This window comes from Rana temporaria, chromosome 3 (assembly GCF_905171775.1).
Source record: "Rana temporaria chromosome 3, aRanTem1.1, whole genome shotgun sequence".
In the NCBI taxonomy this organism is placed as follows: domain Eukaryota; kingdom Metazoa; phylum Chordata; class Amphibia; order Anura; family Ranidae; genus Rana; species Rana temporaria.
The window spans coordinates 81239069-81370158 of record NC_053491.1 but is presented as its reverse complement, the minus strand read 5'-3'; the positions used below and the strand labels follow the sequence as shown (position 1 = coordinate 81370158).

General features: G+C 42.7%; 3 protein-coding genes across 4 annotated transcripts; 1 reads left to right on the top strand and 2 right to left on the bottom strand.

The window, feature by feature from the left end:
* Nucleotides 1-19492: 19492 nt before the first annotated feature.
* On the bottom strand, nucleotides 19493-66154 carry FAN1 (FANCD2 and FANCI associated nuclease 1). Of its 2 annotated transcripts, none has more exons than XM_040342816.1 (14): nucleotides 66045-66151; nucleotides 60679-61913; nucleotides 57060-57200; nucleotides 54985-55186; nucleotides 46451-46684; nucleotides 44106-44237; nucleotides 41666-41774; nucleotides 41151-41270; nucleotides 37829-37993; nucleotides 32419-32584; nucleotides 30230-30333; nucleotides 29716-29910; nucleotides 27606-27734; nucleotides 19493-19681 (listed from the first exon to the last, which is right to left on the bottom strand). In XM_040342816.1, the coding sequence occupies exons 2-14, from the start codon at nucleotides 61859-61861 to the stop codon at nucleotides 19544-19546; spliced, it is 3018 nt and encodes a 1005-aa protein (XP_040198750.1). In that variant the 5' UTR covers nucleotides 61862-61913; nucleotides 66045-66151; the 3' UTR covers nucleotides 19493-19543. The 2 variants fall into 2 exon arrangements, with proteins under 2 accessions (XP_040198750.1, XP_040198749.1); XM_040342815.1 differs by lacking the exon at nucleotides 19493-19681 and adding an exon at nucleotides 20309-20561 and having other exon boundaries at nucleotides 66045-66154.
* A 194-nt stretch (nucleotides 66155-66348) lies between these two features.
* On the top strand, nucleotides 66349-95677 carry MPHOSPH10 (M-phase phosphoprotein 10). Its single transcript, XM_040342817.1, has 11 exons — nucleotides 66349-66494; nucleotides 70179-70872; nucleotides 77270-77433; nucleotides 78534-78738; nucleotides 82969-83110; nucleotides 86189-86256; nucleotides 89329-89466; nucleotides 90939-91049; nucleotides 93524-93631; nucleotides 93814-94044; nucleotides 95289-95677. The coding sequence occupies exons 1-11, from the start codon at nucleotides 66412-66414 to the stop codon at nucleotides 95436-95438; spliced, it is 2094 nt and encodes a 697-aa protein (XP_040198751.1). The 5' UTR covers nucleotides 66349-66411; the 3' UTR covers nucleotides 95439-95677.
* Nucleotides 95678-103457: 7780 nt separating this feature from the next.
* MCEE (methylmalonyl-CoA epimerase) lies at nucleotides 103458-115903 on the bottom strand. The gene is made up of 3 exons (XM_040342813.1): nucleotides 115829-115903; nucleotides 112609-112949; nucleotides 103458-103806 (listed from the first exon to the last, which is right to left on the bottom strand). Exons 1-3 carry the CDS (start codon nucleotides 115854-115856, stop codon nucleotides 103654-103656), a joined length of 522 nt encoding a protein of 173 aa, XP_040198747.1. The 5' UTR covers nucleotides 115857-115903; the 3' UTR covers nucleotides 103458-103653.
* Nucleotides 115904-131090: the final 15187 nt, after the last annotated feature.

Below are 131090 nucleotides of genomic sequence, written 5' to 3'. Positions count from 1 at the left end.
TATGATTAGTCCACAATGCCATCAGACAGTCATTGTTGCTGATTTAGCCATATGGAATCTAATTTATCTTTAAAGCGGAGTTCCGGTCACAATTTCACTTTTTATATATAAATACCCCTGTAATACACAAGCTTAATGTATTCTAGTAAAGTTAGTCTGTAAACTAAGGTCCGTTTTGTTAGGTTGTTACAGCATTTAGACACTTTATAAAATAGAAATTGACTGGGGCCATCTTAAGTGTGGGCATCATGAAGCCAGACTGTATGACTTCCTGGATTTCAGCCTTGCAGATCAGGTTTCAGCACCTGTGCTGTCCAAGTCACATGATTCTTTGAGACTGGGGAGTGCACAGACTCCTGGAAAGTTACACCCACTACATTCCCAGGAGTCTGTGCGGTGTAGGTTAGGAAGCTTAAGCACCTAGGTGCAGGAAGAGGGAAGATTAACTATTCTGCCTAGCAACAACACTTTGAAGGCATCTAAAAAAAAAATATTTTTTTTCTTAAAGGACTAATGACATTTTTTTAAAACTACTGATGTAATGTTATATTTATGGGTGGAACTCCACTTTAAATCCTAATGTGTTGAATACCTGCTCCTCTTGCTACATTCGGGCATACCCCACTTTTAAGTACACAATTGGGTTTATTTACTATCGCTTGAGCGTGCAAAATCAGGCTCACTCCTGCATAGAAACCAATGAGCTTCTAACCCCAAGCTTGTTCAGTTAAGCCTGGTAATAAAACCTTGAAGCTCATTGTTTTTTATGCAGAAGTGAGCCTGATTTTGCACTTTCCAGCGATGGTAAATAAACCCCATTGTGTACTTAAGGGGTATGCCTGGGTAATGTAGTTACTCTCACTAGTGTGTACATAACTACAGGACATACAAGCCAATGGGATGAACCAGTGCATGCAGCAGGGAAAGCTTGTTTTCAACACGCCTAGAAGTGTTGGATTTGTTCAATGACCAGGGATTGGCAAAGTGGCTTACCTTTCTGGGCTGCTGGAAAGGTACCGTAAATATAAAGCGTCTTTTGACAGCACGGGCCAAGTTTAATTAGGAGTCTGTAGTGACTGGATCACTTTAATGGTATAAATCATGTTGAAAGTTGTGGCAGGTAAGGTGGTTGTAAACCCATACATGTATACCCAGTAAAGTGACTGGCCTTAGGCGATACAGAGATTAAAGAAATCATTCTACATAAGTTGTATCTGTTTATCTACAGCCATCTCTTCTCTACAGCCTTCTAAAATGCACAGTTTACACAATGTCTCTGAGCCCTAGCAGGCATGGGGTTGGGATTGGACATCACACACTACAGAGCACATAGCAGGGAGTGGACTGTAACATGAGATCTGAGTGGAGGGAATGGACACACCCCTTTGACACAAACTCATAGGGAAACATGCACAGCTGAAGCTCTAAATCGCAGCTCCCCTCTATCCCTCAGAGTCCACATTAGCTGTCATAACTGACACCAAGTGTTTCGGCTTGAGGCAAGTACACACTATAAAATGATATGCTTTGTTAATGTTACATGTCGGGTTTACAACCACTTTGTCTGATAAATGGGAGAGGTGCCTGCAATTCTCACCTAAGAAGAACCTCTTTTTATATCCTAGCCTTGTACATACAGGTGCCAGCTTGTAAGAGCAGTGTATACGGCAGCTTTGTTGAAAAGCTATTTCGCTTTCATCCCCAATTTGGTATTCAGCATTGTAAGTGGCTATAACTGTAGACAAGCTGCTAGAAGGTTTTAACAAACCTTGGCACTATTTGACACTTGTTAAAAGCTTGTTGGCTTATGAGAAGTGGCAGCCATCACTCCTATTTCATTTATAAAAACGAAAGCTTAAAGTGACGGTAATGTCAATACTTTTTTTAAAGGCTTGTACTTCTCAATGGTATTGCACAGAGCAGCCCCTATCCTTCTCTTCTTGGGCCCCCCCACCAGTGCTCTCTGCTCCATCTCTTCTGCGTGTGCCATCATAGCAAGCCCCACCCTCACCTGGCAGGCTGTGTGCATCTATAGACACACAGTGCGGCTCAGCCGCGCCCCTTGCTCCTTCACTGGATTTGATTGACAGCAGCAGGAACCAATGAATGAATGAATGAATGAATGAATGAAAAAATTTATATAGCGCGGCACATGCGAACTGAATCGCCTCTGGGCGCTTGTTGTTTGTGTCTCATGCCTATCAGAAAAGCAGGGTTTTGATCTGCCTTCTGAAGGACAGGTGGTTTTGCTCCAACCGAATGCTGGTTGGTAAAGCATTCCAAAGCCTGGGGCCCTGGAAAGCAAACCTTCTTTCTCCTTTGGACTTGTATTTGGTTTTAGGAACCTTGACCAGATTTTGGTCGGTGGATCGCAGAATGCGGTTGCAATTGTGCGGTTTGATCTTGTCGCATAGATATCTAGGAGCCTTCCCATGGATGCACTTATGTGTCAGGCAGAGTGCTTTAAATGCAATTCTGTCTTTCACTGGCAACCAGTGAAGGGATCTCAATGAAGGTGAGATTGATTCCCAAGATTTTTTCCCAGTCACCAGTCTAGCGGCCGTATTCTGTACGACTTGAAGACGAGCGATTTGGTACTTGGGTAGCCCGAGATAAAGGGCATTTGCATAGTCCAGTCTGGAATTCACGATTGTTCCCACCACGACTGCTACGTCTTCTTTGGGGATAAATGGAATCAGTCTGCGTAGTAGGCGCATCAAATGGTGCGCCCCGCTGACTACTGACCCTATTTGTGCGTCCATTGTCATGAAGGTGTCAAACGTGACTCCCAGACTTTTGACTTTGGAGCTAGGGGAGATGATTTGTCCCAGGATGGGAGATGGTGTCCAGTTTGTTGTCGGTTGTTTCTTCCAACTGGCATCGAAGATAAAGAGTTCAGTTTTAGCGCTATTGAGTTTGAGATAACTCTTAGTCATCCAGTTTTCTATTGAAGAGAGACATTTCTCTAATCTGAGATGATGATCCTTTTTATGGCAGATGCGAAAATACAACTGCGTGTCGTCTGCATAAGAGTGATAGAGTAGTTCTTGGCTACCGATAATATCAAAGAGAGGACGAAGATAGATATTAAACAGCACCGGTGATAGGGGGGATCCTTGGGGGACCCCACATGGCACCGTGCGTTTTTCTGAGGTGAAGGATCCCAGTTTCACTGTTTGTGATCGGTTTCCGAGAAAAGAGGAGAACCATGGTAAGGCATCTTCTGAGACTCCGGCGACTTCTGTTAGTCGTCTCAGTAGCAATTTATGGTCTACTGTGTCAAAAGCTGCGCTTAGGTCCAGCAGAACCAGGAGACACGATTCTCCTTCGTCTGCGGCCTCGAGCGCATCGTCCCATATTTTCAGTAAGGCCGTTTCTGTACCGTGTCCGGGACGGAACCCGGATTGAAATGGATCGAGTAGGTTGTGGGTGTCCAGATGCTGTTGCAGCTGATTTACCACCACTTTCTCCATTATCTTGGACAGAGCATTTAGACCTGTTATGGGACGGCGGTGAGTTGGGTCCATAGGATCCAAATTAGGTTTTTTCAAGATCGGCAGGATTGTGCCCTCTTTCAGCAGGGAAGGCACTATGCCTTCCTTAAATGACTGATTTATAAGCTGCGTGATCGGAGGCGCCAGGATGTCGGCACATTCCTTCAGTAGCTTGGTGGGAATGATGTCATTGGGTGCTGTGCTGTTGCGCAGTGCACCAATGAATTTTTTTGTGGTATCGATGGAGATGGGTTCCAAAGTGAACTTAGTTGATTGTAGAGGCGTTCCGTCGGTGTATTGATTGAAGAGGGGGCTGAGTGGAGTATTGTTTTGCCGAATACTTACCCGAATTTTTTCAATTTTGTTGATGAAGAAATCCGATAGTTCATTGCAGAACTCTTGGGTGTCTGAAGTGGGAACTTCAAGACATCCCGGATTCATGGTCTGGGTGACCATCCTGAAGAGTTTGCGTGGGCGATTCCTTGCGCTGTTAATTACCATAGAAAAGTGCAGTTTTTTGGCTTTGAAAATTTCCTTGTGATATCGTGTTGTTACTGCTTTGTAGAAGTTGAGGCGGTCTTCTGAAGGACTTCTTTTCCAGGCGGCTTCCGCCCTTCTGCGCTCTTGCTTCAATAGCGACAGCTGGTTATTGAACCAGCTGGACTTTTTTGCCCGGCTGCGGAGTTTGCGCTTTGGTGCTGCTAAGTCGGCTGACTGTAGCAGAGCTGCATTTATGGCATCCAAAGTATCTGAGGCTGCTAGCTGAGGAGGAATAGCCCCAATTCGGTTTCCCAGGGTAGATCTGAAGAGTTCCGAGTGGAGCTTCTTCTGAGATCTAGCCCAGTGTGTTGTCACCGGCTTGGGTACTTTCATGACTAGTGAAGTTCTGGGAATTATGAAGCTAATTGCATGGTGGTCTGTCCATGGCAAAGGTTCATTTCCCAAAATGTTTATTTTCAGATTTTGTCTGAAAATTAGGTCGAGTGTGTGACCTGAGGCATGCGTGGGACCGCATACAAGTTGCTGAAGTCCTAATCCTTCCAGGTGGTCGATGCAGGCCTCCGCGATGGGATCCTGTGAGGAGTTGGCCCACAAATTGAAATCCCCGAGCAGCAAAAGATGATTGCTGTTAAGGGAGTAAGTGGAAATGAACTCCGTTAATGCTGGAATCAACTGCGATTTGGGCCCAGGGGGCCTGTAGCAGAGGAGAATGTGAACGGTCTCCTGAGAGTGAGCTTGAAGTTGAAGCGTAAGGGTTTCCAATGGCTCCCAGTGCTCTTGGCAAAGCCTGTAAAACCAGGAAGAGGGAAGAGAAGACCTGAAGCCAGGCACAGCTATGGATAGATTAGAGATACGTGCTTGGGGGGTACCGGGCAGTGGAAGGTTTTTTTTTTTTTTTTACCTTAATGCAGAAAATGCAAAAAGGTTAAAAAACAAATTGTGTTTAGGTAAATTTTAAGGGTGCATTAGGTTGTGCACGTGCGTTACTAATATTTATTTTGTGTGCCACTCCCGCACACCTCCTCCACGACTGTTGGCTTAGGGCACTGCAGTGTAACCACAACCATGATGGCACTGCAGTGTAACCACAACCATGGCACTGCAGTGGGAACAGGCCCTTAAAGACTTTAACAATGCTGCGTAAAGTTTGTTGAAAGCTATTCAAATATTTAGTAAAAGCGGACTTTACTTACATCTCTTATACAAGCAGAAGCCTTGTGTGTACAAGGAATTCCATAATGGCTTTCTATATCTTTCATGTATGTACAGTAATAGCCGTACAAGGCAGAGCCCAATGCTTTCTGTAAATCAGGGGTCGACAAATCCCGGGCGCCAGGTCGCCATGGCGACTAGAAATAGTGTCCTGGCGACTTGGCTTGGAAGGTGGGCAAAAAAAATATATATATATTTTTTTTGTGAGCTTGCGCCATCTGGTGGTGGCCGTTGGTATTACAAGTTAAGCATTACAAGTTAAACAGCAATTCTAATGTCATTTTTCACTATTTTCACTGCCATCTTCTTCCCTCTAATTAGAACCCCCAAACATTATATATATTTTTTATCCTAACACCCTAGAGAATAAAATGGCGATCGTTGCAATACTTTCTGTCACGCCGTATTTGCGCAGCGGTCTTACAAGCGCACTTTTTTGGGAAAAATTACACTTTTTTTAATTAAAAAATAAGACAACAGTAAAGTTATCCCCATTTTTTTTAATATTATGAAAGATAATGTTACGTCGAGTAAATTCATACCCAACATGTCATGCTTCAAAATTGCGTCGTGGAATGCCGACAAACTTTTACCGTTTAAAATCTCCATAGGCGACGTTTAAAAAAATCTACAGGTTGCATGTTTTGAGTTACAGAGGAGGTCTAGGGCTAGAATTATTGCTCTCGCTCTACCAATCGCGGCGATACCTCACATGTCTGGTTTGAACACCGTTTACATATGCGGGCGCTTCTCACGTATGTGTTCGCTTCTGCGCGCAAGCTCGTCGGGACGGGGCGCGTTTTCTGGCTCCTAACTTTTTTAGCTGGCTCTTAGATTCCAAGCAAATTTGTCAACCCCTGCTGTAAATGATTGCTGTTCTGGTTGAGTGGAAGACATTTCTTCATAGAAATTACTATACTGCAAAGATGCATATACATTTATCAGAAAAGTGTTTTAAAAATTGTTGTAATTTACCACATGCTAATAAATGAGAACGCTGGCAGATTACACGCTAAAAAGAAAACCCCGATGTTGGACTGCACCTCGCTATACGCAACATCCTCATTCTTAGTTCCAGATCTGAATGAACTTGTAAAATATTAAATTAGCCGCTTGTGTGTCAAATCTTTAAATGGTTTATAGTTTCTCCTGTGGATTAATCTGTAGCACCTTTCAGAGTTCTATTGTTACATTTTTCTTTTTTTTTTTTACCTTAAAAAATTTACTAATATGGTTTTTCTTTTGGAGACTGAAATCTGAAGCAACCGAACACTTCTTTAGATATATATTTTTTTATGGATTATGATGAAATTCTGTAGTGGGAAAAGCTAGCATTGCTTTTGTGCCTGTTTGCAGTAAACCTGTATGATTCTTATGTAATGAGCACAGCACCATACCAGCACTTTGACAGCTGGCTGTGTCACAAAACCTCCCATGACCGGTGCCTCTGTGTCTGAGCAATCTATCACTACACAGGGGGAGCGTGTCTATTCCTACACGCTTAAGACCTTTGGGGACTGCGGAGCCAATTTACTAAAACTAGAGAGTGCAAAATCTGGTGCAGCTGTTCATGGTAGCCAATCTACTTCTATTTTTGTATTTTATTTTTTCTCAAAGCTTAAAGCGGGGGTTCACCCTATGAACGCAAAAAAAAAATTTTTTTTTTCTTCTACCATAAAATCAGGCATTGTAGCGCGAGCTACAGTATGCCTGTCCCGATTTTTTTTACCCCCGTACTCACCTTGTACTCGTACATCGAAGATACCGGGGAATGGGCGTGCCTATGGAGACGGGGGATGATTGACGGCCGGCTCTGGCGCGTCATGCTTCTCCGGAAATAGCCGAAATAGGCTTGGCTCTTCACGGCGCCTGCGCATAGCCTGTGCGCAGGCGCCGTGAAGAGCCGAGGCCTACTCCGGCTGTCTTCGGGGAGAGTGACGTGCCAGGGCCGGCCGTCAATCATCCTCCCTCTCCATAGGCATGCCCATTCCCCGCGGGAGCCGAAATCTACAATGTACGATTACAAGGTGAGTCCGGGGTTAAAAAAATCGGGACAGGCATAGTGTAGCTCGCGCTACAATGCCTGTCTCGATGGTAAAATCATGTGAGTGAGGGTGAACTACCGCTTTAACCACTTCCCGACCGCCGCATGTACATGTACGTCCCTGCCTTTCCGCGGGTCGGGGGTCCGATCGGGACCCCCCCCCCCCCCCGCTACATGCGGCGGTCAGATACCCGCGGGGAGCGATCCGGGACGACGGCGCGGCTATTCGTTTATAGCCGCTCCGTCGCGATCGCTCCCCGGAGCTGAAGAACGGGGAGAGCCGTGTGTAAACACGGCTTCCCCGTGCTTCACTGTGGCCGCTGCATCGATCGAGTGATCCCTTTTATAGGGAGACTCGATCGATGACGTCAGTCCTACAGCCACACCCCCCTACAGTTGTAAACACACACTAGGTGAACCCTAACTCCTACAGCGCCCCCCTGTGGTTAACTCCCAAACTGCAACTGTCATTTTCACAATAAACAATGCAATTTAAATGCATTTTTTATGGTCCCACAAAATGTGTCAAAATTGTCCGAAGGGCCCGCCATAATGTCGCAGTCACGAAAAAAATCGCTGATTGCCGCCATTAGTAGTAAAAAAAAAAAAATTATAAAAATGCAATAAAACTATCCCCTATTTTGTAAACGCTATAAATTTTGCGCAAACCAATCGATAAACGCTTATTGCGATTTTTTTTTTTTTAACCAAAAATAGGTAGAAGAATACGTATCGGCCTAAACTGAGGGAAAACATTTTTTTATGTTTTTTGGGGGATATTTATTATAGCAAAAAGTAAAAAATATTGTATTTTTTTTCAAAATTGTCGCTCTATTTTTGTTTATAGCGCAAAAAATAAAAAACAGCAGAGGTGATCAAATACCACCAAAAGAAAGCTCTATTTGTGGGGAAAAAAGGATGCCAATTTTGTTTGGGAGCCACGTTGCACGACCGCGCAATTGTCTGTTAAAGCGACGCAGTGCCGAATCGCAAAACCTGGCCAGGGCATTTAGCAACAAAATGGTCCGGGGCTTAAGTGGTTAATTGGACAAGCTAAAGTTAGACGCTGATTGGTTTATATGCAGAGCTGCACCAGATTTTTTCTACTCCAGTTTTAGTAAATAAATCCCTGTGTTAGACTGCTGAAGAGGAGCTGTACAGTAATGACGGCCTTACACTGATCACATTTAGGCCAGTTCTGCTTAAACTGGAGTTGAAGATGGCCCTGCTAGCACTACCTGTGTCTACAACCTTCCCCTTGCTGCCGGCGCCTCCTGGCCCTTTCAAGAGTTTAAGATGCTGGTGATCGGGGTTCATGATCATGTGACCGCCATGATAGACTGTGACCTGATCAGAAAGCTTGCGTTGGGGAACATTTCCGTTGGCCGCCAGTAACCGTGCTGGGAGCGTGCACTCTCGGCACCGCTGTTTTTGCAATAGAGACGGCATATTTGTGTGCTGACGGCACCAACGGGTTAAATCTGAGAATCAAAGACTGAAAAAAAATTCTTTGCTGTAGTAACTGAAGCCAATCAAAAGTCGAGCAGCGGCTGTCAGAATACAAAAACCACGAGGGGGAGATCCACTGACTTCTGTTCAGCCCCAAGGGGGAACGGGAGAAATCTTAATGAGTATGACTAGGCTTAAGGGCTGGCTTCACACCACAAAAGTGCACTTCAGATCCGTTGCGGATGTGTTTCTGCATGCGTGTTTTTGATGCAGATCCGGATGCATTCCAGGGGCTTTTTTTCCTGTCTTTTCATTATACCGGGGTCCAGTGCGTTTTTGATGCATTCCAGTGTGTTTTACAGCATTCCAGTGCAGGAAAAATGCAGCCTGTTCTACTTTTTTTCTTTTTCCTGGAACGGACTGCACTGTTGTGAACTATGCCATTGGAAACCATATCACCTACTTTTGATGCAGAAAAACGCACTGGACTGCATGTGGTGTGAACTCACCCTAAAGGTACGTGTTGTCACTTTATGATGCTGCACAACTATAGTCTTAATTTATGACTTGAGGGAAGTGCAGGTTTACTGTATAGTTGAAGCACTCAACCCCCAATCAGGAAAGGTTCAGCACAAAGTGGGGTTGATTTACTAAAGGCAAATAGGCTGTTCACTTTGCAAGGAAATTCTTCCCAGAGCTTTGTGAATGCGGCAGGGTGGATTTGATTTACATCACTAGTAAAAATGCATGATTTAAATCAACTTTATTTAAATCATAATTTTTAAAGAGCCTGCTGTTGACTCACTGACTGTCCCATTCACATTAATGGGAAGGCTGGTGATGTGGCAGTGACACAACAATGTGAGGGACGTGGAGGCAGCAGGAGAATGGATGCCCGCTAACAGGCACTGCCATGATGGATCTAAAATGACAGGTGCTCTTTAAGTGTAAGGACTCATTCTTGCTGGTAATTAGAATTTTTTATATTTTGCAAACAAAATTAAGGTTTCCTATTTTGAATAATAAGCAGTCAGGTTAGTAAAACGGCAATTTCAGAACCGATTTTAGGTTAATCACACACAGTTGGGTGACTACTCAAATTATTTTATTTAATCAACATATACAGCCTCATACAACATAACTAAGCTCCATTTCATGCTGAATAATCTCAATTATTGATGTATCTTAAATAGAAAACTGACTTTTAGATTTTACACCAAAAGCATTTTATTAAAATTTGATGATCTCTTTTTTTTTTTTTATTATTGATTTTTATCCACCCTGGAACGTGGGTGCAAAAGTTCCCATTCACATGCAAGAAGAATGGAAAAGAAAAGATGAAGAGCTATACTTTAATCACTAAACTCTGGGGAAATTTCCCTTACAAAGTGAACAGCCTATATCTGCCTTTAGTAAATCAAACCCATTGTGTTGCAAAGGAGAGGTCCCCAGGTACAGGAAACATTTGTGGATCTAGTGAAGATTACAAGTCTGTACTGAGAACCTGCAGGGACTGAAGACTCCCAAAGCAACATTCACCTAGCCTATAAGAGCCGGTTCACACAAGGGCAACACAACTCTGGCCGCAACTTTGCGAGGCGACCTGGACACGACCTGCGCGTGCACCACAGTGCGACTTCGAGTCGCCTCCAGGACAGGCAACTTTCTAGTTGCCAATCGGCTCTGTGGGAAGGAGGGGTTTGCCTAAGAAAATAATATTTTCTTCCTGTAAAGTTGCTTCAGTTAAGACAAGATCCGACTTTGGAGGCAACTTCCATTGAAATCAATGGGTACAAGTCGCCTAGAAGTCTGATTGAAGTAGTACGGGAACCTTTTCTGAAGTCGGAGCGACTTCAGTAGTGTACATTAAGACGGCTCCCATTCACTTCCATTGATTTTCTCAACAGAGCGACTTGAGGCAATCCCAAGTCACCCCTGTGTAAACCGGCTCTAAAGATCATTATTTGGAATAGCAACTTGTTTTCAGAAATGACAACCGGGGAATAAAAGAACAGTCACATGGCAGATGACTGTTACGGCAAATGTTTTTAAAGATTAGTGAATCCAAACTTTGGTATTTTTCTAAGTCATGAACATGGAAATGATGTGCACTGTTAACCTCTGCTGTAGATAAGTCTTAAATGTATAATATAGTAGAAGTGCCTTTTTTAAAACATTAAATTAAAACCTGTATATAGTGCAGATGATTAGTGAACAGGAGTTATAACCTTGGTACTCTTTGCAATGAATGCTTACTGAACTGTGGATGTGACTTATTTAAAATGGAATTAGAAAACCCGTATTTTGTTTAATTAATTTTTATTAAACACGAATGTTGCAGCTATTTGGACTGAGGTGTTGTGTTTTTTCAGATTAGTCTTGTTTTGAAATGCTGATATTAAGGGTTCAGTCGAATCAGGAAAAAAAAATACATTACTAAGATCTGTTACAGCTGAATGCCAAAAAAACTGAAAATTCTCCCTTGCAGGCAGGGCTCAAGCCCATGGGCCCCACCCAATAGGGGGCTCCTTACGTTTAATTTTTTTCAATAATATGCCATTTAAAGTGGTTGTACTATAAACATTCGGACACAACATTGTCTTTAAAAAATAGCCCATAACACAGGCAGCTGATCATTTGCATGACGTCACCGCGCTTCCACACATTAGCCCCTCTAAAGCGGCATTTAAAGCTTGCCGGAATGCAGTCTGAGAGAACTTTCCCTCTGTCCGCCACAGAGGAGAAGTCTTGCGGTGTTTAGCTCCTTCCACTCTTCCTGATACTCCTCTGTGTGACTAAAGACGACGTCGCAAAAGGGGAGTAAAAGAAAATGGCAGCCGCAGACACAGCAACGAATGGTAACGGCGCATGCGCAAGATTACCGACAGGGACACAGGGCGTAAGCGATGTCAAAATTTGAATCGCATAACAGCAGTACGAATGTCTCTTGAGATACCTGAAAATACAGAGAACGAAACCATCCTAAAAAAGGTATTTGCAGGCCTCGTTATTTGGGGATATATATATATAGATATATAGATATATATATATATATAGATATATATATATATATAGATATATATATATATATATATATATATATATTGCATTGTGATGAGCTGTTATAACTTAATAATTGAAAGACTGCAAAAATCGGCCTGGGGTTTACTTCAGAATCGTGATCTCAATTTTTATTCTCAGTTTATCCAGAATTGTGTAGCTCTAATACATAGCTTGTGTATGTATCATTTTGTTCCATTTAAAGTAATGTATATAAGGTATGGGCTCGAAATTGACTCAAGCCCAGGGGCCCCCACCACCCCAAGTCCTACCCTGCTTGCAGAGCTTGTTTAGGTCTAGGAGACACTGAAAAGTAAATTTACTGGCCCAATCCTCCACTCCTGCAGGCCCTTCTATGCTGCTAGACCAGTTCTTGCAGCCTTTTTTGGCCCATGCTCCAGTGGTTTAGCTTGGGTTCACACTGAAGCATGGAGCTGCTCACAGCAGGGGTCCGGCATGTCCCAGGTTCACCGTATTCAGGTCCGAATATTTAGATGAATTCTGACCTAGAACAGAAGACCTACAGGACTCCTGTGCAATTTGCACCAGAGCTGCTCCAGAGATATGAGAACTGGCTCCATAGAATAGTCACAGTGCATAGTAGAGCTCCACTATTCTGTCCAAAAATGAGAATCACAATTTTTTTGCTTTAGAATAAAGATTGCGATTCTCGTGGCATAAAATCTTTCACATTATACAAAAAAAAATTGGGCTAACTTTTTTACTGTGCTTGTTTTTTTTTTTTTTTTTTTTATTCATTAATGTCATTTTTTTCCCCCAAAAAAAATTTATTTAAAAGACTGCTGCGCAAATACAATGTGACATAAAATATTGCAACAACCACAATTTTATTCTCTAAGGTCTCTCCTAAAAATTATATATAATGTTTGGGGGTTCCAAGTAATTTTTTTGCAAAAAAAGAAAAAAAAAGATTAACTTGAAAACCAATGTCAGAAAAAGGTTTAGTGTTTAAGTGGTTAAACTTTCCTGATTTACAGAGAGAAGTGTATTCCTTTTGATGTAAAGAACAAATTGTTACAATGTTTAGACTTGGTTCCACTGCTAAAGAATGTTATGATACTTGGCAGACTGCCCAGATTTTTTTTTCTTCCTTTCTTTTGATGGCCGTGGCTTCAGCAGAGCAGAGATAATTCTCTGCATAGAAAAATCGGGAAATACTTTAAGATCGCAACTGGAAAAATGCGATAATGATTGAGGATTAATCGTGCAGCTCTAGTGCATAGTCGCAATCTCTTGACATGCGTATTGGATGCAGAGAAACCTGCATCCAACTCGCAATAGTGTGAACCCAGCCTTGAGGTCCTCTGACATCATCAAGACTGAGTGCAGAACCCTGCATTAGACATGAGGACGCTGAGGAACAGACCACTGCTGGATCAAGTATGTAAAATTGCTATTACTATCCCCTAGACCAGTGATGGCAAACCTTGGCACCCAGATGTTTTGGAACTACATTTCCCATGATGATCATGCACTCTGCAGTGTAGTGGAGCTTAATGGGAAATGTAGTTTTAAAACCTCTGGGGTGCCAAAGTTCGCCATCACTGCCCTAGACTAAATAAGAAGTTAACCCTTGTAGTGCAGGCAAATGATTCCAGATTTAACCACTTAAGGACCACCTAACGCTGATATACGTCGGCAGAATGGCACGGCTGGGCACAGGCACGTACCTGCACGTCGCCTTTATGAGCCCAGCCGTGGGTGGTGTGCGCGACCCGATCCGAAGCTCCGTGACCCGATCGCCGCCGGTGTCCCGCGATCGGGTCACAGGAGAGTAAGGATGCCCACTAACGCACAGCTCATTTATCTGCAACGTAGAGAGCATCCTGACTCTCCTGTAGTTCAAGGGAGGGGGCGAGCACGACACTCCACACCAGGGAGAAAGCCTTGCATTACTGTGTGGAGTTACAGACAGAAGAACAGGAAGTGAGGATTTCTCAGAAGAAATAAGGACATTTAAAAGCAAAATGGAAGGATAAGGTAAGTGAAGGAGGACTGCACTAAGGTAAAGGAAGCTATTTAGGGAAAAAAATGCACCTTTACAACCCCTTTAAAGTGGTCCTAAAGGCAAAATTAAAATGGACAGTCTATCATTAGCAGCTCAGCTTACGGCGTTGGGCTGGTCTCTGTATGCCAGAATGATTGACGTCATCCCACCTTGGCCAATGAAGACGACCACACAGGAGCAGATTCAGGTGAGACTATTGGAAAAAGTATAAACCCCCTTAGGTGTTTTAACAATACAGTTTTTTTTTTGTTTTTCTGAGTCCACCCTGTAAGTTATGTCATATGTGGGGTGGGGGTACACATGAGATAATTATTACTCCATGGAGGCACCGCCTCTGCAACGTATAAATGTAAAGAGTAGGATATGGCGTGGGGGCTTTGAGTGTGCCAAGATGGAGTCAAACAGAATGAATACATTTCACAAAAATATGTTTAAAAAAAAGTTTAATTCGCCATCCTTAGATGGAGCTATTTAAAGCGGGGGTTCACCCTTAGAGGGCACTTTCCCCCTTAGATTCCTGCTCGTTATTACTAGGGGAATCGGCTATTTATTTTAAAATATGTGCAGTACTTACCCGTTTACGAGACGCATTCCTCTCCGTCGCTTCCGGGTATGGGCTTCGGGAATGGGCGTTCCTTCTTGATTGACAGGTTTCCGAGAGGCTTCCGACGGTCGCATCCATCGCGTCACGATTTTCCGAAAGAAGCCGAACGTCGGTGCGCAGGCGCAGTATAGAGCCGCACCGACGTTCGGCTTCTTTCGGCTACGAGTGACGCGATGGATGCGACCGTCGGAAGCCTCTCGGAAGAATGTCAATCAAGAAGGAACGCCCGCTCCCGAAGACCCATACCCGGAAGCGACGGAAGAAGATGCAGCTCGAAAACGGGTAAGTACTGCACATATTTTAATATAAATAGCCGATTCCCCTAGACCAAACGAGCAGGAATCTAAGGGGAGATTTTTTTTTTTTTTTTTAAATGGGTGAATTCCCGCTTTAAAACAATGAATTGATTACAATTAATTGCAAGTTACAGTTTGTTACTATTTCTTTGGTCCAGGGTGTGTGGATCCTGGCGATATATCGTAGAAGAGGCCTACACGTTTCGTGGGTAACCCCACTTCATCAGGGCCTATGAATAGATAAATGGGTAAAACAATATTCAGAAAAATCAGTTTACCAAACATACAGTAATAGTTTTGTTTCTACAATGATCATGCATCAACGATGGAAATAACACCAATGAAAACTGCATCCTGTGCGATGCACAGAATGCATAAAAATGGCATAAACCATTCACAATATTTCAAGCAGAATAAATCATTTATTAAAGTCAAACATGTACAGCTACACAAAGTTTTGCATGATGCCCAGCTGTGTTTCATATTTTCAAAGGTTCATTTAGAAAAAATATAAAATAAATGAAATGGATGGGGTAGTTGTGTAGATAGATTATATATCAGTTTTACCTTATAGAGTATGCAATTGGTATAACAGTCCAGGGGAAAACAATAGAGCTTGTGGGGATGGCCTCACCAGTCCGAACCGGAGAGCAGAGGGAAACTGAAATTCCTATAATATATCATGACAATTGGGTAATGATTACTAAAAAAAAATTGTGCTAATTCGGGCTGCAACTAACAATTATTTTTATAATCGATTACTAAAAATTGGCACTAGTGCCGAAACAAGTAATCATTACCCAATTATTATATATAGGAACTTCAGTTTCCCTCTGCTCTCCGGTTAGGACTGGTGAGGCCATCCCCACAGGCTCCCCAGGCTCTATTGTTTTCCCCTGGACTGTTATACCAATTGCATACTCTATAAGGTAAAACTGATATATAATCTATCTACGCAACTACCCCATCCATTTCATTTATTTTATATTTTTTCTAAATGAACCTTTGAAAATATGAAACACAGCTGGGCATCATGCAAAACTTTGTGTAGCTGTACATGTTTGACTTTATTTATTCCGCTTGAAATATTGTGAATGGTTTATGCCATTTTTATGCATTCTGTGCATCACACAGGATGCAGTTTTCATTGCTGTTATTTCTATCGTTGATGCATGATCATTGTAGAAACAAAACTATTACTGTATGTTTGTAAACTGATTTTTCTGAATATTGTTTTACCCATTTATCTATTCATTACCATCTATTCATTATGCTTTCTCTGTGCGACAGCTCAATAGGCCCTGATGAAGCGGGGTTACCCGTGAAACGCGTAGGCCTCTTCTACGATATATCGCCGGGATCCACACACCCCGGACCAAAGAAATAGTAACAAACTGTAACTTGCAATTAATTGTGATCAATTCATTGTTTTAAACGGCTCCATCTAAGGATGGCAAATTAAACTTTTTCAATATATTTTTTAAACAAATTTTTGTGAAATGTATTCATTCTGTTTGACTCCATCTTGGCACACTCAAAGCCCCACTCCTTATCCTACCCTTTACGTTTTCACCCTGTAAGTTTCACCTGTTGATCCTGATGTTTTTCACCTTCCTTTACCAGACCAAGCTGTGCAGCAAAGGTGGAGGAGATGAGACAAACCATTTAACCCTGACCATCTTTAATTTATATATAAACGTGTTTTTTCTTTTTGGGATAAATGCTTTAACTATTTTTTTTTTTGTAACCGATTAAGAACTGTTGGCTCCAATTTGTCACTTATGTAAAGTCCATCTAACACTGCCCTCTCCAGACAGTGCTGCTGTCCAATGGTGACTGTGTTGCTCCTTCATAATAGAGGAGACACCCAAAGCCTGGGTTCACACTTGTGCGGGTCAGGATTGCTTGCAAAATCATGTTCCCAATCTGCAGGCAAATCGCAATATAAAAACCCTAATACCGCTGATGTATTTTGTCTCACCCTTGCTGTAATTAAATCAATAAAAACAATCACTCTTAAATACAGTTTTTCTTGGGTACAGCAGCCCATTTCAAATAAATGGATAAGATAGAACTGTCCACGCACACACTGGTATTACTGAACACTTAAAAACTGGCAGTGCATATATCTAAAAAAAAACAGTCACCGTTCATCAGTCCATATGGTGGTACAAATGACCAGTCCTAAAAAGAAAGGAGGTTGAAATGGGGGGCGACGGCTGTCCTCAGAGTAAAGTCAACTCTGTTTAAAGAAAGATAAGGGGACAAAGAAGGGAAGCGCCACCCAAGTGCAATATGTCAGATAACATTTTTAATCTTCTGAGGCCTGTAGAGGGAGCTTGTCTCCGAGCACGTAGCCTGTTGTTTCTAGTCTCATCTTCCTTCCGGTGCTCTCCTTGGTTCTCCTTTCCGGTGATGTCCTGGTGGCCACAGGATGCACTATTCTCTCTGCCTGCAGATTCGTGGATTTAGATGGACCTGAGACTGGACTGCGCATTATAAGCCCTTTCTGCATCTGTGTTTTGTAATTGCATTTCCTTTGAGATTAAACATTTTATGTGACATATTGCACTTAGGTGGTGCTTGCCTTAATTTCAAATAAATGGACTGCTATACCCATAATGTGCATGCAATAGTGTGAGCCTAGACAAGAAGTGTGTTAATGGCGGAAAATAAAAGGGCCATGTGGGATTTGGGTGCAGAACAGATCCTTTCCAAGAACCCAAAAAGGATCTGGACAGGAGCCCTGCAAGAGAGGAGCCAGAGGACAGCAGGAGCTTGTACAGCATGGCAAGCCTTCAGGAGGGAACCGCCAGTGTTTGATCAGCCAAGGTGTGCTGGTGAGTGACATGGGCAGGTGGGAGGATTGGTGAGGCATGCTTGAGAGGAAACGGAGCTAGGTGTGGAGCCAGTGAGGATTGCAATGCACGGGCAGCTGCAGCCAGATGAGGTGACAGGGCCTGAAGAGAGATTGCTGGGAGCAATCGTCCACCATAGGTCAGCTAGCACTAAAAGACTTTTTATTCTATATTTTTTGCTACAGTAAAAGAGACCTGCGGTCCTTGCCTACAAATTAGGACTGTTACTGATTAAAATTTTCGTGTTCGATTAATCTATATATTTTTTTTTAATTGTCTAATTTCGATTTATTATAATGCACATACAGATCCAACTACTTTTAGCTGATCTCCTTGCATTGCAACTCTGCATTAGTCAGTGGTAAATGTGGTATACACTATATACAATCACCCGACACTAGTTAGTTTCCACAATCCATGACCTAACTTTGCAGTTTACACAAATTTGTTTTAAATTCAAATTGTAGAACTGACGCAAATAATTTTTTCTTATAAAACTTTAAGAAAAACTTAGAAAGTTAGTTTAACTTTAATTATAAAACTTATCTAGTATATTGACTGTCAGTCACTTTATAGTAGGCATCACTTTAGCCAGTCACGCAGACATACCAGAGTGTTCACATTTTCTGGAAGCAGACATGATCGCATTTTATTGAGAATATTCTGAAGAACTGAACAGTCTTTCGCACGGAACAGATGTTGCCGATACACAAAGAATTGTCTGCACAAAACTGCGTAGGACAGGAAAAATATGGTTATTTTTGCCCCCTTCCCCTGATGCATCCTCCTGCTCCACAAATGCAAAGGTACCTCAATCCAATGGGTGCAGTTTGCTCGCATCCAGCAGGGTAAGTCTCACTGTCCAGTGATGTCAAGAATTTTGATCGATCAAAAAAAATTCAAGATTAATCGAGGAATTAATCTTTAATTTCCCCAGCCCTACTACAAATGTCACTTTTTAGGGCCTGACTGAGTCAGTTTTTGGGCCTAAACATGTGCTAGTTGTACCTGGGAGTGAGGTGTTGTGCAGGAGAAAGTGAGAGAAACAATCTGCAAGCAAGTGTTGTCCTGGAGGAGACTGGAGCTGTGAAGTGTATATAATCGTCCCAACTGATTGAAATACAATCAGCCAATCGTTCATTCAACTAGGCATCCCATATACTACTTTTCCTATCCAAGTTCAAATCCCTCAATAAAATAACAACACAAACAAACATCTGGACTGTTTATTGTCTCCAAGGTGATTGGGAAATGAATGCCGGCCTGGGCAGCTGAAGTCCCGTAGTAACTTTATGGGTGATGTCACTGCCCAGGCATTTCCCTGCCGTTGTTGGCTTTCTGGTCACTGGAAGTTCAACATGGCACCTTGTGGCAAAGAACTGAGGATCTGAAAAAAAAAAAAAAAAATTCTTGCTCTACATAAAGGTGACCTAGGCTATAAGAAGATTGCCAAGACTCTGAAACTGAGCTGCAGCACAGTGGCCAAGACCATACAGCGGTTTAACAGGACAGGTTCAACTTAGAACAGGCCTCGCCATGGTTGAGTGCACGTACTTGGCATCATATCCAGAGGTTGGCTTTGGCAAATAGACGTATGAGTGCTGCCAGCATTGCTGCAAAAGTTGAAGGGGGGGGGTCAGTCTGTCAGTGCTCAGATCATACGCCACACACCGCATCCAATTGGTCTGCATAGCTGTCGTCCCAGAATGAAGCCTCTTCTAAAGATGATGCACAAGAAAGCCCGCAAACAGTTTGCTGAAGACAAGCAGACTAATGACATGGATTACTGGAGACCAAGTAAAACGTATTTGGTTCAGATGGTGTCAAACGTGTGGCAGCAACCAGGTGAGGACTACAAATACAGTCAAAATATTTCCAAAAATGTGAGGGGTGTACTCACTTTTGTGAGATACTGTACATAAACCTTAAGAAGACAGGAGCCAAATGAGAAAGAACATTTTTATTAGGAAATGAAATACTTAATTTTTGTGACATTTTAATTAAATCTGTTACTCTTCGATCCAATTGCAACAACATGACACACTTCTGTATCTGCCCCCATTTTCTTCAGTTCATGCAACCAAACCATCTGCTTGTGTGACAGACGATCAGTTGGCCCCTTCACCTCTACTATCTGTAATAAAAAAAAATCAATAAGTGCATAAAAGAGTAGCTGGAACAATGAAAAATAGTTACCGTATTTTCCGGCGTATAAGACAACTTTTTAACCCCTGAAATTCTTCTTAAAAGTCGGGGGTCGTCTTATACCTAACATGCAGACCGCAGCCGTCCATTTTTCAAAAGCCGCACCTCCTTCTGCTGTTCTGTGATAGGCGGAACACTCAGCTTCCCAGCAGAGCCTCTGTTCAGTGTTTCTCCCATCACAGATGCCCTCTCATCCTCGGACGAGAGGGCATCCGTGATAGGCGGAACACTGAACAGTGTCTCCTGTCCTATCACGGAACAGCACGAGGAGGCGCAGCTTTTGAAAAATGGACGGCCGAAGTCTGACATGTCAGGGATAAGGTAAGGGATCGTCAAGACATGCAGTGACACAGTGAGGCGTGTAATGGTGGCACAGTGAGGCGTGTAATGGTGGCACAGTGAGGCGTGTAATGGTGGCACAGTGAGGCGTGTAATGGTGGCACAGTGAGGCGTGTAATGGTGGCACAGTGAGGCGTGTAATGACTAGTAGGAATGAAGTCGTCTTATACGGTGAGTATATCCCAAAACCAACATTTTAGCTGGAAAATTAGGGGGTCGCCTTATATGCCGGCAAATATGGTACTGTATATTTCCTTAGAAATATATATATAAAAATGTATATTTTTAGGAATGTTTAAAATGTCTGACAGTGTATTTCCTTCCATCCCTCAATGTGGGGAATTTCTGTTCACTTTCAGTCTTGTAGGCGAAGTAAGAAGAAGAGCAGTTGACACCTGAAAATGCATCCCTTTTAAAGACTTTTCTTTTTTTACTCTATTCCTGTTCTGACAACGACTCAAAATGTTGGGCTTTCATTCCAACAAACACAGGCCATGAAGTCCCCTGACTGGAAAACAGACGACAAAAAAATAAAAAACCTAACTGAGGTTTTCACCTTTTATTACCTAAAACTAAATAAAATGAGAAATCTGCTGATGGGAAATTAATAATTAAACTAAAAGCTGCTGACACAATATTGTTGGGTACAATAGACAAAATATGGGGTAAAGGTGTAGCGCTAAAACAAATGGTAGTGAAAAAAGTTAATAAATTAAATTTAATGGTTTGAAGATGCCAAAACAAAATCCACATTGTGAAATCGGTGCGATGAAGAAGGTATGAAGCCGTCACCAACACCCGTTAAAACTGACCCTTACCAGAAAAACATAGGGTATCAGCATAGAGTAAACCAAGGCAATATCCATGACTTCTCCTATCCAACGACCAACCGATAAGAAAACTTGTTTATAATGCCCCTGAAGATGCACGCTGGTGACAAAGCGTTGGGTGGATTGAGGGTTGTGTGACGCACTGGAGCAGACGGAGTTTACAGCCACCATCTTGTTGGTAGGAAGCACTGGACGCTCTCCTTTTTGCTTATTACCATTTCACATAATGTGAGGTTTTTTGTCTAGCATACACTTAATAAATGTTCTAGTTTTTGGATGTCTGCGCAATGAGCGTTTTTCTTTCTAGACTATATATGTGACTACTGAGCTTCATCTTGGAGTATATGTGTAGCCAAGTATATTTTGTGTGCCATTATAAACAAGTTTCCTTATCGCTGTATCGGTTGGGCATTGGATAGGAGGAGCCGTGGATATTGCCTTGGTTTACTCAATAATACCCTATGCATTTCTGGTAAGGGTCAGTTTTAACGGGTGTTGATGACGGCTTCAAACCTTCTTCATCTCACTGATTTCACAATGTGGATTTTGTTATGAACTTTTTGGCATCTTCAAACCATTGAATTTCATTTATGAACTTTTTTCACCACCATTTGTTTTAGCGCTACACCTCTACCCCATATTACGTAAAACTTGAATAAAAAGCTTACCTCTAGGTTTTATTTAATTCTAACGGGTTTGTTTGGAGCAAGCTGGTCCAAATGAACTGTTTACTTCACTAACAGTTGCAGAAGTGCTGTATAAACAGTTTGTATTCAGTATACAGCGCTGTGTTCCGCCAGCGGGACAAGAACAAATGAGTTGGGCTGAGCACTGTTCAAACTATTCAGAGGATGCTTTGTATACTATGAATAAAGACAATGCATCGGCAGAGTTTGTGATGTCATCCACCAACCTCAGCAAAATAGAGGAAGTCTTGTATGAAACCTGGAGATCAGCTGTAATGAAAACTAAATGCTGCCATTGATTACCTCTTGGGGAAAAAAAAAAATCAAAAATCTGTGTTTTCTGACTGTCATACTGATCGAGTGGCTTCAACACCAAGTCACTTATCTGGAAGAACTATACAGAGCAGATTGATTTGAGTCACACTTCACTTGTCCCAAGACACTGCCTTAGAGTACTGAAGAGGTACTTTCACTGCCAGGCAATGAGCATGTTGTTAAAAGTAAGTCGGCAATGACAGCCTACATAAACATCTTTCTGATGGTCTGCAAGGATGCCAAAGCTTGCTTTATTGAATTTCCCCATACCTGACTTTTTTGCCCACCAACCAAAATTGGCTGCTCAGGCCCGGAGGACCCAAACGCTTGCTTTTCAGGTTGTGAAAATCCGTAGGATCTCTCTGATGCTTAAAGCGGGGTTCCAACCACAATTAGCATTTTTTAAATGTATGTCCTTTCATCCTGCGTTTTTATAATATAAATCTGGTCACTTACTATTTTACAATCCGCCGCCGATCCGCATAGTTATTCAAGAAAGATAGTTTATAAAACTATGTCCACACCGTTGTCATTTTGCACTTACTTACTGGAAGTCTTGGATGGAGAGTGATAATTGGGCAGTGCACTGCATCCTGGGAAATGATGACACACATTTCCCAGGAGCATTAAAAGGGAGATGTCAGGATCCTAGGTGATTCCAAAGGCAGATTTCGTGGGACTGCATAGGCATTTCTAGACGAGTACTAATTTTTTTTTTAGTCTAATGAGCACAATAATGAAAAAAAAAATTGGGATGGAAACTCTACTTTAACATGCAAATGTCAAGAATTCACACTCCAAATTGCTCAAAGTTTAGAAACCTTGGATTTTTTTTTTTATTTCTTCTCACTTTATTCGGCCTGTTCTGGCCACTTGTAAATCGCAGCCTGCAGTTTCCATGTTTACAGAGTACCACCCCCTCCCCATACCTTCTCCTCTCTCTACCTCTTTCCTTTGAAAAAAATGCTCACTTGACGGTGTTTCCGTCCGTGGGGGGGGGGGGGGGGGGGTAATGGATGGACGGATGGACATCCTGGCCTTGGAGGCTTACTACATCTTGTTCTTTGTTTTAGCACTCCAGTGGTCTTGGTTATGGCTCTGAAATGATGATCACCTTGTTTAAAGGAGTCGTAAAAGAAAAAACAAAAAATGTACCTTAATGCAATCTAGGCATTAAGGTGAAAAAACATCTGATGATGCCAGCCCCCCCGTTTTACTTACCTGACCCGTCGAAAGTCCCGCGCTCGGTCCCGACATCCTCTTCACCGCTCAGCCTGACTGCTGATTGGCTAGAGTGGATGGATTGAGAGCAGCGCAGCCATTGGCTGGCGCTGCTGTCAATCACATCCAGTGACGCGCCATGGGGCCGAGTCGCTATAGCCGCTCGCTGCATCAGGGGAGCGCGCCCGCAAGGACTCATCACCATGCGAGCTCTCTCGCATGACTGTGGTCAGTACTTACAGGGAGGACCAGAGACAGCCGCCGAGGGACCCCAGAAGACAGGGATCGGGGCCACTCTGTGCAAAACGAACTTCACAGTGGAGGCAAGTATAACATGTTTTTTTATTTTAAAGGAAAACATTTTTTTCCTTTAGTAACCCTTTAAGCCTATGTTTGAATATCTTAGCCCCTGCGTAGGCATGCCATGGGCCTATTTGTTCCTCTTGCTTGAAAACAATAAATATGATAGAAGCAGAAAGTAAAAACATCTTTAACCACTTTCAGACCTTAGGACGTACCTGTACATCCTCAGATGGAAGTGGTTATCTCAGGCCGGTATCCATGTTTTCAAGTGGCGAACGGCTTTCAGGTAAACATGATCCAAGTGGCTTTATGCTGCCTGATCACGTTTAAAGGACTGGGAAGGTGGTCCCCCAGGGCCTCTGCTTTCACAAAATATAGAATGTTTGGGGGTTCAAAGTAATTTTCTAGCAACAAAATGCTGACGTGTGTGTAGTGAAGTTCCGTAGTTATTAGAAACCTGTTTGTAGGCCTTGATAATACTAGTTGCCTGGCTGACATGCTATTTGTCTGCTTTCAATATTTTTAGTCGGTGGCCCAGGACAAATATTTGGACCATTTTTCATACATTATCTAAAGAACTGAAAACAAAGCATTTCAGCAATGACAGTTGGTGTGCCGTTCTCACTCAACAGATCTCTATTAAGAACACAAAGTCTTCACAAAGAAGAATACTGTACACGGGGGCATCAAGGAAAAGTTCAGAGAAAAACTATCAGTGTGTGCATTAACTGCTTAAGGACCGCCTCACGCAGATTTACGTTGACAGAATGGCATAGACAGGCAAATGGACGTACAAGTACGTCCCCTTTAATTTGCCGTGGTGTCTCACGATCATGTCATGGAGCTGAAGAATGGGATGTCAGTGTAAACACATCTTCCCATTCTTCCTAGTGACATGTCACTGATCGTCTGCTCCCTCTCAGCAGCAATCGTGAAGTGTCACTCGTAGCCAGGCCCCCCAACAGTTAGAATCACTCCCTAGGACACACTTAACCCCTCCAACGCCCCTATAGGTTGACTCCTTCACTGCCAGTGTCACATTTAACCCCTTCAGAGCCCCCTACAGGTTAACCCCTTCACTGCTAGTGTAATTTTCACAGTAATCAATGCATTTTATAGCACTGATTGCTGTAAAAATGACAATGGTCCCAAAATGATGTCAAAACTGTCCGCCATAATGTCGCAGTCACGATAAAAATCGTTTGAAGAAAATAAAAAATGGTAAAAACATTAAAGTGGATGTAAACCCACTCTCATCCTTTCTAAACTACTGCCATAGTGCTGATCTATAAGGATATACATGCCTCCTGCTTGTATCCTTACTTGTCAAATGTCTCCCCTCTGTCTGTTATAAGAACTGAAAAGCTGCAGATTCTGTGGGTGGGTCTGTTGTCTGGAGCTCTGTGGGTGGAGTCGTGATGTCAGTAGACTCCCCGCCCTCTACACTCCCCCTGTCAACATGCATTTTCTCCTGTGTATTCCTTACACTAAATTCTGCTATGATCACCAACATCCAGTCAAAATCCAGAAAAGTAACCACATGACTTCAGAAAATGGGGGTGGGAATTAAAAAATAATGCCTGTCTCCAGGCTAGTGCATGCGATATGTAAATAACATGTCATTCACAGCAAGGGGGCGTAATGGACTAAGGTTTTTCTCTGTAAGCCTGTTTTATTTCACTGAACAATAGAAGAGGATTGCTCAGAGCTGGATTAACTCTGTGTGGCAAGACTGGGCACAGATGATAGGAAATCTTACACTGTACATTGTGACATCCACTTTAAGACAGGGTTCACACATGTGCTGTGCAATTTTCAGGTCCATTTTCAGTGTGTATTTCCAAAGTAGCCATTTACCGTTTCAGCTGCTATTTAGATATGATTCTGATGCAAATTTTTTTTAAAAAAGGCAGCCGCTTTTTTCAATTTAATTGCCAGCAATTCGTTTGTTTACATTCAACTTTCAGCGAGGAATCCCGCTGACACGAACGAGTCATTGGTTGTTAAGAATTTGGCGGCCGACTTGCTGGCCTGCTCCTTAACAACCAGATATAAACAGAGGGAAGGAAAAAGAAAAAAAAAAAATAGTCAAAATCATGTTCAAAACTGATGTCAAAACTGAAGTGCTCATTAAACATTAAAGTGGATGTAAACCCCCATTTTTTTTTTTTTATGTCACAATGTAGAGAATAAGATTTCCTATCATCTGTGCCCAGTCTTGCCACACAGAGTTAATCCAGCTCTGAGCAATCCTCTTTTATTGTTCAGGGAAATAAAACAGACTTCCAGATAAAAAAGTCCTTGCTTGAGTGACAGGTTATTTACATATCTCGTGCACTAGCTTGCAGACATACACAGCTTCTGTAAAAAGTGCACAATTCACACCCCCCCCCCCTCCAGCTCTATGTATATTCTGATGGCTGTTGCATTTTCTCATGGCACTGAACTGTGACTCACCCCATATTTTGAAAACATTTAATCAAAACACAGGGGAGGGGATGTGAATTGTGCACTTTTTTTCCGAAGCAAGAACTTTGGTTTTTATCTGGATGTCTGTTGTGTTTCACTGAACAATAAAAGAGAATTGCTCAGAGCTGGATTAACTCTGTGTGGCAAGACTGGGCACACAAATGATAGGAAATCTTATACTCTACATTGTGACATAAAAAAAAAAAAAAAAATTGGGGTTTACATCCACTTTAAGGACTTTTTAAAATTTGCACTGCATATATTTGAATAGATACCAAGGATATTTCACATCATGCGAATCGTATGAGGTTCAAAATGCATCCAATTAACATATATGTGAATTGGGGATTAAAATAAAAGGTGTTCGCAGATTTCTTTCAGTTTTTCAGGGAAACAACATTACCTAAAAAAATAAGTTTTAGAACAAGGACAAAACCCTGATGATTAGTGTGCAATGTAAAACATCCTAAATGATGCATTTGCTTCTATATCAACACTTACTTTTATGATAGTGAGGATGTAGAGTTCTAAAAGATATACCGTATATACTCGAGTATAAGCCGAGTTTTTCAGCACATTTTTTTGTGCTGAAAATGCCCCCCTCGGCTTATACTCGAATCACCTTTTTGCGCCTGATCTCCCAGACTTTGGGGACCCGGTACCGGCCGGCAGTAAGTCCCCTGGACCCCACACATATAGCCCCACCGCAAGTGTGCAAAGTTTGTTGGCCGGGGAGCACCGTTTTTTTAAAGCCGGGCACCCCTTCCATAGACTCCCATGTTAAACGATCATATCTCCGGTAACTTTGGGGACCCGGTACCCGCCGGCCGTGCAAAGTTTGCTGTCTGAGGAACCTACAGCCCGGGGAGCACCGATTTTTCAAAGCCAGCACCCCTTCTATATACTCCCATGTTAGACGTAAGTCTAGGCATGGACACAGATAGACACAATGAAACATGGACACAGTGAGGCATGCACATGGACACAGTGAAGCAAAGTGAGGCATGCAGATAGACACCCTGGGCTTATACTCGAGTCGATACATTTTCCCATTTTTTTTGTGGTAAAATTAGGTGCCTCGGCTTATATTCGGGTCGGCTTATACTCGAGTATATACGGTACATCACTTTATTCCTTTACTCAGGGCATTTTCCATGTTGTCACCAGAAACCCCTTTCGTTGTATTATAAGGAACGTTCATTGGAATTGTGACATCTAGTGGCACACAATGTAATACGAAGTATAATATACAGTGTTAGACTTGGACACTACAATGTGGGCAAACCTTGGAAGCAGTGCACTACAATACTACTAGAAAGCAAAGTACTAAATGAGAAATCTGATGTCACAAACTGCATAGCATAGAGCAGGGAGCTGAGTGTAATCTGAGACCCAAGTGGAGGGGAAAGGATACATTCCTCCTCTGCCCAGTTTCAAGGGAAACATGCACAGCTGAAGCGGTCAATAACCTGCCATGTCCTGGAAGGGGGAAGCCCTCTCCAGGTACAGACTGTCTGAAGTGACTCATGCAGATAGAAGAATGAGAGAAAAAATAAATCAAACTAGGTGCTTTGGGTTGAGGCATGTACACACCATAGAAGGTTATGCTTTTTTCTTTTATTTCAGGGGTTCACAACCACTTTAAATAATAATTATAATCCACATAACTAACAAGCAAGAGTCCATTTACCTTATAGATTTTCTTTTGCGCATTCCACACCACCAGATCGGGGAGACCTCCTTTACAGTGCCGAATGTCTTTGGACATTTTCCTACACAATCCACTTAGCAATGATCCTCCAAGGCAGGACACTAGGCTCTGAAATGAGGGGATGTTGAAAACCGAGAATTAGGACAAATCTACTTAAAGTAATTGCCATTACAAAATAGCAAAAATATCATGACCTCTGTATGCGGCAACACATGCATCTTCCTCGGAGCACAGTCCCCAAATTCACTGGAATCAAGACAAGCAATCTTGCTTCACCTGAAGTGGAGCTGAATTTATCAACTGGCATCCTTGACTACCACATTAAAAATAATAAAATAAATAATAAATAAGAATAATGGGATGTGTAGTTCTACAACAGCTGGAGGGCCGTAGTTTGAGGATCCCTGCGCTAGAGTGTTCATTTTTAGTTTTTTATTTATTTTATTATTTATTATTATCATATGACGTCCTGTCATTTAAAGCCTCTAGGGCACGCGCGCACCCGTTGCGTCACTGGGAACACAGTGCGCGTGCCCGCGATGGTCGCTGGGCACCCGCGTTTGCCCAGTAACTGAGCAGGGACGTGGATCTGTGTGTGTAAACACAGAGCTCCACGTCCTGTCAGGGAGAGAGGAGACCGATCTGTGTCCCTTGTACATAGGGACACAGCATCGGTCACCTCCCCCAGTCACCCCCCTTCCCCCACAGTTAGAACACACCCAGGATACACATTTAACCCCTTCCCAGCCCCCTAGTGGTTAACCCCTTCCCTGCCAGTCACATTTATACAGTAATCAATGCATATTTATAGCACTGTTCACTGTATAAATGTGAATGGTCCCAAAAATGTGTCAAAAGTGTCCGATGTGTCCGCTATAATGTCGCAGTCCCGAAAAAAAATGCAGACCGCCGCCATTCCTAGTAAAAAAAAAAAAAAAAATTATTATGTCCCCTATTTAGGCAGTATAACTTTTGCGCAAACCAGGTTATTGCGATTTTTTTTTTTTTACAAAAAATATGTAGAAGAATACGTATCGGCCTAAAACTGAGAAAAAAATATATATTTTTTTTTTAAAAAAAATGGGATATTTATTATAGCAAAAAGTAAAAAATAGTGTTTTTTTTCAAAATTTACGCTCTTTTTTTGTTTATAGCCTAAAAAATAAAAACCGCAGAGGCGATCAAATACCACCAAAAGAAAGCTCTATTTGTGGGGAAAAAAGGACATCAATTTTGTTTGGGAGCCACGTCTCATGACCGCGCAATTGTCAGTTAAAGCGACGCAGTGCCGGAAGCTAAAATCTCGTCTGGGCAGGAAGGGGGTGTATGTGCCCAGTAGGCAAGTGGTTAACCAAGTTGTACAGTTTATAGGTCACATTAAGACCCCTTTCACATTTAGGCGTTTTTCATGCGGTACAGCGCTAAAAATAACGCTGCTATACCGCATGAAAAAATCATGCCCTGCAGGCTTCAATGTGAAAACCCGAAGGCTTTCACACTGAAGCGGTGCGCTAGCAGGACCGCTCCAAAAGTCCTGCTAGCCGCATCTTTGGAGCGGTATAGGAGCGGAGCTCCTATACCGCGCCTTCCCATTGAAATCAATGGGAAACCGTGGTTATTAACCCTTTTTCGGCCACTAGCGGGGGTTAAAACCTCACCGCTAGCACCCGAATATCGCGGTAAATACAACAGTATAGTGGCGCTATACCGTTACCGCACCTCCGCTGCCCAATGTGAAAGCAGCCTTCAGGTGGAAAAAGTTCTGGAATGATTTATCTTCGTCTTATTGTTTTTTACATCACAGAAACCTGACATTTTAACAGGGGTGTGTAGACTTTTTATATGCGCTGTATGTGAACAGCGCCTAACTCCATTATCTGCTATAATCACACAGATGAAAACGTATGGCTTTAGGTTACCTTGCCAGGTCACAAGGAATGCTTTCCTTTCTTTAAATCAATGTTTTTATTCTCTGTTGGCCTGTTAATAATTTAGAATTCTTGACCTTTCATAAAATCCTGGCTGCTGACTAGTAATTGCATCATGTCTGGTTACTTTGTAACAACACTTCATCCTACCGAGTGTTTACCTGGGCCTGCTGCAAAGAGGAGAAGCGTTCCCAGCTGACTGTCGCAGCGGCCTCACCTAGGTGTTCAGTCCACACATCAGCCATCAAGCTGTGCAGCGTCTCTGTGGAGGACTCCTGGAGCAGCTGGAGCCGACATTCAATGGCTTCCTTTCTGTTCTCATAAAAACAGTCTGTATATAGGTCCAGGGGGAATGCCTGCAACAAAAACATTACATGCTGCCATTAACCACAACTACAATCCAGTGCTTCCATTATATTTAAAGGCCTCTATATATCTTTAACTGGCTTTTCTTATGCACCTAGGAAAGTCATGTTCTCATTAACTGATCTAACATTTTTTCAGTGATCTAAGATCTTTTTCGAAGATGTGAAAATAAAAAAGGCAGCTGTAGACAAACTTTGCAAAAGAGCAAAACAATGGATGGTTTTAGCCGACTCAGCATATATACTATATGGTGCAATCTCAACATATTTTAGGCAAGCGGATTACTAATCAGTTTCTCATCAGACATACCTGGTAGGTATTCCTAAAGACGTCAGGAATCCCCTCCATAAAGATTATATCCCACATGAACAAGCCATACAGGGTACTGAACGTAGAACCTTCTCCATGAATTCCTACAAATGAATGGAAAGTCAATTTCCCCAGAATGACATGCCAAAGGGCTTTATCCAAGATACACCGCGTCCATAAGCAGAACACATCCTATACCTATCACTGGAGTTACTTTGCCTCTTAGTCCCAGCCTGAGATAGGGATTGCATGTTCAAAATAATTGAAGATGTAATTACTTAGGAGGTAGGGGTCGTAAATTAATATTTCAAATAAAATACTAACCTTAAAAGTAAAAAGAAGTAAAAGAGCTTATTCCCATGGGCAATGCGTATAAAAGGCAAAAAATAAAACCTATGTGGCTTGTGGCCAAAGTTATTCATCGTTTAAATGTTACAAAGAATATAACACAATATGTTGTGTATAAAAGACAATTAGCGCCACCTACCTAAAGTGTCATGTGCTATAAACTATAAAGTATACGAATTGGTACTCCACAGTTGCTGTACACTTCCAGTGAATACTACATATAAAATAAAAATTTTAATTTTATAAAAGAATTAGTAAAAAGGAAATCAAGGCTGCAAAAATTAAAAACTTACTAGATATAAAAACAAAAAACGCTTCATATATGTATTGGGAGCGTCCGCTCGCTCACCACCGTGGCAGTGTGATGTCACAGGCTTGGATTCTCCCCTTTGCACGTGTATCGACCTCTGATTAGTCTTCCTCAGCAGATACATATAAGAAGCGGTTTTTGTTGTTATATCTAGTAAGTGTCCTCTTTTAGCTGGGTTTTGAACCGCTTGCCGACCGCCGCACAAACTTATACGTCGACAGAATGGCACGGCTGGGCAAATGAGCGCATATATACACACACACACACACACATCTATCTATCTATATATATCCCCTTTAATCTGCCGCGGTGTGGTCGCGCTTGCGGACTCGATGTCTGCCGGTGTCCCGCGATCGAATCACAGAGCTGAAGAACGGGGAGATGTCATTGTAAACACAACATCTCTCCGTTATTGCTAGTGACATGTCACCGATCGTCTGTTCCCTCTCATCGGGGACAGCGATCAGCGACGTGTCACTCGTAGCCACGCCCCCTAACAGTTAGACTCACTCCCTAGGACACACGTACCCCCTTCAGTGCCCCCTACAGGTTAACCCCTAACCCCTTCACTGCCAGTGTAATTTTTACAGTAATCAGTGCTATAAAAATGCACGGATCGCTGTAAAAATTACAATGGTCCCAAAACTGTGTCAAGTGTCCGCCATAATGTCGCAGTCACGATAAAAATCGCTGATCGCCTCCATAACTAGTGGAAAAAAAATATTAATAAAAATGCCATAAAACGATTCCCTATTTTGTATACGCTATAACTTTTGTGCAAACCAAACGCTTATTGCAATTTTTTCTCAAAAATATGTAGAAGAATACGTATCGGCCTAAATTGAGGAATATATTTTTTATATATTTTTTGAAGATATTTATTATAGCAAAAAGTACTGAATTTTTTCAAAATTGTCGCTCTATTTTTGTTTATAACGCAAAAAATAAAAACCGCAGAGGTGATCAAATACCACCAAAAGAAAGCTCTATTTGTGGGAAAAAAAGGACGCCAATTTTGTTTGGGAGCCACGTCGCACGACCGCGCAATTGTCAGTTAAAGCGACGCAGTGCCGAATCGCAAAAAGTGGCCTGGTCTTTGGCCAGCCAAATGGTCCGGGGCTTAAGTGGTTAATAAAAGTTTTATAGCAGAGAGCACCAGGTCGGCTGTGTTTTTGATTACATGACGTAGGAGTCCTTTGAAGTGGAGATACATCTACGGAGTAATGCTGAGTAATCCTAGAGATCAACCCCCTATCTGTGAGGGACACATTGGGTGGAGTGGAGATCTTGAAAGGGAGAAATTGAACAGACGAGTCATGATAGAAAGGAAAGACGCTTGGGGAGTGAAAATAAAGAGTTAAATTGAGTCTTCCTGACTCATCCTTGAGGTGAGCAGATAAAATAGCTGGTGGTGGTGTGCACAAGCAATAAGAATTATTGAGAAGGACAGTGATTTGATAACACTGGAGCACTACTATCAAGATTTAAATACATTTCTGGGACATTTATTATGAACTAGCCGATAACATACCTTGATCATAGCCAAGTTCTCGATAATGGGCCAATGCCAATTCTTCTACGGAACACATGACTGTAGAGAGTGCAAAATCCTCACCCACCTCCTCTGCAATGTTCTCCATTATAAAGACAGATTTTCCCATGCCTGTTTGTGGGTACATCTTGCCTTTAATGGTAACCTATTAATTGTAAAATAATTAATCAGCATTACAAAGAATTAGATCAGTGTGTGCCACAGAGATAATAAAAAGGAAGGAAAGGTTCATGCGTACACCCAAATAACATTTTCCTTGGCTTGGATGAATTATTGCTATATGTGTCTCCTGGGGGTCAAAGGAAAGGCAAATAAGGCATTTCAGGAGAGAAGCGCAAAAAAAAAGTAGTTCTCAGCTCATGAAGAGGGCCTTACAGAGTGCGCCCATGAAATGGCCACAAACTTGGGTACCCTAAATTAACAATAGGTGTTGCTTTAACCTTTTCGCCGTCATGTAAAACCCCCAAACATTATATATTTTCTGAAGCAGAAACCCTAGAGCAGGGGTATCAAACTGGCGGCCCTCCAGCTGTTGCGGAAGTACAAGTCCCATCATGCCTGTGGCTCTATGCTTGTAACTGTCAGCCTTGCAATGCCTTCATGGGAATTGAAGTTCCGCAACAGCTGGAGGTGCACCAGTTTGACACCTGTGCCCTAGAGAATAAAATGGTAGTAGTTCCAAGTTTTTTATGTTACACGATATTACAGCAAAGGTTTAGGAAATGCAAAATTTCTGTGAAAAGTACACTAAAGTGAATTTTATGACATACAAACGCAATAAATTACCCACATTATTGATAAAATATAAAAGACGAGGTTGCGCCGAGTAAATAGATACCCACATGCCAAACCTTAAATTTGTGTGCGCCCGTGATATGGCGACAAACTTCAGTACCATATATTTATAATAGGCGATGCTTCAAAAGCCCCCTAGGTATCAGTTTAGTGTCACAAAGGAGGTCTTGTGCTAGAATTATTGCTTTCACTCCGGCGTGCATGGCAATATGTAACATGTAAAAAAGAAAATGTAGCGCCCAAAATGTAAATACACCCCTAAAAAGGGTGAATCTAGCGTGTACCCTAAAGGTAAAAGACTAATATTCAAAGTCTAATGCCTCTTCATACACTATAGTGAAATAGTGAAGTGAATAATGGGAGCTATGATGTGAGAAAAGATGCTCCGTCATATCTAAAGGATACGAGACACACTATTGCTCGTCTTAATGATGTGGTGTATAGTGAGGACATTATGCTGGTAACAGCAGACGTGTCCTCCCTCTACACCAGCATCGCCCATCATTTGGGCTTTCAGGCGGTGGAATGTTTCCTTCGTCGAAACGATAACATCCCGGTTGTACAGAAATATTTTATTATGGATCTGTTGAAGTTCGCAACTACCAATAACTATTTCTGGTATAATGGTGCCTTTTTCCTGCAGCAAAGAGGGGTCGCTATGGGTGCCAAGTTCGCCCCTAGCCTTGCTAATATTTTTATGGCTAAATGGGAGGAGGATGTCGTCTATGCTTTAAACCGACCAGAAATTGTTCTCTGGGCACGGTACATTGACGACATCCTCCTCCTATGGAAGGGTGACCAGGACTCTTTGGATTCATTTATGGCCACATTAAACAACAATGAGGTGGGGATTATTCTCACATACGAGGCAAGTTTCTCTAACATCCATTTTTTAGACCTCGTTATCGAAGCCAAGAACGATCGTTTGGTAACTAGAACATATTTTAAAAACACCGATCGTAACAGCTATATCCCCACGGATAGTTGTCACCATCCCGCTTGGCTGAAGTCTATCCCCAAAAGTCAGCTGTTGCGTATACGACGCAACTGTTCTGACACCAAAGACTTCTACTTACAAGCAGAGGTCTTAAAACAGAGGTTTCTGGATAAGGGTTATCCAAGAGAGCAAATTGATGAAGAGATTCAACACATTGGTAGGGTGGACCGTACAACACTTACACTTGAAAGAACCAAAGCGTTACCAGATCCCAAATTTAGAAACGCATTTTTTACTACGTTCTCGAGTCAACATAAGCAAATTAAAAATATCATTTGCAAACATTGGGGGATCCTCAAAGAGGATCAAGTGTTGGGACCTTCCCTGCCAAACAATGCCACAGTCATCTATAGGGGTGCCTCTTCTTTAAAAAATCAGGTTGCCCCCAATGTTATTGATCCGCCTATAAAACCAACTTTTTTTCCCTTATCCAAGGGCTTTCACCCTTGCAGGAAATGCAAGGTATGCCTTGAGAATATTCATGGGAGAAAGAAAACCATTTCTTTCCGGTCTAGTGTTACTCAGATTGACTATCCTATGAAGCAATTTTCCACCTGTGCTTCTACATATATAGTTTATCTGATCACCTGCCCTTGTGGAAAACAATATGTGGGCCGTACCATCCGCAGTTTTTCCACAAGGGTAGGTGAACATGTTGCAAAAATCAAGAAAGGCAACGATAAACACACAGTGCCTAGACACTATTTACAAGTTCACAATAAATCATTGATAGGCACTTCCTTTTTGATTATTGACAAATTTGTTCCCCACTGGAGGGGTGAACCGAGCACCAGAGGAGTCTCGAAGTTAGAAGTATATTGGATTTATACCCTCAAGAGTTACGCCCCTTTTGGACTCAACGTCGAATGGGACGTGAATGCTTTTATTAATCAGTCCTAACTTTATTATTCATTTTGTGATTCTCAGTATCATTTACCTTGTCATACCTGGTCTTTGTTTTCTCTGATTCGTCAAGTGTTTGTGGTTCAGAGACAATATATTAGGTGTCTGGGAGGTTTTGAAGATGAATTTTGATTTTAATTTTTAATATTTAATTTTCATATGTGTATGTCTTTTTAATTATCACATTTCTAAGTGGGGCCTTTAGTTCACCTCCTTGATTGCTGGCTTTCATCTGATTCATAAATAGTATTTATATACTGATTATGTGCGTTCTCTGTAAAGTCCAATTAGATTGGGGTGATTCAGGATGACCTCGTAAAACCCCGGTGGGTTCTCTTCCATCTTTGGGCTGATATATGACGCTGTGTGTCCCGGAGCGTCTGTGTTTTGATACTGACGTCTGCCTGTGATATGCCTGGAACGCATCGTGGAACGCGGCGTACGGCGCTGACGTCATGACGCTACGGAAGGGCTGCTGATTAATGCCCATTGATTGGCTGACTATCACATCTCCTGCCTGTCAAGGAGGAGGAGGGGGGAGTGACTGAATCATCCTGGACGTCCTAACGTTTAATACGTCTGGACGCTGGCGCTTTTGACGCTAAGCCCCGCCCCACTACTTCCGGCTTTTGGAACGCAGACGACGTTTCCGGTTCCCTACGATGGAACGCACGCCGGTTTTGATATGGAAGAACAGATGTCAGCAATCAGGGACCTGGATGTAAGGTATTTAATGCAATGGGGGGAGCAGAGGAGGTCCAGATACCCCAGTAGAAGTCCGTGTAGCGACGAAACCGGTCGGGTGATTACTCCACTGCATTCCCATTGCACTCTCAACTTTGTTGGATATACTCCCTATACCTTTACCCAAGGTGGGAGTTTGCTGCCATAATTCACTTAATTTTTACTTGTGCTATTTTTTCTTTTGATTACTAGCTAAGTGATCTATTTTTTCCTGTGTGACTTTTTGAAGTTTTTTCATATTTTTACTGCATGTGTATATTTGCAATGTTTTTTTTATTAAATGTTTTTACACTATGAGGAGCACCTCTATATTTTTCCTTTTTTACCACTTTGGGTGTTTTGAGCTACTATCGATCAATCAACTTTGGTTATCTACCTTGAAAAAACAAGCGCTTCATTAACCATTTCTGGATTGGACACGCGGAGTGAGGACCACTGGACCCAGACAATCGGTCTATACAAGCCTTGATGACCCTCCCACCGTATGGTGGTTAAGAGGGTCCACCATTTCTGGTAAGGGTACCCACCCATTTATCTATTTTCGTGTCCAGTGCTGAAGATTTCTTGGTATTGAAGATTTTGCTCCACCCAACACTGAAAGTTTATTTGCACAAGTTTAGACTTTGTCCTTCTTGGCAGACTCTGTGATATTTGCAGGATTGAGTTCACGCCTTCTAGATTAAGGCACATTTGATCAACAGTGGAACGTTGGCCTTGGAGGACTGTCTTTCTTTGATTTTTGCATACTATATTTCTATATATAAGTATGGTGATCACACCACAGTTATTTCACATATGTATTTTTACCTGGTGATTTTTTATAGCACAGATTTGTACGTAAGGTTTTGATATAGGTGCTTTTTTCTCACATCATAGCTCCCATTATTCACTTCACTATTTCACTATAGTGTATGAAGAGGCATTAGACTTTGAATATTAGTCTTTTACCTTTAGGGTACACGCTAGATTCACCCTTTTTAGGGGTGTATTTACATTTTGGGCGCTACATTTTCTTTTTTATATTTTTCACCTTATATCCACATGGTATGTTGGCAGCCTGATTCACGTTAAATATTTGGTTTGCGCATCGTTATACATACACTTAATATGTAACATGTGCATCAGTCATTGTTTTCACGCGTAGGTGCCCCTGATGCATGCGTTTACATCCGTATGTGGGAGTGGGGGAGACCTTCATTTTTTTTGGGGGGGGGGGGGGGGTTTTGTGTGCTTGGGTGTAACAATTTATTGGTAGTACCGGGGGTGTATGAGAGCAATCGGGTGGCAATCGTGCTGCCCGAAAGCCCTCACCTGACAGGCAGGAATCTGCTCGTCAGTTTCACATACAATCCCGATGGTTGCAACCACCAGATTGTATGTACTACTCCCTGCTGTCAGGTCCGTATGACGTACGGACCTGGCAGCGAAAGGTTGTAACGTGTAGCTCAATCAATATTTTTGTATGTAGGTGCCTCAACGTGCATGCTACATTCATATGTGCGTGTGGCAGGATCAAAGTTTTTTTGTGGGGGAGGGGGTTGTTTTAGGGGGCCGCAGTGCCCAGGGAAAGTGACAGCCTAACCCAGAAGTGTAATGTAATGCATGTTGCTTCTAGGTTCTTACTAGGAACTTCAGTGAATGGACGCTCACTGGTCTCCCACCCCTCCCCTAGGCCACACCGCCATGGGGTTGTGGATGCACAGATTGCTTCGTCCTGACAGACAACACACTTACAGCAGCTGAGGGTTTTGTGTACCCCCCCCCCCCCCCCGGTTGCTGTCAACATATGACATACTTTTGGTGGCAACAAAACGGTTAAACCCTGTGTTCTAAACAATACATTATAAGGAACCCTCAATAACTATGGTGACACTTGCAGATCATCTTTCCATCTATATATCCAGCGCAAACCACAGTGAGATAAAAAAAAAAGTGAGTCAGTAATCTTACATGAGGGACATCCTCCACAATGATCTCTGGTAGATTGTTGAGCATCTTGTGGAACTTCTTGCAGCTTGGAGACTCTCTCATTCTTACAGCTCGTTGGTAGAGAGAGAGCCGATGACCGGTACGTATGTATGGATCTGACAAGCCCTCCAGGATAAAGGTGATTGCCTGGGAAAACAGCATAGAGGTAACAATCATTTGTGTTTTTGTTTTCATTGTTACAAAGCTCATAGGTTACAGGTTACATGTAACAATTATTTTGGGTAAATTGTAGAGATGCAATACTAAATACCAAACCAATGGTATTTACATCTAACCAGTGGACAATACACTACATGGAGCCATCACACCACCAATCAGATGTCTGAACAGCACTGCTGACCACCTCTGTGATTACTACCACCCTCCAATAGCGGTTTAAATGTGTTCAATACAGTGTGCCCGTCTTTAGAGCTATAATACTTTGTCAGCGCTTAAGTAAATGCAGGATTTGAGCCGACTTTGAGCAGAGGTGAATATTCTAGGCAGTGTACGACTTTCACAGAGAGCTGAACAGAAGGTAAACTGCAAAAGCCAATATAAGTTACCACAGGGTCATTAAATCTTACACCAAGGAAATAAGCACATGCATGGACACCAGTTTTGTGCACTAAACTAAGGGATAACCCAAGAGCAACAACAATGTACAGTTTCTAACTCAAGAAAAAGATACAAAATGACTAGCAGGGGTAGCAGTGAGCATGCGCTCAGAAATCCCTGAAATGTTCACAGTTTACCATTGAGGAGCCAAGCATCGTAATCACATACTATTCTAGTCTATTAGGAAGAATCCTTAAGCCGTGTACACACGATCGGTTTGTCTGATGAAAACAGACCGGTGGATCGTGTGTGGGCCCCATCATTTTTTTTTCCCCATCGGTGAAAGAAAAATAGAACCTGTTTTACATTTTTGGATAAAAAAAAAATGACCATCTGTGTGGAACTCAATCGGACAAAAATCCACGCATGCTTGGAAGCATTGAACTTCATTTTTTTTTCGGCTTGCCGAAGTGTTGTATGTCACCGCGTTTTGGCACAGTCGGATTTTTGACTGATGGTGTGTAGGCAAGACTGATGAAAGTCAGCTTCATCAGATATCGGACAAAAAAAATCCATCAGATTAGATTCCATCAGATATCCGATCGTGTGTACAGGGCTTTAGAATTGAAAGGATAAACACAGTGTAAAGTTGTCCAAAGGGATGTTTTCACAACATAACATCACTATAAAATCAAATCCGTTTGAGACGCATTATATCTTTTTGCCTTATGTTCCGATTGTAGTTTACACTCAGTTGTGAGCATAAGTTCTTCTATTTGTTTATCTCTTCACTGGGAGAACTAATAGGACAACCCCAGTAATGAAATAAATGTAGGCTGCTTAACTAGTTGAGCTTCGGAATGTTTTACCCCTTCATTAAAAGAGCATTCTATTCAGCACTACTTTACTTTAAGGTGGTTGTAAACACTTCCAGACCACTATTCCCTGCAGTTAAGCCTAGATTAAGGCTTACCTGTAGGTGCAAGAAATATCTCCTAAACCTACATGGTTTAGGAGATATTTGCAAAACGGCGCAGGTGCACTGAGCGTGACATTTCTAACAGCGATCGAGCCGTGAGTGGCGCCTCCCACGCGGGAGTAATTTCATCTCTTTTCCGGCCAGTCACATCGCCAGAGCTGCGATACCCGGAAGTCACTCCGGAAGAGATGGCGGCAACGGAGGAGGGGAATGAGGACCGAAGCGGGGGCTTCGATCTCAGTTAATTCATAAAGAGCTAGTATGCCATGCAGGGTGTATTTTTTTTTTCAGAGAGTTTACTTCCTCTTTAACTGACAATTGTGCGATCATGCAACACTGTAAGCAAACAAAATTTATATAAATTTCTTTAACACAAATAGAGCTTTCATTTGGTGGTATTTGATCACAAATTGGTTTTAAATTTTTTGTGAAATAAACAAAAAAAAGACTGGAAATGAATATATATATTTTCTACTTTGCAATAAAACATATCCAATAAAAAAACTAAAATCTAACTTCTTCATAGATGTAGGGCACAATGTATTCCGCAAACATCTTTGGTTAAAAAAAAAAAAAAAAAATCTCAATAAGCATATATTAATTGGATTGTGAAAAAGCTACAAACTATGGCGTATATACTAGAATTTATGCAGCTATGGCTTTATACTAGTATTAGTGGTGATCAGCGACTAATAGTGGGACTGTGATAGTGAGGCAGGCAATCTGGCTGGCTGGGAGGTACACCAACATCAATAGTGACACTAATCCAGTGATAATACACTGTCACTGTACTAATGACACTAGCTGGAAATGGATTAACATATAGGACAACCAAAGGGTGTGCCTAACAATGTGTAATGTGTGCAATATGTGCTGCTTTTACTTTACCATCTGTTTTTTTCTCCCTGCTTTGCAGAGAGAATAAACAGACAGATCATCATTTACAATACAGAGTTCTGTGTTTTTGTAGACACAGAACTCTGTGTGTGATTGGCCACAGCCGATCAGCTGACTTCAGCCATAATCAGCTGCCAAACTTGTGCTGTGTCCAATCACAGAATGGGTTGGCAAGGGTGCCCGCATATGTGCCTCCAAACCAGAAGAAAGGCATTGGCGTACAGGTATATTGCCCAACCTGGAACTGCCACCCACTCGCAGTACAACTAATGTGGGCAGGCGGCAAGCGGTTATGTTGACAATGCCTAATGCAAGTTGCCTAGTTGTCATGTTGATCCACCTGCTTCAGTTCTGCAGGTCAGGGAGTCTGACTTTGCTGATCTTCAGGCTTCTTTCCAAGTTAGTACCTCACAGAGGCCCAGATTAACATAGAACTGCGGCGGCGTAACGTATCGTAGATACGTTACACCCCCGCAAGTTTTTATCGCAAGTGCCTGATTCACCAAGCACTTGCATGAAAACTTACGCCGGCGGCCTCCGGCGTAAGCCCGCGTAATTCAAAGGGGCGTGTGCCATTTAAATTAGGCGCGCTCCCGCGCTGGACCTACTGCGCATGCTCCGTTTTGAAATTCCCGCCGTGCTTTGCGCGAAGTGACGTCATTTTTTCGAACGGCGACGTGCGTAGCGTACTTTCGTATTCCCGGACGTCTTACGCAAGAACTGATACGCCGTCGTATCTCTTTTGTGAATCTGGCCCTAAGTACTCAAGTCAAAGGCAGTCAGACAACTAGAATTTTCAATGACTGCCACCGTATTTCTCTCAGTGCAACTTGTCATTAATATCACTGCAGAAAAACAAAGTGCACTTACCTTTTGTGTTTGCTTCAAATGTTGGTGTAAATTTAGAACCAGTCGATCCCACCACCGCCCTCTGCTGTCTGGACAATATACACTTTGAGACAATAGTACTTGTAGTAAATCCACGGCTTCCTGCAATATTAAAGCCACTTTGCATCACAAGGTATTACTTTAACTCTCAGGATCAAAAAAACAGCCAGTGGATTGAAGGTGATTTTACGTATACAAAAAGAAAGGAAAACTATGTGATCTCAATTGTATTTTATATGCACTTGGTCAGAACATAGGCAAAATCATAAGCTAAAATATAACCACAATAAAGTCGATGTGGTGGCAGTCTATTGTTAAAACTTTTAAGTACGAATGTTAACAAAAGCAGAATAAAAAAAAACATAAGACCATGATTAAAATGGTGATTGTTTGAATAGATTTTCTGGGCATAAAGCACACAGCTAATATCATCATATATAGTAATATAGAAAAACCTAAACAAGAAACATACCTGTTAAAGGCCAGAAAGAACATACCTCATAGAGATGCAATCTCTGTAAGATTTCTACACCTCGACATAGGATCCTTGTGTATACCCAGCCCACAGTAAAACAGCGCAGGAATAATGGCAGCTCTGCGTGGTACCTGTACAATGGACACCATGATAAATACCTGCACACTGGAAAATATTTTATACACAGATAAGTTGTGTGGCCTTTCCAGAGCACAGCAGTTCTGTTATAAGAAAGAAAGAAAGAAAGAAAGAAAGAAAGAAAGAAAGAAAGAAAGAAAGAAAGAAAGAAAGAAAGAAAGAAAGAAAGAAAGAAAGAAAGAAAGAAAGAAAGAAAGAAAGAAAGAAAGAAAGAAAGAAAGAAAGAAAGAAAGAAAGAAAGAAAGAAAGAAAGAAAGAAAGAAAGAAAGAAAGATAGAAACTCATAACATATGTTACAATTTCACACAACATATTGGCGCAATTCAAGAATGAGCATTTCTTAAGGTAAATGCTGGAAATCCATGCATTTTATTGTTAACTGATTTTCACTGTAACACAAACATTTTAAGGTTATGATCAAACTGTACGATTACATCAATGCTGGCCATATACAGAGAGATCTGCTTAGCTAGCTCCCCATCACCTCCTGATATCTAGGATGTTTGCCCACCCTCCCCCCCCTCAAAAGATTTCCCAGGCCGCCACTGATGATAACCTGTATAACAAGGTGAATCAACTTACTGCTCCAGAACAAATAGAGAGGACTAGTCTTACATATTTCGATCTCTCTTGTTCAGCTTCCGTGGGCTGAGATAAAATCACTTGATTTCTCTCTACAACGTTAAAGGATTAATTCACATTTACAAAAAAAATGTTTTGCATTTGCAATGCAATTTTTGCATTCATTTTTTTTCTAATGGACCTGTGAAGCATTGCACCCACGATCAGCAGATTGTGGGGCAGATTTACATAGAATTAGATCGGCGCAGCGTATCAGAGATACGCTACGCCGCTGTAACTTACTTTTGGCTGGTTCGAATCCTGGAAAAAATTTGTGCCGTAAGTTACGGCAGCGTAGTGTATCTCAGGGGGCATGATTAATTTAAATGAAGCGCGTCCCCGCGCCGAATGAACTGCGCATGCTTCGTTTCTAAATTTCCCACCGTGCATTGCGCGAAATGACATCGCAAGGACGTCATTTTTTAAACTTAGACGTGACTTACGTCCATCCCAATTCACGGACGACTTACGCAAAAAAAAGAAAAAATTCAAATTTCGACGCGGGAACGACGGCCATACTTAACATGGCAAATCTAACTATACGCCGCAAAAAAGCAGCTTTAACTATACGCCGGAAAAAGCCGACTAGAGACGACGCAAGAGAATGCGATGGCTAATTTGCATACCCGACGCGGAAAACGACGTGAACGCCACCCAGCGGACGCCGAACTATTGCATCTTAGATCCGAAAGGCGTACGAGGACGTATACCTGTCGGATCTAACCCAGATGCCGTCGTATCTTGGTTTGAGGATTCAAACCAAAGATACGACGCGGGTAATTTGAAAGTACGCCGGCGTATCAGTTGATAAGCCAGCGTACTCTGTCTGTGGATCTGGCCCTGTGAGTGTAATGCAACGATCCTGCAGACTGTCTGTGTATCTGTCTGGTCCTACCTCTGATACGTCCAAACAGACACACAGACGGGAAGAGAGAATGAATGACCGTAACGCTCAACAGTGCCATGGAAGTTCATTGAGAACTACAAGCAGACAGCTGAAAAAGCTGTTGGACCTTGTAGTTTTCACATTCACAGAACACTGTGAACGGATGATGTAGACGGAGCACCTCACGGAAATGTTTGTTGCAGATTGTGAAGATCCCCCGCTAGCTGTCAGAACAGGGGATCGGGGGCCGGTGCATCTGTAATGTTACATGTCCCCCCCTGAATATGGGTGTAACCTGTAATATGTTACAAAAAGTGAACTTATCTGTTGAAGCGGAGTTCCACTCAAAAATGGAGAGGGGGGAGCACATACCCATCTAATCCAGGTATTTTCTCCCACTTCCAGGCATAGATCGCAGCAGGCTCTCAGCGATCTATGCCATGTCCGGCCCCTCCTCTGTCCCCTCCCGCTGGGAGACACATAGGGCCCAGAAGACAGAAGGGGCCAATGAGGACACGCAGCGCAACTCACGCATGTGCATTAGGGAACCAGACTGTGAAGCCGCAAGGCTTTACTTCCTAATTCCCTTACCGAAGATGGCAGCACCTCCACCCAATAGCCCAGGGACAGATCGGGTGAGGACATCGCGGGATTCATGGACAGGTAAGTGTCCATATTTTAAAAGTCAGCAGCTGCAGTATTTGTAGCTGCTGTCTTTGAAAAAAAAGAAGCAGCCCATAAATTTGTATTTTTTTTCCCATATAAGAGCTGACACAATGGGGCACAACATTTAGACTAATTAGATCAGATAGCATACCCTAATGTGGGCTCATCCTTCAGCTGGTCCCAGACTTCCTTGGCATTCTGATACAACACATGTGCTTCTTTCCATTTACCATTAGTCATTGTAATTACAATGTCCACCAACTTGTGCATTGCAGATTCATACCTAGAGAAAGGCAGAATGAGCCGATACAAAAAAAACACCAAATAAAATCCAATATTCTTTTTTTTTTCCATCTATACATGATACCAACTGCTGCATTTTATGCTGCCCATCAATGTAATATTTCCATGGAATTTACAGAATACAAAACTAAAATAATTAAAAAAAAAAGTGAGAATTGTTAGCATGACATACTGTATATGCATTTCAGTTTTATTCAAGCATGTTCAATTTTAACTCCACAAATAAATTGGGTTTTTATGGTTCTGGGCATGTTTGACCACATTTTCTTAGAAGCTCTATTGCAAATGTATCTCTACAAACCGAACCAGCTATCCTAAACTGCCACCGCCATACAAAGCCAAACAATGGTGTTACATTTCCCCTATGAATTATTTTTAATAAGGATAAACCAATAATGAAAATCCAGCTACTAGAGAGTTGGGATGGAGGCACACATTATTGCTGAGAAATTTCACTATAACCATTATGCAGCTTAAAGACCTGGCCACTTTTTGCGATTCGGCACTGCGTCGCTTTAACTGACAATTGCGCGGTCGTGGCTCCCAAACAAAATTGGCGTCCTTTTTTTTCCCCACAAATAGAGCTTTCTTTTGGTGGTATTTGATCACCTTTGCGGTTTTTAGTTTTTGCGCTATAAACAAAAATAGAGCGACAATTTTGAAAACATTTTTTTACTTTTTGCTATAATAAATTTCCCCCAAAAAATATATAAAAAAAAATGTTTTCCTCAGTTTAGGCCGATATGTATTCTTCTACCTATTTTTGGTTAAAAAAAAAATTCACAATAAGCGTTTATTGATTGGTTTGCACAAAGTTATAGGGCCAGATCCACATACCTTTACACCTGCAACGCGTATCAGAGATACGCTACGCCGCCGTAACTTTTCCGGCTTTGGTTCGAATCCAGAAAGCTCCCGCACCGAAAGTTACGGCGGCGTAGTGTATTTCTGGCGGCGGAATTCAAATCGGCGGGTAGGGGGCGTGATTCATTTAAATGAAGCGCGTCCCCGCACCGAATGAACTGCGCATGCGTCCTTCCGAAATTTCCCGCCGTGCTTTGCGCGAAATGTCGTCGCAACGACGTCATTTTTTGAACTTGGACGTGAGTTACGTCCATCCCTATTCACGGACGACTTACGCAAAAAAAAAAAAATTCAAATTTCGACGCGGGAACGACGGCCATACTTAACATGGCAAGTCTATCTATACGCCGGATAATAGCAGCTTTAACTATACACCGGAAAAGGGCGACTGGCGAAGACGTAAGAGAATGCGACGGCCGCGCGTACCTTCGTGGATCGTCGTAAAAAGCTCATTTGCATACCCGACGCGGAAAACGACGCAAACTCCACCCAGCGGGCGCCGAAGTATTGCACCTACGATCCGAAGGCGTACGAAGCCGTACGCCTGTCGGATCGAAGCCAGAAGCCGTTGTATCTTGGTTTGAGGATTCAAAATAAAGATACGACGCGGGAAATTTGAAAGTACGCCGGTGTATCAGTAGATACGCCGGCGTACTCCCTTTCTGGATCTGGCCCATAGCGTCTACCAAATAGGGAATAGTTTTATTAATATATGTTTGTTTTACTAGTAATGACGGCGATCGGCGATTTTTATCATGACTGTGACATTATGGCGGATACATCAGACACTTTTGACACTATTTTGGGACCATTGTCATTTATACAGCAAACAGTGCTATAAAAATTAAGGGGTTAACCTGTAGGTGGCGCTGAAGGGGTTAAGTGTGCCCTGATTTATGTTTCTTACTGTGGGGGGCGTGGCTTAGCGTGTGACATCACTAATTGTCGTTCCCTATGACAGGGAACAGACGATCAGTGTCAGTCTTACTAGGAAGCACGGGGAGAGGTTTGTTTACACTTACCTCTCCCCGTTCTTCCTCTCTGTGACCCGATCGTGGGACACCGGCGGCGATCGGGTCCGCGGTTCCCGCGGGGACGGTCACGGAGCTTAGGACCGGCTGGGCCCTTAAAGGGGACGTACATGTACACCCTTGTGCCCAGCCGTGCCATTCTGCAGACGTATATCTGCGTGTGGCGGTCCTTAAGCGGATAATCTACTAAAAATTAATTTGGAGGGCAAGCCAATCCTAAAGGTGGCCATAGATTTTGCATATCCCTTGCATAATATTGTAATACAGTAAAATGCAGTCTAATCTTTTTTCTCAGTACCTAATGAGATCTTCTCGGTCCTGGAATATTTTCACACTCCTCTGCACGGTGTACTTTGGGAATGTCATGCGGCCCATGTTTACCATTAAGACAATGGAAAGCAGGCTCTGCCCCCCACTAGCAGCTTCTTCTACTTCCATAGATTGTGTCAAGGAAAACAAGAGAAGGACTCGGGAAAATACAGCCCTGGGGGCTCTGCGAACCCGTACTGCTCGACCAGCACTGTCCTTGGCTCTGGAAACACAAGACAACAATAAAAAAAGAAATAAAAAAATTCCATTATAATGAACCATCCAGAACAGATTCCCATCTCCATGTCTTACAGGAAAACAATTCATTTACAGAAAATATTTTATGCTGCAAATTTTTTTTTAAATTTGTGTTTAAAACTTTAATGACTGCACCTAATAAACAGTTCTGCGTTTTCTCCCTCTATCGGTTGCCTGTATGACAGATAGTAGAATCAGCAATCAGGCTGGCATCAGTTCAACTACCTAGAGATTGTTTTGCGTTTTAGAAATTAGTCTTAGGCTATTCGTATCGGCATTACAAAATGCTTCATGCAGCAATCACTAATGGTAATCAATGTGTTGCACAGAGCAGCCCTGATCCTCCTCTTCTCGGGGTCCCCCACCAGCACTCATGGCTCCCCCTGTTCTCGGGTCCTCCACCAGCACTCATGGCTCCCCCATCGGTGCTCCTGGCTCCTCCTCTTTGATGAGTGCCCCCATAGAAAGCTACTTACTATGCAGGCACTTGTGTGGGCTCGCTCCAGAGCCTCCCTGTCTGCATCTAATAACACAGACAGGGAAGCTCGGCCCTGTCCACCGCTCCCTCATCACAGAATTTGATTGACGGCAGCTGGGGTTGAGTTAAGATCTTCTAGCATAGAAGGTTTTTCACCTTAATGCATAGAATGCATTAAAGTGGTATTAAAGATTTTTTTTTTTTTTTTATTAAAAGACAAAACATGTTATACTTACCTGCTCTGTGTAGTGGCTTTTTCACAGAGCAGCCCGAATCCTCCTCTGCTCGGGTCCCCTGCCGGCGCTCCTGGCAATTCCCCTTTGACAGTGCCCCCAATAGCAAGCTGCTTGCTATAGAGGCACTGGTGCGTTCTCGCTCCCAAGCCCTGCGCTATGCATCCATAAGACACAGAGCCGCGGCTCAGCCCAGCCCCTGTTCTCTCCTCATTGGCTTACTGGCTGTGATTGACAGCAGTGGGATCCAATAGCTCTCAGCCAATGGGGAGAGGGGGTCCCGGGACAGGGGAATATTAGGGGGATGAGGGAGGAAGAGCACACACCCTTGTGCGTAAAAAAAACTTCAGCTTTTACATCCACTTTAAAGTGTACTAGCTCAGTGTGCACAGCTAGCCGATGACCGGTTTTAAAAAATAAAAATAAAAAAAACAGCAGCAGGAATCAGCAGATTCCTGCCGCTGTCATTTGCACTGAGCCAAAGGCCCTGTGCGAAGCTAGCCTTATGTTAGCCATACATGGGTCAAATTTCAGCAGAGTCGGCAGACCCTGTTGGCACCATCCAGCTCGACAAATGATCTGAAAATTGAACAAGCCAGGTGGAAAATGCATGGCTGAACAGTGACTACAGCCAATGAGATGCAGTCACGGCTTGGGTATTCTGACAGCCACAGGTACTGCAGCCGTGAAAAAACAATATCTTTGCAGAGAAGTTTTAGATAGATGGGAGAATCTATTGATTTTAATTAGGGCCGTGACTGATTACAATTTTTGTGTTCGATTAATCGTTTTTTTTTTTAATCGATTAATCGACTAATTTCGATTAATTAACGCACATACAGATACAACTACTTTTAGCTGATCTCCTTGCATTGCAACTCTGCATTAGCCACTGGTAAATGTGGTGGGGGCAGATGTGTCTATTCTTGCAGTATGGGAGGCAGATGTGTATATTAAAGCATGGGGGCAGATGTGTATATTACAGCATGGGGGCAGATGTGTATATTACAGCATGGGGGCAGATGCTGTAATGTACACATCTGCCCCCATGCTGTAATGTACACATCTGCCCCCATGCTGTAATGTACACATCTGCCCCCATGCTGTAATGTACACATCTGCCCCCATGCTGTAATGTACACATCTGCCCCCATGCTGTAATATACACATCTGCCCCCATGCTGTAATATACACATCTGCCCCCATGCTGTAATATACACATCTGCCCCCATGCTGTAATGTACACATGGGGGCAGATGTGTATATTCTTGCAGTATGGGAGGCAGATGTGTATATTACAGCATGGGGGCAGATGTGTATATTACAGCATGGGGGCAGATGCTGTAATATACACATCTGCCCCCATACTGCAAGAATATACACATCTGCCCCCATGCTGTAATGTACACATGGGGGCAGATGTGTATATTCTTGCAGTATGGGAGGCAGATGTGTATATTACAGCATGGGGGCAGATGTGTATATTACAGCATGGGGGCAGATGCTGTAATATACACATCTGCCCCCATACTGCAAGAATATACACATCTGCCCCCATGCTGTAATGTACACATGGGGGCAGATGTGTATATTCTTGCCGTATGGGAGGCAGATGTGTATATTAAAGAATGGGGGCAAATGTGTACATTACAGCATGGGGGCAGATGTGTACATTACAGCATGGGGGCAGATGTGTACATTACAGCATGGGGGCAGATGTGTACATTACAGCATGGGGGCAGATGTGTACATTACAGCATGGGGGCAGATGTGTACATTACAGCATGGGGGCAGATGTGTACATTACAGCATGGGGGCAGATGTGTACATTACAGCATCTGCCCCCATGCTGTAATATACACATCTGCCCCCATGCTTTAATATACACATCTGTCCCCATACTCCAGGAATATATACATCTGCCCCATAATGTTACCACACACAGATGGTTGTCCTTTCTTACCTGACTATCAGGCAGGCAGACCCATCTGCAGAGTAGCTGATGGACACACGTGCGCAAGGGAAGGAAGAATATACAAGCAGGCGGGCAGGTGATGACGATGTCAGCACGCCGCTACTCGGCTGCCGCCGGGTGGACCAAGATGGCCACAGCTGCGGAGCTAGGCCGAAGCCGCGGCCTTTCCTATGGGCGTGTAGTGGCTTTTTCACAGAGCAGCCCGAATCCTCCTCTGCTCGGGTCCCCTGCCGGCGCTCCTGGCAATTCCCCTTTGACAGTGCCCCCAATAGCAAGCTGCTTGCTATAGAGGCACTGGTGCGTTCTCGCTCCCAAGCCCTGCGCTATGCATCCATAAGACACAGAGCCGCGGCTCAGCCCAGCCCCTGTTCTCTCCTCATTGGCTTACTGGCTGTGATTGACAGCAGTGGGATCCAATAGCTCTCAGCCAATGGGGAGAGGGGGTCCCGGGACAGGGGAATATTAGGGGGATGAGGGAGGAAGAGCACACACCCTTGTGCGTAAAAAAAACTTCAGCTTTTACATCCACTTTAAAGTGTACTAGCTCAGTGTGCACAGCTAGCCGATGACCGGTTTTAAAAAATAAAAATAAAAAAAACAGCAGCAGGAATCAGCAGATTCCTGCCGCTGTCATTTGCACTGAGCCAAAGGCCCTGTGCGAAGCTAGCCTTATGTTAGCCATACATGGGTCAAATTTCAGCAGAGTCGGCAGACCCTGTTGGCACCATCCAGCTCGACAAATGATCTGAAAATTGAACAAGCCAGGTGGAAAATGCATGGCTGAACAGTGACTACAGCCAATGAGATGCAGTCACGGCTTGGGTATTCTGACAGCCACAGGTACTGCAGCCGTGAAAAAACAATATCTTTGCAGAGAAGTTTTAGATAGATGGGAGAATCTATTGATTTTAATTAGGGCCGTGACTGATTACAATTTTTGTGTTCGATTAATCGTTTTTTTTTTTAATCGATTAATCGACTAATTTCGATTAATTAACGCACATACAGATACAACTACTTTTAGCTGATCTCCTTGCATTGCAACTCTGCATTAGCCACTGGTAAATGTGGTGGGGGCAGATGTGTCTATTCTTGCAGTATGGGAGGCAGATGTGTATATTAAAGCATGGGGGCAGATGTGTATATTACAGCATGGGGGCAGATGTGTATATTACAGCATGGGGGCAGATGCTGTAATGTACACATCTGCCCCCATGCTGTAATGTACACATCTGCCCCCATGCTGTAATGTACACATCTGCCCCCATGCTGTAATGTACACATCTGCCCCCATGCTGTAATGTACACATCTGCCCCCATGCTGTAATATACACATCTGCCCCCATGCTGTAATATACACATCTGCCCCCATGCTGTAATATACACATCTGCCCCCATGCTGTAATGTACACATGGGGGCAGATGTGTATATTCTTGCAGTATGGGAGGCAGATGTGTATATTACAGCATGGGGGCAGATGTGTATATTACAGCATGGGGGCAGATGCTGTAATATACACATCTGCCCCCATACTGCAAGAATATACACATCTGCCCCCATGCTGTAATGTACACATGGGGGCAGATGTGTATATTCTTGCAGTATGGGAGGCAGATGTGTATATTACAGCATGGGGGCAGATGTGTATATTACAGCATGGGGGCAGATGCTGTAATATACACATCTGCCCCCATACTGCAAGAATATACACATCTGCCCCCATGCTGTAATGTACACATGGGGGCAGATGTGTATATTCTTGCCGTATGGGAGGCAGATGTGTATATTAAAGAATGGGGGCAAATGTGTACATTACAGCATGGGGGCAGATGTGTACATTACAGCATGGGGGCAGATGTGTACATTACAGCATGGGGGCAGATGTGTACATTACAGCATGGGGGCAGATGTGTACATTACAGCATGGGGGCAGATGTGTACATTACAGCATGGGGGCAGATGTGTACATTACAGCATGGGGGCAGATGTGTACATTACAGCATGGGGGCAGATGTGTACATTACAGCATCTGCCCCCATGCTGTAATATACACATCTGCCCCCATGCTTTAATATACACATCTGTCCCCATACTCCAGGAATATATACATCTGCCCCATAATGTTACCACACACAGATGGTTGTCCTTTCTTACCTGACTATCAGGCAGGCAGACCCATCTGCAGAGTAGCTGATGGACACACGTGCGCAAGGGAAGGAAGAATATACAAGCAGGCGGGCAGGTGATGACGATGTCAGCACGCCGCTACTCGGCTGCCGCCGGGTGGACCAAGATGGCCACAGCTGCGGAGCTAGGCCGAAGCCGCGGCCTTTCCTATGGGCGTGTAGTGGCTTTTTCACAGAGCAGCCCGAATCCTCCTCTGCTCGGGTCCCCTGCCGGCGCTCCTGGCAATTCCCCTTTGACAGTGCCCCCAATAGCAAGCTGCTTGCTATAGAGGCACTGGTGCGTTCTCGCTCCCAAGCCCTGCGCTATGCATCCATAAGACACAGAGCCGCGGCTCAGCCCAGCCCCTGTTCTCTCCTCATTGGCTTACTGGCTGTGATTGACAGCAGTGGGATCCAATAGCTCTCAGCCAATGGGGAGAGGGGGTCCCGGGACAGGGGAATATTAGGGGGATGAGGGAGGAAGAGCACACACCCTTGTGCGTAAAAAAAACTTCAGCTTTTACATCCACTTTAAAGTGTACTAGCTCAGTGTGCACAGCTAGCCGATGACCGGTTTTAAAAAATAAAAATAAAAAAAACAGCAGCAGGAATCAGCAGATTCCTGCCGCTGTCATTTGCACTGAGCCAAAGGCCCTGTGCGAAGCTAGCCTTATGTTAGCCATACATGGGTCAAATTTCAGCAGAGTCGGCAGACCCTGTTGGCACCATCCAGCTCGACAAATGATCTGAAAATTGAACAAGCCAGGTGGAAAATGCATGGCTGAACAGTGACTACAGCCAATGAGATGCAGTCACGGCTTGGGTATTCTGACAGCCACAGGTACTGCAGCCGTGAAAAAACAATATCTTTGCAGAGAAGTTTTAGATAGATGGGAGAATCTATTGATTTTAATTAGGGCCGTGACTGATTACAATTTTTGTGTTCGATTAATCGTTTTTTTTTTTAATCGATTAATCGACTAATTTCGATTAATTAACGCACATACAGATACAACTACTTTTAGCTGATCTCCTTGCATTGCAACTCTGCATTAGCCACTGGTAAATGTGGTGGGGGCAGATGTGTATATTCTTGCAGTATGGGAGGCAGATGTGTATATTAAAGCATGGGGGCAGATGTGTATATTACAGCATGGGGGCAGATGTGTATATTACAGCATGGGGGCAGATGCTGTAATGTACACATCTGCCCCCATGCTGTAATGTACACATCTGCCCCCATGCTGTAATGTACACATCTGCCCCCATGCTGTAATGTACACATCTGCCCCCATGCTGTAATGTACACATCTGCCCCCATGCTGTAATATACACATCTGCCCCCATACTGTAATATACACATCTGCCCCCATGCTGTAATATACACATCTGCCCCCATGCTGTAATGTACACATGGGGGCAGATGTGTATATTCTTGCAGTATGGGAGGCAGATGTGTATATTACAGCATGGGGGCAGATGTGTATATTACAGCATGGGGGCAGATGCTGTAATATACACATCTGCCCCCATACTGCAAGAATATACACATCTGCCCCCATGCTGTAATGTACACATGGGGGCAGATGTGTATATTCTTGCAGTATGGGGGGCAGATGTGTATATTACAGCATGGGGGCAGATGTGTATATTACAGCATGGGGGCAGATGCTGTAATATACACATCTGCCCCCATACTGCAAGAATATACACATCTGCCCCCATGCTGTAATGTACACATGGGGGCAGATGTGTATATTCTTGCAGTATGGGAGGCAGATGTGTATATTAAAGCATGGGGGCAGATGTGTATATTACAGCATGGGGGCAGATGCGTACATTACAGCATGGGGGCAGATGTGTACATTACAGCATGGGGGCAGATGTGTACATTACAGCATGGGGGCAGATGTGTACATTACAGCATGGGGGCAGATGTGTACATTACAGCATGGGGGCAGATGTGTACATTACAGCATGGGGGCAGATGTGTACATTACAGCATGGGGGCAGATGTGTACATTACAGCATGGGGGCAGATGTGTACATTACAGCATCTGCCCCCATGCTGTAATATACACATCTGCCCCCATGCTTTAATATACACATCTGTCCCCATACTCCAGGAATATATACATCTGCCCCATAATGTTACCACACACAGATGGTTGTCCTTTCTTACCTGACTATCAGGCAGGCAGACCCATCTGCAGAGTAGCTGATGGACACACGTGCGCAAGGGAAGGAAGAATATACAAGCAGGCGGGCAGGTGATGACGATGTCAGCACGCCGCTACTCGGCTGCCGCCGGGTGGACCAAGATGGCCACAGCTGCGGAGCTAGGCCGAAGCCGCGGCCTTTCCTATGGGCGAGACCGCGGAGCTCACTCCGCGGATCGTCCTCGATCAAAATAATTTTAATCGACCAAAGAAATTAACGATTAATCGACCAATTAATCGTTAATTTCCGCAGCCCTAATTTTAATGTGTATGGCTAGCCTTACACAGCACAACTTGGATGAGCAAATATGGTAATCCTTAGGCCCCTTTACATACAGGATCCGTACATGTCTTATTCGCTTGCTCAGTAGGGATCGCTCCTTTGATCCCAGCTGAGCCGGCAGATGACAGGGCGGTCCCCGCACACTGTGCAGGGACCGCCCTGTCAGATCTCTGCTCTCCCCTATGGGGGGGATCGGATGAACATGGACCGTCTGTTGTCTGTGTTCACCCAATCCGCTCTGCAGATGGATGGAAAAATACGATTTTCCTCCATCTGCAGAATCGCAGCATTGTGGACACCGATGAGATCGGGTGTCAGCGGATGTTCATCCACTGACACCAGCTATCTCATAGGGATTAATGTAGGTCCCTTTTTTATCTGTAAACAGATGGATGAAAAAGCGGATATACAGTCCGCATGTGTGAAAGGGCCCTTATGTACATATATTACTGAAAACTATATACAGAAACAAAGTTACTAAATTATTATAACATAATAAACTGATCTTGTTGGCATAGATCTATAAACAAACACACACAAATATCACTTAAAAAAAACAAAAAGGAGTTTTCCTCTTTTCCCTATGACAACGAAGACAAAGTCCAGCAGTTCTCGGTCTGTCCTGGCACTCTTAACAGCCAACTTTATTGAATTAATAGAAGGATTTTGGGCTCCAACCATAAACTCTCTAAGGATCAGCGTGCAAGTGTATTTTAGATGCATTGGTCATAAAATCACATTTGCACAAACTTATCTCAAACTAACTACAGCTGATCTTAAAAGTTGGAAGCCCCTATAATGCCAATAAATGAATTAATGTTTATGAATGCTTCAACAAAAACAGCAGTAATATGGCCTTAATATATTTGCTGTCTATTACAAAAGTTACATAAACTCATATGTGAAATTACTTTTTAAGGATGGCTGCAACGAGGCCAGACTGTTTTTTACCCATGCCGAATATGGAACGTTGTTTGGAAAGTTTCATAAACTCCTCCACCAGCTGGTGCTTTTGAGCGTTGGGATTTTTCAAGTGAAATGATTTTGCTAGATTTTTTAGTTCTGGGCTAGATAGAAGATCCAAGGCTTCATTAAGGTCCTCCAACTCACAGTCTAAAAAAAAAAAAAAAATTAACCCAGAAAATGTTTTTTTTTTTAAATAAAAGATGAATATCTGTATACATCAGAAAAACAGGTAAAATAAATTGTTAGACCTCATTCACACCATACATGCAGAAAAAAACTGACAGACTTCACTTGTGACACGAGTTTACATCAGTTTTCATGCGTGTTTTAGTGAGTTTCACGATTCTGGCTAAAATGAGAATCACTATTTTTTTGCTTAGAAGATAGATCACGATTCTCGTGGTGCAACATCATCTTTCACATTAAAACAAAAAAAAAATTGGGCTAATTTTACCGTTTCGTTTTTTTTTTATTCATTGAAGTGTATTTTTTCCCAAAAATTGCATTTAAAAGACCGCTGGGCAAATACAGTGTGACATAAAATATTGCAGCAATTGCCATTTTATTATCTAGGGTCTCTGCTAAAATATATATAATGTTTGGGGGTTCCAAGTAATTTCCTAGCAAAAAAAAATTGATTTTAACGTAAGAAACGGGTGTCAGAAAAATATTTGGACTTTAAGTGGTTAAACTTCCTGCATTTACACACGGAAGTTTGATCTAAGAAGGAAGTTAGTTACAATGTTTCATGTTGTTACAAACTTGGCAGACTGCCCAGATTTTTTCCTTTACAAAAAATTATATATGGGATATACTGCGCTGTGCAATAAGTGAACACAAAAATTAGCTGCCAACACAGCTGAGACAAAGCAAAAACTGGTGAATATGAAAAAGTATAGCGCTTATTTTTGTGAAAAAATCAGTTAATGCGGAGTTCCAACCAAAAGTGGAACTTCCGCTTGATCCACTTCTCGCCCCCTTACATGCCACATTTGGCATGTAATTTTTTTTGGGGGGGGGGGGTTTCAGTAGGAGTGGGACTTCCTGTCCCACTTCCTCCTTCCCAGGGACCGCTAAGGCGATACGTCATATGGCCTTTTGGCGGCCCCTCCCTGTAGGCGATCACCTGGGAACATGACATGTCCCAGGCGATCGCCTGTCCACTCATGCGCAGTGGGTGCCCGGCCGTGAAGCCGAAAGCTGTCACGGCCGGGTGCCCACTGTTACAATGGAGGTGCCAGCGGAGAAGGGGGGGGGAGAGGAGCGAAGCTACAGGCGGCGTGGCGCTGGACCGTGGAACAGGTAAGTGTATGTTTAATATAAAGCCAGCAGCTACACTTTTTGTAGCTGCTGACTTTTAATAAACATAAAAAACTTCTGGAACTCCCCTTTATCAACACATATCAAATGTTGTAAACATACACACATATATATATATATATATATATATATATATATATATATATATATATAATCTTTCAGTGACACAAAGTGTGATCCGTGAAAAAAAAAAAAAAAAATCAGAGCGAAGCAGTCCTCTATTGCGACCACACACAAATAACAGTCCAAAAGTGTAGAAAAAACTGCAAGGTTGAAATGAAGAGTCCCACATGGATTTGACCCTCTCTGTGAAAGGATAGAGACACCACCGATGTAAGGGGGAGGCTTACCAGATGGTGTTGACTTGGTGAGGTTTATACCACCCAAGTCAAAACAGGCTTATATAATCAGTCAGCAAGATGTATCCAGCTGGTCCAGAGATACGGTAACCACATAACATGCGTAATGGGAAAAAAACTCATAGTGCGATACCGTACAAGGTAGTATTTATTAAAAAGATAAAAAAATGAACACTTACATTTGGAAGAACATCATAGGCATATCACAAAGTGCAAGAGCTATGTGTGTGAATGGGTGGACCCAGTATCACACTATGTGAGTTTTTTTCCCCATTACGCATGTAGTGTAGCAATACAGCATGTGATAATGCCAAAGTACCAATAATATAATCCATACATACCCGACTGCAGGAAGCCATTTTGAATTAGTTCTTCAATATAGGGAGTCAAGTCAGAACCAATCTCAGAATATTCGATCTTGTTAGTTTTTATCCAGTATAACTTGCGCTGGAATAGTCGAACGTATAACTTCTGTCCACCAGCTTTAAAAAGAAATGTGTGGGAGGGGAAGAGACAAAATAAACATTACACATTAACAAACACTTAAGCTCCGTACACACGATCCGAAAATCGTACAAAAATGCCGCTTTCTAAACGATCGTACGATAATCGGATCGTTAGTACAGAGCTTCCGAGAGCCGATCAGGACAGTTCATCCGATTTTATTCGATCGGACATGCATGGAAATGTTTTTTATACGATGCCAGATCGTACGATTTTCGTAATCAGTACAGCTGTCGTTTGAAAATGCAATACAAATGCATTACAACACATGACATCACTTCCGATTTTTTATTCTGCCGTACGAGAATTTTCGTGACTTAGTAAACTTACCAGATTCAATGTGAGATTTGCATACAAAAAAAAAAGAAACAGACGATCATTCGTCCGATAATCGGATCGTGTGTAACGGGCATAAGCCCTGGTTCACACTGGTGCGATTTGACATGTCAAATCGGCGGCATTTGCCAGCAATGGCACCATCCTAATCGGTGCAACGCCACATCTGTGGCGCTGCACCAAATTCAAAAAGTAGTTTCTGTACTACTTTTTGCAATTTCGGCCTGTGAATTACATTGATATCTGTGCAGAAACCTGCACAGTTGTCTCTGTAATCGCAGCCGAAATCGGGACTGACAAACGGGAGTGAAATCGTGCGAGTTCAGCTGAACTTGCACGGCTTCACTCCCGCAGCCCAGTGTGAATCTGGGCTAAATGAGGAATTTTATCCATGTAGTTATTTGTTCTTAAAGGGGTTGTAAAATGTAAAAAAAAAAAAATGTAAAGCCGTGTGAGTTCAGCTGAACTCGCACAATTTCCCAAAATCACCTAAATCGCTTCCTTTACCTTAGTACAGTCCTCTTTCACTTACCTCATCCTTTGATTTTGCTTTTAAGCCTAGGTTCACACTGCTGCGAATTCAAAATCGCGGTAAAATGCGCGATTTTACCGCGATTTCGCGGCCGCGATTTCGCGGCCGCGATTTGCCGCAATTTAATGTAAATCGCGGCCCGAAATCGCAAAAAGTAGTACAGGAACTACTTTTTGAAATCACAGATGCGGCGTCGCACTGATTAGGACAGTGCCATTGCCGACAATTGCCGCCGATTTGACATGTCAAATCGCATCTCAAATTGTTCCAAATCGTACCCAGTGTGAACCAGGGCTTAATGTCCTTATTTCTTCTGAGAAATTCTCACTTCCTGTTCTGTCTAACTCCACACAGTAATGCAAGGCTTTCTTCCTGGTATGGAGAAAGCCTCTTGAGGGGGGAGGGGGAGAGCAGGCAAGTCAGGACACTCTCTACTTTGCAGATAGAGAAAGGAGCTGTGTGTTAGTGGGCGTCCTGACACTCCTGCTCGCCCCCTCCCCCTCAAGAGGCTTTCTTCACAGCGGGGAGAAAGCCTTGCATTACTGTGTGGAGTTACAGACAGAAGAACAGGAAGTGAGGATTTCTCAGAAGAAATAAGGACATTTAAAAGCAAAATCGAAGGATGAGGTAAGTGAAGGAGGACTGCACTAAGGTAAAGGAAGCGATTTAGGGAATTTTGGGAAATTGTGCGAGTTCAGCTGAACTCGCACGGCTTTACTCCCGCAGCCCAGTGTGAACCTGGGCTAAGCCTCACTTGACATAATTGGGGAGATACTAACACTGGTGCAGGCAGAATCAGATTCTAACCTCAGCTTGTCCAATTAAGCTTTTTTAAAAAAAAAAGCTGATTGGTGGTTACTATGCAAAGCTGCACCAGATTTTGTGTGCTTTAATAAATCTCACCCTATAGAGGCTGATGTACTAAAACTGGAGAGTGCAAAATCTGGTGCAACTCTGCATAGTAGCCAATCAACTTCTAACTTCAGCTTATTCAACTTTGACAAAAGCACGTTCAATGCAGAGCTGCACTCGATTTTGCACTCCAGTTTTAGTAAATGAACCCCCTACGCATTGCATTACTACATGTTAAGGTGAGCTGTGATCATGCAGCCCATTCATTTAAATGGGCTGGTAGTGCACCTTAACACACACCAACAAATCATACAATTCAAAATGAACAGCAAAGTGCTACACAAGATACTGCCCAATGTGCCCTCAAACAAAACAAGTCTATTTCCATTTCTGAAAATGCCAACCTTTTTTTTTAGTAGTAGTAAACCACTGACTTAGAACCAGGGATGCACTGATACCACTTTTTTAGTACCGATATTTTTTTTTAATGTTGTGTGACAGTGGCACTACTGTGCAGCACTGATGGGCACTGATAGGTGGCATTGATTAGGCATGGAAAAAAAAAGAAAAAAAAATGTATTACTTAAAAAAAAAATGTTTATTTACAATCCTTTTTTTGTGTGTGTGTGTTTGAGACAGGGAAAGGGACTAAAAACACAGATTCCCCAGTCCCTTTCTCTGTAGCCTCAGCTGCACTGAAAATGAATGCAGATGAGACAGAGGCTCCTCTCTATTCATTCAGAGAGGGAGGAGGACCCGGAAAGAGGGAGGAAGACACCGGAGAGAGGAAGACACAGTGGACATTTGGGGGTGATCGGTGCGGCCGTGGGGGCAGTTAAAAGCACTGTGCTCTCTGTATAACTTTCAATAAAGCATCCCACAGTGGTGGGAGGCAGAGGAGAGGAGAAGCGGCTGTCAGAAAAGCTATACAGGGATATCGGTGCTCTTAACTGCCCCCACCGCAGCACTGATCACCTGTGGGGCTGCCCGGTCCCCTGCGGAGCTAGAGGACGCCTGGTCTGATACAACAGGTATCGGATTAGGCATCAAAGCATTTGCACGAGTACCGATACTTGGACAAATACCTGGTATCGTCACCGATACCAATACTAGCAACGGTGCATCCCTACTCGGAACATTCACTAGTTTGATACATTATAATGGACGGATGCTTTTATTTTTTTTTACACACATGTGGTGCCATCTTGTTTTTTTCAGACCTCTCACTTTATAGTGGTGTATTTTTATTTTATATAGTTTATTGGGCTTTGGTCAGCTACCCTTCTACGTTTGTTGGTTTTAGGGCACATAATTGGTCGTGCTCCCCCCCCCCCCCCCCCCCCCCCCCCCAATACTGGCAAATTTACTGTACACCATATATCTGGTACCATATGGAAACACTACACAAGTCAGGTAATGCTCACATTCAGGACAAAGGCTACCAAAACAGTTATGAAACAAATAAAGCAATACTTTACCATTGTAATTGAATAAAAATATAGGCGTTGCAATCTCTGACATGGTTTTACAATTGCAGGCCACGGAGCGGTTATCCCTATCCTGGCTTCACGCACATTTGTTCCTGGTCAGGGATTCTCTTGGCAGTAAAACCAAGTTTAGGACGGCAGCCCCAGAGCTTTCACTTTAGAAACCATATAAGCAGGGGTAGCCCCCATGTCCCTATCCTCAAAGGTTTGCTTTATTTTATAAAGTGGATAAAATAAAAAAACATGTACCTGACAGTTGATTAAAAGCTGTTAAAGTGTTTTTATCTTCTTCATTAAAAAGACTCATGTCGTCCACATTCTCCATCACAGGTTGCAGCACCATTAAGAAGTTTCTTAAATAATATGGCTGTCTATCAGACTCTGAAGCATTCTCTTTATTGCTGTCTTTGTCTGCTTCATCTTGGCCTTTTATTTCTCTTGTCTTCAGAAATTCAAATACATTGGAATCTTCCATGGAAAGAAGACTACTTTTGTCTTCACTAGAAGACATGTCCAAAGGATCAGCACAGTTCTTGGTGGAAGCAGACCGATCACAAGAGGCCTCCTGAGGATCGCTAAACTTTGCCTTTTTACCATTGTTGGTTTTACTTGAAAGGCGACTAACTAGCTTACGTTTTAAAGGTTCACCGATACGGTCTGGTTTACAAAATTCATCTGCAGCATTAAAAGGTAATATTTTTGGTCCATCATCAATAACTAGATTGTGTTTCTGATCACTAGGAACCTCAGGGGCATCACTTATAGTGTCCAAATGTAAAGGCAAAGTTACTTTGTCAGTGCAATGTGTACCTTCATCACTGTGAAGGCCATTACTTCGACCAGGTGGAGACTCTTCATGAAAAGGATTTGTGTTGAGGGAATCGTCTGACAGACCATCAAGGTACTCCTTGCTTTCAGCCCCGCGAGCTTGATATCTCCGGGATAATTTAGAGGAGAGGCTACCCAGTGAAACAGTTTTTACCACCTTCACATCGTTTGGAATATCTGTCACAGAGGGATTATTATTAAAATATGGGCTGTCTTGTTCCGCATTTGGTGTCTTTTTACATTGAGCTTTTGTCCTGACAGTTTTCTTAGCTTGAGTTTTGAATTTTTGCGGCAGTGGAGAAGCTGCGGTAGAAGAAGACAGCTGCACGGATTTTCCATCTTCTACCAATATGATATCATCATTCTCTGACTTTGCTTTAGAGCATTCTTCATCAATGTGTTTGTTCAGACTAAAGCGAGGGACCATTTCCCCACAAAGAGGACAAGAAAGTTTGGCAGGGGGAGCATTTTTAAAGAGAGAAAGAATAGATGGAGATGCTGCAGGCTGCTTTGTAGATCCAGTAACTGGTGTTAAACTGTTTCGATTTTTAGACAAAGAGAGACTTCTACGTTTCTTCTTTTCAGGAGTCTTCGCTTGTGACATAATGATACAAGGCGAACTTGTCCAACATATCAAGAATCAATAAGGGTTGCACCTTGAAAAAAAATATATAATAAAAATATTATTAGAATATATATATATATATATATATATATATATATATATATATATATATATATATATATATTTTTTTTTTACAACATCCATCACATGCAATGTAACCACTTTAAGACCAGACCTTCTTCTGACACTTTTTGTTTACAAGTTAAAATCAGTATTTGTGTGCTAGAAAATTACTTATAACCCCCAAACATTATACATTTTTTTTTGCAGAAACCCTAAAGAATTGAATGGCGTCTGATGCAATATTTTATGTCACATGGTATTTGTGTTGCAGTTTTTGAAACCCAATTGTTTTGGAAAAAACTTACAGTTTAATGAATTGTAATGCAAAAAAATAAATAAAAATGGGGTGGGGGCTTTTGGGGAAGCTGCTGCTTCTAAACGCTATCAAGAGGCTAATCAGCCTCTCAGATCGCTTTTATAAGAAAGAGAAACGTCAGTGAAAAATATGAATTAAATAATACCAGAGTTATGGCTGATAGCTTCAAACCCATAATGTAAATGTACGCTAGTATATCTTGAAGTTGTTAAAAGGATGAGTTCACTTTTCAGAGCATATTACATGTTACACCCATAATTTGGGTGTAATATACTCAAAACCAGCTCCTTGCACCAAATATTCCACCCTTTCCCTGTGACGGTGGGCAGTGGATCTTCTCCCCCCACCTGCTGTCACATTTTGAAAATAGCATGGCCGTGTGGGGCCTCACCCACATGGCTGCATCATTTATTTACAGCGATCAGTGAATGAGAGAACAACCAGTACTGTCAGCCATTGCAGCTGACAGCTTGTAGTTCTCAATGGCCGGTGAGGGCACTGATGAGCGCTCTCATAGTTCATTTACAAGTCCTGCAGCTTGGTACTGAAGGTAAGAGTTGATAGCTGCATGGCTTGTATGCAGGATCCTGACTTGTGATCTACTGATCATGGGTGCAATGCTTTGCACAATCCTGAAAGGAAAAATAAATGCACTTTTTTTTTTCTTGGAAAAATATGTACATTTATTATTATTTTTTCCCACAAAGAGAACTTAGCCTTTAAATGTAAGTGACAGATCTGTGATTCAGCAAGATTTAGGTCAGATTCACATCAGGTGTAAAAAGACTGCGTTAGACGGCTATTACAGCGCAGTCCCACCACAAGACAAGGCAAAACGCACTCCTGCCTGGACATTGAGGTGATGTGCACTGAAAAAAGGACTGCATATTAGAGCTGCACGATTCTGGATAAAATGAGAATCACTGTTTTTTTTTAGAATAACTTCAATAAAGTTTGTAAAAAAAAAAAAAAGCGTACACATAATCAGCACTGCTATCTTCTCACTTCTGCATTGTAACGCAGCAGCTGATGTGAACATACCCTTAAAGGGGTTGTAAAGGTACAATTTTTTTTCCTAAATAGCTTCCTTTCCCTTAGTGCAGTCCTCCTTCACTTACCTCATCCTTCCATTTTGCTTTTAAATGTCCTTATTTCTTCTGAGAAATCCTCACTTCCTGTTCTTCTGTCTGTAACTCCCCTCAGTAATGCAAGGCTTTCTCCCTGGTGTGGAGTGTCGTGCTCGCCCCCTCCCTTGGACTACGGGAGAGTCAGGACGCCCACTAACACACAGCTCCTTTTTCTATCTGCAACGTAGACAGCGTCCTGACTCTCCTGTAGTCCAAGGGAGGGGGCGAGCACGACACTCCACACCAGGGATAAAGCCTTGCATTACTATGTGGAGTTACAGACAGAAGAACAGGAAGTGAGGATTTCTCAGAAGAAATAAGGACATTAAAAAACAAAATGAAAGGATGAGGTAAGTAAAGGAGGACTGCACTAAGGTAAAGGAAGCTATTTAGGAAGAAAAAAAAAAGTGTACCTTTACAACCCCTTTAAAGCATATCGAAGGTCAAAATTATGTATTCATTTCCACATTGTATTTCAAATACTTCTAGCCTACTGCTAATAATCTGAATGATATTGAAGTTTGTAAGCTTACTTTGTGAAGATCCTCACACATTTACTTACTTGAATTCTGTGACAGACTAGGCATTTCTGGCAATGGCTAGGCACTGCTGTGTCACACGTAGCACAGAGCCTGCCTTCTAAACTACAGAGGAGCTGAAAAGAGGAGTTTCAGGAGGTGGAGTCAGTACAGGGATCACTGCTTGCAGGCAGCAAGGTACCATGGGATATATAGTCCATCGTAATTGAAAGTAATCAGCAGAGAAGAAGCTGCAAAGCATGCAGGGAATCTGGGAAGGTGTGGGTGGAGATGGCCTGCTGGCTGTGGACATGAGTCAGCATGGACACCCTGACCAGTCTGCAGGTATGCCGCCCCATACACAACAAACTACAATGCCCTGTGTGCTCTGGCCTTTGGCTCATCAGATCCAGCATTAACTTTTTTCAGCATAGTTAGGTAGTTTCTGTTGCCATTATGATTTAAAAAGAGTAAACACAGTTGATTGATGATAAATGGCTTCAGCCAAACACTAACCATGAGTGAAAGAAAACTTTTTGTGTTATAATTCATATTCTCTGAAAAATGGCCAAGAAATCATAAATTCTACCAGGGTATGTAAACTTATGAGCACAATATATATATCACTACCCCCAAAGGAGCTGCTGGTTTGTTTTGGGTGGCATGTTACCGGGTACTTGATGAGAGTTGTAGTGAATGGAATGTCCACAAAACAGGTGTCTTTTCTGTGCTTTTATTACCCAGCCGGGTAAAAATAGTAGAACTAGGTAAAGAGATAGCAGAAATGGAAAAAGACAGAGCCAGGTGTATGTAGATGGGAAACAGTCCTGCTTCCAACGACAACTTTGGTTTCACCACTCTAGCCAGAGTGGGTATAGCGCATCTGGACAGGCCTCTCTCACCAGCCTGGCAGCCATAATGTCACTCGGAACCTGGGGTTAAGTCTCTGCCACAGACCCTCCCAATGGTTGAAAACAATGGAGATAAATAGTGGTCCAGAATCTTCCTTAACAGATTCAGCACCCGAATCTCCTTCAGGTAGTTTTGGTTAGGTTACCGACTGATAGGCGACCAACGTCCAGCCTCTCAGTACCCGGTTTCCCTGGTCCCCGATGGATGGTCAGGCCCCTCTTGGAACACCAGCCTCTCTTGGCACTCCTCAGGCAGACTCTTCATCGGACAGCTTCCTGCAACAGGACGGACAGCTCAGGACCTCCATCAAATTGGGAACCCAGCCGATCACTGGGCCCCAGCCGCAGATCAAATGCTCTGGGCCAACGTGGTCCCGGAACCAGAAACACTGCGTAGCACGCACACCCCGGAAGGCCATTTGCCGGGGTGCCATGGTATGGCTACCCTGAAGGTGGGCGCCACACAAGAAGAAGACCCAAGGAGATGGCGCCTGCCCCCATAAATACTCCTCCCCAGCATGCACAGCGAGGAAACCTCCTCCTGATAGGTTGCCGGGAAGAAATATCCAAACCATTGACGCCACTGCTGCCATCTGTCGGCCTGGGGTGTGACCAGCACCCCAGAAACGACGGCATGAACCCACAGCACAGCCAAAGCTGGGAAAGAGGCTCCAAATTTAAACAAATTACCTGGTCAGAGTCACTTAACTCTCTGACCCCCTCTAAATTTACACTAGCACCGGTTCTGAAAAGTAACCAGGCGCTACATATACACACACACATATATACATACCAAAAGAGAGAACGTCACTCACGGGTCTTGAAAGGTGAAAACATGATGGTGGTTTTATTTTGATGCAGCACAACTCATCTTCCTCATCGAAATAAAACCGATATCGTGTGTTCACCTTTCAAGACTCATGAGTGCGGCTCTCTCTTTTGCTTTATATGCAGTACAGTCTTTGTTGCGCAGCCGGGCCCATTTTTTATCCACAATTTGTGTGTGGTGGCAATAATTGAATACCACACATATATATATATATATATAGTATAATAATTGTAGTAGAATGTGAATTTCCTCTCAGTGAGAAGAGTCAGCAGAACACATAGAGGTGTGATGGTGGGTAGTTGGTGTGTCATTGATGTATGATAGAAAGTCTATTGTGATATGATATAAATCATAGAAGAGTATGATAATCCCCTGATCACAGGCCATGTGTGATATACCTTCCTTCCTCAGAGCAATTCAGCAGCCGGAGACACCAAACTGCACCCGGATCACAGTCCATACTACACCCGCTCATTCTCCATGGCCGCCGCCATCTTGGCTTCAAACTTTAAACACAACTTTATTAATACGAACAAACGCAAACCTGGATTAAAAAAATTGACTTTTTCTTTTTTTTTAACAATCGAGGTTGACCGAGTTATGGCGAGGAATGCAAAATGTGAAGAACAGAAAGCGGAAACAATCACCGCTACGCGGAACCCTATTGTCGGGATTGGAGTTTCCGGCCGGAGGAGTTTGGAAGGGACACTTCCGGTGTAGCGCTGCACATGTCACATCTCTGAGCCACCTGGGTGATCGGGAAGGATGGCGGAGGTGTCGCGGCAGAGGCTGTGGCGGAGTACGGGGGTGCTGGAGACTGTCAGCGCTCACCCCGAGCAGCTCCTCAGGTATGGCCGGTCCTCCTGGCTCCCTATGGAGTACGATGCACAGAGCAATCACATAATAATTGTGTACTTTACAGCTTGGGGATCTATTGATTGCATCTGCTCAGGTCTACCATACATAATACAATCAATTCTAGATTTACCCAATTGGTATAATATGAGGGTCTATCCAATCAGCAGCTGATAATAGATCTAAGGCCTCATGCACATGAGATGTATTCACATTTAGGGCCAATCAGACTCGTCCTCTGATCTGAGCTGCTGCCTGCGATCCTTGGTTCAAATGAGATGTGGTGCAAATTCCTCACTGCATCAAAATCGCAACCCGTCCATGTAAACTGATTTTAGCGTGTATTTTAGTTAACGCCCCAAAATTTGTTTACAAAACGAGTGCGATTTGCAGAATCGGGTCACATGGGTGTGATCACCTATTCGATTTTGGTGTGGACAAATAAAGGGTCCTGCACAAGTTTGGTGCACTTTGGGCCATACAAACCCATGGCTGGAATCGCACACCAGAGACTCTGCAGGGTGCTGCGAATTACACGCGGTGTCCCGCATCATATCAGTGTGAACCTGAGCACAATCCACCTCCGAGCTGCATGCAGGCAGCCCATAGAAGTAGATGCAGCACAGACACAACCGCACGTCAAAGTGTCACGCTGATGCGACTGTACTAATCTAGCTGCACAGTGTCTGAGTTCAATGGCACCTAACCGCAGTGTGGTTTTGCCACAATAAATCGCATAGCAATGCACAAAGCTTGTTGCCACAAAATGAAGCTCTAACAACCTTTGCTGTGATCAAGGGGTTAACTGTGTTCCCTCAGTGTGTTCTAACTGTGGGGGAATGGGGCTGACTGGGGGAGGAGACCGATCGGTGTTCCTACTTAGTAAGAACAAATCTGTCTCCTCTCCCCTGAGAGAACCGGGATTTGTGTGTTTACACACACACACAAATCCCTGTTATGTTACGAGCGATCGCGGGTGCCCGCCAGGTACGTGTATCTGCTCCGGGGACACGCAGCGGGTGGGTGCGCATGCTTTGATGTCTTAAATTGAGCGACATATAGCTACTGCGATTTGCACAGCCGTGCCAACCTGCTGCAGCATAACTGGCGGCTGGTTGGCTGGCGGTTAAAGTGTTTTTTTTTTTTTTTTAAACAACAAATATGTTATACTTGCCTGCTCTATGCAATGGTTTGGCACAGAGCAGCACCGATTCTCCTCTTCTGGGGTCCCCCAGTGATTCTTCTGGCTTCTCCTGCCTTCAGAGTACCCCTATAGCAAGGTAAAGAACCACTCACTTGCTGCCCAGGACTACATGTCCCATGAGGCATTGCTCCTCACACATTCACAAGTTCTCAGGCACTTATTGACATGTATGGATGGTGTACTGAGCTGTATGTGTGCTGCACTGTATTTCCTGATATGTAACCAAACAATGCATTCTGTATGCAGGCCAACTAATCAGCTGGCAGATTAATCGATTAGGAAAATGGTTGACAACTATTTTAATAATCGATTAGTTGTTTCGGCCCTAGTATATAGAGAATATTTGGGGACGTGGCAGGGTTGTACTACTAGGGGTAACTAGTGTCCATTGTGCCACCAATGGCCTCTTGTTTGATAATTTAAAGGGGTTGTAAAGGTTTGTGTTTTATTTTCTAAATAGGTTCCTTTAAGCTAGTGCATTGTTGGTTCACTTACCTTTTCCTTCGATTTCCCTTCTAAATGTTTTTTTTTCTTTGTCGGAATTTCTCACTTCCTGTTTCACCTCAGTAAACTTGCTGCCATCACCCGAGCGGTGGTTAGTCAGCCAGAACAGCTTACTGAGGAGGAACAGGAAGTGACAAAGTCAGACAAAGAAAACATTTAGAAGGAAAAATCGAAGTAAAAGGTAAGTGAACCAACAATGCACTCGCTTAACCACTTAAGCCCCGGACCATTTTGTTGCTAAATGCCCAGGCCAGGTTTTGCGATTCGGCACTGCGTCGCTTTAACAGACAATTGCGCAGTCGTGCAACGTGGCTCCCAAACAAAATTGGCGTCCTTTTTTCCCCACAAATAGAGCTTTCTTTTGGTGGTATTTGATCACCTCTGTGGTTTTTATTTTTTGCGCTATAAACAAAAATAGAGCGACAATTTTGAAAAAAAATCAATATTTTTTACTTTTTGCTATAATAAATATCCCCCAAAAATATATAATATTTTTTTTTTAGGCCGATACGGATTCTTCTACCTATTTTTGGTAAAAAAAAAGTCACAATAAGCGTTTATCGATTGGTTTGCGCAAAATTTATAGCGTTTACAAAATAGGGGATAGTTTTATTGCATTTTTATACTTTTTTTTTTTTTTTTACCACTAATGGCGGCGATCAGCAATTTTTTTCGTGACTGCGACATTATGGCGGACACTTCGGACAATTTTGACACATTTTTGGGACCATTGTCATTTTCACAGCAAAAAATGCATTTAAATTGCATTGTTTATTGTGAAAATGACAGTTGCAGTTTGGGAGTTAAACACAGGGGGCGCTGTAGGATTTAGTGTTCACTTAGTGTGTGTTTACAACTGTAGGGGGGTGTGGCTGTAGGACTGACGTCATTGATCGAGTCTCCCTTATATAAGGGATCACTTGATCGATACGCCACAGTGAAGCACGGGGAAGCCGTGTTTACATACCGCTCTCCCCGTTCTTCAGCTCCGGGGAGCGATCGCGACTAAACGAATAGCCGCGCCCTCGTCCCGGATCGTTCCCCGCGTGTATCCGACCGCCGCATGTAGCGGGGGGGGGGTCCCGATCGGACCGCGGAAAGGCAGGGATGTACATGTACGCCAATGTGCCTGTACGTGCCATTCTGTGGACGTACATATACATGCGGCTGTCGGCAAGTGGTTAAGCTAGTGCATTGTTAGGTTCACTTACCTTTTCCTTCGATTTCCCTTCTAAATGTTTTTTTTCTTTGTCGGAATTTCTCACTTCCTGTTTCTCCTCAGTAAACTTGCTGCCATCATCCGAGCGGTGGTTAGTCAGCCAGAACAGCTTACTGAGGAGGAATAGTAAGTGAGAAAGTCAGACAAAGAAAACATTTAGAAGGAAAAATTAAGAAAAAGTTAAGTGAACCAACAATGCACTCGCTTAAAGGAACCTATTTTGAAAATAAAAAACAAACCTTTACAACCCCTTTAATTTATCTAGTATAACAATTCTTCCAGTTTCAGCCAAAACCACCAGCCCAGGATGCAGATGTGAGTTTTTCTGGCATCACATACTAGGGCCAATTGAGACCAGAGCCAGTTAAACTACCAGCATGTCTTTGGAGTGTGGGAGGAAATCCATACAGGAACAGGGAGAACATGCAAACTCCATGCAGGAACAGGGAGGACATGTGAACTCCATGCAGGTAGTGCCGTGGTTGGAATTTGAATAGACTATCGTAGTGCTGCCAGGCAGAAGTTCTAACCACTATACCCCTGTACTGCCCATATATTCATACCATGTACAGAGTGCGTTGGCCCGTAACGACCAGAATTTGTTGCCATGACATTTTATTGCTGTTTTCAGCCACTGTTGCCCTCTTGAATGTGTTTTGAATTGCAATGTTTGAACATTTTAAAATTGACACAAGTATCTCCATCTCAACCTGCTTCTTTTTTATTTTCTTTCTTTTCTTCCTATTTTAGTGTTCAAGAGGAACTGGCTTCTGAGTTGTCCAGCTTAACAAAGGCTCTCTTTGACTTCCATAAGTCGGAGGCTGTTCTTGGTGTAGGAAGTCCTCTTAATGAACTCATTACTGAGAATTTTGATGAGGAGCAAATCTGGCAGCAGATTGAACTTCAGAACAATGCTGTTCTTGGCCACTTCAAGAAGACAATCGTTAAGACTGTGAAGGACAAGGACTTGTATATTCTGCAGGTATCTGAAGAGGAGGAGGAAGAAGAATCTGAAAATGCTAATGAGGAAGAAGACCAAGAAAGAGAATCTGAAGAAGAACCTGAACCCATCTCTGACCATAGTGACATTAAAGGAAAAAATCGTAGAGTAACCGATAGTAAAAATTCCAAAAAATCATCAGCGGTGGAAAGATTCAGCGACGATGATTCAGATATGGACTTTGACATTGATAAATTGGAACAAAAGAACAAGAATAAAATCGCTAAGAAACCTCTGAAACAGCCAGTTGAAAAGTCCATTGTGGATGACCAGTTCTTCAAGCTGTCAGAAATGGAGGCTTTTTTGGAGGCAGCCGAGAAGGAAGATGATAGAGACAATGAGGAGGATGATGAAGAGGAAGTGGATTATTTTGAAGATCAGGACTCCGATTTGGATGATGATGATGAAGATGAAGAAGAGTTTCAAATTGGAAAAACAAAACTGGTAAAATGTGTTCATTGCTTTCTAAACAGGGATAGTGGGATAGCTAAATACGTATTTGCTGATAGGCCATTGGTGTTCTGTACCAGGTCTTTATAATGTTGGCATGAGATTGTTATGTTGTAGGATGAAGATGAAGCAATAACAGTTTTTTTTTTTTTTAATCACCTTTTATGTATAATGTCTACAAAGGACAGCTAAAAATGATTTAAAGTGGAGTTTTTTATTATGCGAGTTTCCTTTTTGGAGATCACACCCCTGGAGGGTATTCATTGTTCCTTTTGTTGCTATAAATTTGCATGCATTTTTGATTATTCTATTTGTGCTGCTTTTATATTATTTGGCGAGGTTACATTGCTTTGTGTTCACCGATTTTTGTTTTTCCCCATGATTTGCTTACTTTGAAAACCTCCTTTAATGTTGTGAGTGGCCATCTTTCTACAACTTCTCGGATTCCCTGCATGCTTTGCAGCTTTTTCTCTGCTGTTTATTTTCAAGGACTACATGTCCCATGGTACCTTGCCTGCAGGCAGGGATTCCTGTACTGACTCCACCTCCTGAAACTCCTCTCAGCTCCTCTGTAGTTCAGAAAGCAGGCTCTGTGAAATGTGTGATACAGCAGTGCCTACTCACAGGGCATAGCAAATATGTGTCACAGAATTCAAGGAAGTAAACGCGTGGGGATCTTCCAAGTGTACAAACTTCAAGATCATTTAGAGTAATAGGTGTAGGCTAGAATTTTTTTTAATATGATGTGGAAATGATAGGATGGTTTTACATTTTGACCATTGAAGGTAATCTCTCCATGTGCAATTACATGGGAACAGGCGAAGGCCCTAAAAGCCTGAGCCCTGGTTCACATTGATGCTACTTTGAAATTGCGCTACTTCACTTGAAGTAGCGCGATTTCAAAGTAGCAAGGTCAGCACAATTTTTTTTAGGTGCTACTTTATAGCCATCTGTGCATGAAGCCACACATTTGTCTATTGAAGTCATATCTGAAATCGTCAAAAGTAGTACAGAAACTACTTTTGCAAATCGGTGCAGTGCCGCAAAATCTGTGTCGCACTGATTGGAACAGTGCCATTGCCTCCAATAGGCTGCGATTTGATCTCTCAAATCGCTCCAATGTGAACCTAGGCTAGTGAAGTAGTGCAATTTAAAAGTAGCATCAATGTGAACCAGGGCTATTTGTACAGGTCTCCTTGTAACCACCTGGCTGTACCTGCCCCACAAGCTTCAGCTTGTATTAACCCTCTTGCACACGATCGGACAAATCCGTGGCTTATTGTCCGCGGACAGACGGCAGAACATTTTCAGCCAACATTAACAAAACATTGTTTTTCAGCTCCTTTAGTGCCACCCTTTGGGCAACTTCTGCTATTGTTGTCTGATCTTTAGCATTGGTTCGGAGCATGCGTGTTTGTACTTTGGATTTTGGACTAAATCGGATAAGCCGATGGATGACATTTGTTGGACAATTTGAGAGCATCACCATCCAACATTTGTTGAAATTTCGATAACAATTGTCCGATGGAGCATACAGACGGTCGGATTATCTGACAAAACACGTCCGTCGGACAGTTGTCATAATATCCGATCGTGTGTATGGGCCTTTAGAGCAGCATAAACAACAAGCTTTTTACAAAACGTTTTCATAACTTTTGGCAAGCTTTGCTGAAGCATTTAAAGTACCATTCAGCTCAAGTTGATAAATACTGAGCACAGATTCTAATGGAAGTACGGATTACCACTTTAAACAAGCTGTTAGCAGGCTTCAGCACTACTTGTTGAAAGCCTGCTAGCAGCTTGTTTAAAGTGGTAATCAGTACTTCCATTAGGATCTGTGTATATAATTTTGGAAAGAGCTTTAAAGGCTTGGAGAAAGCTGATCGAAGCTTGCTGAAAGTTTCCTTGTAAAGTTTGTTGTTCACACTGCTCCAATACAAGCTGAAGCCTGTGTGAAACAAGCCAAACATGCTCATCTGGGCGGCGTATGGTCCTATTCAGCCGTGTGTATGAGCCTTTACAGTGACTATTGCAGAGATAAACCATAATAAAACATTGAAAAAGTATATATAACGTGTTTAAACCAATAAACCAAAAATTATATATAAAACAGCGCTCAAGTGTGTGTGATCCACACTGTGATGAATAATAAATAATAATAATCCAAATATAAATGCAAATGAGTCAAAAGCCCGTGATAAAAGTGTTCATAGAAAAACATAAAGTTCATGGAAGAGCGAAAAGGAAAAACACTTCTTTCTCTCCTTCAAGGTGTAAAATCTTCAAAACATATTCAAAGAAATCTTCCACCACACCCGATGTGAAAAAATAGTGAATCCTCCACCAATAGAAATGGCCACTCACCGGAACTACAGTGATACCTCGGTTCACGAACTTAATTCGTGAACTGACTCTGGTCGCGAACCGAATTGGTCGCGAACCGAGGCACATTTTCCCATAGGGTTCAATGTAAATCCGGTTAATCCGTGCTGACCTTTTTTTGGGGGTTTTTGAAGCACAAAAATTACAATACACATTAGTACAGTATAGTAATGTATAAAGAGAGGACACTAACCTTGCTTGTGATGACTTCTGGCATGGAGGAAGGCAGGTGGGAGGCAGGTGGGAGGCAGTTATTGTTTGGAGGGAGAGTCCCCCTCCATAAGGACATCAGGGGGATCTCCTTCAGGGGTTTCCTCTCTCCTTTGTCTCCTAGCTGCAGGCTCAGTTTTGCTGAAAAATCTGTCCAATGTCACTTGTCTCTTCCTGCGCTGCATAACCCTCCGGAAATGAGAGACCACATTATCATTCATGAGATTTAACACTCTGTTCACGACAGTTATGTTGGGGTGGTGCTTTTCAAAAAAATCATGGCACTCATTCCATTTTTGCATAATGGATTTTATGGCATCACTGCTAACCTCCTCCCTTTCTTCCTCTTCCTCAGTGGAATGCTCCTCAAGAAGTGCCTTCTGCTGCTCACTGTGGAGTTCAGAAAGTTCTTCCGTGGTCAGCTCCTCCCTATGTTCCTCAACAAGCTCTTCCACATCAGCACCATCAACGTCCAGACCCATACTCTTGCCCATGGACACAATTTCCTCCACTACCTCAGCATCAGGCACTTCAATGTCATGTTCACGTTCAGCGACACATTCTGGCCACAGTTTCCTCCAGGCTGAATTTAGGGTTCGGGGAGTGACCTCTTCCCAGGCTTTGTCAATGAGGTTAATGCAGTGGGCAACATTGAAATGTTTCTTCCAGAAGTCTTTCAAAGTCAAGGACGTCTCTTCAGTGACATTAAAACACCTAGTGAAGAGCGCCTTTGTGTACAGCTTCTTGAAGTTGCAGATGACTTGCTGGTCCATAGGCTGCAGAAGTGGTGTTGTGTTGGGGGGGAGGAACTTTACCTTGATGAAGTCATACTCAGCATCCATATCATCCACCAAGGCTGGAGGGTGTGCCGGGGCATTGTCCATCAGAAGAAGGCACCTTTCAGGCAGCTGGTTATCAGAAAGATATTTTCTGACGGTGGGTGCAAACACCTCGTGCAGCCATTCCATAAACAATTGCCTTGTGACCCAAGCTTTGGCATTGGCTCTCCACATGACGGGCAGTCTGGCCTTGTTCACATTTTGTTCCCTAAATGCACGAGGGGTCTGAGAATGGTACACCAGTAGTGGTTTAATTTTCAGATCGGCGCTTGCGTTGGCACACAGCAAAAGGGTCAATCTGTCCTTCATGGGCTTGTGCCCTGGTAGTGCCTTTTCCTCCTGCGTGATATAGGTTCTGTTCGGCATTTTTTTCCAGAAGAGCCCTGTTTCATCACAGTTGAACACTTGTTGAGGGACGTATCCTTCTGTCTTCATGAATTCCGCAAAGTCTAACTTGTAGGCTTCTGCTGCGGCCTTGTCAGAACTGGAAGCCTCACCATGTCTAATCACACTGTGGATGCCACTTCTCCTGCGGAATTTTTCAAACCACCCCCTACTGGCTTTAAATTCGTCACTTGCTGCAGTTGTAGAGGGGCTTCTTTGCAGTAAATCACTGTGCAATTTCCTGGCTTTCTCACAGATCATAGCTTCACTAACGCTATCACCTGCCAGCTGTTTCTCATTCAACCACACAAGCAAAAGTTTTTCCACCTCTTCCAGCACTTGCGTCCTCTGCTTGGTTAACATTGTTACTCCTTTTGCAACATCAGCTCCTTTGATGGCGGCTTTGTTTTTCAGAATAGTCGAGATTGTTGACTTTGCCATCTTGTACTCCGAGGCCAGATCAGTCACACGAATACCACGGTCATGCTTTTCTATAATTTCCTTCTTCAGCTCAATGGTTATTTTCTTCACAACCTTGCTGTCACCTTTACTACTGCTCTGCACTTTCTTTTTGCCCCCATGCTTGCGCTGCACATTCTTGTCACCTGCATTTCCCCTTTGCACATTGTCACTTGCATTTCCACTTTGCACATTGTCACTTGCATTTCCACTTTGCACATTGTCACTTGCATTTCCACTTTGCACATTGTCACTTGCATTTCCACTTTGCACATTGTCACTTGCATTTCCACTTTGCACATTGTCACCTGCATTGCTGTTCTTGTCACCTTCATTGCTGCTCTGCACTTTCGTCTTTCCACTATGCTTCTTGGGAGCCATATTGCGCTGCACATTCTTGTCACCTGCATTTCCCCTTTGCACATTGTCACTTGCATTTCCCCTTTGCACATTGTCACTTGCATTTCCCCTTTGCACATTGTCACTTGCATTTCCCCTTTGCACATTGTCACCTGCATTGCTGTTCTTGTCACCTTCATTGCTGCTCTGCACTTTATTCTTTCCACTATGCTTCTTGGGAGCCATATTGGGTGTCCAGTGAACTGTACAATACAGCAAGAACAGCAAGAACAGTACTGTAGTACAGTACAGTACTGTATGTGCTAAAAAGCACACCAAAAATCAAAAAATACCTTGAAATGTATGCACAGTACTCGCAGTACACTTCTTTCTGTGTGTCTTCTTCTCTCCACGATCTTCCTACAGGAAGTCACGACCATGTGACAGCCTGGAAATAGCATTAAAATGGCCGCGGCTCCTGTTCGTGAACCGAGGCGGAGTTCGTGAACCGGAGCATATTTATATGAACTTTTCTGTTCGTGAACCGAGTTGTTCGTGAACAGAAGCGTTCGTGAACCGAGGTATCACTGTATATGCCTAGCACTCTCGTGTTTTGGCACAGTAGCTTTGTTATAGTTAGTTTACATCAGCAGGCGAGCTTCCGTTCCCAGACAGGTGGACAAGTAAGATCCTCCATAAATGAAGAAAGTGTGACATAGTGTAAAACCGTAAAAGTAATTTAATCACAAACCACAAGCAAAATCTTCAAAAGATGCACTCACACAATGCCAAAATTCAAAAGCGTGATAAATACACAGCAAAGATTCCTCTGTATTGTGCGGCTGAAATGCAACGGTCTCGGCGGACCCAGAAAATAAAACCCAGGCAACTCACACCACTCGATCCCCACACTGTGTTGGAAGTGAAATTGAAGCTGGCGAACAAACACGCAACTGGCCTATCTTCTCACGTTAGCAATTGGTCACTGATCAGATGATAACCAAGCTTCCGACATGTTTCGTCGTAAAATTTTACTTATTCATGGAGCCCTCATATTTTCTGGGTCCGCCGAGACCGTTGCATTTCAGCCGCACAATACAGAGGAATCTTTGCTGTGTATTTATCACGCTTTTGAATTTTGGCATTGTGTGAGTGCATCTTTTGAAGATTTTGCTTGTGGTTTGTGATGAAATTACTTTTACGGTTTTACACTATGTCACACTTTCTTCATTTATGAGGATCTTACTTGTCCACCTGTCTGGGAACGGAAGCTCGCCTGCTGATGTAAACTAACTATAACAAAGCTACTGTGCCAAAACACGAGAGTGCTAGGCATATAGTTCCGGTGAGTGGCCATTTCTATTGGTGGAGGATTCACTATTTTTTCACATCGGGTGTGGTGGAAGATTTCTTTGAATATGTTTTGAAGATTTTACACCTTGAAGGAGAGAAAGAAGTGTTTTTCCTTTTCGCTCTTCCATGAACTTTATGTTTTTCTATGAACACTTTTATCACGGGCTTTTGACTCATTTGCATTTATATTTGGATTATTATTATTTATTATTCATCACAGTGTGGATCACACACACTTGAGCGCTGTTTTATATATAATTTTTGGTTTAAACACGTTATATATACTTTTTCATATTGACACTTTTAGAACAGCAGCTGTGATTTCTACTATTGTTGTTGTCCTGAGCGCAGAGGTGTGAATCAATAGGGCGCCATTGTTTGATCACATTTTTTTCCATAATAAAACATTCTTTGCTTCTTTTTAGCCAGCTAAAAGTGCCAGGGACCTTCAGTATGAAGATTATTTCGACCCAGTAGAGGGGGATGAGAATGGAACGGACGGACACCCTGGTGAAGAAGAAATTGAAAAGTCAGATGAAGAGGAAGAAGAGGGAGAAAATGACAATATGGAGGAGGACATAGAAGAAGCGTAAGATCCCCTTTTTTTTTTTTTTTTGGCCATTTGCACTGTTCTCCTACATTAATGGTCAGACTGCATCATTATCCCGCTAATATACATTTTAAGTTTAAAGCAGAGCAACAGTCCAGCTGTCACAAACTGCAAGCGGTCAGGCTCTTTGTTGCAGAGGAAACATGCAATGTGTCTGCTGCAATAAAATACAGCTACCTGCTCCAGTGCATGCTCAGGAGTGACGCCATTCTGAGCCAGCCAGTGAAGACGGCTGAAGAACGGCACACAGCAGAAGATGCTGGCGCCTGTAAGTGATGGGCTCCGTTGAAGGAAAGATGAGTGAATTTGAGTTAGTGTTAGCCTTGCAATCATCTATACAGAGGCAACAAGACTGGAAGAGGGTGGAACAGGACTGGAAGTCAGTCAGTTGTGCTGCATGAAAATGTGCTGACAACATGTTTTACAGAGACAAAGCATAGTAAGTAGATAGTTGGCCTCATCAGTTTAGGTGCTTTTTTTTTTTTTTTTTTTTTTTTCCGGATATTAACATTTTTTATTTCTTCAATTTTTTCATTAGGAAGATTTTCCTTCATCTTTTTTTTTTTTTTTTTGGGGGGGGGGGACATAAGTGAAAAGACTCCACAAAGAATGTCAAATTCTCTTGTTTGACAGTTTCACTGGAACATGTGCTTCAATTGTAAGATTTCCCTTTTATGTTCCAGTGACAACTCCACATTGTTGATTTTATCTCACTCTAAGTCCCACTGACAACAGTCTCCAGGGACTAAGGCTGGGTTCACACTGATGCAAACTGGGATGAAGGTTTTCCCTGCATCCAATTCACATGACAGGCGAGTGACCGACTCTCAATGGAGCCGGTTCACACAGCTCCGTGGCGCCCACAGGGCGGATTTTACAAGGGTCTTTGGCTCAGCTTCAGGTCCGAATCCAGGCAAAAATTTGGGCCCGATTCGTCCCTGAAATGGAGAACAGAGACGCACTGACCCCTGCTGCAAGCCACATCTGAACAGTGTGAACCCAGTCTAAAAGAGTTAATTTCCCTGTTTATTTGAGGTGTATTTTCTTTTTCTGTGAAGTCTCGGTATAAACTCTTTCAGGAGTGAATTGGATGAGGACGATGAAGAGGAGGATATGATGGAGGAAACAGAAGAAAGTAAAAGAGCAAAGGCGGCCTTCAAGAGGGTGACGTTCGACCTGTCAGATGATAGTGAAGGGGAAGATATTGGTGACATACTTGGTGGCAAGAAGAATCAAGACCAACCTCAGGAACCAAAGTCCTCCTTTGAGAAGAGGGAAGAGAAGGTTGGTGGGAGACTAGTCTTTATTCTTTTCTATAGTTCTGTTAATATACAGTTGATTTATAAAAAATGACACAAAGATAAATTAATTTCAGAACTTTTTCCACCTTTTAATGTAACCTATAAACTGTACAACTCTGTTGAAAAACGAACAGAAATCTTTTAGTGGGGTGGGGGTAAAACTAAAATAATGTGGTTGAAAAAGTGTACACTCCCTCTTATAACTGGGGATGTAGCTGTGTTCAGAATTAAGCAATCGCATTCAATCTCATGTTGTTGAGGTGTCGGTACACACCTGCCATCATTTAAAGGGGTTGTAAAGGTAAATGTTTTTTCACCTTAACCACTTAAAGCGGGGGTTCACCGCATACTGCGCGTCACGAGTTGCCGAAAGAAGCCGGACTGCGAGTTGGCTCTATACGGCGCCTGCGCACCGACGTTCGGCTTCTTTCGGCAACTCGTGACGCTCAGTATGCGACGGTCGGAAGCCTGTCAATCAATTAGGAACGCCCAGTCCCGCAGAAGACATACCCGGAAGCGGCGGTGAAAATACAGTATGTACGGGGATAAAAAAAAAAAAACAGCCGATTGTCATTATGACAACTCGGCTTAATGTAATGTTAAAAAAAAAAATTTTTTGGGTGAACATCTGCTTTAAGACCCAGACCATTATGCAGGTAAAGGACCTTGCCCCTTTTTGCGATTCGGCACTGCGTCGCTTTAACTGACAATTGCGCGGTCATGCGATGTGGCTCCCAAGCGTTCTTTATTTCCCCACAAATAGCTTTCTTTTGGTGGTATTTGATCACCTCTGCGGTTTTTATTTTTTTGCGCTATAAACAAAAATAGAGCGACAATTTTGAAAAAAAAATTCAATATTTTTTACTTTTTGCTATAATAAATATCCCCAAAAAAGATATTAAAAAACATATTTTTTTCCTCAGTTTAGGCCGATACGTATTCTTCTACCTATTTTTGGTAAAGAAAATTGCAATAAGCATTTATCAATTGCTTTGCGCAAAATGTATAGCGTTTATAAAATAGGGGATAGTTTTATGGCATTTTTATAAAATTTTTTTTTTTTTTACTACTAATGGCGGCGATCAGCTTTTTTATTTTATTTATTTATTTATTTATTTTTCGTGACTGCGACATTATGGTGGACACATCGGACAATTTTGACACATTTTTGGGACCATTGTCATTTTCACAGCGAAAAGTGCTATAAAAATGCACCGATTTTCTGTGAAAATGACAATTGCAGTTTAGTAGTTAAGTGTGACATCAGTGATCGTCTTCCCTATATCAGGGAATAGATGATCACTGACACTGCCACAATGAAGAACGGGGAAGGTGTGTTTACACCTCTCCCCGTTCTTCAGCTCCTGTGACCAAACACGGGACACTGGCGGCGTTCGGGTCCGCTGGCCCCGCGTGCATGGTTACGGTGCTTCGGACCGGCTTGCGACCCCACGGCTGGGCTCTTAAAGAGGACGTACAGGTACGTGCTTGTGCCTGTGCCATTCTGCCGACGTATATCGGCGTGAAGGGGTCCTTAAGTGGTTAATGTATCCTATGCATTAAGGTGAAAAAACACCTGACAATAACGACCCCAGCCCCCGTTTTACTTACCTGACCCTTCGAAAGTCCCGTGCTCGTCCCCATCATCCTCCTTGTTTCGGAGCCTGGCCGTTGATTGGCTACACTGGATGGATTGAAAGCATCGCAGCCATAGGCTCGCGCTGCTGTCAATCGCATCCAATGGTGTGCCGGGGCGGGGCAGAGTGATAGAGCCGGCGGCTATTGCCACTCATTGTATCACAAGAGCGCACCCGCAGGAACTCAACACCATGCGAGCTTGCTCGCATGAAGGTGTTGAGTTCTTGCATGGAGGAGCCGAGCCAGCCGCAGAGGGACTCCAGAAGACCAGGATCGGGAGCACTCTGTGCAAAACGAAAGTAACTTTACAACTCCTTTTAAAGTGCCTCTGATTAACCCCAAATAAAGTTCAGCTGTTCTAGTAGGTCTTTCCTGACATTTTCTTAGTCGCATCCTACAGCAAAAGCCATGGTCTGCAGAGAGCTTCCAAAGCATCAGAGGGATCTCATTGTTAAAAGGTATCAGTCAGGTGAAGGGTACAAAAGAATTCCCAAGGCATTAGATATACCACGGAATACAGTGAAGACAGTCATCAAGTGGAGATGTCCCTCCAAAATTGATAAAAAGACAAGAAGAAAACTGGTCAGGGAGGCTGCAAAGAGGCCTACAGCAACATTAAATGAGCTGCAGAAATATCTGGCAAGTACTGGCTGTGTGGTACATGTGACAACAATCTCCTGTGTTGTTCATATGTCTGAGCTATGGGGGAGAGTGGCAAGACAGAACTTCTTACGAAGAAAAACGTCAAAGGCCAGCTACATTTTGCAAAAACACATCTGAAGTCTCCCCAAAGCATGTAGGAAAATGTGTTATGGTGTGATGAAACCAAGGTTAAACTTTTTGGCCATAATGCCAAAAGATTTGTTTGTCACAAAAACACTGCACATCACCAAAAGAACACCATACCCACCGTGAAGCATGGTGGTGGCAGCAGCAAACAGATTGAGTGCTGTAATAAAATCAAAAGGTGCTTCAACAAAGTATTAGTTTAAGGGTGTGCACACTTATGCAACCATATTATTATTATTATTATTATTATTATATTTTTTTTTTTATTTTTTTTTTTTACTTCCCTCCACCTAAAAGATTTCAGTTTGTTGTTCACCTGAGTTGTACAGTTTATAGGGCACATCAAAGATGGAAAAAGTTCTGAAATTATTTATCCTTGTCTCGTTTGTTTACAACACAGAAACCTGACATTTTACCAGGGGTGTGTAGACTTTTTATATCCACTGTATGTAAAAAGAACCCATTTACAGATCGTATACCTCCTTTTATATGAACTACAAAGTTTTCTGCAAATCTACATGCACTAATTGGGGTTGATTTAGGCCCCTTTCACACTGGCTTTCCGATCAGGTCCACCTCTGTTTTTCAGGCGGACCTGATCAGAGCTTCCATGCCCCTCTATGGGACATGGGATGTCGGTGGTGAAATACTCGCTGCTATCCGATCCTGTCCGCCAAATCCAGACAGATGGTAACCCTATTTTCTAACCGTCTGGCGGATCGGAGAGGTGGCCTGTTTTCATCCAGTCTCCCCATAGAGGAGGGATGGACTCTGACAGGTCTGTCTCTGCACAGTGAGCTGAGACAGACCTGTCATCCGCCTGCTCAGCTGATCGATCACCGCCAAACAAGCGGATTCCGTCAAAATGGATTCACCCAGTTTGAAAGGACCCTAATTAATACTGTGGAATGCTAAATCTGGTGCAGCTGTGCATGGTAGCCAATCAGCTGCTAACTTCAGCTTGTTCAATTAATCTTCAACAAATAAAAACCTGGAAGCTGATTGGTTTCTATGCACAGCTGCACCAGCACCAAACATTATATATATTTTTTTTATTCTAACACCCTAGAGAAGAAAATGGCGATCGTTGCAATACTTTCTGTCACGTTGTATTTGCGCAGCGGTCTTACAAGCGCACTTTTTGGGGGAAAAAATACACTTTTTTTATTACTAAAAAATAAGACAACAGTAAAGTTATCCCAATTTTTTTTTATATTGTTAAAGATAATGTTACGCCGAGTAAATTAATACCCAACATGTCACGCTTCAAAATTTCGTCCGCTTGTGGAATGCCGACAAACTTTTTAAAATCTCCATAGGCGACGTTTAAAAAATTCTACAGGTTGCATGTTTTGAGTTAGAGGAGGTCTAGTGCTAGAATTATTGCTCTCGCTCTAAAGATCGCGACGATACCTCACATGTGTGGTTTGAATACCGTTAACATATGCGGGCGCTACTCACGTATGTGTTCGCTTCTGCGTGCGAGCTCGGCGGGACGGGGTGCGTTTTTTGGCTCCTAACTTTTAGCTGGCTCCTAGATTCCAAGCAAATTTGTCAAACCCTGCTTTAGAGGGTTGTACGCACCGCTTTGGTTTTTGTGATTTCAAATTCACATGCATTTCTTACAAGAGATAGTTGTTAGACACAAAAGTTGTTCGTAAAAACCATCTACTTCTATGGATGTGATCCAATAAACAGGCAATTAAGATTTAAAATAAAAACACTTGTTACCGTTATATAGACATGTAATAGTCTTTTCTCTTGTGTTAAACTTATTGGTTCACAGATGAGTGAGAAGATTCAGACTCTCCAGAAACAAATGCTTGATGAGAAATCCTGGCAGCTGAGCGGAGAAGTAACCGCACAGAAGAGGCCTGAGAACAGTTTGATGTCCGAGTCCTTGGTCTTTGACCACGCCTCCAGAATGGGTAGGTTTTGGTTTCTTTCCGTTATCGTTTGTTAAAAGATCATGATTGTGTGTGTGTGTAATTTTAGCGGTTAAAAAATATATAAATATGTGCACCCTCAGGTGACGCACACTCAGCATAAATCCAGCATAGAGTGATGTGCTTTGTTCATATTTCATATCCAAGTTTTACAACCACTTAAAAAGAAACAAACGTGTGCGATAGTGTACTATACAAAAGTTTTAGGCAGGGGGGAAGAAATGCTGTAAAGTAAGAATGCTTTCAAAAATATATATTTAAATTGTTTATTATCAATATGCAAAGTGAGACAAATCTAGTTTGCTGTAACTACCCTTTGGCTTAAAACCAGCATCAATTCTTACGCACTGAAGTCGCCGCCCACTCCGCCTCCTGTAGTGACAGTGGTAGACTGTTTTAAAAAAGATGAGACCGCGCGGGACCCCACCCGGCCCCGTCATTAATTAGCAGAGATCTGTAAATGTTAGACAAGTTCCAACAGCCTTTGCATTTGTCAGCTTGTCTCTTCCTGTCAGTGTGCATCTATCTGCCTGTCCATACGAGGTGTGTGTGTGTGTGTGTGTATATATATATATATATATATATATATTTTTACCTGCAAAAAAACGTTTTTTTTTAATTATTTTTATGGAAACTTCTTTTATCAACATTTACTGCAGGTGAGTCCTTTCAGGTGCATGTACTTTAACCACTTAAGGACCCCTTCACACAGATATACGTCGGCAGAATGGCACGGCTGGGCACAATCGCGTACCTGTACGTGTCTCTTTATGCCCAGCCGTGGGGTCGCGAGCGCGGCACACTCGCGACCCGGTTCTAAGCTCCGTGTCCGCGGGACCCGATCGCCGTCGGTGTCCCGTGATCGGTCCCCGGAGCTGAAGAACGGGGAGAGGTGTGTGTGTAAACACACCTTCCCCGTTCTTCACAGTGGCAGTGTCACTGATCGTCTGTTCCCTGATATAGGAAAAGACTATCAATGATGTCACACGTCCAGCCCCGCCCCTTACAGTTAGAAACACATATGAGGTCACACTTAACCCCTACAGTGCCCCATAGTGTGTAACATTTTTATAGCACTTTTTGCTGTGAAAATGACAATGGTCCCAAAAATGTGTCAAAATTGTCCGATGTGTCCGCCATAATGTCGCAGTCCCGAAAAAAATTGCTGATCGCTGCCATTGGTAGTAAAAAAAAAAAAAAAAAATGTTAATAAACGTGCAATAAAACTATCCCCTATTTTGTAAACGCTATAAATTTTGCGCAAACCAATCCATAAACGTTTGTTGCGATTTTTTTTTTATTTTGTTTTTTTGTTTTTTTAATACGTATCGGCCTAAACTGAGAAAACAATTTTTTTTTTTTTTTTTTTTTTTTATATATATACCGTATTTTCCGGCGTATAAGACGACTTTCTGGATGCAAAAAAATGCATCCAAAGTCGGGGGTCGTCTTATACGCCGGGTACAGTCTCAGTACTCACTTTTTTCCCAGCGCTGACAGTGTCCCATGCTGCGATCGCGATCGTGAAGGATTTCAAAGCCGCGCCTTCACTGCAGAGTGTTCTGTGATAGGATGAACAAAAATCTTCCCAGCAGCGCCTCTGTTCTTTGTTCCTCCTATCACAGATGCCTTCTCATCCTCGGACGAGATGAGAAGACGTCCGTGATAGGCGGGAAACATAACAGAGGCGCTGCTGGGAAGATTTTTGTTCATCCTATCACAGAACACTCTGCAGTGAAGGCGCGGCTTTGAAATCCTTCACGATCGCGATCGCAGCATGGGGGACTGTCAGCGCTGGGGAAAAAAGTGAGTGTTAATGCACTGGGGGGGGCAACAAGTTCAGGCACAGTGGGGGCAAGTGATGGCACAATGGCAATGTGAGGGGCAAGTGATGGCAATGTGGGGGCATGTAATGGCACAATGGCAATGTGGGGGCATGTAATGGCACAATGGCAATGTGGGGGCATGTAATGGCACAATGGCAATGTGGGGGCATGTAATGGCACAATGGCAATGTGGGGGCATGTAATGGCACAATGGCAATGTGGGGGCATGTAATGTAATGGCACAGTCTGGGCATGTAATGTAATGGCACAGTGAGTAATGTAATGGCACAGTCTGGGCATGTAATGTAATGGCACAGTGAGTAATGTAATGTAATGGCACAGTGAGATTTGAAAAAGCCTGTTTCTGTCAGCGGTTCTGGCTACCCCTCAGCTTCCAGAAAGACAGTAAGAAGGGGGTAGTCTTATACAGTGAGTATATCCCAAAATCAAAATAAAAATATTGCATTTTTCTTCAAAATTGTCGCTCTATTTTTGTTTATAGCTCAAAAAATAAAAACCGCAGAGGTGATCAAATACCACCAAAATAAAGCTCTATTTGTGGGGAAAAAAGGACGACAATTTTGTTTGGGAGCCACGTCGCACGACCGCGCAATTGTGCGTTAAAGCGACACAGTGCCGAATCGCAAAAAAGGGCAAGGTCCTTAACCTGCATAATGGTCCGGGTCTTAAGTGGTTAAATGATTGTGATCGATCATCACTAGTAAAGTGTTTGTTGAAAGTCACCTTCACCTTCAAATCGCATGCCAAATCGGTGGCTCTTGCCGGCAATGGCACCACCCGAGTTTCTGTACTACTTTTGATGACTTTGGGGTGCAATTTTTCAATGGACATCTGTGCAGGAACCCACGCAGATGTCTGAAATCGCCCCCAGAGTGGGACTCGCATGCGGGTATGAAATCGTGTGAGCTCAGCTGATCTCGCACAGTTTCAATCCCGCTGCCAGTGTGAACCTAGGCTTACTGCTGTATAAATATCCTTAATTGTCGTAATTTTTTTTTTTATGAAGAAAATTACCAATTGGATCCTCCCTGTGCATTCCAGGATATAAAGTAATTGAGCGTACAAAACATGATCAAGGCTCACATAAGTGTTTCTTACTGTGACATCAGACATGGGTTTTCGGGTGTAAGAAGAAGAAAGAATATATTTTGTAGTGTTGGTTACAGGTGTCTGCCATTTGCATCCTTAATATTTTTTCCACGCTTTATTACAGCGCCTGCAATCACAGAGGAAACCACACTACAACTTGAGGATATTATCAAACAGAGAATTCAAGACCAGGTCAGTGGCCTTTTCAAAACAAATCAAGTTATGGTTTAGTTACAGTGGTCCAGTTTAGACCAATATACGTTTGTATGTGTCATACGTGGCCAATCCCTGTGGAGGCTGGAAATCATTGTAGTAGACACCGCTACCACGGTGATTGTTTCTAGCTTCTGGCTCCTATGCCAAACGTCTACTTGGTGAATATAGGGGGTTGTCTGTTCAGCACATTGCATTTTCTCAATGAATGCAAAGCGATCTCTGATTGGACAAGGTAGAGATTGTAATTACCTGCCTCCCCATCTTGGCCACCTTGCATTTTAAAGGTAACCATAACTTTTACATTTTCCGAAGAGTTCACATGGTGTTTTCTGTGTTTAAACAAGACAGCGTTTATTTTTTTACTTCATTAAAAATTCGATCACATACGCAATTTCATTCTCTACTATTTTATGATGTTTTAGGGTTGCATATTTTACTTTTCACCAGCAGATGGCGCTGTAGTAGGAAATTGCATAGCATGGTTACTCTCTATTGCTATATTTTCACTTTGAGACATTGAGGCTGCATTAACACCTGAGCGTACGTGCGTTTTTACCATGGTTTTTTACGTCGCAATTTTGTTCATTTCACCAATGTAAATGGCAGAAAAATGCCTGTAATCTGCCCCTAGGAAGCTCATTTTCTTTTTTGAGCTTGGGGCGTTTTTCAGGCGTTTTGCTTCAGGTGACAAAACGCTCAGATGTGAACAGGTGCCATTTAAATGAATGTGATTTTGCTTGTTGGGCGTTTTATGAGCTGAAATGCTCAGGTGTGAATTCAGCCTAAAGGAGTTGTAAAGGCAATTTTTTTTTTTTTTTCATCTTATTGCATTCTATGCATTAAGATAGAAAACCTTCTGTGTGTAGCAGGCCCCCCAGCACACCCTTATTACTTACCTGAGCCCCTTCTCTGTCCAGCGATGTCCATGATTCCCTCGGCCGTCTGGGAATCTCCTTCTGATTGGCTGGGGGCACAGGCGTGGCACAATTGGCTCCTGTGGCTGTCAATCAAAGTCTGCCAATTAGGGCAGAGAGGGGGTGGTGCCGAACGGCAGCTGAGTGTCTGAATGGACACAGGACTGCAGCTCTGCTCGGGTGCCCCCATAGAAAGCTGCTGGTCTATGGGGGCACTCGTCAGGAGGGAGGGGCCAGGAGCAGCGAAGAAGGACCCGAGAAGAGAAGGATCTGGGTTGCTTTGTGCAAAACCAACTGCACATAGGAGGTAAGTATAACATGTATGGTTTTTGTTTTTAAAGCAAGACTTTACAGTCGCTTTAAACGAGGTCCAGATAGTGTAACACCGCTCATACTGTGGATAAATAATTCCTCGTTGCTGCTGGCCGTAGCTCACCACCATCAATAGGAACTGGAAATATAGGAAAATTGGTCGCACACCATTGTAGACCGATTTCACACGGTTTATGTCCTTTTGCACTTTGACAATAACAGTAACTATTCTATAGAAGTTCTTCCTTCCATAGTGTGCGGCCAATTTTCCTTTTTCTTCAATCACTTTAAACAAGGTTGGAAATCTGGTAGTATTATTGAATTGGAGGCATAACCAGTTTTTATTAGCCAGCGGGGGACCCGAGAAGAGGAGGATCGGGGCTGCTCTGTGTAAAACCATTACATAGATCAGGTAAGTACAGTGCATCCAGAGAGTATTCACAGCGCTTCACTTTTTTCCACATTTTATGTTACAGCCTTATTCCAAAATTGATTAAATTCATTTTTTTTCTCAAAATTCTATAAACTATACCCCATAATGACAATATGAAAGAAGTTTTTATAAATTTGCAAAGATTTCAAACAAATAAATCCCATGTACAGAAGTATTCACACCCTTTGTCATGACACTCAAAATTGAGCTCAGGTGCATCCTGTTTCCACCGATCATCCTTGAGACGTTTCTACAACTTGAGTGGAGTCCACCTGTGATACATTCAGTTGATTGAACATGATTTAGAAAGGCACACACCTGTTTATATAAGGTCTTGCAGTTTAGGCCCCTTTCACACGGGGCGGATCAATAATGATCGGTGTTCACCCGATCCGCCAGACGGATGGAAAAGTAGGTTTTTCCTCCGTCACACTTTGGCGGATCGGAGCGGGTCGGATGTCACTGCTGACATCCGTGGCTCCATAGAGGAGCACGGAGCGCCCGTTCAGGTCCGCCTAAAAAACTGGCAGGCGGATCTGAGCGGTCCGCCCGTGTGAAAGAGCCCGAACAGTGCATGTCATACCACAAACCAAGCCATGAAGCAATTGTTTGTCGAGACAGAATTGTATTGAGGAACAGATCTGGGGAAGGGTACAGAAAAATGTCTGCAGCATTGAAGGTCCCAATAATCTTAGTGGTCTCCATCATCTAATGAACGAAGTTTGGAACCACCAGGACTCTACCTAAAGCGAGCCGTCCGGCTAAACCTGAGCGATTGGGGGAGAAAGGCCTTAGTCAGGGAGGTGAGCAAGAATCCAATGGTCACTCTGACAGAGCTCCAGCTTATTTTGGTGGAGATAAGGCTCTAACATAACAAAATGTGGAAAAAGTGAATACTTTCCTGATGCACTGTACTTGCCTGCATAGCAGCCCCGATCCTCCTCTTCTTGGGTTCCCCCTGGCACTCCTGCTGAGTGCCCCCTGTGCAAGCTGCTTGCTATGGGGACACTTTTATGTGCTCACTCCCGAGCCGCCACTGTGTGCCCATAAGACACACAGCACGGCTCAGCCCTGCTCCCTCCTGGCAGACTGACAACAGGGGGAGCCAATGGCTCCCACTGCTGTGCCTCATCCAGTAAGGAGGGAGAGCAGCCATTGTCGTGCACATTGCTGGATCAGGCACAGGTAAGTATAAGGGGGACTGAGTGGGGAGCTGCACACTGAATGTTTTTTTACATAGACTAGAATGCAGGAAGGTAAAAATCCTTCAGCCTTTACAACCGCTTTAGTCTAGGTGTGTGTTTGCATGCTCTTCAGACTTCCCTTTTACACTGGTCTCTTTTGCATGTTATGTATGTATGCTAAGCTTTTATTTTCTTTATTTCCAAGGTGTGGGATGATGTGGTGCGCAAGGAAAAGCCAAAGGAAGATGCCTTTGAGTACAAGAAGCGACTTACTCTGGACCATGATAAGAGCAAACTAAGTCTAGCAGAGATTTATGAACAGGAGTATGTAAAACTTAACCAGGTAAGCATTTTTAGCTATAAAGATCCAAGTTCTGTTAAAGTGGATTTTCACCCTTAAAAATTTAAAAAAAATACCTTTCTCCTGCCCATCCCCCAGCTACACACACATATTCCCCCCCCCCCTTTTTTTTTTCGAATGTAGAGGTATCACTCCCCCAATTCCTCCTGGGCTATATTCCATGCATATCCCAGGAGGTACCAGGAGCACTAGAGTCATTCTAATAATTAAAGCGGTTGTAAACCCTCCCTCAATTGTATATTCGCAGTATTATGAAAGACAAGGTATTTAGCAATCGATTGATCACGTTGTATATAAATAATTGTTTTATCTTACTGCATATATTCTTTATCTTGTAAAAGTTTTTCTGCATATTAGCTGGCGCCATCTCCACTGTGGTCTTCCGCATCTGAAACTATCTTTATTTCCGCCCACAGTACGTTCTCATCTCGGTAATCCCGCGCATGCGTCTTCGTAACAAGCCCATTGTTCTATCAGTATGGGTCCCCCCGCTCTGTGCTGGCCAGCACTGTTCTATCGGAATGTCCAACTAAAAAAAAATCTCTGCTGAATACAACCGCCTCTTGCTGTGAGCGCGGCCAGCGCTGTTCTATCGAGATGATAGGACACCTCTGTCTCTCCTCCACCCTGTGACGTACAAGTCACATGGTACCCAAAGAAGCATCGCGGGATGTCGGGGCTGACGTCTAAAACAGGAAATGACGCAGCCCCGACATAGACACTGAACTTTTTTGGCCGGGTCTCGGCTTGCCGGATACGGCGCATGCGTGTTAGACGTCATGACTCGGCTAAATATCGATAACTGGGACAGGAGGCAGGTAGAGTAAAAATTAACAATGGCAATTAATTTTAATTAACTAAATACGAATTTTAAATGCGAAGTCAGAATTTTGGGTATACAACCGCTAAACTAGGAGGGGGGCGGACCTAGCGGCACATCACTGGGAGGTGCTTCCCTTAGCTCCCTTTAACCTTAAAGAGCCAGCAGCCTCCCATTGATGTAAAAAACATGCTAATGTAGGACCTAAGCCATGGCTGCAGAAAAGGGAATCTCAGCAGGACAACGCTGGATCCGCTGGGTGAGTATCTGAACTGTGAGGGAACCCGACATCGGGTGAGCAGGGGAAAATAAAAATTAATAGTGGGGGGGGGGGGGGGGTGAAGTTTCTCGGCAATGTAAAAGGTGTTTGTATGCTTACCTAATTTATGTTTAAAATATAAAAGTAGTATATGTTAACAGTCTGGTACATCACTGATGATGAAACGGCTGTATGCAGTTTGGAATAAACATCTTTGTAATATTAGGCTATATTTGCATATACACTAGCGGGTCTGGATGTGAAGGAATGGTTTGCATTTCTAGTCCTTTTCTCACCATAACTTGTATTGTCCTGTCGTACAGTCTGCTGTAAGATTCAGTTGTCTGATAACTTTTTTTTTTTTTTTTTCGTTAGAAAAAAGTGGAAGAGGAAGAAGATCCGAAGCATGTAGAGATACAGAAATCAATGGACAGCCTGTTCCTAAAGCTAGATGCCTTGTCAAATTTCCATTTCACACCAAAACCAGTAATTCTTTTATTTTACCATTATTATTTTTTTTGTCTTTTTGCTAAACTGAAGTGATTGTAAAAATAATACATATGCTGAAGAGACTGTGTTTAGTTGTTGATGGTGTCGCAATAAATTAAGTGTCAGCACACCTGCCCTGCTTACTAAGTAGTGAAGCAAGGATAAAAATAAAGAAACCTGTATCTTTTTTTTACTGAAAAGATCTTTATTTTGAAGAAGACAAAATACAAAATACATCCAACAAGGTTGGTTATAAGCATGAAAAGTCCGATAAGGCATATCCCAACATAAAACATTCAGAGGAAAGGCCCTCTGTGATCAACAATTAGAACAGAGACATCATATCCACAAAGACAGCTAATTTGAACTCGTAACCATCATCTGTCATAAGTGTCATAAGGAAAGCCTTTAGCAAAGGATCAACCATGTTAACGTGGAAAAGCCAAAGAAAAGTAAAAAACAAATCAAAAAAGATGACAAAAAATAAAAGACACAAAAATCATAACGAATCACATGAAATCTTATCATCTGAACGAGATCGAGATAGTTCTTCTCTAATAAACCATATACTCAAATTAGTCTATGACTGTTCCATTATACGATACAAGAACCAAGGGCTCCATTTAGCATCATGAAGATGCATAGTGTCTCTAAGAGTGTGATGAATCTTCTCTGTGAGCATAATCTGATCCACCCTAGCTACTATCTGTGCCAGAGGAACCACACTGGACTTCCAGTGGAGCGCAATTGTCCACTGAACTGCCACACAGATAGTGTGTAGCAGCCGCATCATAGGTTTAGGAGTATCGGGGATACTCTCGAACAGCAAACAGTGAGTGTGTGTCAGAGCCATGCCTCCCCCAGCCAACTTATCCATCAAAACCAAGACCTCCCCCCAAGTTGGGCGCAACTTTTCACATTCCCAAAACAAGAAACCTGTATCTTTAACCACTTGTTGACCGCAATATGTATATATACGTTGCGGTTTGCAAGTGGTTCATGGCTGAAGATATAGCCATAGCCTTGTGTGTTTTTTTTGTTGTTTTTTTTAAGCGTTCTGATCGACTCATGAGCCACTGGGATGCTTTCAAAAGAATCAAGTAGGGAAGTTCCCCCTCCCCCTGCAACAACCGGTGTTTCTCTGGCTTACCGTTTCCGCTGGCTCATCCAAGAAACGGTGCAGCCAGCTGGTCACACAGGCGATCAAATTGTAGATCCGCTCTGGTCGCCTTTATAGTCTTGGAGAAACAGAGTGACGTAATAACGTCTCTCCCGTTCCTGGGTGGAAGTAACCGAGTTTGTTGTTTTAACAAAAGATCCAAAAACAAATTTTCTTTTGCTTTCAAAAGGTTAAGATTTGTGGTTCATAAAGTAAAAAAATTCAAAGCGCCCCCATCCCTCATGCACAAAAGCATATGTAAACGGTGATGTGAGGTTTCGCCGCAAATGTTGGAGCAAATATTCTAGCGCTAGACCTCCTCTGTAACTCTAAACAGGTAACCTGTAAAGGCATTTAAAGCGTTGCCTATGGAGATTTTTAAGTCCTGTAGATTGTCGCCATTCCACCAGCGTGCACAATTGTAAAGCGTGACATGTTGGGTATTTATTTACTCAGTGTAATATCTTTTATAGTATACAAAAAACTTGGGCAGATATCGAAGTATTTGGCAGTAGTGGTCAAGCTAACTGAGAAGACCGAAGAGTCCTAGTCATTTTCTGTTGATAAATTTGCTTTGGAAATTTGGGTCCCGTTCACACTGCACAATGCAGTGCAGGAGAGTTGCGTTAGCGAGTGGCTTTCCGCACCGCATTCCGACTGCAATTCCACTGCAATCTGCTCTGGGCCTCAGTTCAAGTTAACATCCCAAACACAGGTCACAATCGCATTGTGTTTTCCCACACCAGATCACATGGTACCATGCAATGCAGTTGCTGCACATACAAAAAGTAGTGCCGCATGTGCAGTGCGATTTCAGCCCATTTAAAAAAGATGGGGGCTGAAATTACACTGCACAGAACAGCATGGGAACCGCACAGCGTTCCTGAGCGCTTCACATGCAATGCTTGGTGTGAATGGTTCCGTGGATGAACTGATGTAGTTCATAGATCTCGTATACAAAAACTGTCTAAATGTGGTTATTTTTAATCCTTTTATATCATAAAGGAAAGATTGTCACTTTAGTTTTCCTGTGAAATATAATGCAAAGCAAATTATTGGCTACACCTATACTAAAAAGGCATTGTGGAATTGAATTATCCTGATGTATGAAATTCTGCAGCCCCATCTGATGATATAAATTCTTGCACAGTGTATGTTCTAGTCTATGCAGCATCTATTCAGCAATGATTTACAGGTGGCCAGCTTGTCTAAAAAAAAAAATAATCAGTCTGGTTATGAAATAAATTTACTTGTTGCTTAGCAATGTAAAAAAGTTGAATGATTATCAATAACTAATGCTTTTGTCATGCAGCCTGTTCCAGAAATTAAGGTGGTATCAAATCTCCCTGCAATCAGTATGGAAGAGGTGGCACCAGTGGGAGTGAGCGAAGCGGCTCTCCTGGCTCCAGAAGAAGTCAAAGTAAGTAGAAGACGTGTACCAGATCTAGATATTCATACACGTAACCCCATCATGTGGGACACAGTGGCAGAAAAATTACAGTAACAATGTGGGTCATGTGACACTGTTAAAGCTGATTGCTGGCCTAATGTGTGAATGACTCGCTTGCAGAGTGCTTAGTCTGGTTGTTTCATATTTTATAGGAGAAGAGCAAAGCTGGAGACCTAAAAACAAACGCTGAAAAGACGGCCACAGACAAGAAGCGTGACAGACGGAAAAAGAAGGTCATGAAAAAGTTTAAAATAAAGGAAAAAGAGAAACGTCAGAAGCTAGCAGAGAAACAGAGAGCGGAGAAGGGGAAGCAGCCAACAAAACAAGCCGCAGAAGCCAACATCAAGAAACTTGCCAAAGACGGAAAGGCCACTGTGCTGAAGGTAATTGTCTCTTTCCACCAGTTATTGGCCATTTCACCCCTATTAACCCCTAAATGGGGGATCCAGCTCATACCAGGTTTTCAAACCAGAAAGTATTCGAACGATTATTCTTATCAATTCACCTTATTGTCATTGTTGATTGAAAGTAGGGCTTTGGTGCTACCTCATATGGCCTATTTTATGACAGCATGAGATATGAAAATAATAAAAACATTCTCAGCATATCAAAGATACACAATTTTAAAGTGAGTGTCCAAAGGTAGATAATATAACAAGGTCATCACATCCGCAAACATTATCGCTAGAGAAGAACGGGAGCTTTATAAATGCAAATACAGGATACGTGGGAGCCAAATACCACAGGAATAGTTCTAGTATGTCAGCTGAAAATGTTGGCAAGTAGCTGGACCCCATAAGGGACAATTTAACCACTTCAGCCCCTGAAGATTTTATACCCCTTAATGACCAGAGCATTTTTTGCAATTCGGCAGTGCGTCGCTTAACTGACAATTGCGCGGTTGTACCCAAACAAAATTGATGTCCCCCGCCCCACAAACAGGGCTTTCTTTTGGTGGTATTTGATCACCTCTGCAGTTTTTATTTTTTGCGCTATAAACAAAAAAAATAAGAGCGACAAGAGAAAAAATTTAATTTTTACTTTTTGCTATAATAAATATCCCCCAAAAATATATTAAAAAAAAACGCAATAAAACACTTGACACCATTTTGGGACCACTGACATTTATACAGCGAGCTATAAATAGCCACTGATTACTGTGTAAATGTCACTGGCAGGGAAGGGGTTAAACACTAGGGGGTGATCAAGGGGTTAAATGTGTTCCCTCTGTGTGTTCTAACTGTAGGGGGGGATGGGCTACCACTGACATGACAAAGATCACTGTTCCGATGACGGGGAGTAGTAGATCCCTGTCCTGTCATTAGGCAGAACAAGGAAATGCCTTGTTGACATGGGCATCTCCCCGTTCTGCCTCTCCTCGTCACGATCGTGTGACACCGCCGACAGCGTGCGCTAGCCCGGGATTACGAAGGGCCTTTTTTCTGCAAGTATGGTGCATGATATTGTAAGTCCACCTTTTGGTTTTAGTAAATCAACTCAATGTGTTCTATGACAGAAGCAGTTTTATTGTTTGGTACAAGGAGATTATTACAATGAATTTACTCATCTCTACTCTTTATCTTGTTTTGGGTATTTTAATATTGTACATTTTGTGTTTTTGCTACAGGATGAAGGAAAGGATAAAGCACTGAAGTCGTCACAAGCATTCTTTTCTCAATTGCAAGATCAAGTTAAATCGCAAATCAAAGGTGCCAAGTCTGCAAACAAGAACACAAAGAAAAAACACGAACTGTCAGCCCACAAACTTAAACTGTAACAAATCTTTGTTTTAGGAAATGGCAACATTTGTAAAGAAACGTTTCCAGTTTTTAAGCCATGGCATTTGTAAAATCCAACGGAGTTTATTTTAGATTTCCTTTATACTGCCTGGAACTGACTTGTTCAGAGTGTGCTGGATGCTGTACATGACCTTTGTAAAGTGTGGGAATTATTTAAGGAACCATCCTTTGCTGTTCATTTTACTTGTTTCATTAAAAGATCATTTTTCATTTGTAATTTCTGGACTGTTGGTGCCGTTATCCTTCTCAGCAGAAGATTGGATATTGCGTAGATTTGCACCACACCCAATTCTGCCATTTTTTTTTTTTTTTCTGTCTTAATTCCCAATTTATAGATCTATATATAATTAATAAATAAAAATGTATATAAAATCTCACAGAAGTGAGTACACCCCTCACATTTTTGTAAATATTTTTCATGTGACAACACTGAAGAAATTACACTTTGCTACAATGTAAAGTAGTGAGTGTGCAGCTTGTATAACAGTGTAAATTTGCTGTCCCCTAAAAATAACAACCCACAGCCATTAATGTCTAAACCGCTGGCAACAAAAGTGAGTACACCCCAAAGTGAAAATTTACAAAGTGTCAATATTTTGTGTGGCCATCCTTATTTTCCAGCATTGCCTTAACCCTCTTGGGCATAGAGTTCACCAGAGCTTCACAGGTTGCCACTGGAGTCCTCTTCCACTCCTCCATGATGACATCACGGAGCTGGTGAATGTTAGAGACTTTGTGCTCTTCCATTTGAGGATGCCCCACAGATGCTCAATAGGGTTTAGGTCTGGACACATGCTTGGCTAGTCCATCACCTTTACCCTCAGCTTCTTAGCAAGGCAGTGGTCATCTTGGAGGTGTGTTTGGGGTCGTTATCATGTTGGAATACTGCTCTGCTTCAGTATGTCACAGTACATGTTGGCATTCATGGTTCCCTCAATGAACTGTAGCTCCCCAGTGTTGGCAGCACTCATGCAGCCCCAGACCATGACACTCCCACCATCATGCTTGACTGTAGGCAAGACAAACTTATCTTTGTACTCCTCACCTGGTTACTGCCACACACACTTGACACCATCTGAACCAAATCATTTTTATCTTGGTCTCATCAACCACAGGACTTGGTTCCAGTAATCCATGTCCTTAGTCTGCTTGTCTTCAGCAAACTGTTTGCAGGCATCATATTGAGAAGAGGCTTCCTTCTGGGACGACAGCCATGCAGACCAGTTTGATGCAGTGTATGGGGAAAAAGGATACTGCGCTTATTCTAAATGGCATGTAGAGAAAAAGCCGCAACTAAAAAATTTTATACAACATCAAACAAATTATACAAAGAAAAAAGTTGCACTAATGTGCGTATAAATAGATGCACTGAAACCAGCGCAAATAGTACAAAGAAAATATTAAATAAGTGACAAACTGTGATTAAACCGTGAGCATCTATAAAATATTGGAATATTATATCTTGTGCACAGTTAGGCCCCTTCCACACAGGGCGGATCAGTAATGATCCGCTCCGCTTACTCAGCGGGGATCGCTCCATTGATCCCCGCTGAGCTGGCCGATGACAGGGTGGTCCCCGCACACTGTGCAGGGACCGCCCTGTCTTTTCTCCGCTCTCCCCTATGGGGGCATCGGATGAACACGGACCGTCTGTCCATGTTCACCCGATCCACCAGACGGATGGAAAAGTAGGTTTTTCCTCAGTCACACTTTGGCGGGTCAGATGTCAGCGGGCATGTCACCGCTGACATCCGCAGCTCCAAAGAGGAGCATGGAGCGCCCGTTCAGGTCCGCAAAAAAAAAAAAACTGGCAGGCGGACCTGAGCCCATGTGAAAGAGACCTTATAATTTAACCATGGTCCACCATACACCATAAAGCTGATGGTCACATTAAAGTGTATATATTCCCCAATTTCCTGAAAAGAGTGATGATAGAAGCACCTCCACCTCAGTCGCACACTGACTCTTACCGGAACTCTATGATCTCTTAATTACAGGAGATCATAGACAGCATATAATGATGATATCCTTAAAGCGTGTCTCCATAGAGGGTCAGTCACGGTATTGAATTGCCTCAAACCAGTGTACCAATGCGGGAGAAGGAACTCGCATAGTGTAAAATCCTCGAGATTTATTATAAGATAAAAAGATGTACACTTGCATCAAGCTGTAGATATAAAAGCATCAAAAAAACACAAGCCGGCCGGCACCTCGAACTTGCAGCTCATATCTTCCGGGTCTGATCACTTGACGCAGTGACATCAGAATGATGCAGTGTATGGTCTGAGAACAGACGGGCTGACCCCCTACCACCCCTTCAACCTCTGCAGCACTCGTACGTCTATTTCCCAAAGACAACCTCTGGATGTGATGCTGAGCACATGCACTCAACTTCTTTGGTCCACCATGGCGAGGCCTGTTCTGAGTTAAACATGTCCTGTTAAACGGCTGTATGGTCTTGACCACCATGCTGCAGCTCAGTTTCAGGGTCTTGGCAATCTTCTTATAGCCTAGGCCAGGGATATGCAATTGGCGGACCTCCAGCTGTTACAAAACTACAAGTCCCATCATGCCTCTGGGTGTCATGCTTGTGGCTGTCAGAGTCTTGCAATGCCTCATGGGACTTGTAGTTCTGCAACAGCTGGAGGTCCGCTATTTGCATATCCCTGGCCTATGCCAACTTTATTTAGAGCAACAATTTTTTTTTTTTTTTTTTTTTAAAGATCCTCAGAGAGTTCTTTGCCATGAGATGCCATGTTGAACTTCCAGTGACCAGTATGAGAGAGTGAGAGCGATAACACCAAATTTAACACACCTGCTCCCCCATTCATACCTGAGACCTTGTAACACTAACAAGTCACATGACACTGGGGAGGAAAAATGGGTAATTGGGCCTAATTTGGACATTTTCACTTAGGGGTGTACTCACTTTTGTTGCCAGTGGTTTAGACATTAATGGCTGTGTGTTTAGTTATTTTGAGGGGACAGCAAATTTACACTGCTATACAAGCTGTACGCTCATTACTTTACATTGTAGCAAAGTGTCATTTCTTCATCGTCGACACATGAAAAGATATATTTACAAAAATGTGAGTGGTGTATTCACTTTTGTGAGATACTGTGTGTGTGTGTATATCTATATATATATATATCTCACTCAGAAGGCTGCCAAGTGTTCCCTGGATAAGCTACCCCTGGTGTTGTTACCTATAAATGTTTTATCCAGTTATAGTTTGCATTCAGCTCATTATTATAAAAAAAAAATTAAACACACAATCTACTAAGATGGCCAGAACTAGTTTTTGAGGGAGTCTATTTTACATTTTCACAGCTTATTGCTGTCAAGAATCCTTTCCATAAATGGAAATTAAATCTTTCTTTTCCTCTAGACATAAAGTGTGCCCCCTTATCCTCTGTGACATTTAACGTGAATAACAACACCAAGTTCACTATATGGACCCCTTATGTATTTATACATGTTGCTCATATCTCCTTTACTCAAGAGAATAAATTCAGTTCCTCTAATCTTTCCTCATAGCTGAGCTCCTCCATGTCTCTTATCAGTTTTGTTGCCCTTCTCTGCACTTTCTCCAGTTCCCTGATATCCTTTTTGTGAATTGGTGCCCCAAACGGAACTGCTTATTCCAAACAAGGTCTTGCTAATTATTTGTACAGGGGCAAAATTATATCTCTCTGGAGTCCATACCTTTTTCAATCCAAAAAAAAAAAAAAGTTTGCTTTAGAAACTCTGCTCTGTGCAATGGTTGTGCACAGAGCAGCCTCGAACCTCCTCTTCTGGCAGCCACCAAATCATTCAGGAAAGCAGATCTAGTAATCCCTCACGAAGACAAGCGGCATCTTCTCACACCATATCATCCTGGCTGTCGTATGGCAAGACTATAAAGGAAGTCTACTCAATTATACAGCACCCACCTCCTGGGCAGCATACAGCAGTTTCCCTGGAAATGAGCTCTGAAGCAGACGCATCGTCATCCAGGAATACATTCATTTCGCATTACCATTTGGATTTGGCGCAGCTTTTGAAAAGTTTGGCAGATCTGTTATCCAAGCTAGTCGTGGCAGTTCCGGTTGATAGTTTTTTTTTCCTCTGCATCCACTTGACTGGTGAGGTAGTTTCCAGTGTAAGGTGCCATGATGTGCCAGGAAAATGTTATACACTGCTTACCGTAATTTTTCTTTCCTGGTGCATCTTCATGGCAGCATACAGATTCCCACCCTTGAGGTGTTGGCTACAGAGAATGCTGTAGGGGGAATTTAGCTAACCAGTCCTATCGAGTTGAGGTGGCAACGCCACAACCTAGTATATATTGCCATTGAGATTTTCTGTTTTTGCGACCGTGGCAATGTTAACGTGCAACTGGGCAGTCGGAATGTGGTAAAATCACAGCTCAAATGCCTTTTTTTTTTGTTTACTGCCTTCTGGCCACTGCTGTAAACCAGGCCCTATTTTTTAAGCAGAGACCATATAGAATAAAATGGTGGGTGTTGCAGTTTTTTATGTCACACGGTAGTTGTGCAATGGTTTTTCAAAGAAGATCCCCCGCTAGCAGTCACAGTGGGGGCTGATGCATTCATAACATGTTACACCACAAATATGGGAATATGTTATATGAAAAGTGAACTTCTCCTTTAAAAGCCTTTACGGCTGACTAGACTAGTTTAACCGCTGCCCGCCAATGACAAATTGACGTCGGCAAAGTGGTTGTAGAATCCTGAGTGGACGTCCTCAGGATTTGGGGGGCGCGCATTGCGGCGATCGTTGTTGCAGGGTGTCAGTCTAACACCCCGCAACACCGATCAAGGTAAAGAGTCTCTCACGGAGACTCTTTACCACATGATCAGCCGTGTCCAATCACGGCTGATCACCATGTAAACAGGAAAAGCCGGCAATCGGCTTTTCCTCACTCGCGTCTGTCAGACGTGAGTAGAGGATAGCCGATTGGCTGCTCCTGTGACAGGGGGGTTTGTGCTGATCAATTATCAGCACAGCCCCCCCGAGGATGCCCACTGGACCACCAGGGATGCAAAAAAAAAAAGGTATGCCACCCTAGACCACCAGGGATGACAATGACACAAAAAATGGATGCCAATCAGTGCCGTAATGGATGCCTATCAGTGCCCACTGATTGGCATCCATTAGTACAACGCATACAATCATCTATGCCCATCTGTGCCACCTATCAGTGCCGATCCGTGCCGCCTATCAGTGCCCATCCGTGCCGCCTATCCAAGCCCATCTGTGCCGCCTATCAGTGCCCATCCGTGCCGCATATTAGTGCCCATCAATGCCACCACATCAGTGCCACTTCATCGGTGCCCGTCAGTGCAGTACCATCAGTGCCCATCAGTGAAGGAGAAAACGTACTTATTTGCAATGTTTTATAACAGAAACAAAAAAAAATTCTAAATTTTCGGTAATTTTTTTTGCAGAAAATAAATATCCCAGAGGTGATCAAATACCACCAAAAGAAAGCTCTATTTATGGGTACAAAATGATAAAAAAAAAATTTGTTTGGGTACAGTGTAGCATGACCGCGCAATTGTTATTCAAAGTGCAACAGCGCTGAAAGCTAAAAATTGGTCTGGGCGGGAAGGTGTATAAGTGCCCGGTATGGAAGTGGTTAAAATTACACAGGGTGTCTGGCCCTAGAATAATTGTTCTCACTCTGACGTTCGCGGTGATACCTCACATGTGTGGTGTGATCGCTGTGTACATAGGTGTGCGGGACATATGCGTTTGTTCGCCTTTGCGCATGAGCATGGAGGGATGGGGGTGCTTTAAAATTATTTTTTAATTTTACGCTGTGCCTTATTTATTTAATCACTTTTTTATGCTATCACAAGGGATGGGTAACACCCCTTGTGATGGCATGGGCCATGACAGGTCATGTTTAGGGTGGGATTTGGGGTCTATTAGCTGTATAAGCCCCCTACCACCTCAACCAATCCTTTCAGGTGTTTATTTTTATTTTTTTCTCATCTGGATAAGTCAGTCCTCTTATCTAGGTCTCTCAATTCCAGCTGCAGGGACCTCTAGTCCAGTAGTGCACATTAACCCTTATCAGCCAGTCCCCTTCACTCTCCTCAGCCTGATAACAGTCCTCAGGATCCTGAGAGGACCCCTCCATTGGCCAGCCACTTGGAATGTGTACAGGAAGTATGCAGAGAAGATAGGGAATTGATGCTGGATGATCAGGTGACCACAGCTTAGGGAAAGTGAAAATGAGGATCTTTAGAACCACTTTAATAATTATGCTACTCATTGTAGTAGTTGTGTTTTTCTCTTTTTGATTGTTTTGTGCTGTTTGAGCCTGGGAATGCCCAAAGGCTCTGTATTGTACAACTTTTTCAGAAAACCAATAAAAAAAGTATATAGAATTTAAATAATTATGCTACTAAAATTAGTGTGTGCTATAAATTGCCTCCAGCATTGCTCCGGTTTCTTCTTCGTTGAGGCTGCTATTTTGCTGAATCCCAGAGCCCCTGAGCAGTAGTAAATCTTTAAGCTATCAGCAGATCGACTTCTACAAATTCTGTACAATGCCTAAAAATAGAGAGCAACTGAGCATGTGCAGAGCAGGGCGAGACAGTGTATTACTGGATTTTAACCACTTCCAGCCCAAGGACGTCATATGACGTCCTGGACTTTCAGTGGGGATATCTAAAAGATGCCTGCAGCCACAGGCATCATTCAGATATCCATCTCTTCAGCCGGCGAATCCCTGCACCATAAGAACGATCAAAGCGGCAGTTCTGCCGCTTGATCGTTCTTATAGGCGGCGGGAGGGGACGCCTCCCGCCGCCATCCGGTGCTTCTCCGGGCTCTCCTTTGCCATCGGAGACCCAGAGAAACCATCCGCCGGCGTCCGATGGAAACCATAGAGTAGACTGGTGACCAGATGGTCACCAGTCATCTCTATGATCGTCGGAGGCCTGCGCGCGATGTTATGACGTCACACCCGGGTCCTGGAATGTAAACACAGCCGCAATCGCGGCTGAAAGCATTAGATCGGTGAATTTTTTTTCACAATCTAATGCTTTCCAGCCTGGAGGAGAGATGTGGGGTCTTATTGACCCTGCATCTCTCCATAAAGAGTACCTGTCACAAACCATTCCTATTACAAGGGATGTTTACATTACTTGTAATAGGAATAAAAGTGATCAAAAAAAGTGTAAAAATAAAAGAAATTGAGTAAAATAAAAAATAAAATAATGAAAAAAAAAAATTTAAACGTCCCTATGCCCGGTAGCTCGCGCTCAGAAGCGAACACAGGCGTAAGTCCCGCCCACATATGTAAACGCCGTTCAAACCACACATGTGAGGTATCGCCGCGTGCGTTAGAAAGCCAGCAACAATTCTAGCACTAGACCTCCTCTGTAACTCTAAATTTGTAACATGTAAAAAAAAAATAAGCAATGCCTATGGAGATTTTAAGTACTGACGTTTGGCGCCATTCCATGAGTGTGCACAATTTTAAAGCGTGACATGTTAGGTATCTATTTACTCGGCGTAACTTCATCTTTCACATTATACAAAAAAATTGGGCTAACTTTACTGTTTTGTTATTTTTTAATTCACAAAACCGTTTTTTTTCCCCAAAAAAAGGCGTTTGAAAAATGATTGCGCAAATAATGTGCGAGATAAAAAGTTGCAATGGCCGGCATTTTATTCCCTAGGGTGTCTGCTAAAAAAAACATATATAGTGTTTGGGGGGTTCTGAGTAATTTTCTAACAAAAAAAGTATGATTTATGCATGTAAGAGAGAAGTGCCAAAATAGGCCCGGTATGGAAGTGGTTAAACAGTATAGGCACTTATTTTTAAAGTTTTACATCGCTATACCTGCAAAGGGGGCCAGCAAGAAGTGATCCAGCAGGACTTCTTGTCTGACTAAAGTTCCAAATTAATGTTTGCTGCAACAGTAATACAAATTCGGTCACCAAACCCCTTTAAAGTTAAACAAATAATTGTTGCAAGTTAATTAGTCATTGCTTTAATTATTTACAAAGCTAAGGAAAGTAGAACATTTTTAATTCATATGCTAGACAATCAGTTTACGTACATGAAGACAAATCACAGAGAATGATCATAATTTAAGTGTAGTCAAACTTTCTGAAGATCCACAATTGACCTTACTTTCTTTAATTCCATGGATTTAATACGACCCTGAGCACTACGCTTGTTCAAGCTCCACCAGGACACCGTCACAGTCTTTTGGGTGCAGGAAGACAACTGGCTTTCCATGGGCACCTATTTTAGGCTCTTCACTTAGAAGCCGAATGTTTTTCTTTCTCAGATCGGACATTGCTTCTTTAATATCATCCACCTGTGAAGACATAATTGACAGGGCAGTTATGGGTAATGTTCTGCTTTAACAACTTCATAAAAAAATTATGTTCTTTAAGTAAGGAACATACATTGCACATTTATAATCATGCTACCAAAATTAGTGTGTGCTGTAAATTGCCTCCAGCATTGTTCCCGTGTCTTCTTGCTGGAGGCTGCCATTTTGTTGAAGCCATGAGCCCCTGAACAGCAGTAAATCATAAAGCGGAACTAAACCCATCAATTTAATGGTTTCAAAAAACAGTTCCATTGCTGGAATGCTGGAACTGCTAACTGTCACATTTGCTTGTGTCCTCAACCAAACTGTGAAACCATCAAGTGGCCGGTGTCATAATTGATCACATGTGCAGCACCATGGCAGCTGCAGATCAAACAGAAGCAGCTTCCTTGGCTGTAAAGGATAGGAGGATTTAATACCACTTTGAGGCTGTCAGCAGATCGGCCTCTACAAACTCTTCAGTGTGCCTAAAAATAGAGAGCAACTGAGCATGTGCAGAGCAGGGTGACAGTATTAATGGATTTACATTAATATAGGCACTTATTTTTAATGTTGTACTACCTAATGCTATACATGCAAAGGGGGCCAACCTGAAGTGATGTAGCAGGACTTCATTTTCTAACTAAACTGCCACTTTTAATGCAAAATGCATGTTGGTTTTCAAACATATCTGTCCAGGAAGATGAGATTTTCTAACATGTACAAATGTACTGCCATTGCCAAATTACTGACCTGTTCACTGGGCAGAATCAACAGGAGGTAAGAAATTAAAGTGGAACTAAAAAGACAGAGGTAGTCCACTTTCCAACAGTCCCTCTTCTGTGTAGTGGTTTTCAGACCCTTTCATTGGCTGGCACAGGATAATGTCACTCCTGCACAGGCCTAATCATCCGGCACACAGGATCAGGCAGGCTGCTATAGACTAAGCACAGCTCTGTTTATAACCTCTCGGATCACGTGATCAGGCAAGTAGGTGTCATTTATTAAGGAAAAAAAGGAAAAAAAAAAGTGCCCCAGACGACGTCAATTTTATGATGAAACGTACGTCGGGAAGGTGACGTGCTGACGTATGACGTGACGATCCGAGTGGAACGGGCGTTCGAGTAAGCCGGCCGGCTTTACAATTGTCCATGCTTTTATTCATCTGTATTTCTGTAAGTGCATTTTTTATTAAATTTGGGAGGATTTTAAAAACGTACTTTACTATGTGGGCTCCTTCATTCCTTTTTTGGTAATCACTGCTGGTGTGATATTTGGAGGCTTGGATCTGTGGGACATCTGAGTCAGCAAGTCGGTCCATTTAAAAGGCCCTGGCTAGGGTGTATAGCCACAAGCTTATACTACTTGGCTTCTGGTAAGCCTTCATTTCATTAGGTGATCTGGTGATGGTGGCACTTAACAAGTGACAGCTATTTTTATTTATGTTCATTTTGCAATACTTCACTATGCATATATTATTCCTTTGACACATATACCTGCCGGCGATCCATCTGGAGATTCCTTGACTGGTTCCTACCCGGTGTGGATGTCTTAAAGGCCCAGGCTGGGGTTTACAGTGGCAGGCTCGTTATGCTTGCCTTCTGGTAAGCCTCCATTTGCAATAGGTGTTATCCTTGGTGGTGGTTGTTTGTTTACTGGACTTCTAATTATTTGGACTGGTTTCTACACAAGATTTATTCCTTTCAACTGGGAGTACAGCAGCAAGCTTTCTGGCTTGTCTTAGCCAATTGAACTTTAATTTACAATTGGACTTCCCTTATTCACTTGCAAGGGTTATTTCGTTCACATATTGTTCTTCACCATATAATTTGTATTAGCTTAATTTCTTTGGTATTAACTGTGCACAGCGCAACTCCAATTTTTTTTTCCTTTGTAATTTTGTGTGTATAACACTTTTTTAGCGCGGTAATTTATTTTTCTCTAGTCATTTATTGTAGAAGAGACAATGCATGTCTCTTCTGCAATGAAAACCTGTCTGCTCATTGAATTACAGCAGAACTTTAGTTTCCACTTTAAGTAAACCTGTCACAAACCTTACCAATCTAAACGGATGTTATAGATGTGAATGGCTAATAATTTGAGTAAAATTATAAAAGTAGTATACAGTCTGTTGTCATTTGATCAAAGATGTTTGAAGATGAATAAGGGGGAAAAAACATGTCCAGGAAATTTACCAAATCAGATATTTCAAAGCAGTATAAAAAAAAAAAAAAAGAAAGAGAAGAGCTCTGCTTGCAATAATTATCTCCTCTCTGGTGTTGTTTCACACACAAAATTACCTTTTTCCACTAGGATGTCCTTAGTCCTCCTGAGTAAATGGCACCCAACATCATTTAAATAGAAATGGACAGCCGCACTCCAATAGACCTTTCGGTTGTCTTTTATTGTAAAAACAGAACAGAAAATGCACTACAAAAATACAGCAAAAAGTGGGGATAGCAGCCAACACGTTTCACACTCTGGATCAGTGCTTAGTCATAGTCAGCCATGACTAAGCACTGATCCAGAGTGTGAAACGCGTTGGCTGCTATCCCCACTTTTTGCTGTATTTTTGTAGTGCATTTTCTGTTCTGTTTTTACAATAAAAGACAACCGAAAGGTCTATTGTAGTGCGGCTGTCCATTTTCCTAGCCCCTATCATTTGCCTTGTGCATTGCCGACACCCTTGTTTTCCTGAGAAGCCACTGATTGCTCAGCATACCCACCAGGAGTGGTGACTCCCCCCTTCCCAACATCATTCAACCTGGAAGACTGAGGGCATGTTGTGAGTGCAGGGCATTATGGAACTTCATCACTATGGCACCTTGCATTTACATACAATCATACAGTAGGTGGCTTTCTAATACAAAAATGCAGAAATCGGATTACATTACTACATTATAGTGGCCCGCCCAGCACGGGAGAAGAACTGAATAGACAACGGACCATGAATGTCACATAACCAGCCTAAAGACGTAAATGAATTTACACTGAGAGGGAGCAAGGAAGGGGGTTGTGGAATTCAGTTTTAACTGCCAATGAATCTGAATGGGAATATATTATGCCAGCACTTGTCATATACTAAATCGCTGTTTCAGCAGGCAGGTTGGTGTTCATTGTAGCTAGCAGTGAAGGGCTGTTTCAGCTCATCGTACAGCTTACTTATTTTTTTCTTAATGTTAGCAAAGTGTGACAAATTGACACATCATTCATGTTTTCGCACAGCAGCGCACTCATTCTCTGTGGTGAGCTTCAATGCCTTTCAATGTGTTGCAAAAAATGCAGCATGTCTGTATTTTTCTACTCCGCACATCACACCAGCCCTGTGGTGTGAACAAGACACACAGAAAACAATTGTTTTCTATGTGCCCTTGTGGCGAATATCATTGATCAAGCGCAGAAACACGTCAGTGACTGTACACTTACTCACTGGCCCTCAAAGAATGGTTAATACCGTCCTAGGAATTTCAGAGCGATATTTTACTTTGTGTATGACTGCCTTCAACAACAGTATTGGAGGTGAATGTTTTACTATGATAGGTTTGGGAAATGAATATTGCGCAAACTAATCAATGACAAGGGAGGACACTAGCATAGTGAACTAGGAATTGACCTTTACCAGCATGACATTCAATCAGACTGCTGCAGAATGACTTATTCTTCTAGTAAAATGCTCTAAATAAAATTCAATAACAATCGAATTATTAACTGAATACCAAACAAATATAAATGTCTCCTTATTAAAAATGCAAAAAGCACTTGTTTGTCCATGACAACTGTTCTGATTTAGACCTGGTACCCATCATACACAGGGAATTGTACACAATATTATAGGGCAGTTGATTTTAGCCGACATGTTCAAATTTCAATAAATTATTAAATTGCACTTATGAGTGTTTTCTTGTGTGTGAGTGTCTATTGCAAGGTGCAATTGCATTGAGGATTACATTGTGGGCTCTGCGTAGTCCTCTTTTATGCTTTTCCTCTGGCACCCTGTGGTATTGTACTACTGTACTTTGTTTTTATTCCTCTTACAGTTGTAAGTGGTTTCTTTTGTGAAAATCCTAAACACATTGTAAAGAAATTGCATTTGTTACTTTGAGGCCTCTTTCACATGGGTGGCTGTTCTGCCGCTGTTAAAGTGGATGTAAACCCACTCTCATCCTTTCTCAACTTCTGCCATAGTGCTGATCTATAAGGATATAGATGCCTCCTGCATGTGTCCTTACTTCAAATGTCCCCCCTCTGTCTGTTATAAGAACTGAAAAACTGCACACTCTGTGGGTGGATCTGTTGTCTGGAGCTCTGTGAGTGGAGTTGTGATGTCAGTAGACTCCCCGCTGACCTCTACACTCCCATTGTCAACATGCATTTTTCCTGTGTATTCCTTACACTAAATTCTGCTATTATCACTAACATCCAGTCAAAATCCAGAAAAGTAGCCACATGACTTCAGAAAAGGAGTGGGGGTGGGAATTAAAAAATAATGCCTGTCTCCAGGCTAGTGCATGAGATATGTAAATAACCTGTCATTCACAGCAAGGGGGCGGAACAGACTAAGGTTTTTCTCTGCAAGTCCGTTTTATTTCACTGAACAATAGAAGAGGATTGCTCAGAGCTGGATTAACTCTTTGTGGCAAGACTGGGCACAGATGATAGGAAATCTTATACTGTTCATTGTGACATCAAAAAATAAATTTGGGTTTACATCTACTTTAAAAGCATGTTTTGTTATTTTAAAATTCCAGATCTCCAGTCACAGCAATCACTTGCAGTTGTATATTGCGATTAGCAGCATTTACATGCAGCTGCGTTTAGCTGCAGTGGAACATTCTTGACAATTCTGATGTGCTTCCTGTTTTTCTTTCCTCGTTGCCGCTGCTATTCGCAGGTAAAATAGTACACTGCGGTTATGTGCATATAGCTGCGCTAAATTGGTCCTGGACGCAGTCATATTTATTCTTTCTAACCGCACAAAACCTCATGTAAAGAAATCATTGCTAAACGCAGTGTGTAAATGGGGCCATAGGAAAGCATTGTGTGAGTTTAGGTGCCGTAGATAACTTCATCTATCCGCAGCTAAAAGCTGAATTCTATCCACCCCGTGTGAAAGGAGCCTTATTGTATAGATAAAGGGGCAGATTCACGTACCTCCACGCATCTTTCCGCCGGGCGCAGCATATCTAAGATACACTACGCCGCAGTAACTTTTTATTTTTTTTCGAATCCTCAAAGAATTTGCGCCGTAAGTTAAGGTGGCGTAGTGTATCTTTGGCAGCGTAAGGGCGCGGAATTCAAATGGATGTAATGGGGGCGTGTTTTATGTAAATACGTTGTGACCCGACGTAAACAAAAACATTTTTTAGCAGAGCATGCGCCGTCCGTGGGGGTATCCCAGTGCGCATGCTCGAAATTAAACCGGAACCAGCCAATGCTTACGACGGTGACGTCCTTCTACGCAAATCCCTATTCGCGAACGACTTACGCAAACAACGTAAAAAATTCAAATTTTGGCGCGGGAACGATGGCCATACTTAACATTGAGTACGCCACCATATAGCAGCTTTAACTATACACCGGAAAAAGCCGAACGCAAACGACGTAAAAAAATGCGCCGGCCGGACGTACGTTCGTGGATCGCCATAACTAGCTAATTTGCATACTCGATGCGGAATTCGACGGAAACGCCACCTAGCGGCCGGCGGAAAAAATGCACCTAAGATCCGACGGCGTACTAAGACGTAGATACAAAACAAAGATCCAAGTGGGAATTTTAAAATTACGCGGCGTATTAATAGATACGCCAGCGTAATTCTTTTGTGGATCTGCCCCATAATATGTACATTTTTATTAAAAATCTTCACCAGATTCTGTGCAGTTCCGACCTCAATACAATTTTATATATATTGCCCTCTACTGTTGTAAAATGGAAATGACCAGCAGTCTGAAAAATCCCAAAAGTTGTATCACGAAGAGCATCAGTCTCAGGAAATGATGCAAATTCTGGAGCCAAGTACACCTTTGCATTATCGCACACAATGATGTATGTGCGCTGGAGCTAGTATCTCCAATAGGGCTGCCACCTTGTCCCTTTAAACCCAAACACATATTAATTACAAAGGTTCTGAGGCTAATTTAATGCAGATAAGGCAGTGGGCCGGATTCAGATACATTGCAGTATCTGTCGGCGCGGCGTAACGTATCTCAGATACGGTACGCCGCCGTAACTTAGGGCGCAAGTTCCGTATGCAGAAAGAACTTGCGCTCTTAGTTACGGCGGCGTAACGTATGTGTGTCAGCGTAAGCCCGCCTAATTCAAATGGGGATGATGTGGGCGTGTTTTATTTAAATTCACTGTGACCCCACGTATTTGACGTATTTTTACGAACGGCGCATGCGCCGTTCGTGAAAAAATCCCAGTGCGCATGCTCAAAATTACGCTGCAAGTCGTCATTGCTTTAGACGTGAACGTAACTTACGTACAGCCCTATTCGCGAACGACTTACGCAAAATTTTCAAAACTCGACGCGGGAACGACGTCCATACTTAACATTGGCTACGCCTCATATAGCAGGGGTAACTTTACGCCGAAAAAAGCCGAATGTAAACGACGTAAAAAAAATGCGCATCTACCCAATTAGCATATTCATTGCGTAAATATACGGAAGCGCCACCTAGCGGCCAGCGTAAATATGCAGCCTAAGATACGACGGTGTAAGACACTTACGCCGGTCGGATCTTAGGGAAATTTATGCGTAACTGATTCTATGAATCAATCAGTCGCATAGTTACGACCCCGCACACTCAGAGATACGACGGCGTATCAGGAGATACGCCGTCGTATCTCCTTTCTGAATCCGGGCCAGTGAGTTTAATTACCAGCTTAAGCGGCCATTAATATGTGCTCGGGTTTAAAGGAATGAGGTGGCAACCCTAACCTCTACTGGAAGCCTGCAAATAGATGTAACAAGCCTAGGTAGAAGCCCAAGATGTGCCATGTAACAGCTGAGATAACAGGTCCCCTTTACATTGCTCAGTACAGTGGAACCTTGGGATTACGAGCATAATCCGTTCCAGGAGAATGTTTGTAATCCAAAGCACTCGCATATCAAAGCGAGTTTCCCCATAAAAGTCAATGGAAACAAAAATAATTAGTTCTATGGCATGCAATTCCGCATGTGGCCAGATTTGGGGGGTGCCGTAGAGACTCGGAAATACTTGGAGATCATTCGGCTACCGCAGAGGCTTGAATCCTGCTCGTTTGGTGAGACAACACTCGCAAACCGACTCAGGATTTAAAAAAAATAAAATTGCTCGTATTGCGAAAACCACGTTACTCGCAATCCGAGGTTCCACTGTATAATTACTTTACCAGGATATGGGTTGCCTTCACATTTAAAATAGCCATCCATTCAGAGGCCAAGGTGAAAGGACAAAACACCGGTCTCCATATGACAAAAAGGGCCCAGAAAGAGTGGGTTGAATGATGCTGGCCTTTATTAACCACTTGCTTACTGGGCCCCCTTCCTGCCCAGGCTAAATTTCAGCTTTCGGCACTGTCACGCTTTGAATGACAATTGCGCGGTCGTGCGACGTGGCTCCCAAACAAAAATTGAAATCCTTTTTTCCCCCCACAAATAGAGCTTTCTTTTGATGGTATTTGATCACCTGTGCGGTTTTTATTTTTTGCGCTATAAACAAAAAAAGACTGACAATTAAAAAAAAAAAAAAAGAAAACAATATTTATTACTTTTTGCTATAATAAATATCCCCAATTTTTTTCTCAGTTTAGGCCGATACGTATTCTTCTACATATTTTTGGTAAAAAAAAAAAAAAACGCAATAAGCGTATAGTGATTGGTTTGCGCAAAAGTTATAGCGGCTACAAAATAGGGGATAAAATTCTGAATTTTTTTTATTTAATTTTTTTACTAGTAATGGCGGTTATCTGTGATTTTAGTCAGGACTGCGACATTACAGTGGACACATCGGACACTTTTGACACATTTTTGGGACCACTCACATTTATACAGCGAACAGTGCTATAAATATGCACCGATTACTGTATAAATGTGAATGGCAGGGAAGGGGTTAACACTAGGGGAGCGAGGAAGGGGTTAAATGTGTTCCCTGGGAGTGATTCTTACTGTGGGGGGAGGGGACTGACTGGGGGAGGTAACCAATCTGTGTCCCTATTAAGGATGAGCTCCAGCGTGTTCGCATGGTACAGGTGCAGAGCCCGCCAGGAAGTCTGCACGGCACTGTGCTAATAACAGCCAGGGAGACATTGTCCCGATGCTCGGCTACAGAGATCGGGAAATGTCTCCCTGGCTGTGATTAGCGCAGCGCCGTGCAGACTTCTTGGCGGGCTCTGCACGTGTACCATGCGAACACGCTGGAGCTCATCCTTAGTCTCTATATACAAGAGACCTAGCATCCGTCTCCTCTCCCTGACAGGTCTCTGTATTTAGGAGGAGCAGAGGCTGTAAAAAGACGGCCTCCCGGACCTATAGAGCCACCTTGTGGCTGTCTTTTTACAATGGCCCGGGTCTGGAGAAGTTAAAACTGTCAATTTCAGCACATCTAGTGGCAGAAAAAAAAAAAAAAAGTACTGTGGAGGAAATATTTGGACTGAAAGGGAGAATTGCAGCATAAACTGCTGTTATTTGCCTTTGCTTACATCCTTAAAATGACAGAGGCTTGACCTTTTCTTTTAGCTTTTGATATACAAGTAGGGAAGGGCTCAGACCCATCAGAAACCCAAAGTGACAATCTATATTTAAAACGATATAGTATATAAAGTACCTCAATGCATATATGATGCATTCCACCAGCCTTGTTCTTCTGCAGGAAGCCAGAGATTGGGCTGTTCTGTCCCAGGGGATGCAGAAGTTCCAGCTTTGTGTTTCCAAGTTCTACAAACACTGTGTACACTCCGTGTTCAGGAAGAGGGACCGTCTCACTCACTTGGGCTCCCAACACATTCTGATACATAGACTTGGCCTTTTCTAAGTCAGGGACTGCAATGGCAACATGATTGAGCCGTCCCAATTTCCACAAGGAATCTGTAATCTTCTGGACCAACGTTTGGGAAACAGATAGGCTTCTTTTTGTCTGAATGATGCCATTAATCCTACAAAATAACCCTGAAAATAATAAGAAATATTAGTAAGAAACAAGTATAGATGACATTATAAAAATGTAAAATTTTGAGAAGGTGGTGAACCTCCATCAGAAACTGAACCAATGTATATCTTATGACAGTGAAGTGTGTGTAAAGGCACCATAGTTTGGCTTTAAATGGATGGAACATGGATAAGACCCCTACCAGGCCATCAGGGAGATTTCCCTTCACTTCCTGTCCAAGAGAGTGAGCAGGAACGATCTCTCCAAAGCGAGTGGATATCACCTCTTAGAAAGCGATCATCAAAATAGGTTTCTCCATTGGAAGATTTCTCCTCACTTGACAATTTAGAAATGGAGAATTCCCCATTACTTTCTATACTGGAAACACTGGTGTTCAGTGGGGACTTTGCATACACGTAGCCCTGGTTCACACAGCTGCAACTTCTCATGCAACTTGCTGCAACCTGCGACACATGACAAGTCAAAACACATTAATTTCAATGGGTGCCTTCCGAAATGCTCAACTCAAGTAGCAGCAAAAAAATAAATAGTTCTTGGACTACTTTTCTGTGTCTTCCTTGCAATATGAGTGCCATAGACTGCAATATTAACCACTTAAGGACCGCCTCCTGCACATATACGTCGGCAGAATGGCACGGCTGGGCACATGCACGTACCTGTACGTGCTGTGCTGTTGTCCAGCCATAGGTCGCGGGCGCGCGCCCGCGGCACTCGCCCGCAACCCGGTCCGAAGCTCCGTGACCAGGACCGCGGGACCCGCGGACCCAATCGCCGCTGGAGTCCCGCGATCGGTCCCCGGAGCTGAAGAACGGGGAGAGCTGTGTGTAAACACTGCTTCCCCGTTCTTCACTGTGGCTTCGTCATCGATCGAGTGATCTCTTTTATAGGGGGACACAATCGATGACGTCACACCTACAGCCACACCCCCCTACAGTTGTAAACACACATGAGGTCACACATAACCCCTACAGCGCCCCCTTGTGGTTAACTCACAAACTGCAACTGGCATTTTCACAATAAACAATGCAATTTAAATGTATTTTTTGCTGTGAAAATGACAATGGTCCCAAAAATGTGTAAAAAATTTCCGAAGTGTCCGCCATAATGTCGCAGTCACAAAAAAAATCGCTGATCGCCGCCATAAGTAGTAAAAAAAAAAAATGTATAAAAATGCAATAAAACTATCCCCTATTTTGTAAATGCTATAAATTTTGCGCAAACCAATCGATAAACGCTTATTGCGATTTTTTTTACCAAAAATAGGTAGAAGAATACGTATCGGCCTAAACTGAGGAAAAAAAACATTTTTTTATATATTTTTGGGGGATATTTATTATAGCAAAAAGTAAAAAATATTGCATTTTTTTCAAAATTGTCGCTCTATTTATGTTTTCTAGCGCAAAAAATAAAAACCGCAGAGGTGATCAAATACCACCAAAAGAAAGCTCTATTTGTGGGAAAAAAAAGGGCGTCAATTTTGTTTGGGAGTCACGTCGCACGACCGCGCAATTGTCTGTTAAAGCGATGCAGATCCAAATCGCAAAACCTGGCCGGGTCCTTTAGCAGCATTTTGGTACGGATCTTAAGTGGTTAAATTCACAAGGAAATTGTTTCTTTGTCTTACGTTTGTGACTTTGGCTGCAACTTCAGAGGGCTTTTTAACCCTCTACTCCACTCCACTTCCACTTTCTGCTGTGTATTAGTGGCTTAGCCCATTTCTGCAGCTCAAAATCTCCTCGCAAGCATTTTCGCTTGCCAAAGCACATTGTCCACATAGCAGATTCTTCAATTGGCTTTGGGTGCAGGTTCTGGCATCTTAGGTAAGGGAAACCGGCAGCTGGTTTCCTGCTGTGCATACGCGAGCCGCACTGCGCTTTGTGAATGGTCCAGCAGTCTTCTGGAACCTGTCATGTGTCCCAGAGGGCAGCGGGGGAGGGGTGAATGCCTGGCTCAGATCACCACAACACATCTGTCAAAACTAGGTACCTGCTCCCTCCCCCAATAAAGGGCCAAATGTGGCAGTGGTGGGGGTTGGATGCAAAGAAGCAGAACCTCCCCTTTTGGATAAAGTACCACTTTAACGCTTCTTAAAATTGTCCCCACTCCCCTACTTCTACCTATCCTGACTACTCTGTGAAAAAAAAGGGAAGGAACTGTGTACTTACCTTTTCTTAAATCCAGTCCAGTCACATGATTCTGCAGCCCTGGCTCCCCTGTGTCAGGGAGCGCCTGACAGCAGCTGTGCAGTGGCATCATCCATGGGCTCACATGGCCCAGACATTGTCCGTGCTCCCTCTTCTCCCCTGCAGCAGTTGCTCACTGACACAGGGGAGCAGGAGCTGTGGGATCACATGACTGAATTAAAAGAGGTAAGTACACAGATTTTTTTTTTACACAGGGTAAGTAGGGGGGAGGGGACATAGTCAGCTTCAGGCTTTACTTCCACTTTAAAGAGTGTTTTACAGCTGGGTGGTATAATCAAATCCATGACGTGGAGTCACACAGAGTGACATTATACACAGAAATGTATGAAAAGATGGCGGTGTCCTGGCTGTCTCTGGATTCTATACTCTGTAAATGGGAACAAGCATGCAGCAAGTGAAGTCAGGGCTCCTCTACATCCCCGTGGTGCAGAGAGCAGCAATCAATGTGAGATCACTACAGAGCAATACAATGTGTATGTCCCCCCTTCACCACTCCATCATCCACCATGACTTCTCACATGTGATCAGCTCATCCTGCTTCATAACACGGAGGTCATACTGCACCCGGATATAACACACAGGAGATAATCACACACAGGGGACATTGTGATGGGAAACACCCGGATTACACACAGAACTGAAGAGACACCCCGCCCCCCATATGTCCGCACTACCTGTCACCCTGTACATGGACGCCGCCATATTGTTTACACTACTTCAACAAAACTTTATTACATCCTCAACAAAACTTTATCACACGGGAAACAAACACCGCCTCCATGACTTCCATTGGACGGGATGCCAGAGGGGCGAATTGAAGGAGAAATTACATCTTAGTCATGTGACTGTCTGCTCACTGTATGTCTGTACACACTGTGACTACAGGCACTGCACAATACTATATATATCTATATATAGATATATATGTATTATATATATATATATATATATATATATATATATATATATATAATAGATATCTCTCTCTCTCTCTCTCTCTCTCTCTCTCTCTCTCTCTCTCTCTCTCTCTCTCTCTCTATATATATATATATATATATATATATATATTATTATTTTTTTTTTTTTATTTTTTTTTTTCATAATTTTTTCTCTACAGTATACACACGTTTCAACATGTTCATTGTTATTTTAAAATGTAGATTTTTTTCTCCCATTCCCTGAGAATTTATTATTATTTATAAAGGATATAAACTAGAATGACAAGGAGCAGGTGTAAAAATTGTGAACACTTCTGTTTTTTTTCATCATTACTTATCTGACAAGGAAATGTGATCTTTGCAGAAATCTGCAGCAAGAAATGGCTCTGTGGTTCAGACTGAAGGTTGAGCAGCGGCACATGGACACAAAGACCTTGGATTGATCAAAGGAAGCATCGTGACAACAACAGGATCTGTTGCAGAAATTCAGCTATTCAAGAACTTAGTGAGCAAATAAATGTCTTTAGAATCTTCACAAAAGGCTTTGTCTCTTTTCTTTCTGATCTGGGTGATGTCAGGTGATGTCAGGGCCATATTGAATCATAGGATCTTTGAATTGTTTGTGTCCTTTAAGTTGGAGTTTGTCACATCTGTGTGGTTTGGTTTTCTGCATGTAGGCAGCCCATTCATTTCAATGAGCTGCCTTACCCACAGAAATGCAGGGGGGAAAAGTTCCCAACCTTTTTTTAAATTGCGCTGCACTGAATCGCATGTTCCTGCAGAACCATGCCGTTTAGAGTGCGTGAAAAAGTGCTGCAGTTTCCAATGCATGCATGGGGGCGTCATTAACAATTACTGGAACCCTCATGCGTTTTCTAAAGAGTGGCACATTGCTCTGTGGGTCAGGAACATGTGCGATTCCCTCACGCGTTCCTCACCCGCAGATGTGTGTAGCCTACCTTGCCATTACATGTTAAAGTGGTTATAAAGTCAGAAGGTTAGTTCCGACTAAAATAAAAATATTAAAAGTCAGCAGCTACAAATACTGCAGCTGCTGACTTTTAATAAACACTCACCTGTCCCAGAGCCCAGTGATGCGGGTGACGCACTGCGCATGCACGAGCTGTGCTGCGCACCATGATTGGTCGAGCAATCATCTGGGACCTGTGACGTGTCCCAGATGATTACCGAGAGGGAAGGAGGAGAGGTGACATTCCTTCCAGTGCCGTGCTGCCCAGGGAGGAAGTGGGAGCTGAAACCCTCTAAAAAGGCTGAGTGCTTTCACACTGGGGCGGTGCACTTGCAGGACGGGAAAAAAAGTCCTGCAAGCAGCATGTTTGGGGTGGTGCAAGAGCAGTGTACTGTTCATAAACAGTCCCTGCCATTGAAATCAATGGGCACTGCTGCCAAAGCGCCTGCAAAGCACTTAGAAAGCAGAGCTTTTCTGGCACCTTTAACCCTTTCCTCGGCCGCTAGCGGGGGTCAAAAGCACCCCAATAGCACCCGAAAAGTGCCGCTATCACATTCCGCTATCACATTGGTAAAGTGCCGTTAAAACTAGTGGTGCTTTACCTCTAACGCCCCCCCGCCCCAGTGTGAAAGTAGTCAAATTGTTGCTAAACATAATCACATAACATTTAATAGTCAAAACTCCTTCTAGGGGCCATTTATAATATTACAGATAAAATAGTACAAAATACATTATGCTCGATAAAATGTCAAATTCTAAAAAATATTTTTTGGTGCATATATGATATCATTCCAAAAATATGCATAAAAATATACTAACACTATAATGTTCTTTGCTAGAACTCAAATTAGACCATTGTGCCATTATATATTATATTATTATTTAAAGTACAATATAAATATTTTATTATATGAAGTACAATATAATTGTTTTATTATATCATTATTATATCAAGTGCAATATAATTATAAGAGAAAAAAAAAAGATTCCCCAAAATGGTAATTTAACGTATTTATAAAACAATTTCCATCCCACTCAATGTTCAACCAAAGGGAATTTAAGATCATATTTTAAAAATCCACTTTCTTTCCATCCTGGAAACTTCCCTTTTTCTTTTACAGTATATATATATATATGCACATAAAAATTGTACCAGTACATAATGCATAGACAAGCTGGAGTTGATTTACTAGAACTACAGAGTGCAAAATCTGATGCAGCTCTGTGTATAAACCAATCAATTTCCGGGTTTTATTGCCAAAGCTCAATTGAACAAGCCGGAGTTGAAATTTATTGGCTACCATGCACAGCTGCACTAGAAGCATTCAGAGTGTGGGGTTCAGGAGTGCGTTACGTTCAGAGTGCGGGGTTCTGAAGTGCGTTATGTTCAGAGTGCGGGGTTCAGAAGTGCGTTACGTTCAGAGTGCGGGGTTCAGGAGTGCGTTACGCTTAGAGTGCGGGGTTCTGAAGTGCGTTACGTTCAGAGTGCGGGGTTCAGAAGTGGGTTACGTTCAGAGTGCGGAGTTCAGGAGTGCGTTACGTTCAGAGTGCGGAGTTCAGGAGTGCGTTACGTTCAGAGTGCGGGGTTCAGGAGTGTGTTACGTTCAGAGTGCGGGGTTCAGGATTGCCTTACATGCAGAGTGAAGGGTTCGGGATTGCTTATGTACAGAGTGCAGGTGTGCATAAATCACAGGCCAGTTTATAACTTCCCTGTACCAAGCTCCGTCACCAAATATCTGCCCCATCCCCCACAATGCAGCGTGCCCCTCTCTTTCTCTTCCAGACCTTTCTCCTCCTCCTCGGTTGTAGATGCAGAAAGAGTAGGGAGGGTTGAGTGTACCACCGGGAGGGAAGAGAAGCCGCAGCTGAGACAAGCTAGGAAGTGCACTGGGAGCCAGAGTTAGGGGCGGAGCTGGAGCGGCTTTTAGCATGAATCTATCCATGGCACCCCCTATTCAGGCATCTGGCCCCTGTTCGGATCGCAGACGTCTGCATTCCAGTGGCAGGGTTTTTATTTTTTTGAGAACCTGATTAGAGCCACAGGCTCTAATAGGCTTCAAAAAAAATGTGGTCTTGGAGAGCAAAGCATTTCGCCCGCAGTGCACCCAGGTGTGTCAGAAAAGCAAATGAATATTTGCTTTTCTAACACTGAACCGCCTCTCAGTCAATCGGGAGGCGTGGATCTAATACCCGTCACCTAATTGGCTGAAGGCACGAAACGGAAGAAGAGATGCATGGGAAGCCAGAGAAGCATAGAGGATGCAGGAGCCATTGTCCGACCCGCTGCATGTCCCACAGCTCTCTGCCATCACCCGCTGCCTGACCCACCACCAGGAGGAGGTAAGTGCCGGTGAGACGGAATAGGCCAATATTCCTTAAATATTCTTGTAATCTCTTGAAGTTGCGTGGAGAAAGATGTAATAAAAGCGCAACCCAAAGTTTTACACATTATGAGCCATGTGTGCCTGATCCTGTAATTCAGTGTTTTTCTCTCCATAAGTAAAAATATATCTCTGTCCAAGCTTTGCACCACTTCAATATCCTTATTCAAATCTTCCTTTTAAACCCCTGTCTATAAATGCAAAAAGGGGGAGTGTAGCCTCTGGTATTAAAAGTAATAAATAATAAAAACGTACCATCATCCAAATTGATAGTCCACAAAACTCTAGGGTGGGCATGTTCCCAAGTCTAGCCTCAGCAACTATTCTTTTTGCCCTTACCCTTCCCCTTCTTCCCTGTCTATAAATCTCTGTTTAGCACCCTAACCTGTTACAAAAAAGTAGTGAACTTTATACAATTGTATCTAATGCAAACAAATAGGCATTTTGGCACAGCTATTGTGGGCTTTTTTGATCTGTGATATGGCCACTAGATGGTGCTTTAACTTTTGGTATTTGTTATATAATTATTGCAAGTGACCATTAGATGGCAGTTTGGCTATAATATGCATGTGTTTATATGTATGAGTTCATGTAATGCCGTTCAATCATGTCCATGTATGTGTAATATATACAGTATCTCACAAAAGTGAGTACACCCCTCACATTTTTGTAAATATGTTATTGTATCTTTTCATGTGGTAACACTGAAGAAATTACACTTTGCTACAATGTAAAGTAGTGAATGTACAGCTTGTATAACACTGTAAATTTGCTCCTCAAAATAACTTCCATCTGCGGATTGGATCGGATTAACACGGACATACGGTCCGTGTTCATCCGATCCCCCCATAGGGGAGAGCGGAGAAAAGACAGGGCGGTCCCTGCACAGTGTGAGGGGACCGCCCTGTCAGGCGCCGGCTCAGTGGGGATATACAGAGCGATCCCCACTGAGCTTACGGAGGCGGATCATTACTGATCCGCCCGTGTGAAGAGGCCCTAAGTGAAAATGTCCAAATTGGGCCCAAATTGCCATTTTCCCTCCCTGGTGTCATGTGACTCGTTCGTGTTACAAGGTCTCAGGTGTGAATGGGGAGCAGGTGTGTTAAATTTGGTGTTATCGCTCTCACTCTTTCATACTGGTCACTGGAAGTTCAACATGGCACCTCATGGCAACAAACTCTCTGAGGATTTGAAAAAAAATGTTTTGCTCTACATAAAGATGGCCTAGGCTATAAGAAGATTGCCAAGACCCTGAAACTGAGCTGCAGCACGGTGGCCAAGACCGTACAGCGGTTTAACAGGACAGGTTCCACTCAGAGCAGACCTTGCCATGGTTGATCAAAGAAGTTGAAGGCATGTGCTCAGCGTCATATCCAGAGGTTGTCTTTGGGAAATAGATGTATGAGTGCTATCAGCATTGCTGCCAAGGATGAAGTGGTGGGGGGGTCAGGCTGTCAGTGCTCAGACCATATGCAGCACACTACATCAAATTGGTCCCATGGCTGTCGTCCCAGAAGGAAGCCTCTTCTAAAGAAGATGCACAAGAAAGCCCACAAACAGTTTGCTGAAGACAAGCAGACTAAGGACATGTCTTGTACTGGAACATGTACTGGACATGTACTGGAACCATGTCTTGTAGTCTGATAAGACCAAGATAAACTTATTTGGTTCAGATGGTGTCAAGCGTGTGGTGGTGGTAACCAGGTGAGGAGTACATAGACAAGTCTGTCTGCCTACAGCCAAGCATGATGGTGGGAGTGTCTTGATCTGGGGCTGCATACGTGCTGCTGGCATTGGGGAGCTACAATTCATTGAGGGAACCATGAATGCCAACACGTACTGTGACATACTGAAGCAGAGCATGATCTCCTCCCTTCGGAGACTGGGCCGCAGGGCAGTATTCCAACATGATAACAACCCCAAACACACCTCCAAGACAACCACTGCCTTGCTAAAGAAGCTGAGGGTAAAGGTGATGGACTAGCCAAGCATGTCTCCAGACCTAAACCCTATTGAGCATCTGTGGGGCAACCTCAAACAGAAGGTAGAAGAGCGCAAAATCTCCAACATCCACCAGCTCCGTGATGTCATCATGGAGGAGTGGAAGAGGACTCTTAATGTTGAGTTATTTTGAGGGGACAGAAAATTTAAAACTGCTATACAAGCTGTACACTTACATTGTAGCAAAGTGTAATTTCTTCAGTGCTGTCACATGAAAAGATAATAAAATATTTACAAAAATGTAAGGGGTATTCTTACTTTTGTGAGGTACTGTATATCTGTGTATATATATATTATACAGTACATTTCTACCATGCCATACCATCAGGGATATGTGTGATTTTCCATAAATGTATTATGCAGCAGGACAACAACCCCAAACATACAAGCAATGTCATTAAGAACTATCTGCAGCATAAAGAAAAACAAGGAGTCCTGGATGATTTGGCCCCCACACAGCCCTGAACTAAACATCATGGAGTCTGTCTGGGATTAAATGAAGAGAAAACATGATTTGAGGCAGCCTACATCCCCAGAAGATCTATGGATAGTTCTCTAAGGCCTCGTACAGACAAGCGGACATGTCCGCTGGGATCATTTGGTCTGATGGCTGTACACACCATCAGACCAAATTCCCCGCTGACAGGATACGCGGTGACGTGGCGGCGAAGATGACGCGGCGACGTACGCGACCCTGGAAGTTCAATGCTTCCACGCATGCGTCGAAATGCTTCCACGCATGCGTCGAATCACTTCAACGCATGCGAGGGATTTCGGCCTAGCAGACATGTCCAATGAGTCGTACTGACCATCGGACATGTCCGACGGACATGGTTCCAGCGGACATGTTTCTTAGCATGCTAAGAAACATTTGTCCGCTGGAAACCTGTCCGGTCGGCCGGAAAATTGTCCGGTCGGCCCTACACACGACCGAACATGTCCGCGGAAACTGGTCCGCGGACCAGTTTCAGCAGACATGTTCGGTCGTGTGTACGAGGCCTAAGATGTTTGGAAAAACCTACCTGCTGAGTTCCTTAAAAAACTGTGTGCAAATGTGCCTAGAAGAATTGATGCTGATTTGAAGGCAAAACGTGGTTACACCAAATATTGGTTTGATTTGGATTTCCCTTCTGTACATTTACTTTCCATTTAGTTAATTAATAAAAATAAAATATCAGCACTTCTAACATTCCTAATTTACAGCATTTTTTAAAACATGCCTAAAACATATCATATCATTTGCAGCTTGGCATTGATTATGTTGTTTTAACCAGTGGAGAGGTTACATAGTTACATAGTAGGTGAGGTTGAAAGTCCATCGAGTCCAACCTATGTGTGTGATTATATGTCAGTATTACATTGTATATCCTGTATGTTGTGGTCGTTCAGGTGCCTATCTAATCGTTTTTGAAACTATTGATACACCCCGATGAGACCACAGCCTGTGGAAGGGAATTCCACATCCTTATAGTTACATAATTATAATGTCACGTACACACGATCGGAATTTCCGATGGAATTTGCCGTCGGAATTCCGATGAAGCTGACTTCCATCAGTCTTGCATACACACTGGGGGTTATTTACGAAAGGGAAATCCACTTTGCACTACAAGTGCACTGCAAGTGCAAAGTTCCTCTCAATGTAAAATGGCGGACCGCCGCGAATATCGCCAGATGTCCGCCTGTTCGGCGAACCGTGAACGAGCAAAGTTTGCCGCGAAACGACAGCCGGGCGAACCGCCAGGCCATCCCTAGTGAGAACAGCCTCCAGAGCCCTGAGAACATCCTATTGGAGCAACACACGCAGGACAGAGCTTCTCAATGCTGACATCATCATGCATGCCACGATTTATACAACTTTTCGCCTATTTTGAATACTCTGCACACTTGGAAGTTTGTTATATGTGGTTTTATATGCGTTTTTAGGAATAAAGAAAGTCCTCTTTATGGTTACCAAATAACATTTTTAAAATGAATGAGGTGGTTGCAGTCCATTTCCTTTGGGTCTGGTATGAATATTAAGGAGAATCCCGCACCAAAATTGAAATGAAATATTGCGGGGGGATCCCCCCAAAATCAGTACCAGGCCCTTCAGGTCTGGTATGGATTTTAAGGGAACCCTGCACCAAAATACAAAAAAATGGTGTGGGGGGTCCCCCCAAAATCCATGCTAGAGACTTATGGTCTGGTATGGATTTAAAGGAGAATCCCGAGCCAAAATTAAAAAAATGGCGTAGGGTCCCCCCAAAATCCATACCAGACCCTTACCTAGCCACATGCCCTCAACATAGGGAAGGTGTTTTGGGATCCCCCAAAACACGTTGTCTTCATGTTGGTGGGGACAAGGGCCTCTTCCCCACAACAATTGTGCTTCCACTGTGGAGACACTTATATGTTAGTGTTAGGAACCACAGATACCAGGGTGCTGTGGCGAGGCTCTGAGGCTTACGCATGCATTTGCAAATGCATGAAGACTAAACCCCTGCTTTTAAATGCATACTGTTAGACAGATTTATTTGGTTGTCTGCAAGCTGGTTGGTAAGTAAGCTTCGTTTTTTCCTTGGATTTCTCCTTGGACCTGCTTATATCTTATGTCGCCCTCCAATGCTGCTTACTGCAATGGCCAGTTATAGATGGGGGCAGTGGTGCCTTTTTTGTATCACAGTTCCAAAGGAGCCTGGTGAAAGGAAGCACAACCAGGAACACTCTTGGATGACAACAGCATGTAGTGGAGCAGGTTTCAGCCAAACTGACATTGTCTGTCTAGAGGGGTGGAATGCAGCCTAGCCGGGCTGAGCTCCAAATGGGAAGGTGTCCAATGAGAGTGGCAGATCCCTAAGCTTTCTTTACTCATCTGGAACCTTTCCCTACCACTAATACTGTCCTTGACAGATGGGTGACTTGTCCCTACACTACCCACACACTGAATGCATGCCAAACCAGGAGCCAGGGTTTTAAATAAACTGTGCCTGACCAAAGATTGCCACCAGGGTCACATGGTCTGTCAGCGTTCAACCACATTGCTGGCCCAGTGACCCAGGAAACAATAGAGGAACCATGCTGTTCCTGTATTGCACCCCATCTGCAGTGCAACTGTGGATGAGAACTACGGACTGCACCTGCGTACATCTAACACTCCTTTAGGGGGTAGTATACTGCATGGTTTGTGAATATGAAGTGCTCTGTCCCTCAATGGATGGTAGAGAAATCCTTGTGCATAATTGGGTAATCAAAATAAACACAGGTTTCACAAATAGAACAGCCTTCATTCTTTAGTATATCAACTCCAAACAGTACGGTCATATCTACTGTAAAAGGAAATTAGTGAAGTTAATATTCAATTCCCTTAAAGTTAACACAATTTTCTCATTGTCAACAGCAGCTGAGTTTTTTTTTGGTAGTGACTGTCAAGCAGTATACTCTTAAACTTCCCATTTTTCGTTGCAGAGTATCCAAGGTTTGTAGTTAGTGATCTTTCCTTTATTGAAAACTGTAAATGAGTTATTTTGTGACTCTGTTAATCCTATAACTACAAAGCAATGCATGACCAGAAGTTCTGGAGCTGATCATTCAACTCTCTGCACTGTGTGCATCTTGAAGATTTATTTTCCCAGCTTTCAATTAGAAAATATATTTGCAGGACGGGATGGAAATCTTTTTCTTTCTTATTTCCATGAATAATTCTGATAGTTATTTTTCCCCGAGGCAAAACATAAATGAATAAACCAGATGCTCTATGAGTTTATTTGCGTGACTGGCAAGGCAGTCCACTGCAAAGCAAAGTCATTATGTTTAAAGTCTCCGCGCAGCAATGAAAAGGTTACATATTGCTGCTTCGGTCATGTTTTATTTGGCTGATTCATATAAATGTATCCCAAGGAACACTATGAACCTCCATATAACGAGGCAACCACGGCAATCACTGCAAATTACAGTGAGCTGTAAACCTGGAAAATAAAGGTGCTACAGCAAAATATAGATAAAATAGTGTTGTAGCATCATTTACACCGTACTGTATACACACACTGCTATTTATCTGGGAGTGAGCAGACCTACAGAAGATCCAACATGGCATTTCATCACCAAGTCACTGTTCAGTGTATATCAGATATGATCCCTATAAACAGGTTCTACACTGGCAGGTCATTTATTCAAGGGCACCTACCTTCAAAGTGTGAAAATCCATAAATCTTTTGGGGAAAACCAGTAACCGAGACATTAGTAGAGTAGAGCCTCGTACACACGATCGGATTTTCCAACAACAAATGTGTGATGGCAGGGTTTTCTCGGAAAATCCGACCATTTGTATGCTCCATCTGACAATTGTTGTCGGATTTTACGACAACAAATGTTTCATAACATGCTTTAAAATTGCCCGAAAACAAATGTGTGCTGTCGTGTGTACACAAGATTGTGTGTACACATGTCCACAAGAAAAAGATCCAAAGTTACAAACACATGCTCAGAAGCAATGCTAACCATAGCACAACATTAGAAGTTGCCTAAAGGGTGGCGCTAAAGAGCAGAAAAAAACACGTTGTTTCTGTTTGTTAGCCAACAAAAGTTTGGCCGTTTGTATGCAGAACAAGTTCGCGGCCAACGTCCTTCAGACAAAATTCCGTGGCTTTGTTTGATGGAAATCCGATCGTGTGTATGAGGCTTGAGATTGAAGCAGCTCTCCTGGGCCAGCCTATGTGAGATGAAGGTAAGAAATGGCCTCAAATCAAAACCAAAGAAAATTCCCAGCTCAACTCGCCAGCCAATCTGCTACCAACCAAATGATCCTGTCTAAAGCCTCGTACACACAATCAGATTTTCCGACAACAAATGTGTGATGGCAGGGTTTTGTCAGAAAATCTGACCGTTTGTATACTGTATCGGACAATTGTTGTCAGATTTTCCGACAACAAATGTTGGATGGCATGCTTTCAAAAAATTCAAAGTACAAACACACATGCTCAGAACCAATGCTAACCATAGCACAACATTAGCAGAAGTTGCCCAAAAGGTGGTGCTAAAGAGCTGAAAAAACACATAGTTTCATATTTGTTGGCTGAGAAAGTTTTGCCGTCTGTATGCATACCAAATTTACGGCCAACACCCTTCGCACAAAATTCCACGGATTTGTCCAATGAAAATCCGATCTCTGACTACTCTCTGTCTGCCCTTTATGCTGTTTACCCTGATGTGTATGACCTGGCTTGTCTGACTCTGCTTCTGTCTGCTAACCTGCATCTGCTGACCTGCATCCGCTGCTCTGCAAACCTGCTGACCTGCATCTCCTGCTCCCTGCACCAGCCTTTCCAGCTTCCTCTTGGCTCCACTACTCCAAGAAGTGAGGACCGAACAGGCACCCTTACCTCATCGTGCTCTTACCACCACTGTCTCCACTCCAGTGGTCTCCGAGCCGGGGGTTGTACGGGAGATCTCCCTCCGCGCGTCAGGCTCACACCTAAGGTACGGTACAAAATGACTCCATCTTAGGATATGCCCGCCATGTTAAGAAAAGGCTATGGTAATTCTTATCTTTAGGCAACATCTGTTTCTCACTTACATAGATTCTTCTCCTGGTGACTTATATCTTGTGGCCTGTGGTTAGGCCGAAGTCTCAGAATAAATTTCCTGTTCTAACTGAAATGTACATCATTAAAATAGAAATAAGAAACATGCATTATCAGGGTGGAAACATGTTTTGCTAAAGATGTCTTGTGTCTTTTTCCTGATAACATACGTACATATTATACTAGCTCCCTCATAAGCCCCCACCTTTTCTTTAGAATTGCATATAAACCCTGTATTTGTGCTAAATAGACCCGAAAAGTGTTGAAACACTTAGCAACTGTTTCCACGTGTTTTCAATGGGTGTCTCTCAGATCTGAAGGGTCACTGAAAGTTATCCTGCATTACCTAAGTACACCTGCATGGTCATATTACCTGTTCCTCTTCAGCCACAATGTCCCTCTTTGCAATGTTGCTGCCCCGACATCTTGGCCTGGGCTTCTAACTGTGTTTGCTGTCCTCAGCCATCTTGATTGGCTAGGTGGGGGTGATGTAACTCCCACATTTGTGCACTATAGCTAATTAATCCCGACACCAGTGAGATGCCAGAATTGTACACTGAGCTGCACAGGTTGTAAAGTAATTTAGTGAACGATGACAATGATGCCATGAAATTAGAAACCTTTCAAATGGAGACATCCAACTATTTGGGAAACTAGTTCAGACAGTGTTCCCCAGCCGATACGTTACATCCTATCCCTGGAGCGCAAACCAGCTTCTAGTCTCAGAGCAGCGGCAGCCATCTTAACCTAAGCGCTGTATATACCTGGTGCTGGTCATTAGGAACATAAAAATGTGAATGCAGTGTAATTGTAAGGTTTTATACAATTAATAAAGTTGGCTGCTTTGCGCAATGAACTTTGAATGGTCAAGTTGGTGACAAGACACACAGTCCAACCAAAAAAAGCGCAGTGAGACCTATCTAGTAATAGGAGGTCCTTCCATTGTGGTAATTTTATATCCATGTGGGGTCAACTGGAGCACCTGGAAGTGGTCATATGTTTATCTGTTACTAATAGCACCAGCTCCTGTTCACCTACTTTATGTTTTTTAAGATACAATTATTTGAATGGGACCTATTGATACATTGGACATTACAGGTATTTGTATTTTTTTGGTGCTGTTCATTTATTTATTTTGTATCACTTTTATATGTGGTAAACTGTTTAGTAATCTTGATTCACATTTTTGGCAGCGCAGTCTAGATACACATTTAAAGGGTTCATGAATTGTAGAAGTTAGACACATTTTGAAGACTGCGGCAGCCATAATCATATCCATTTGTGTTCCGTCTTTTCTGTTTTTTTATTTTTTTTGCTTTGCCTGTGGTGCAGTTTTCATTGTTATTTGTTGTCATGAAATTAGAAACACTGCATAGTATGTAGGCGTTCTATAAATACTGGAAGTATATATAACAGCTAATATACTACCATATTGTGGCAAAAGATCCTTTATTACCAGATTGTCACTCACCAAGCTGTGTTATAACCTGTAAAGGACCAAGTAGATATATTCAGCTTGTGAACTAAAAAAAGGTACGTTATGATAAAAATGATGATTGTCGACATTTGAAAATATTACAATGATCATGTTTTGAAAATATGGTTCATGTGCAATTATTTCCTATGTTGCAGTTCCATTGGTTCATGTAAGGACAATCATTTTTATGTTACAGTCATAATTTTATGAAATGCCCATATCTATTTCAGGATCTAAATGTTATTTGTACCGTTTGCCATGATGTCATATGAACAAAGTCATTCTGTGTTTGCCCATGATCAAGCCCAAAAATATCATCTCAAATATACTAAAAGCTTAAAGGGGTTGTAAAGGTACAATTTTTTTCCCTAAATAGATTCCTTTACCTTAGTGCAGTCCTCCTTCACTTACCTCGTCCTTCCATTTTGTTTTTAAATGTCTTTATTTCTTCTGAGAAATCCTCACTTCCTGTTCTTCTGTCTGTAACTTCACACAGTAATGCGAGGCTTTCTCCCTGGTGTGGAGTGTCGTGCTCGCCCCCTCCTTTGGACTACAGGAGAGTCAGGACGCTCTCTAAGTTGCAGATAGAGAAAGAAGCTGTGTGTTAGTGGGCATCCTGACTCTTCTGTAGTCCAAGGGAGGGGGCGAGCACGACACTCCACACCAGAGAGAAAGCCTTGCATTTGCGTTTTGCTGCAATTCTGGAATCATGGCCCACGATTCTGAAATGCCCAGGTGTGAATGGAGCCTTAAGGAAAACTACGGTCACAGCCTATACTTTCATTTTATAACATCAGCATTGTAATAGCAATACTGTACAAACAATAATTATTTTTGTGGAAAAAAGTGAGGTACAGCGCAAGACCGATGTATGTGAAAAAAATGATATTGCTACCAAAATAAAAAATTAAGTGAATAGATAATGTTATACAAACACTATAAACCAATACATTTTGCCGTGATTGGCTGTGATAAATATAAATGTGAGTATGACAAAAATTAAATTATCAAATACAAACAAATAAACAATGTAATACTAACTGATAAGTGCCATGAGTGACTAAGTTAGTATAAATATATAATAAAATCAAGATGTGTGGTGGCCATCTGATATAGACCACCCGTGAGAACAGTGAGTGAATAATAAAAAAAAAGAAGAGTTTATATCTTTAACTCAGGTAAAAAATAAAAATAAAAGTGTTTAAAAGAACATTTGAACATTTATGGAAAGTAGTGAATGGAAATATGTATATAAATGTACAATATGGGAGACATAAGGGCCTTTTTTACATTCAGATCCATAAGTTGCATGTACAGTGGAACCTCGGATTGTGACTAACGTGGTTAACGAGCGTTTCACAATACAAGCAATTATTTAAAAAAAAAAATCTTGACTCGGTTTGCGAGCGTTGTCTCGCAAAACGAGCAGGATTCCAGCCTCTGCAGTGTGCAGTACCGCATACTCTTTGTTATTTTAGGATCCCCCATTTTGGCCTGTTAAATAGGCAAGACATAGCAGAAATGTTATAGTTTGGTAAAATGGCAAATCTTCAAAATCAATGTGCCATCTATGCACTGGGTTTGGCCTATTTCTCCCAACATGTTGTTATGACTAGTTGGAGAAATGCAGCTCTATGTAGAAGCACTTAGGTCCAGCTTAATGTTTTTTCTAAATGATCTCAGTACACGATGTTCTCCGGCAATGGAATACCAAAATGCACAGCTCTTCCATCTAACGTTCCATATAACACTGTTCAGAAGAGTAATGGTATGCCTCTTTTCAGTTAATGGAAGGCCAGGGCCCCATGCTACAGACAAATCTAAATCTCATCATTAATAACAAGAGATTACTGAGTGTATTTTTCAATTGGGAAAACCACAGTTTTAGCACTTTCACCACTATAGGTCTACTGTGCTAACATAGTTTTTATATATCAATTTTTATATATCAAAAAACATACACTTGAAGCTGCAATAAAAAGTGTTTTAAATTTATTGCACAAAGATAACAAAAAAAAAATTGCAGGTTGTTTTAATTCAAAATTGATTTCTACATAGCTGAACTCTGTAAAAATGTGGAAATACAGTGTTAAAATGTATACTATATATGCAATTTGTGTTACCTGTGTAGCGGCCTGCTCCTGTTGAACAGGCGCTGCTCTAAATTTTGTGGGGTCTGAGCTGTCATTTGCCTCAGACTAGTATGATTAATGTTAATCAGTTCACCTGCCCTTGTCTATCCATTAAAATGCATGTGCCTCCACTGTGGGGACGCTCATTGTTTAGTGTTAGGACCACAGATATTGCAGGGTGCCTTGGCGCGGCTCTGTGGCTCACGCATGCGTTTGCAAATGCGTGCGGACTGAACCCCTGTTTTTAACGCATACTGTAGACAGGTTAATTGGTTTTCTGCAAGCTGGTCGGTAAGTAGGCATGGTTTTTCCCTGGGCATTCCCCAGGTTTTTGTTGTTATCTGCTTTAGCCTTCCAATGCTACTTACTGTTATGGCCAGCTATAGACGGGGGCAGTGGACATGTTTATGCTTCACCTGTGGTGTTTATATTGGTCCATCAGTTCACCAACACCTTTGCAGCCATTGTGCTATATG

Bases quoted from the DNA above. Each gene is read 5' to 3' on its own strand.
- MPHOSPH10 (XM_040342817.1), top strand. From the start codon at position 66,412: ATGGCGGAGGTGTCGCGGCAGAGGCTGTGGCGGAGTACGGGGGTGCTG. The intron at 78,739-82,968 runs GTTGGTGGGAGA...ATTGGTTCACAG, and splicing joins TTGAGAAGAGGGAAGAGAAG to ATGAGTGAGAAGATTCAGAC. The intron at 94,045-95,288 runs GTAATTGTCTCT...TTTTTGCTACAG, and splicing joins GAAAGGCCACTGTGCTGAAG to GATGAAGGAAAGGATAAAGC.
- FAN1 (XM_040342815.1), bottom strand. From the start codon at position 61,861: ATGTCACAAGCGAAGACTCCTGAAAAGAAGAAACGTAGAAGTCTCTCT. The intron at 46,685-54,984 runs GTAATTTCACAT...TTGTGTTTCCAG, and splicing joins GTTGCAGCCATCCTTAAAAA to AGCCAAGGACAGTGCTGGTC. The intron at 41,271-41,665 runs GTATGTTCTTTC...TTAATATTGCAG, and splicing joins AGAGATTGCATCTCTATGAG to GAAGCCGTGGATTTACTACA.
- MCEE (XM_040342813.1), bottom strand. From the start codon at position 115,856: ATGGCGGCGTCCATGTACAGGGTGACAG. The intron at 112,950-115,828 runs GTAGTGCGGACA...TATTATTTTCAG, and splicing joins GTCCATGTACAGGGTGACAG to GGTTATTTTGTAGGATTAAT. The intron at 103,807-112,608 runs GTACTTTATATA...ATGTCTTCACAG, and splicing joins TGCATCATATATGCATTGAG to GTGGATGATATTAAAGAAGC.